Source organism: Hyperoodon ampullatus, assembly GCF_949752795.1.
Source record: "Hyperoodon ampullatus genome assembly, chromosome: 7".
NCBI classification, from domain to species: domain Eukaryota; kingdom Metazoa; phylum Chordata; class Mammalia; order Artiodactyla; family Ziphiidae; genus Hyperoodon; species Hyperoodon ampullatus.
Genome location: NC_136920.1, coordinates 30,535,532 through 30,679,710, shown reverse-complemented (window position 1 = coordinate 30,679,710; position 144,179 = coordinate 30,535,532). Strand labels below are relative to the sequence as shown.

The 144,179-nt window shown below is 38.7% G+C and overlaps 1 protein-coding gene across 1 annotated transcript; it reads right to left on the bottom strand.

Moving 5' to 3' along the window:
• Positions 1-32,340: 32,340 nt before the first annotated feature.
• LOC307055542 (doublecortin domain-containing protein 1-like) lies at positions 32,341-131,230 on the bottom strand (the record flags this gene model as incomplete). Its single annotated transcript, XM_079707773.1, has 22 exons — positions 32,341-32,486; positions 42,856-43,065; positions 45,600-45,705; positions 51,899-52,008; positions 54,517-54,667; positions 65,923-66,102; positions 67,350-67,486; positions 71,792-71,896; positions 72,617-72,769; positions 76,160-76,352; positions 77,533-77,736; positions 79,146-79,331; positions 84,724-84,894; positions 91,980-92,073; positions 97,625-97,825; positions 98,956-99,114; positions 102,750-102,903; positions 104,475-104,610; positions 107,171-107,187; positions 107,371-107,465; positions 113,579-113,757; positions 131,192-131,230. 22 exons carry the CDS (start codon positions 131,228-131,230, stop codon positions 32,341-32,343), a joined length of 3,126 nt encoding a protein of 1,041 aa, XP_079563899.1.
• Positions 131,231-144,179: the final 12,949 nt, after the last annotated feature.

Genomic DNA, 144,179 nt, shown 5'->3' with positions numbered 1-144,179 from the left:
ACTAGAGTCATGGAGAAAGCAAGATTGATCTAGAAGATTTTCATAATTGAAAACATGTCTTTGGGAGGATGCTGGAACCTTGGCATTCTTTCTAAAGTAGATCAATGTCATCATTTTTCCTGGAGCCTATTTTAGGAGGAGGAACGGGAAGAGGAAAACTTTTATGGGAGGAGAAGAAGGTTGGGAGGATTGGACAGGAGGCATTTTCATCTTGACACACCTAACATTGTCTCAGCTGCTTAAAATCATTTTATGATGTTTTTGGTATCACATACCGTAAGGCAGTGAAAACAAGTCATAGCTTTACATCATGCATGTCTCACATTCCGAAGGTTCACAGACTCTGGCCTGTGCTTCTCTTGTGGTCCACTGAGCTGCACTCTGTGGTAACTCTTCACTTATACCTCAGACTTTCCTACTTGACTGTGAGTGGGAAGGGGAAGAAAGATTTTTGTCTGTCCATCCTTGTATCCCCAGCCCCTAATACAGAATCTGGAACAAGGGAGTCAAACTCTAAATGTCAGTTGAACAATATTATGATAAACTATTTACATCTGCATAGCAATTTTGTCATTCACTCACTCATTCATTCATTCATTCATTCAAATATGCATCCCCAGACTGTTCTCATTCTAGGATTACTACAGGAATTATGATATAATCCCACCCTTGAGGAACTAAGATAATCTTGTCATTAAGACTGTGAATTAAAAGGCAATCCTGGGCTTCCCTGGTGGCGCAGTGGTTGGGAGTCCGCCTGCCGATGCAGGGGACGTGGGTTCGGGCCCCGGTCCGGGAGGATCCCACATGCCGCGGAGCGGCTGGGCCCGTGAGCCATGGCCGCTGAGCCTGCGCGTCCGGAGCCTGTGCTCCGCAATGGGAGAGGCCACAGCAGTGAGAGGCCAGCATACTGCAAAAAAATAATAATAATAAAAATAAAAAATAAAAGGCAATTCCAAAAGAGTGTAAAAAGTATTATGATAATGAGAATACAGGGGGCTTTATGTAGAGGGACCTAGAAACAGCACCCAGCTCAATCTTAGGGACAGAGAAGTCTTCTCTAAAGACGCAATAACTAAGTTGAGAGTCAAAAGACTGAAGGAAAGGAGGGAAGGATGGAAAGAAGGGAGAAAGGAAGAAAGAACATAAAAATGTATGGAGATTAACAGGTGATAACATGGCAGAAAGGTGTTACTGGGGTAAATCTGGGGAGGCAAGAGCACATTCAGGTGCTGCGTGGTCTCCCATTCTCACGAGGACTTTCAATCCCGTTATCTCATTTGATCCCTATCGCCACTCTGGGATAGACAGCACATTGGGTGGGGGGGGCCTGGGTTAACTGTTATAGCTACTTCACAGGTAACGAGAGGGAGACCCAGACTCAGACAGTTGAAATGACTAGTTCAGATCACATTTGCCAGGGGCTCCTGGTCCCAGCTTCAGTGCTCACTCTCCCATATCACAGTGAAAATCATTCTGGCCTTGCTTGATTCCTGAGTTTCATGCCTAAGTGATCCAGGCCAGGCTTGCCCCTGGGCCAGAAGGGCATGCTGTCCCCATGCTTGAGATAGCATTGACCTTGCTCAGCCCAGTGGCCTCTGGCCTCCGCCTAAGTGCACAGATGCCCAGAGGTTTTAACTTCAAAGACATGCCAGTCCCAGAGGCTCCAGTTCTCCGTGGCTTCTCCTGGAATCCACACTCCCTGTGCCAGGAAGTCCAGCTGCCATAATAGGAACAGCTTGCTCCTGAGCCCGTCCGAAGGCACCTTTGGGAAAGGCCCTAGGAAACCAGGATGATGGAACAGCTCATCTAGGCTGAGCTGACCTCTTGGTCCACCACAAACGGACACTACGTTGCACCAACGTCATAACCCTTCTAGAGTGGGGATGGTCACCAGGATGAATTTCAGTTCTTCCTCTCTTCCCTTCAGTATCCAATCAGCACCCCCCTTTAAGGAACTGTTTCTTAAATTCCAGTAGAATCTTTACCCTGCTGTTCATAACTGTTGCATGTTCAAAACATGCCAGATTCCAGGAGAACGTTTACAGAGCCCTCACTGTGTGGCAGGCACTGTTTTAATTGCTCTACATGGATTCACTTGCTTAATTTGTACAACAGCATTGTAAAGTCAATAATAATATCCTCATTTTACGGATGAGGAAACTAAGCCAGAGAGAGTTTAGGTAATCTTCCCAAGACTGAATAGCCTGATACATGGAACTGCCAGGTTATGAGTCCCAGCAGCCTGGCTCTGCAGGGCACACTGAACTGATATTTCATCAGCTGTGTCACAGACTGAGGGTGGAAAGACGGGGCCATGGGGCTGCACATGGACTTTCCCACCTCCCTGTGCACACTCATACCTTCCCTTTCCCCCGCTGCCTTGCTCTCTTTAACTTCTCCATTCTCTCCCTTCTGTTCATAAAACTAAATTCCACTAATTTACTCAGTAACGAGTAAATGCAATCTCCCTTCGGCTTCTCCTACCTCCCAACGCCCACCAAAATCGGGCTGAATTTATTACTCCATACTCAGTGTGTTCATGGGTATGCAGTACGATGTTACTATGAGCCTGACCTCCTATACCCCCCAAAAGGCAGTTCTTTCTTCAAGGGTAAGGGCTTATTCATTTTGCAAACCTACTACACAGCACAGAGCCTGACATACGCTGGCAACCGCACAAATGTTGAGTTGAGAAAACAGGGAAACGTGCAAAGGCTGCCACTGAAAGAGGGTTTACATTTGTTCTTCAGCCCAAGCAGTGAGAAGAACAACAGATGGAAGCTGCCCCAAGCCATAGTTATCTTAATAGAAGTAAAATCCAAAGGTGGAGCAAGCTGACAGCAGGTCCTGGGTCCCTCGTCACCTGCAGTCTTCAAGCAGGTCTGGGCAGCGACATAAAGGAGAGGTTATGAGGGGGTCCCAGGTTCAGCTGGGGACGCAGATAAGATTCTGAAGAGAGACTCTGATTTCCACTGCCAAGGCCCCCATGAGTCTTGCCTGGGCTAGCACAACAGCCTGCGTGAAGGTTAAATTTTTGTGTGCATTTGACTGGGCTAAGGGATGCCCAGCTACCTGGTAAAACATTTCTGGGTGTGTCTGTGTGGGTGTTTCTGGAAGAGATCAGCATTTACATTTGTAGAAGATCTCCTTCACCAAGGTGGGTGCCACCATCTGGTCCATTGAGGCCCAGAACAGAGCAAAAAGGCAGAGGAAGGGAAATCCTCTCTCTGCTTGCCTGGGACACACATCTGCTCTCAGACATTGGCATTCTTAGCTCTCAGGTTTTGGGACTTGGACTAAATTATACCATTCACTTTCCTGGTTCTAGAGCTTGCAAATGGCACATCTTGAGACTTCTCAACTTCCATGTGAGCCAAATCCTATAATAAATCTCATTTATATATTATGTAGTGTATATTAATATATTCTATATTACTGCATTTTAACTGGTTTCACTTTCACAGCTATCCCCGTGCTAATGCCAGTTACTTCTCTCCCCACCGTCTCTCTCTCTCTCTCTCTGTCTCTCTGTCTCTCTCTCTCTCTCACACACACACACACACACACACACACACACACACGCACACACGGTAATTTCACTTTCCTACATAAAAACCTCCAAAGCTTCCCACTGTGCATAGCAGTTGTTCTTAAATTCTGTTCTGGCATAATTCCGTGGCTTCCTGTGGAGTAGAAGGATGGAGGTAGGGAGACTCAGCCAAAAGGGTGCTGAAAACCCTCTCCTGCTTGACAGCAAAAGTAGCCTCACTTCTTACCTTTGCCCCCAAATTCCCCTGGGGTCCCTATCTCTATGTTTTTGAACAGGCTGGAGGTGGAAGGGATCCTGTCAATCACATTCTCATTTTCGTGAAATATTCTTCTCTTTAAAGGTTCAACTAATTTATTTTCTCCTTGGTGAAGTCTCCTATTAGCTTTCCACTGACTTTGGCACTTATCACAGGCTTAGCACCTACTACTTAGATATCTATCCCACTAAACCATGACTTCATGTCTTCAATGCCTTTCACACCTGCTGACACACAGTGGGTGCTTAGTAAATGCTTATTAAAATAAAGTGATGGTGACACCCAAAGAAGAGTGATGCTTACCAAAGGTTGTAAGAAAATCTCAGATCAAGTCTTCAGCAGCAAGATAAATTGTAACATAAAATGAAAATGCATGCCCAGAGCCTACCGTCCAACTCAATATTTTGCTTTAAATGTTGATGGTCTTGAACTTTCTTGCCTGATATTTGTGACTGACCCCATAGGAGGGGAGAGAAGATGAGCAGGACTTGAGGTATAGTTAGGGATGGGGCAGCTTTCCAGAGCCTACAGAGCTGCCTTATTCATGCATGTTGTCAATTAATCTAAATCACACATCATCCCCAGCTCTGTATAGATTCAAGGAAGCGAGCAAATAAATAGTCTGATGAGTAAAGGGAGAAGGCCAGAGAAATGCTCAAAGATTCCAACCTGAGCCTTTTCTAATTTAATGAGATCAGACATGGCGTCCAAGCATTGTCATGACTGGGAGCAAAGGAGTTTGCACCAGGTGTCACCAGGTGGAAATACCCACAGGGTAGAAGAAGAAAATGATGTCAGTTCTGCCAACTTTCCCAAGAGAAAACTGGACCCCTTGAGCTATACTTTCTCTTGTGGAATGTGCACTTGTTGTCAATATATATGTATATTAGATTATGAAAGCTGTGAGATTGCCCAGCGAAGATTAATTTCACCTCATCTCAGGAAGAATGTTTCCATTGTGAAAATCGGACAGGCAGCAAAGGAATTGTGACAGTGTGTGTATTTCTAGAGTCCAAGGAGAAAGTTTCAGCTGCATCTTCTGAAAACTGCTGTTTCATATCTGAATTTCTAGCAACCAGTATTTTTATGTTATAGCACCAAGGTTTCTAAGAGTCATTCATACCAGGAACTTTAATTTACGAAGGCCAAGTCTGAAGCAAGTTGAAAGATCTCACCTTCTCCTACAGTGGTCCAAAGATGAGAAAAGTGAAGGGAGCTTTGATTCATTAAAGGCTGTGGTCACCAGATTCCAAGATAGCCCCGCCTGATCTTCACCTCTTGGTATTCTCACCTCTGAGTAGTTTCCTATTATTATTCATTGTAAAGAGCATGCTATGTATCTGTTATATCGGTAAAATTTATAAGAAATGATGTATGTATATGTATGCATAAATTTCCTGTTCCTCCACCCCCAGAGCACTGGTCATTAAACATTTACCAGGATACTACAGAAAAAAGGAGTAAATATGCAGCCTTATGTCAGGCTAATAATTTGAGACTATTCTTCAGGCAATGGGAGCCATCAGGGGGTTTTGAGGAGAGGCATGACATGATTCGATTTGCATTTCAGAAATTTCATTCTGGCAGGGCTGTGAAGGATAGATTGGGTGTGGGGGTAGATGAGAGGAAGAGATCGCTTAAAGAGTCTATTCAAATTCAAAAGCACTGTATAGCACAGGGAACTCTTCTCAATTCTCTGTAATGGCCTACGTGGGAAAAGAATCTAAAACAGAGTGGATATATGTATATGTATAACTGTTTCACTTTGCTGTACGGCAGAAACTAACAACTTTTTAAATCAACTATACTCCAATAAGAATTTTTTTTAAACATATATATATAAACTTTTGAAAATTCTATAGCACAATAGAATTTAAAGAATCTTTCATTCAATAAAAAAAATATACTCTTTGTTCAAGCTGATATTTATAATCATGGATTAAATCCTGGCTCCTTAAAAAAGCATAAATAAAATTATTATTGCATAAAAAAATATAGAGTTGTAAAAAAAACCCGAATTCAGAAGCAGTTAATAATATCCTTTGGCCAAATGCTAGACATTATGCTAAGCAATTTCTTATGCTGTTTCTTGTGCTCCTTATAGCTGCCCTACTGAGGTAGACCTTAACACAACAGAGGCAGTGGGGCTAGACAAAAGGGTAGAGACGTAAGAAGGAAATAGAATGAGTAGGGTTACTGACGCTAGCACAGATGGGGCCGTACAGGGCTGTCTGGCAGCCAGTCCTTCTAGTGAACAGCATCTCTGGTATCCTCTGAAGAATTACCTCTCCCATCCATCGTACATATGAGCCCTTGCTACCCAAAGCGTAACCGCGTCACCCGAACTGCGCCGTTGGGCCTCTCTCTCCTTGTATAAAAATTCAAGGATGGGAGAAGGATGGGAGAAGGATGGGAAAATCAGTAGAGGACATTTATTTCAGAAGTAGTGCTTAGTGTAGCTGGCTAAATGGTTAGTTCTGCCTGTACCTAGAGCCCACTGGTTTCTGTCCTATTTCTAAAGCTAAATTCTGGCCTCCAAACAAATTCTTTCTTCACTTAAGTTTTCCAGAATTGGCCTCTATTGTTCACAACCAAAAACCTCTCACCCATACAATGACTGATGAGAAGAGAGAGTATAGGACTGAGCGATGTTTAAGGAGAATAGTTCTAATTTTGAAATGCCACTGACACAAGTGACCATAATTTGTTCTGTGGGTCTTTTTTTCTCTGGAGAACTATCTCCATTTTAACACATGTGTACGGTGAGTTTCCTGAGCTCACATAAAAGGGAACCTCGGCTCCTTTATTTCTCTCACTTTCCCGACCAGCTTCACAGAGGTGCATATTAATGATGGTGTGGCAGACCCCTGCCCGCGAGGCTCCGGAGCATGAAAGGCACACCTACGTGTGTGTGATCTGTGCTATCAAAGGCCACAGGAACATCAGTGAGAAGGAAAATTGACACAGCGACAAGAATCCACCCCTCATCAAACAGAAGGTCTTGACAAATCCTCATTAGAGAGGGCTCTGTGCTTTGGCCTGATTGAAATTTTCAGTCTGCAAGGATCCCAAAGCAAAGGTCAAAGTGGCCTCGCCATCGAGTCTTTTAGCTTCCCTTTCTGTGGAGGGGATGAAGGGAGACCTTAACTTCAGCCAGGATCAGACCCTGGGCTAGCAGCACTGCTTAATCAACTGCTCTAGGTCCCAGGCAGGAAAATTCTGCCTGCTGCTGAAGAGGTATTAATGACGGAGACCATAAAAGGCAGTGACCTCATATCTCTCAACTTTTCTGTCCAACCTCTTTTTGGCCACAGAACAAGAAGGCAGGTTGTCAGGCTGGTCACATCTGGCTGTGTCTATAGCAAAGATCAAAGTGACAGACCTGTGAGTATAAGAGAGGCCCACTTGTCAGTTTCCATCTCCGCAGCCCACTGCCTGGCACCTGGGGGTTGCTCAGAAAAGTGTATGTGGGTAAAAGGATAGAAGAAGAAGTAGAAGTAAAAGAAGGAATGGACCATCCAGAAGCTGGGAGAAAGGTCTTCTCTTTCTCATCATTGCCTTTGGTCCAGAGGAAGAATTTCCACCTGTTCCACTCCTGCCTCCTCATTCCCAGCCTCCTGAATAAGGTATAACAGGTTCTAGTGAATAAGGTACAGGCGCTTATCGAGGCAGGTCTGGGACTCTGCTGTCAATACTTCCCATCATTTATCCTGGGGACCACTTGAAAAATAAGTATAGGTAGAGCTCCAGCCTGGAACTGCTACTTTAGATATCCCAGCTTTGCCTATGACAGTAGCTCCTTCAGGCATCAGTCTCTTCATCTGTTAAAAGAAAGGATGAACCAAATAATTCTAGGGGTCCTGCTCACCAATAACCTTCCCTGTGTTGGGCTGAACAGATTTGTGTCTGTTACTGTCACCCTGTATGACAGAATGTGTCTTTACTTAATACACAGATTCCCTAAACAGTGTAGAATGCTTTCCCTTCTTGACACCATCTCTCATGTCATTAGTATTATACCCTTTCTCTGACATTATCAATGTCCAGAAAGCAAAATCTCGATGCCAGGGATAATAGGGCAAAAGTACCCATCACAAAAAGACCAAGTCATGGTCCTCTACTAACAGCCGACACAGCCACCACGGCTGGGGGATGCAATCTCCCAGTTAAACCATTTCCTGGAGTGAAAACCCACATTTTTTGACAGAGCCAACCATTCAAAGCTGCCCTCTCTGCCCTTTCAAATTTAATTTGTTTCAAATCTTGTAGGAGCCACAGAATTATTTCAGGATTGGAGTCAAGTGAAAACAGGTGTGCTGCTCTTTTATCCCTCCTCCTCCTCTTCAAAGGGGACTGATTAGGCGCCAGATTAATCAGACTGGCCAATGAGGATGGAGGAACCTCTTTGCTTTCCTGGGCACCAGTCACCCGGATGCTGACCCATATTCCTGGAGGCCCCAGTATAGGACCCCTGGCCCAACTGGCCTTCACATGCCCCATCCAAGGGCCCAGGCAGTGGTAGGACCTGGCTATGGCATCGTCCATCCTGTGTCAATAGCCTTCTTTGCTTTTGTGCAGGTCGGTCTGGCTTTGAAAGCCAAGGCCTGGTGGTCCTGCCTTCCAAGATAAACCAGAGTTCTGTTCTTGGCTATCTCAGCATTTGCTTTGGCAGTTCAATTTAGGCTGACCTTCCTGACGTGTCAATATTTAGGGGGCTAAGCATGGAAAACATTCACAATGTTTAAAATGGTATAGAAAAGTCTTACTCAAATAGGAAAATTGGAGTTCAGCAAAAAGTCAAACTAATGGTAAAATGATTCTAGCTGTGCAGTCCTGGGAAGGGGAGCTGTTAGCACTCAGAGACACTACTGATGGAGATTTTTTTTTGCTGCAGTTCTTGCTGTGGAGGGCTGCAGGGCTCAGGCTGGGCTGTGTTCTCTCATCTGTCTATACAACCTCCTTGATTTTCATATTTCTTCTCATGGTTTTAAATACCATCCTGATGCTGACACTCCCAAGCTTAAATCTCCATCCCATACGTCTCTCTTTAACCTAAGTCTTGTATATCAGTGATTGACTTGATATCTATTAACATCCAAAATATGCAAATCCACTCCATCCTAAGCCTTACTCTTCTCTCAGTCTTCCCTATGGAAGCATCATTCTATCCTTTGCTCAGGCCACAAACCTTGGCATCATCCCTGCCTCCTCTCTTTCCACATCCCCACATCCAATCTGTCAGCCTATATCATCTATCCTGCCTTCAAAATGTTTCCCAGGTTCAACCTTTTATTCTTACCATTTATATCACTACCATCCTGGCAGAAGCTACCACAGTTCTCTGCCTAAAAATTGCAGTAGGTTCCTAGCTGGTCACCCTGCTCCCACTTTAACCCTTCCACCCCTACCCTGGTTGCACAGAGAGATGAAAAGGATTCTTTTAAGATATAAATTAGGTTATAACACCATCTGCTCAACACCCTCCGATGGCTTCCCATCTCACTCACAGTAAAAACCAAAGATTTCACAATGGCCTTAAAGACCCCCCAAAGGCACCCCTTTCCCACCATTTAGCTTCTAACCTCATCATCTACCTCTCTTCACCTTGTGCCCTCTGTTCCAGCCATATTGGTTTCTTTGATGGTCCTCAGACTCTCCGTGTATGCTCCTTCCTCAGTGCATCTGCTCTTGCTGTTCCCTCTGTGTGGAATGCTCTTCGGCCAGGTGTCTGTGTCTAGTTTTCTCCCTCATTTTCAAGTGTCACCTTAACAGAGGTGAGAATAAGCTCCAGGTGAAATTTCATTTTGTTCACTACTGTATCCCTAGAACCTAGACTGATGTCTCTTACGTGGGATCTGAATACATCACTTCTTAGATAATTAACACTCAGGACCCTTTAAGTCTTCTGGCATCCTCAGCTTTCCTTTGTACGATTATGCCAGTTTTTAGGGTGCAGCATGAGACTCAGACCTGACCAATGATGTCATTTCATATCACTCCCTGCACCCTCCCCCAAAAAACACAAAAAATGGATTGGATCAAGGATGATCATGTGACTCAGTCAGAGCAGATGTAATGCAATGAAATTTCTCTGGCTTGTGGGAAAACAACACTATTGCTCTTTGCCATTAAACTGGAAGCTAACAAAACATAGAAGGGACCAGACCTGCTACAGCCATTTGGTCACTGTGAGGAGAGTCTGTGAAGCCTTTGAGATGTACTGGTGGGAGGCAGCCACCCATCTTGAGGACAATGATTCTACTGACTGTGACCTACTTGTCCCACATAGAGAGGCTTTCTTCTTTGCCCCTGTCTTCTTGCTGAGCCTTTCCATTTCCACCATCTAGAACTGCAAAGGTGTTCCTATCTGGAATAGGGACAGCAGATAGGTTGCATGTCATATCCAACTCCAGTTGACATGTGGTGGTAAATGGGAGCTTAATTTGGATAAAGATACAGAAGATGTAAACAGCTCAGTGGGAAAATGTGCCCTGATTGACTAGTAATGTCTGTTATGAGCACAAGAGTGGGGAATGGTGTGTGTTAGTATAGAATTCTTCTGAAAATAAAACATGAAAATGACACAAAGCAAGGATATGCTTTCATGGGTAAAGCATGAAAACTGAGCTAATTTCAGGAACAAAATCTTTATTCAATATGTATATGATGAGGGAACACAGAAAATAAAAAGTGTGATTAGACTGAGGGGAAATTCAGGGATGGTGTCTGGCAGGTGAAACAGGAATGGAAGCCAGAAGTACAAACGACTTGCAGACTGGTTTATCTGGAGCAGAGGGGACATGTCAAGGAGAAATGTGAGATAAGGCTGGCCGTGTTCCACCAGGGACAGCATAATTGACGAGGGCCTTGAATGCTAGGCTGAAGGGAGGGGGGGATTGGATGCAGGCAGCAATAGGGAGGCTCTGTAGGGTCTTGGGCAGGTGAGGTTGTAATAAGATTGATGTTTGAGGCAGATTATTCTGTCAGTTGAATCCAGGATGAATTGAAGCCATGGGAATTGGCGGTGGGGAGGCTGGTTAGCATCCTGCTGCAGTGAGTCAAGAAAACGCATTCTGGAAAATGTCTTAAGCAGACCTGTCATGAGTATGACCACAGACTCCTTAGCTGTGTCCAAACCTGTGTCGTGGATATATTTAGAGAAGTTTCAGAACCTCCTTAGAGCCATCAAAGGAAACGACCTGAGCAATTGTGGAGGGTCCTTCAATTCGGTTTACTTGACAGTGGCCAGGGCAAGGAGCAAGGCAATTCTGGAGCAGCTGTTAAAGATTCTGGTATGGAAGGAATTTTGTGCATTTTTTAATTGTGGCACACAGAGTTGGCTCAATAAGATCTCCTGAAGTTTCCACTGAATCATGTAAAGGGAAGATTTGTTAATTATGCAGTTTAACTCATGTAAGCGTAAGATGTATACTTAGGTCAGCCACGGTAAGGGCATGGAGTACAAATTCAATGTCGGCAGGGTCCAAGCTGGTAAAATAACAAAGCAAAGCATGGTGGAGACTGTGGATTTACTGTGGAGAAAGGGAGGCCATATTCCAGAAAAGCAGCAGTTACTTAGCTTTTACTGACAGCTTCCATCCCTAAATGTGGGCTAACTACTTCAAAATTTTAAAAAGAAGTCCTCTGTCTAGAGTTGTATGTAAAAGTTCCAAATGTTTAAATGGTCATGTCTAATTTATTTTTCAAAATTAGTTGAATCCTCCCTTCAGATCCCTCAACTCAGAAACTGCACATGTGGGTTTAGTGCCTAATATTGGGTCTAGCCCTTGATTCAAGGGAAGCAGAAGGTGGGATCTGCAACAGACAGACTAGGATAAAACCTGGCCTTTCCCTCCATAATCATGATCAGGAGATCCAACAGCAAGCAGCTTCCATTTCATTACCTGATGAAACGGAGATAATAAGGAGAACATTAATTTAGCACTTACTGTCAAACGGAGATAATAAGGATAACACATTAATTTAGCACTTACTCAATGCCAGGCACTGTTTTAATGGCTGTACTTGTATTATTTACATTATTTCATTCTCACAATAATCCAGTGGGGTAGTTGCTATTATTTTCTTCATTTTTCAGGTGAGAAGACTGAGACACAGAAAGTTTAAGTAGTATTTCCCTGGACCATGATAATAATAGACGTGAAGCAGTTGTGATGTTTGCAAAGTATATTTATAGATATCAGTTCTTTTTCACCCTTTTTCCTAGTTTTATTGAGATATAATTGACACATAGCATTGTATTAATTTATCTTTGCAAAATGATTTGATATGTATATATATTAGAAAAGTGTTACCACAATAAGTTTAGTTAACATCCATCATCTCACAGTTACAATTTTTTTCTTGTAATGAGAACTTTTAAGATCTGCTACACTCTTAGCAACTTTCAAATATACAAAATGATGTTCTTAATTATAGTCTCCATGCTATACATTACATCCCCAGAACTTATTTGTCTTATAACTGGAAGTTTGTACCTTTGGTCACCTTCATCCGTTATTATTGATATTTTTATTAATAGCACGATGGAGAGAAAAAGTGGCTTTTAAAAATTACAACTACTGGCAGTTGCTTCTGCTCCTAAGGGTGTGGCATGCTTCCTTTCTTGAAAGGGCTCTTTATTTAGGAAAATGCTCAGAAGTCTTAGGATCTAAATGCTGAAGCTTCTGAGGGATGACTTGAAAGATGCATCCAGGCAAAGAGTGATGCTGAACCATTCTGCCAAATAGTGGGAAGGTTTGGAGGGTCCAGAGGAGCCTGAGTGGAGAGAATTAGGGGCCAGGAAGAAGGAAGGAGGAGGAAGGAGAGAGGAGGGCACAGAAGAAGAGGAGCTCACGCCCCCTGGCCAGAGATGGGAAGACTGAAGAGACAGCCAGTGAGCTTGCTCTCAGCAGGACAGGTAGGGGACCTGCAATCCCTGGAAACTCAGACCAGAAACACATTCACCTCTGTGACTGCTGAGACTTGAATCAAACACTTGCACTTGCAAAAGCTGCTTCAGGGAAGCAGAGGGAAGTGGGCTGGGTCCCTTTGGGTAGGTGAGGAGCAGAGAGAGTAATAACTAACACTTTCAAGTGCTTTCTGCTCATTTAATGCCAACAAGAACCTCTGAGGAGGTGTTCTATTAGCCCATTTTTACAGATGGGGAAACTGAGGCAGAGTGGATAAGTGGATTGCCCAAAATTACCCAGCTACAAGTGACTCCAGAGTCTATGATCTTCACCTCTATATTATCCTGAAAGAAGAGCCCAACAGCAGGAGAGGAGATACTTGTGAAATGAAGATTAAAAAGCAAGGAGACAGCAAGAGTCAAAGTGGATAGGAGACAGCAAGAGTCAAAGTGGATAAGAGACATGTAACCCCCCACCCCCGGGAATCTCCAGGGAGGATCAGTATGTGGGTCACTTCTTACTGGTTTTCCACTGATCTGTGAGGTGGGGGCTTGAACCATTCAAATAAAAACATTAAAACAAAGTGACCCAGCTTGGGCTCATCTTTGGGTGACACCCTGTTTATTTTCAAGACTCAAAATATGCAAGTGACTAAAGTTCATCATTCTAAGTGAGTTCAGATGTAAACCTTGTCCTTGACCACTTTGCCCTGTGCTGATGGGTCATTAATATATCCAGGTAGTGCACTCAAGTAGTGATACCTGCTTCCCCAAGTGTGAGGAGAAGGTACTAACACCACAGACACCTCCTGCACATCAGAGGATGACTTCGTTTAGAGGATGCTCTGAACGCGAAGGGGAAGAGATCATGCTGTTAAGCAGAGGCCTATCAATTGCTTTCAAAGACACAACTAATACCGAGATCTAAAAGGAGAAAATGGTGGAGCAATCATTAGGGAGGCTTTGATTTTATCTGGTCATGGGGGAAAAGAGAGACAAAACTATTACATTGTTTTGAACTTTGTTAATTTGTGTAAAACATACTACTTACGTTCTTAAGGAAACGAAGATCTACATGATGGACACTTTTCTTCCTTATTGATTTGCTAAGCATGGGGCATTGCAATTACCTTTAAGAAACGATTTAACTTACAATGGAAAAAAGTCTTGGAATGAAAATGCTATCCATCAAAGGTAAAATAGTTGAGGCTTGTCACAGAGGAAAAGGAGACAGGCATGATCAAAATGCAAAGCATTTAATCCTTAAAGAGATCAGGCTATCCCAGGATGTGTCATCTCTAACATTCTTCCCTTTTTTTTGCTAATAATCCACCAAGAAAGTGTCAAACGCTTATATTTTACTGATGACCCCTTATCAACGTTGCCAGCATAGAAACAGTGTCCTTTTTTCTCTCCTGCTTCTGGTTTTTTTTTTTTTTTTTTCCTCAGATATGACAGTGGAAAGTGGAGGGGAAAGAAGGCTCAACCATGAATGATGACGTCCTTGTAATATCCCCATGCCGAGCATCAAGAATTACTTTCCAAATCCCTTTTTCTTTTATCAGCAGTGCATTGCTTTTGCACTTAGCATACACTTTGCATCCACATTTTCTTTCTTGGAAATTATACACGTGAAGCAACTACAAGGGGCGACTGTCCTGCGTGACTGGCATATGTAGGGAGTATTTACAGAGAATCAAATCATGTGATCTCAAAAAAGATGAGCTTCTTTTAGGTGGTATTTTGTTAGACTGATTGTGAGGGGCTAAACTCCAGGCAGAAGGGAGGCAAGGGACTCAAAGTGAGAAAAAGGCACTTCTGGAAGCTCAGAATTAACAAAGAAGTCTTTTTGAGTATTAAGAAACAAAAACAAAGGATCCAGAGCTATGGAATGGTGCCCAGTGGCCCCAAATGCTCATTTGCTTTTAAGGTTGTTTGGGCTTTAATTAGTGAAGCCTTGCCCAGAGGGATTAAAAATCTTGAACTTTGAGAAAGAACAATTTTGCAGGCCAAATGGGAGGAAGGCTGAGTGGATACAAATGGCAGGGCAGAGCTCTCAGCTTGTTTAGCCAAGGATTAGAACTCTAAACTCTAGGGTGGAGCGGTAGTTTTATTTAAAAGCAAAGTTCAGACCACTTTATTCTGCTTTAGGCACGAGATCAAATTTACCATGAAGAAACTTATAGAAATGATGTTTCTCTTTATGTCGTTTTAATCCTTTTGCATTTATCAAGAATCAATAGCTCACTTTTCCCCCACGCTCGGTGCCCCGAAGCATATTGAATGTCATATAATTCTTCCAAAGCTCAAGCTATTGGTATTTTATGTGTCTGAACCCTCTACATAAAATGCCCCTCTCTGCTTCTACCTGGTAACCTCCTGTGTCCCCTCATGTCCTTTTCTCTCTGAAATGTCTCTGAATTTTGTGTCATTTCCGTAAATCTACCTCTGTGGTTACACTTATCACATTGTGTTGCAATTATTTGATAACAAAAGAATGCATGTAGCATATATGTACATTTTTAATAATAATAACTTAAAAAACACATATGTACTAACCAAACAGCTTAAGAAAGAGAATATTGCCGATAACTTAAAACTTCTTTCATGACTCACCCATCCCTCTGCCAACTTACACCGCAGAGGTAATTATTAAAGAAATTTTATATTTGACCTAATTTTGCTTTTCTTTCTAATTTTATCACATATGCATGTATCCTTAAACAACATATTGTTGAGCATTGCCTGTCTTGAAACTAATATAAGGAGAATTATATATGTTTTTAGGATTCATCAATTTTGATGAATGAATCTTGCATTCTTAATGGGGTGAAAATTGGTTCTTGGAGTACAGAAAACTCTTACTCTTTTAATGTATAAAGCAAATATATACATAGAGTATATAAATATAGTTTGTCTGTGGTATTAAAATGTTATGGGGCTATTAGAAAAAAAGTCTAAAAACACTTCTTAGGGGTGTGATAATGAAAAAACATTGAGAGACAGTCTGTGAGTCATATATTTTCATTGCTGTATAGTATTACATTAGATGATTAGACCACAATTTATCTATCTAGTTTAATGTTGATGGATATATGGGTTGTTTCCATTTTTAAAAATCAAAACAGTGTTGTGCCCACAAATTTGATAACCTAGATGAAATGGCCCGATTCCTTGAAAGACACAATCTGCTAAAACTCACACAACATGAAATAGACAATCTGAATAGGCCTATATCTATTAAATAAATTGAATCAATTCTTAATAATCTTTCAAAAGAGAAGACACCAGGCCCAGATAGGTTCACTGATGAATTATACCAAACATTCAAGGAAGAAATTATACCAATTATCTATAATCTCTTCCAGAAAATAGAAGCAGAGGGAATACTTCCTAACTTATTCTATGAGGCCAGCACTACCAGCATTTGGTAATTCTCAACAAAATTAAAAAGTCAAATCCAACAATGTATAAAAGAATTACGCACCACAGCCAAGTGTGATTTACCCCAGCTATGGAAGACTGGTTGAACATTAGAAAATCAATTAATGCAATTCATGACATCAACAGACTAAAGAAGAAAAAAAAATCACATGATCATATCAATAGATAAAGAAAAAGAATTTGACAAAACCCAACATCCATTCATGAAAAATACTTTCAGCAAACTAGAAATAGAGGGGGAACTGCCTTAACTTTTGTAGCCATAAAGAACATCTATAAAAAACCTACAGCTAAAATTTTCTTAATGATGAGAAACTTGAAGATTTCCCACTAAGATCAAAAACAAAGCAAGGATCTCTCTTCTCACCACCACTTTTCAGCTACATATTGGAAGTACTAGCTAATGCAATAAGGTAAAGGATGAGTATTCAAAATATACAAGAACTCTTAAAACTCAACAAGAAGAAAACCAACAATCTAAATAAAAAATGGGCCAAAGACTTCTCACCAAAGAAGGTACACAGGTAGCATTTCATAAGCATATGAAATGATGCTCCACATCATGTCAGCAGGGAAACGCAAATCAAAACAACAATGAGATACTACTACACACCTATTAGATTGGCCAAAATCCAGAACACTGGTAACACCAAAGGCTGGGGACGATGTGGAACAACAGGCCCTCTGCTACTTTGCTTGTGGAAATACAAAATGGTGTGGTCATTTTGAAAGACAGTTTGGCAGTTTATTACAAAACTAAAGGTACTCTTACCATACCACCCAGCGATCACAAATCACTTGGTATTTATCCAAATAAGTTGAAAACTTATGTACAAACAAACCAGCCCACAGATATTTATATCAACCTTATTCATAATTGCCAAAACTTGGAAGCAACAAAGATATGCTTCAGTAGGTGAATAGATAAATAAACTGTGATACATCTAGACAGTGGAATATTATTCAAGACTGAAAGGATATTATGAGAATATTATGCCATGAAAAGACATACATGGAGAAACTTAAATGCATATTACTAAGTGAAATAAGTCAATCTAAAAAAAGTTACATTCTATATGATTCATCCTATATGGCATTTTGGAAAAAGCAAAACTATGGAAACAGTAGAAAGATCAGTGGTTGCTAGGGGAGGGATGGATAATTAGGCAGAGCACAGGGGAATTTTAGGGCAGAGAAAATATTCCATATAATACTACAGTGGTGGATACAGGACATTGTACATGGGTCCAAACCCAGAGGATGTACACCAAAAGTGAGCCCTACTGTAAGCAATGGACTTTGGGTGATAATGATGTGTTAATGTAGGTTCATGGATTGAAACAAATGTTGCAGGATGTTGATAGCGGGGGAGGTTGTGCGTGTGTCTGTATGTGGGCAAAGAGCATATGGGAACTCCACACCTTCCACTCAGTTTTGCTGTGAACTTAAACTACTCTCTAAAGTAAAGTCTATTAAAGAACAACAACAGTTGTTTAGGAAAAATTAGGAAAAGCTTAGAAAATGAATTGATTCGTTGTAGAGTACTTGCATGTCCACGTTTATTAAGCAATGCCAAGTTATTCACCAAAATAATTGTCTCATTGTACACTGCCACCAGCTGTGTGTGAGTTCCTATCACTCTATGTCCTCACCAACACATGGGACTTCTGTCATATGTTAAAAGTTTGCCATTCTTCTGGATGTCATATGGCAATTTATTGTGGATTTAATTCACCATTAGTTGACTATTAATAAAATGGAGCATCTTTTCATACGTTTATGCAAATGCAAGTTTCCTCATCTGTAAAAAGTTTGTTTCTTTTGCCTATTTTTAGTTGAGTAGTTTGTCTTAATGGTTGGTAGGGATTCGTTATGTTCTGAATACTGGTCTTTTGCGGCTAATACATGCTACAAATGCCATTTCCAGCATGTGTTTGTTTTTTCACTGTATGGTATGTTTTGATGAACAGAATTTCTTAATTTTAATGTAATTGAATTTTTCAATCTTTTCCTTTATTTTTAATATCTGCTCTTATTTTTTTTTTTTTTTTTTGCGGTACACGGGCCTCTCACCGCTGCGGCCTCTCCCGTTGCGGAGCACAGGCTCCGGATGCGCAGGCTCCGGACGCGCAGGCTCATCGGCCATGGCCCACGGGCCCAGCCGCTCCGCGGCACGTGGGATCCTCCCGGACCGGGGCACGAACCCGCGTCCCCTGCATCGGCAGGCGGACTCCCAACCACTGCGCCACCAGGGAAGCCCTCTGCTCTTATTTTTTAACATTTTTCCTCCACTTTCTTGGGTTTTTTCCTGCTCTAATTAAAAGGTTTTAATTTTCAGCCTTCCCTCTTTTCTTATATAGACATTTATAAGGTATTAAATTTCCCTCTATGTACTATTTTACTTTTCCATTATTTTTCAGTTATAAATATTTTTTAACTTCCATTGTAATTTCTTTTGCCCATGTGCATTCCCTCAATGCATAAGATTATTTTAATTATCTATTTGTTATTTATTTCTAATGTATTGTGTTATGGTTAGGAATGTGGTCTGTATGATACTCTTTGAAATTTGCTAAGCCCTCCGTTATGGCCTAAAATGTGATCTGGGCCCCATGTGTGCTTGGGAAAAAAATGTGTGTTCTCTAGTTATTGGTGTGGTGTTCCATAATGTCTGCTAGATCAAATTTCTTAATTGTATCATACAAATCTTCCATATTTTATTCCTTGACAGTGTGAGCTATCAATTACTAAGAGAAATGTGCTAAATATCTCCTAGACTGATGGTGATCTGTTCATTTCTCTTTTCCATTTTGTTGATATTTACTACATACATTTGATAGGTTATTAGGTGCATACAATTTAGAGTTATGTTATATTCCCATCTCACTGTTGCTTTTTGTCTTAAAGTCTATTCTGTATAATGTTAATATAATGACACCATCTTTCTTTTTGCCAGTATTTGCCTGGAGCATCAGTCAGCGTTTGATTAGGAAAACAGAAACCTTCTTAAATATCTAAACAGAGGGAATTTAGTTCAGGAAATGGGTTATACACATAACAGAAAATCTGAAAAACCCAACAGAGATGATGAGACAACTTGGAGATTAGCAACAACAAGAAGCTGCTACCACACATGGGGTGGGGAAGCCAAGGGGGGATACAGTGATATCAGAGCCCAGAGTTCATGGCCACTGAGCAGAAGTGGAACCACAATGACCAAGAGGGTGCTGTAGCAGCAGAGGAGAGCTCCCCCAGTGCTGGAGACTGTCTTAAGGAGAGAGTAGGGAAGAAGCCCCTGGCCACTGACTTTCACTGTCAGTCCAAACTCAGCTTCTCATTGACCAAACGCAGACAGAAACCAGCCAGCCTTGGGAAAGCAGTTACTGGGCATCAGCATCACTTTGATTTGACCAGTGGGAGCACGTTTACACTGGCTTCTGTGTCTTTTTGACATGCTCCAAGTGTTCTTTGAGCACTGCCCTGCTTTATGACACGAAAGATATTCCAAGCTCATCTTGTTCTTTCCCTGCTGCCCTCCAGGGAGATCTTCCTCAGCCTGCTCTGGCTCCGACACATTATGCAGGGCACCCATCCTGAGAAGAACTCTCCTTACCCGCTTGGACCCGATATCTCTTGCTTCCCCAGAGCAGGAGAGGGAGGCCATGAGTCTGAGGGAAACAGCTTGGGACCTTTTCAAACTTCATCCCAACCTTCTAGGTCTGGCTCCTGTAAACCACGTAGATGGATTCTGTTTTTGAGTCCGATCTGATCATTTATATCTTTTAACTAGAAAATTTAGTTCTTTTTTATTGATTTTGATCATTAATACATTTAGATTAAATTCTACCAACTTACTTAGTATTTTCTATTTGTCCCCCCACTCCCCATTTTTTAGTTTGTTTCTTATTTGTTTTGTTCCTTTCTTGCCTTTTCTTACATTTAACTGGTGTTTCCTCCTTTCCCTTATTCCATTTTTTCCGCTTTCTGCTAGTTTGGATGTTAAATATTATATTTCTATCCTTTTAGGGGTTACCCTCGAATGTTTAACACACAGTTTTGGCTTAACAAAATTTAAAAATAAAATTCTTCCTTTTCCACTTCTTTTTCCATTTTCCCTCCTCTTCTCTCTCCTTCTCTCCTCTTCATTTCCTGCTTCCTCTCTTTTCCTGCCTTTCCTTTCCCGTCCCTTCTCAAGCAATTTGGTTCTAAATGTATAAGGTGGCCCTAACAAGGTAGGTGTTCCACTGGGGTGGACGTGGAAGAGCTCAAGGGGATAAAGGCAGCATCTCCATGGGTGTGCAGGGGTGGCCCCATGTGCTGTGACAGCCCATGTGGGGAGAAGGGTGTCCCTGTAGGAGGGGGTCCTGGAACAAGTATTACAGCCTGCTCAGAATGAGTAGGGTAACCCCACGGAGAGGAAGTTTGTCGAGGGGCATTGGAGCTTGAGTGGGTGGGTTGGCTATACCCTCCAGAAGGACACCTAAGCAGGGAAAAGAGGTATCCATGTAGGGGGCAGAGGTTGTAGGGGGTAAAGACAGGCTTCTGCTTCAAGGTGTTAAAATTCGAGAGGGTGAAGAGGGTATTCATTTATGTGGGAAGGCAGCCTGCCAGGGTGTCAAAATCCTAGCTGTTAATGAGGGCTTCCGGCCAGGATGGGGGCTCTGCATAAGGTGTCAGAGCCTGAGCCGGGGTAGGGGGGGCAGGGGGGGTGGAGGGTGGAAGATCTTCTTGTAGGGACTGCAGAAAAAGAACAAGATGAACCTGGAACGTCTTTTTGTGCCATAAAGTAAGGAAGTGTTCAGGAGTGCTAGGGACATTTCAAAACAACACAGAAGTCAGCTTCAAGGGTTTCTCATTGATAAAATTGAGGATAATTTGAGCAACAAAATAAATAATAAAAATCATGGATTATCAGCCATTTAATAAAATAAGAAAGCATGGGTCCATAGGACATAAATAAATAAATGATTACACTAAAAATTTGATGAGGAATGGGTTATTTAATAATTTTATTACACCTTCCATCAGGTACTTATTGACCACCAAGGGAAACAGACACTCACTGTGGAAAAGCTTGGCAGATACCACTTTAATCCAGTGATCAGATTTAGCATCTCCAGAAAAGGACAGCTACAGGACAGAGTGCAGAGAGAGCACAGCATCCTTCTATGCTATTTCTGCCAAAGATGCATTAACTTAAATCGGATCATGAGGAACCATCAGACAATTCCAAATGAGGGACATTCTTTAAAATAACTTGTCTGTAATTTTTAAGTGTCAAGGTCATGAAAGTCAAGGGGGAAAATGATTGAATTAGACTAAAGCGACATAACCACTAAAGGCAACCCATGATTCTGAACAGAATCCTTTCACTATAAAGCATATTATTAGGACAGTTGGCAAGATCTGAATAGGTTTGAGGATTAGATGTTATTTTACTGATTCTGATGGGTAATTGTGGCTATGTAGGAGCATGTTCTTTTTCGTACGAATCACACACTTAATTCAGGATTAGTGGGGTATCTGGCCTGCTACTTACTCAGGGGAAAATGTTATTTATAGTGCCCTTACAACTCTTCTGTAAATTTGAACATAAAATTTTGTTTAAAGATAATTGATATATTTACCCTTCCTTGAATCATTTTAAGAGAGCTTAAATCGCTAACTCCATTCATCTCCTTTTTGATTTAAATACTACTGTGCAGGCTTTTCATTATACTTTTTTAGTCCAATGGATTAAACATTATCATTACCTTATACATCAAGGTATCTTTAGATTTTCTCATATGTTTATATTTTCTTTGCTACCAATTACTTCTGACATCACAAACCTTCCTTCTGAGATTATTTTCATTCTCTCAGAACAAAGTCCTTCAGGGCCTCTTTTAGTGAGAGACCATCTGTTGCTAGCATACATATCTTCTTGTTCATCTGAAAATATTTGTACACAACCCTCAGTCTTGAAATGTAGCTTTGCAGGTTATATAATTTTAGAGGGACAATGATTTTCTTTCAGCATGTTGAAGATATTATTTCTCTGTCTTCTGGTGTCTACTGTTGCTTTAAAGAAGATGTTGTCATTCTAATTGTTGTGTCTTTGTACATAAGTTGTCTTTTCTTTCTGAATAGCTTTAAGGTTTTCACTTTGTCTTTGTTATTCTACAGTTTCACTACAAAGTCCATTGGACTTTCTGAATCTGATGATTGGTATCTTTCATAAATTTTAGAAAACTGTCTCTCCCCATCTCTGTTAGCAACTGTGGAACTCCAATAGGCATTTATCTTTCACAGTTTTCAAATTTTGCATTACTCAAAATTCCAATATTGTTTTTATTTTTAAACATATTAAATAATATCATGTTGTAGTCTATGTCAGATATGTCAGATAACTCCAACATCTGTAGTCTTTGTAGGTCAGATTCTACAGTTTGTTGTTTCTATTGACTTTCAGTCATGGTGGCTTATTCACTCATATATTTAGTCATTTTTCATCTTTGACACACATTCCTTAGAACAATTTATCTATGGTAATTCTTCTGAATTCTTTAAAGTCTAGTCTTCCAAATAGTATCTCCATTGTTTCTGCCAGACCCCTGAGGGTAATGTTATCTAAGACCTTTTAAACTACATTTCACCTTGTGGTTTTTCAGGCCCAAATCTGGTACAGTGTGGGTTTATGGTTATAGATCCTTAGGAGAGACATTTCTCCCACTTCTACCCAGAGCCAAGATCCAGAAATGTATATACTCCTACAATATCTCTTTATTTATTATTATTTTTATTCTACTTTTATTTTTCAAGTTCACATCCTGGGGGTATTATCCTACAGGGTTTCTATTGGATTTGTATAAGAGTCAGAAGTCCTTCAAACACTTCTCCTCCCATTCTCCTCCCATTTTCCCGACCAGGAGGCCTCCCATATATAATAGGATATTACTTTGAGAAGGAAAAGGAGCCCGGTAAATACCAAGCCCAAATTTTTCACTACTCTAGCATGGTAGGATCTGGAAATCAGACTTGATTTGATTTAAAGCAAACAAAATACTGCCCTAGGCACTAATCAAGAAAAATATGAGTTTCCTCACTTTCAGCCTGAGGTAGTTTACTTTGCTTTGATCTTCTATAGTAATGTGAATCAAAGAATCTAAAGAAAAAAACAACAACAACAGAATAATAAACTGGGGAGCCAAGACATCTAGTATAAGAGAGCAGGTACTGACAGAGTATTTCCCCAAAAACTATCAGTAGCTATTATATTCCCTTCTGCAATTTCTCCCAAATTCCAAATATGTTGGTGATTTATTTACACAAAGAAGACTTAAACAAAAGTTGTTGCAAGTAGATTGTAAGTTCTTTGAGAGCAAGAATAATACCTCCTTGTTCTAGAGAGAAAAACAAAAAAATATAGATTACTTGATTGATTGATAAAGTATATCACATAACTTTCCATTGAGAGGAGACAATATAACACAGAGAGAAAGCACACTGACTATGAGTCAGGTCTCCTGGTTTCAAATCCAAACTCAGTTACTTGCAAAAAATATGATCTTAGGTGAATCTTATCTAAGCTCCATTTTTAATCTATAAAACAGAAAAAATAACAATGGCTTTGCTATGAGGAGTTCCTAAGCTAATTTGGGTGAAGTGATTACTTAGAAAGGAGTATGGAGGTTCAGAGAATCTTTCAAGGAAGCAGTTGTAAAGAAGTGGGCTCTGACCAGAGCCTTGAAAAATGGTGAATATTTGGATAGTCAGGAAAAAAAACCTAACAAACTTCTCACATAGATGCATTCAGCTTCTTGATTCCAGAGGGGTTAGCAAAGCTCCTAAAGCCACTTTGGATTTCAACTTTTATCCTAATTCATGGAAGAAACACCAAGCAGGACTTATATTCTCAGACTCTGGATACATTGCCTGGGATCAAATCATAGCATCATAGGTCTACCTGGCTAATTGCCTATGTAAAAAATAAATACATAAATAAAGATGAAACCTCAGATTTTTTAAATCTGAAAATCAGGAGAGTACTTAATTTACAGTGTTGTTGAGAGGAGTAAATGAAACAACCAATGCAAAGGGATAATATATAGTAACTATTCAATAAATATTAAATTTAAACTCTTATTAACATTATCATTTCCCCCTAATGTTTCCTTCTCAAGTCCTCACTCTCTGGAGTATTGCTACACTTGCCTGCTCTGCCTTCCTCATCCCCCCTTTGCCCTAGGTGGAAGGACACATTTCCTGATTAAAGGGGGCATCCCGCAAAGACTGACTATGAAGGCAAGTCCACAATAGATGGAGAGACAATGCAGTCTTGTTCAGAGCAACCACCAACAGTGATGACAACAGCCATCAACAGGCTGGGGTCAAAGATCAGCAGTCCCTCTGTCACTCCATTCTTTTCCTGGCTCCCAATGGAGTTCACAGGAACTCAGTCTCGAATCTCAAATCCAATCAAAGCCCATCCATACAAGCCCAAACTAAGACACAAAATGAACAAACTCACAAGGCAAAACAAAGCTCTCAGCCTTCTGCAAAGTAAGTTCACCATCCCTTTGGCGGTCGTGGAAACACGGTGCAGCCAGCAGCCAGGTGGGAGACATTGGGGGAAATTAGTGATTCAAACCTTGGAGGCGGGGACTACAGGTTAGCAGCAAAGCTAGATGGAAACTCTGGACACCCTCAGGAAATACCAGAATGACAGCGGCCATGTATCTCCAGGTAGGCATCTGAGGAAGCTTAAAACACTGTGCCAGTTGTGAGCACAGAGGGTGTTTCTGACAAAGTTCCTTTCTTGTCTCTGCCTCATGGAAAATAGGAATATCAGCTCTCTTGGAAGTCATTAGTGTAGTTGATGCCCTCCCTACACTCCTCAGGGCACACGCATGACATTTGTCCTGGATGCAGCTGGAATCCATCCTTTATGGTGCATTTTATCCCTTGATGCCATTGTCTGCTGGGAGATTGCCCGGATACTGAAAGTGTGTAACAATACTTTTCAATTACTGTACATACGTTCTGACACTCTGTGAGGCCTTCACCAATTTGCTGCACAATCTGTCTTGATAGTATCCACAAAGTAGGCATCTTGATAGTGTGGACAAAGTAATTTCTCTGTTTTGTTGCCTAGGAATCCTTTTACAGGCTCAATTCTCTAAATGAGCTATGCAGATGAGCATGTGGGAGAAGCTTGAGGGGTCTCTACTAAAAGAGGATGGGAGTGGAAATGGAGAAATGTGGACAGGGCCCCTGTAATGAGTTTTGGCTATCAGATACTCTGCTCCAGAGAAGGATGTGTCCAGTTCAGGGAAACCCAGCAACCACATCAGTATGAATGATTCTACTAGGTATACTTGGTACCCTGTTCCCCTTTAATGTGGTTGGTTAATTTGTCTTGGGGAATAATCACATTGTGAAAGCAACGATGGCCAAGGGTTGTGCTCAATATTTTAAATATATGACTTCATTTACTCCTCACAGTAATCATATGAGGTTGATATAGTTGTCTCTATTTTGCAGATGAGAAAATTGACACTTAGGCTTAAGGAATTTTGGTAGAAGCTGGAATTCAAACACAGGCTTGGGAGAGTCTAAATCCCATGCTTCCAACCACATTGCTATCAATCTCAGTTTCTCGAAATATAAAATCCGTCTTCTCTCTGCTGCAGCTTGGAGTGGTTTTTCAGCAGCTGAGGCTGCACAAAGAGTCTTAGAAGAACAGAGGCAAAGGATTTGGTCACTTTTTATAGTGCTTTGGATAATAATGATACATAATTCTCTTGTTAAAGTTCTATAAACGTATACTGTTTCAAGACAAACTTATATCTCCCTGTTCTGACCTGCCCCGTGTATCATCACCAGAGGAGTCCTGTCTAGTCACTTCTCTGCTTGGAAACCTCCCAATGCCTCCTGATTATCCCCAGGCTCATGGCCACGCTTGGGTGTCCAAAGCTGGCCACACCCTACCTTCCCAGGCTGACTTCCTACTGCTCTAGTCGCCAGCCCTGGGGTTTCAACTCTGCTCTGTGAATCTCTAGAGCCGCCAGGATTTTAGACCAGAGCAGCTCTGCTTTTAACATTTTGTGGGTCTCCATAGAGTCTCACTTCAAGAAGGATTCAGAAGTTTTACAAAGTTTGAAAAGTACTTCTCTAACCCCACTACACCCCAGATCATTCACCTGGATCAATGAATCTCCGTACTGTACATCTCTGCTCAAGTTCACCCTTCTCTTGAACCGCTCTCCCTTCCAACACTGCCTTTCAATATCTTACAAGTCCTTCAGGGTTTGGTTGGGGTATCACTGTCTCCATGTCCTTGATGTACGTCCATAGCTCCGTGACTACACTACTCCTGCGGAAGTCGTCACATCAAACCTTGTGGCGCGATAGCACAGGGAGACCATCTTGGTGCTTTGTGTCCACCTAGAGGGGTGGGATAGGGAGGGTGGGAGGGAGACACAAGAGGGAGGAGATATGGGGATATATGTACATGTATAGCTGATTCATTTTGTTATACAGCAGAAACTAAAGCACCATTGAAAAGCAATTATACTCCAATAGAGATGGTTATAAAAAAAAAAAATCCTTCTGGCGCGGCTATTTGTGCTCTTCTCATCTCGTCTCTCCCACTCGACTCTGATGGTCTATCCTAGGGTTGGGCAGAAAGAGATCATGTCCATAGTTCCATAACATCTGTGCATTACCTTAACATCTACTATTTATGTTCTGATCATGCCAGGCACTTGATAAATATGTGCTGATTTGAACTTAACTGATATTGATAATTGGGTATCACTTTAAGCAATGAGTTTGGTAACCTGATTGGTAAACACCATCTTTAGTTCTTGAAAACTTTCATGGTTTAATTATGTCCCCCTCAAAAAAGATATGTGGCAGTTCTAACCCCCAGTACCTCAGAATCTGACCTTATTTGGAGCTAGGGTCTTTACAGAGGTAACCAAGTTAAAATGAGGTCATTAGGATGAGCCTTAATCCAATATGACTGATGTCCTTGTAAGAAGGTGATATTTGGATACACACATAGAAGAAAGATGATGTGAAGACACAGGGAGAAGATGGCCATCTACAAGCCAAGCAGAGAGACCTGGAACAGATCTTTCCTTCATAGCCCTCAGAAGGAACTTGATTTTGGACTTCTGGCATCTAGATCTGTGAGACAAATTTCTATTGTTTAAGCAGATCACTGTGTGGTACTTTGTTATGGCAGCCCTAGCAAACCAATATAGAAGTCAAGTGTTACAGGGACCAACAAAAACATCCTGTGCCTGCCTTTATAAGCCTTTCCAGCTCTCAGCCGTAAGGCAGTATGAGCTATTTTCACTTTCTTCCTTCAAAGGATCTTTATCCAGGCATGGAGGTACGTGCGTGCGTGTGTGTGTGTGTGTGTGTGTGTTTACAGATATCCTTCCGGATATTTCTTTCTTCAGCTGGAGGTCTGCTGAGGGCCAGGCATGGTGCTGATGCTGGGATATAGCCCAAACTCATTCATGGCTTTAGTTTTGTCTCTCTCCAAGTTTCCAGATTCCTTAAGCACAAGAATGGTGACTTTCACTTTTCTTGTATCCTCACTAGCAACACTCTATCTATATGGACATAGTGTGAGTGACAAAATAGCTGTGATTCTATACTTCCTCTGAATTCCGCTGTGCGATATCTATCCCTTCTGACCCTCATCACTTTCTAAGTCTACTTACAGTTATGTGTACGTGCTTGTTTCATCTTTCCTTCTAAACTGTAAACTTTCTGAGGTAGAATCCATGGATGAACAATACCTAGTACTCAGTTATAAATGCATATTAAATGATGAATAGATGGGGGGGAGGGAGCAGTGGCTAGACACCTAATCTTGGAAATAATAGAGAGGAAAACCTAGTCTAAAAGAAAATAAGGGGGGTGGATCATCATTCTTTGGCTCTTGATTTAAATACATGATGTTAAGTTACGCCTGGGGCTCATTTATAATTATTTACAGCCACAGTGTCACAATCTAATGGACAGAACCTAAAGATGTATGAGGGAATCTATGGAATATTCATTTTGGCTGTCACTGACTACAAAGGACTTCTAAGAAAAGCCAGTCATATTATTAATAATAACAACAATAATAATGATTATAATAATAGGTAATGTTTATTGATCTTTTGATCTGGGCCAGCCACTATACTAAGAGTTTATACACATTATTTAATTTAACCCTCCCCAAAACCCTGTAAGATAGATGACATCTTTAAAATATAGCTTCATGAGATGTTAAGTAAAATATTGAAGGTCTCAAGACAGGAACTGGTGGAGGTAGAATTCCAACCCAGTTGGTACAGTGCCAGAGCCTAAGCTCGTGACCTCTGCTACAAAGACTCATTCATAAAATTTCCTTGCCAGAAACAGCCAAAAGCTCTAGTTCTGCTTGCAAGGTTGTCTTTTGTGACAAAAATTATGAAAAAGTTTTGTTATGCAATGTATACTGCTTTGTTTTAGAGTGTATAGTTTCATTTATATCCATCTGTATCTAATTAAAGAAAGATGAGCAGAGATTTTAATGGGGACACCTTGGTGAGGGTAGAATACCAAATATTTCATGTAAAATTTGGTTTTTCATATCTACTGGTGGTCAATGAATGTTAATTTAATTGAATGCATTTGATTTTCTTGAACAGCCAAGAGTGATTTCTGGATGGCAGCCCTTGGATGCCATTTGCTCCTCATGATGATTTAAAGCAAAAGACCAGAATCATCATCATAATAGAGATTGGAATCGGTATGAGAACAGGGAAAGGAGGAATAACTCTGAACTGTGTCTTATAGAGTGGCCCTTGAAAACATTTCAAGGCTTTTAGTTTAGAAGTCAATGCATTCTTTTATTCTTGCCTAGAATTTCATTTGTTTATTCAGCAAATATTTTGTGAGTACCAGGCACTGTTATGCATCCCCTGGGGACACAGTGGTGAGCAAGACAGTCAGGTTCTCTGTCCTCACTGAGCTTACAGTCTAGAGGGGGAGACAAGTATTAAAAAATGGATGGTTGTAGTCCTGTGTAACAGGGGCAATGATGGTAGAAATAGGGTGCAATGGGAACACGTAGGGGTAACGTACCCAGGCCTAGGAAGCCAAGGAAGACTTCATAAATTCTAGGATCTTCCAGTAAATTTTTTGAAGAACTGAAATTTTTTAGATGAAAATGAAATATTACTTCATAAAACATATGACTATGAAATTAAAGATACTTTTGTTAAGTTTGAAAGATGGCAGAAGGTCTTTAAAATGTTATCCAGGCTAGTTATCCAGGTAGGATAAAGGTCACCTCTTGGAGGGTCACATCTATAGAAGGGTCACCACCTGAGGTGGGGTTGTACCAGAAGCATTATCTTCCTCCTCCAGAGGGATGTTTCTTGAATTCAGAAATGCTGAATGCTGGAAGAGGGCCTTATTGTCTTTCTAAATCTGGCCTAAATGACAACAGGTAGCCTGTTAATTGCTTATTTAAATGCCTTTTGTGTCACATTTTCTTCTGGTGTATATAGCTTTTAATCACTCATCACAGCAACTGGAGTTACCTTATAGTAGTGCCTCCATACCAATTTTTCCATCCTTGTATGCAATTTCAGAACAGTACTCCATCAGAAAGAGCAGATGGATTCTATGAGAACACCTCCTATCTAATACAGAAACATAGTTCTTTCACCGCGGAATCTTCCAGTTCACAAACGCTGAGTGTTTCAATGATATTACAACCATATAGTTCAGTGCGATTTATGTTTGTATTTGTAAAACAGTAGAGTGGATTCACCTCCAATGCATAGATCCAGCTTTCTGTGTGTTGAGATGCCACCTAGTGGACTGTATTACATACAAAAAGTAAAACTAATCCTGTATGAATTGCAACTAGCATTTTCTTCCTAAAATTTGAGGTCTGAGTGACAAATCTTCTTAGCTAGTGAAAGCTCTAAATTTTAAAATATAACATCATATATTCAGCATAGGTTCAGCTTGAAAGGGACCAAATTTGGAATTCCCTTTAAACATTCTACCAAGGAAGATTTAAAAGGAGAGTATCAGAAAATACCTGCATCAAAGGGATTGGTTTTGAGTTATCATTAGTGGTAGTGGAAACAGAAGCTGATGCAAAATAAAAGTAGCCTGTTTTATCTAAGGTGATTGAGATTTGGAGCAAATATAAAAACCAGGCTTCAGAATTTGAAGTAGATAAATTTAAAGATATATAATGATTCACAACTTCTTACAGGATTAGGCATCTTTAATGCATCTCTGTATTCAGTGAGGGCTGATGTTCAAAGAATGTTTATTGACTATCTACTATGTTCTGAGCACAAAGATAGGGACTGAGAATAATGAGCAAAACTGAAGAGGAAGCAGAGTTACTACTTCAGAACATTCTGGATTTTGCCACTTAATTTACAGCATTATGTCACTATTTCACCCATGTTTCCTTTGGTGTCATCCTCAGGGAATTGATAGGTCTGTTACTAAAGGCCAAAGAGCACTCTGCTAAGATGATATGAGCTCAAAGACTTTCCAGAATTCCAGGAGTTTTTGGAGAATTGTAGCATCTACAGCAGGAAGTTTGTTGAAGCAGTTTGATCTTTCCTTTGACTTAAGATCAATCTTATCATTTGCTACCATGGGCTTTGGGAGAATTCTTCGTACTCACCTGGGGTTGGCTGTAAGTTGCTCACCTTTCATGGAGTGCTCAGACCACTTCCATAAGGACTGGGCATCAAGCAGTTAAAAGGGCTTGGGACAATGGAAAAGACCAATGTCCACCAAACTGAAAATTCGGTGCACACCTTAATTCAGATCATTCCCCAGGACTACGTGAGTGAAGGGGGAGAAGTTAAGGGGCTGAGCTGAATGTCTGTCTTGCTTTTCTATCATCTTGGTGGAAGCAGTAATTGCTTTCAACTTCCCTTTGGCTCCCCAAACCACTGTATGGAAAACAACATCAAAACTCCCAAGAAATCTAAATCTAAAGAGCAATCTGATGCTTTAAAGAGTAAAAAAGAGTTAATGAAAGTGTAGGCAAGATACTTCCTACTCTCCAACAACCTTCCCCTACTTTTGATATACTTTGAGTCCTAGGATCCAGCAGTACAATCTCTATTAAAGATGTATCATGCAAGCAAAATGTACCAGTAATGAGAGCCCTAGCTCTGCAGGTCAGCAGACAGGTTGTTAAAGGTTTGTGAAATCTTGGTGAGAACAGGTCAGGAAGAATGGAAAAAAAGCTAACGGAGTTTCAGTGATATTAAGAGAAATACAGTGAAGTGGATAGTGTGTGAGCTCTGGTCTCAGGGACACACAGATTTGAATCTCATTACTACCACTTACTAGTGGTGGGAATTTGGGGTGAGCGACTTCTCAGAACCTCAGTTTCCTCATCTGTAAAAGGGGATAATAACAGAATCTCTGAAAGAGTTGTAGGGATTAAATTATGTATCGTAAGTAAAGTGCCCATCACAGTGCCTGGTATATGGTGAATGTAAATTTAGCTCAGCTAGTTATTATTATTATGACTTATGATCATTCATACTTAGCGCCATCATGGGCTTTATTTGGATGATGCTTGGCTACTGCATTCAATTCTAGATGACACATTGTAAGAGGGCTACAGTGAAAAATGAGAGAGAATTCAAAGAGCTTTTGACGAGCTATATCATGAAATTCTGTTGCCCAAAGTCTACATGAGAAAGTTATGCTGGAAAAGCATCACTTTAGACTTCAACTACTGAAAGCCCTCTCATATGGAAGCAGGGTTAGGTTTGTTTCTTGTAGCCCCAGACATAGAATTAATCAGAGTGACTAGAAGTCAGAAGCATATATATTTCAGGTAGATAAGGAAGAATTCTCCTTAGAATGGGCTGTCTGGGAAGGTGGTAAATTTCCTGTCCATGGAGGTGCTTAAATTGGGATGACTAGTTGTCATAGATACCATGTAGTGGGGGAGGGAGAGAGGGCTGCATTTCAAACACTGGATAATAGCTGGCTTAGTAAATTGTCCAGACCTCATTCAATCCTAAGATTCTCTCATTCTAGGATAATGAAGAAGAAAAAGATGAGAAAGAAGTGATAGAGGAAAGAGATGGAGGAAGGCAGCCATCCCTGGTTCCTTTTCTCCTTTACTCCTGGGTGGTGTGGGATTTAGCGATGGCCGCCGCTAGCCCCTAAAACACCTTGGTCCCAATTAGCAAATGGTATCTCTGCTCTGGGCTGATGCGACACCACGGTTGCCGGGGTGAGCGAGATGGCAGTGTCTTCATGAAAATTACAAGAAGGAGCCTCTTCCTCTGGGCAGACGTGTGATGAGAGGAATGAAGATGAATTTCAGTCCCACTTGCCTTCTCAGCTGGGCACTCCTGTGCAGTGGACAACCTGCACCATTGTGCGCAGCCATCCGAGCTCTAACCTTCTGGTCCTTTCACTCAAGACAAACTGGCAGTTGCCTTCAAGTCTTCTTCAGCCCTGAGAACCTAGGAATGCAACTCCAGCAACACGATCATTATACTCAAGAGCACATGGCTTAGAGTGAGAATTCTGTGGAATGTATTGTAGAAGGTTAGATCAGTAATGATGGACATTTATGGGTTTTAGCTGCCAGATTACATTTTCCTTTCTTATAATCCTAATTTCCCCTTGTGTCTGTGATTGAGGTAGGAGTATAATTTCAGGGACGGATCTTCTACAGATTTTCTTTTTCCTGCCCCCCTTGCATAGCCAGGGATTGGGCATGTAAACTGAGCTTAGCCAAACAAGTACCATCTCCCCTCTTGAGTCTTAGTGACCTGGGAATGACAGGAAGTCATTCATATGCCTGGCTGTCCCGGATGCCGGAGGGTTTCTGTGTCCCCTGCTCTGCTTCCTGCCTTCTGCTTCTTGGGCTTCCTGTCTGTCTCCAAGGCTGGCATTCTTCCATCCTGTAAGCCTCCTGTTAACCTTCCAGTGATCTCCTGGTTGCTTATGTTGTCAATAGTAAATTTCTATAGCTTGCAGCCAAGAACTCTAACTAAAATACCAATATTAAAGTTGAAAATAGCAGGCAACTACTAATAATATGAGAGTCTTGAGAGTCAAAATCTCCACTGCTAAAGATTAAACTCTTTCCATGCTGGAATTATGTATCACCTACTAGTCCAAACTCCATTCCTAGAATAACAATAATTATCATGTTAACTTTACATTGATTGAGCATTGATTGAGTGTTAGGTTAAGGGTGTTATATACATCGTCTCATTTAATTCTCACCACAACTCTTTTAAAATAAATACCAATATTATACTCATTTTAAAGATAAGGAAACTGTGGCTTAGAATAATTTACTCAATATCGAGTTAAGAAGTGGCAGAGTCAATATTTAAACCCAAGTCCAGGTCACTTCAAGACCTGTGCTTATAATCACTCTAATATTCTGCCTCTTATTTCCCCTGACTGACATATATAGTGAACACATTCATTATTTCCTCATATAGTGAAATAGTCACAATAAATCAAATAATAGGAAGTTGGGGAAAAAAACAAGTATTTACAAATTATGAACTAGCTTTAGGAAAAGACTTACATTCAGCTCATTTACATTTCAGCTTTTGCTTTCAACATGTTCCGGTCAGGAGTCCACGCTCCCCCATTCTCGGTGCATGGGGGCAGCCCAGCTATCTCAGCTGGGTCTTTCCTGCCTGTTAAATATCCACTGGACTGAGCGCTCTTCAAGCTCCCAGCAAGTTCATTAGTTACCTGAAAATACCTACCTCATCTGTCATCAACACTCAAATGGCCTGCGGGATTTTTCATTTCCACTCCATTATCCAAACCCTTTCTAGCATTTACCTCCCACATCTGGAATCAATCCTGACCAGAAGCAAAGTGCTGAACGGTTGGGCTCCTCCTGGGGCAGCCTTTCTCCAGAGGAGTGACAAGAATATGTTGCGGATGAATTAGCCATTCTCTTCTAGAGGAAGCTGCTGTGGCAGAGGCAGCTTTCATGCATTTTAATTTGCTCATTTACCCCCTTCGTCTTTACTTGTTTAAGCAAAATATTTAGTTTAACATTTTCAGTCATTACAGCCTAAAAACACACGTACTTTAAAACTAGATTTATTTGAGTTGCAAATTGTGGGAATCCTTTAAAAATACCCCAGCTCATTATCCTTTTATCTGTCTCTGTAGAAAAGATTTTAGATAGTCTCAGAAAACATCGCTGACTTTCAAGCCTCCTACAGCTGCCCACACCACTGTCTCTGTCTGATACTCACTCAAGAGAGAAAAGAGAGTACCAGTTTGCCAATTACAATGAAGTCAATTACAGGATTTTGATTTTACGCTATTTTTCTTTCCTTCTCTAAGCAGCCTGGAGGCCAACATCATAGCCTTCTAGAATTGCTTTCAGGTGATAATTTTCAGATCCTTGTGAAGAAAAGAATTTAATTAGAATTTTTCTTTTTTCCTCCCTCCCTCCTTTCTTTCTTTCTTCCTTTCTTCCTCCCTCCCTCCCTTCCTTCCTTTCTTGCTTGGTGGGACTGGATAGGAAAAGGTGACCTCAGGATGATAAACCTCCAGACGTTTTTCTTTGGAAATATCTTCACGGAAAAAAAAAAACAACAAAAAAAACAAATGGTGATGAAAACTGCTTTCTGACAGCCCCGAGGAAAATATGTGTATGCATATGGAAAAAGTCAATCTCTTGATTAGATAAACTGCATTATTTTAGTAATACAGCACATCCTGTCTTTAATTTTAAATAACCGTAAGATTTTTTTTGTAGTTCTAGAGGAAACAGCAATAAGAAACATCCAAAATATCCAATATATATCAAGATACAGTCCTTGGCACCTGCAGGGAGATTATCTATGCTGATGAAGTGAAATATTACTGTGGATAATAGAAAGTTACAGAACACAAGAGAAAAAAACATAATAAGAGGCAATCAGGAAGCTAGAAAAGCAGTTTTCTGTGAAAGAAATCCTGATTTAAGATAGTGAGTCTGGGCATTTTTGTTCTGCTTTCTTTAAGGTCAGTAACTGAGCCAGGAAGAGGTTTTGAAGCAGAGTTAGCTGTAGGCAATTGTGAAGGGTCTAAGCTGTGCCAGTCACCGTGCTAAGTGCCTCGTTGACCATGATGGCACCCACCATGCAGCCTCGCACATGTGCTGGGCACGGTGAGGAATGCAAACCAGCGAGCACAACCAGGCCCCACCCTGTCCTTTCCTTACCCACCGGGCAATGCAATGGGGAAACCGCTGAGAAAGCAAATCCAACCTCCAGATTGAAGGAACAAAAACAATGTGAACAGTGAGCTCTTTGAAAAGAAAACTGCTTCCCTATGGTAGAAAATAGGGGCAGGGGGCCCATGCAGGGAGCCCAGCAAGCAGTGAAGGTGGGCCCTGAGGAGTGTGATATTACACAGGAACATAATGGGGTTGACTGCATACTTGTCTAATTACTGGAGCTATTAAAATCTCTATAATTTAGATTCAGGCAAAAGAAAAAAAAAAGCCTATATAAATGCACACACATGCTCCTGATTGGATTTTATGAATCTACTCCTCTCGATTCTAAAAGGACACCACCCTGCTGTGTACATGTGGCAGCTAAACCTGCGTGACCTTCTGCTCCCGGCCCTGCCCCTGCCCCCCAGACTAGTGTACTCTGTTACTGTAATAAGCAGTTAGGTTAGATAAGGCGACGGGTGATGGGATCATCTGTGTTGAAGCTGAATTATAATGCCTCGGTCAACGGATTTAATCTAAACCAAATGCTTTGGGATTCTGAAAGCTCCGGGAACAGAGAAAATGTAAGTTTTATATTTGCCCAAGTTCAAACAGAGAGCAGTCAGAGAGATTCCAGAAGCTCAGAGAGTGGTAGCAAAAAAAATGTTGTTTCTCCTGAGTTCAATCAAAGGAACAAGTAGAGTATACTTTGTATTCACCTCTTCCTTTTCTTCCTCCTCCGTGCACTCTTTTTTCTTGACACAAAGGAGGGTTATCACTTAATGCCAAACTGAACTTGATCAAAGAAGTACTTAGCACATAATAGGTGCTCAAAAAATTAATACTTCTCGGGCTTCCCTGGTGGCGCAGTGGTTGAGAGTCCGCCTGCCGATGCAGGGGACGCGGGTTCATGCCCCGGTCCGGGAAGATCCCACATGCTGCGGAGCAGCTGGTCCCGTGAGCCATGGCCGCTGAGCCTGTGCATCCGGAGCCTGTGCTCCGCAACAGGAGAGAGCACAACAGTGAGAGGCCCCTGTACCGAAAAAAAAAAAAAAAAGAAAAAAGAAAAAAAACATTAATACTTCTCAAATGGACAAATGGAGTGGTAGTTAGTGTAGGGGTTTAGTGTCCATGCTTTTAGCATCAGACTTCATTTTGCCCCTTCTTCAATGCCTCAGTTTCCAGATCTGCAGAATGGAGCTAATAGTACTTGTGAGGCCTAAACAGGTTATGAATGTTAAGAGCTAGCATAACGCCTGATACATAGCAGGTGGTTTCCTTCCTAACACTCATTGTCTCTAGCTCCTGTGCTTCCACCTAGTAGGCGACACTTCCCCTCCTAACAGCCTGGTGGCGACAGTGGAGGTGGTGGCAGTGATGATAATAATGTTCTCCTGAGGCACTGAAAGAGATAAATATAAACTCAATAACATTTCTGAAGACAATTCAACATTTATTATATTTTGCCTCTGTTAGAAGCCAGCATATCTAAACACTTAGAGCTTTCTGCTGAATCAGATAATAGTTGCCAGTCTATATTCAAGACACAGATAGGATAGGTGAATTTCCCAAGGTCACACAGCTTGATGAGAATAGCAGACATAATTCCTTATTTGCTAACTCAAAGTCCACTGCTCTCTTCCCAAAACTGTATAAAAAATGCTTTCAAAGTAGCGTTAGTTATTATTCTCTGAAAATGATATTTTTATAATTTATAAAATTATAAAATTTTATAAAATTTTAATTAAAATATCATAAAATGGTATTTTTATATTTTTATAATGATATTTTTGTAACTTTCTATCCCTTTATCCAATGTTCATTCCTTCACAGCGTTTATCATTGGTTGTTTTCTTACCTCTTAATTTCCTTCCTTTTTTTATTGGCTGTGTGCTTTCACTAGGCCAGTAAGGTCCACAAGAAAGAAGACTCTGCCCTGTTCAGCACTGTAGCCCAGCCCCCAGAGCAATGCTAGCATATCACAGGAATTCCATAAATATATGTTACGTGAATAAACAATGCCAATTTCCTGAGTTTAGGGTATTCCTTGCTGCTCAGATACTTGAGTAAACCAGAATCCTATAAATATATGTCATCGATACCCCTTTAAAATAATTTTTGCTAACTTTCAACTACAGCATTTGCCCCCCAACTCCCTTATTGAGGATCAGAATTTCCCTTCTCCCAACTTACATGAGTGTCATGTAACCCTTCCCCTACTGGCCAGAGGGCAGCTCTGAGATGTCTTAGGTTGTACCCATAAATGAAAGAAAGCCCATAATTTTGATGCCTTAAATCCTGGGGTGCGGTGGTCCTTCACTTCTGGTGACAGAGCAGTCTCCTTCTTTGCTTCAGCATTAAAATTCTATAAAATAAAAATTATACCATTTTGGATTATTAGTCTGTGATCTCTTTCTTTCCCCTACAATAATACAATGGTGTTTACTTCTTTTATATCTGTATGAGCTGTATGCCTATTTTTTTTTTTTTTTTTTTTTTTTTTTTTGTACGCAGGTCTCTCACTGTTGTGGCCTCTCCCGTTGCAGAGCACAGGCTCCGGACGCGCAGGCTCAGCGACCATGGCTCACGGGCCCAGCCGCTCCGCGGCATGTGGGATCTTCCCGGACTGGGGCACGAACCCGTGTCCCCTGCATCGGCAGGCGGACTCTCAACCACTGCGCCACCAGGGAAGCCCTGTATGCCTAATTTTGAAGACTATTCCTTTCTTCAGGTCAGAAGGAAAAATGCTTTTCCATGCTTTATCTCATTGGACGCTAAAAACAACTTTTAAAGGGTAGAAGGAAATGTTATTATTCTCATTTCACAGATGAGAAAATAGATATGTCCCATGGTAGTAAGAAGCACAGGTAGAGTTGAAACTCAGGTGCTCATCTGATATTTAACAAAGATTTAATGAGCACCTCCTGTGTTGCAGGCTCTGTGCTGGGCTCTGGGAACAAAGCAGAAAGCAGACAGAGCAGCTTTGCAGGGCATCTTTGGCTCCAGGTCCAGTGTCCTTTTCTAATCTGAGAACTCCAGCCAAGGACAGTAAAGTTAAATCATAATCCAATATATTTTCATATAAAGCTTTAACAGTTTTAAGGAGGTTTCTAAACAAAAACTTAAAGGAAGTTAAACAGCATTTTAACATTGTTTCTGACTGACTGCACAGAACATTTTGACTAAATTAAGTGAAGTAGAGTTGAAACATGACTTGGAATAAAATAATCCAAGTATCTAAACGTTTGGAAATGTCACCATCTTATATAAAAGGTAAGTGCACGACCAGAACAGCAGTGGAGAGAGCTGGGTGTTCTCAAGATATTCTGTTTCTCTTTGGCCAGGTAGCAGTGAATTCCAGGCAGGTTCTGGACACCTGTGGCCTCTCTTCTGCTGAGTTTCAGCTCCCAACTGCCAGGGTTGTCAGTGTTCCCTATTATTCTCCTGACAGACAAAAGGGAAACAGCAAGTATTCCCTTCTGTCTAAAAGAGTAGCAAGTAAAAATGGCTTTGTGATTGTAAGAAATGTCGACTTAATTAGCTTTTTTCTTCCAGGTAATAAGTGTTTTCTCCAAGGAATGCCCAAAATTAACAACACTCTATGAAGAAGTTTTTATTTCCTTATCTCTTCCCACTTAAGATCCATAGATGCAAAAATCACACTCAAAGATGATAAGAAATCTTCATGGTTTATTGTTTTTGTATATAACATTACCACAGTGAAAGTTAGAATCTGCATCTGCTGACATTTTGAAATCTTCCTTTGAGAGGTATGGCTCCTATGTCCTCCCAAACCTTAAAGATTATGGAAATCAGAAGTATCTTCTCTTATACCAAGAGTTCTTTGTTTGGAAGTTCACTACTGTTTTTCAGGTAAACATTAGTTTACCTGTGAACCCCATGAAATGGTATAAGAAAAATATTTTTTGTATGTCATTTTGTAAGTTTATGGCTTTTCAGAAGATTCTCAAAGGAGTATATGAAACAAAACAGTATGAGAACTCCTTTACAATAGTCTATTGAGGCTTTGAATGTTGTCAATACATTCGTAAGTAATTTCACATAATTTTTGGATGTTTCTTCAGACTCGGCATTTGAGAACAAAATATATAATCATCACTGATAGATTTTAAGAATATGTGATGCCTAGTTTACACCATGACATTTACTCCATTTGCTCAATTTTAAGAAGTGTTTCTTGCCTCTGAAAAGCAGAAAGGACTATCCAACTATAACTCGATTTAATTTGACTCTGAGGACTGTAGTTCCTGAACAGCTGACTGAAATAAAATTCTATAAAGCAGACCCTCTATTCCCATTGAACTGCTGTAATTTTGGTTTGTGGTTTAGCACAACAGTGGAAGATGGCTGAATCTTGTCTTCCCGTCACGTTGCCCTGGCAGTGGGACTGCTGGGCATTATCACTGAGTGATAATGTCCTGAGTAAATAAAAATAAGGGTCTCTGCCCTCTAAGCAGTTACTATCTAGCTGGGGAGACAGAACATGTGCTCAATACCTATGCAATTTTTTTCCCAACAGGCCATGCTATAGAATGGAAAAAATAGAGAATGTATATAGGTTTTCACTAGAATACAAAATCCCTGTAGCTAACGCTGCCCTTGATTGTAATATGTCTTATTATGAATTTATAGATAATCTATCAGTGTTGGTAATTCTTCAAAATCTGCCCATCCAGTTATTTTGAAGGACAAATTCTAGGACTAAATTTTTAAATAATCTACACAGATTTCTTTCATATTTTCCTAAGTTCAGAGCCTTCAGCAATCTAAATTGCACTTTCTGTCACAGTCTTATGTTTCCAAGTAGGTGAAGAAAGTTTTCTTTGCTGTATGGGAGAGAGAGAGAAAGAGAAGGAGAGAGAGGGGAAATAAATATATCATACACACACATATATACAGTTTCTTATATACATACATACATATATATGAAATTCAGTAGAAGTTTCTATTTTAAAAATGTTTATCAGAATAGGTGCATTAAAACTTGATAAGGTTTGTAAAATTTATAAAGGCATCTCCTTCAAGGCCTGATGTGAGTTATGAAATCTAATTTTGTTTTCATAGCTCTGTGATAAAATTTTATCAGTGTTATAAAAGGGGTCTTTACTAAGACTGACCGGAAATCTGAACTATCTGGCCAGGCAATAAAAACACATTCCTTAGCTGCAAAGTGTCAGACAAGCAAGGTTTAACTGAAATTGATCGATAAGTCTTCCTCTGACAGTTGAGTGCATTCACTTTACCTCATAGGATAATAGTTTTTTTTTTTCATGGTTTTTCCATTAATATCAGACTTCAGTGTAAGAAACAAGAAAGACATAAAAGGGAGAGAGACATGCCATCAGGAGAGAATGTTGTGATCTTTAATGGTAGAGCACTTGTGCTCAGATGAAGTGCTTGTGTGAGTGAGGGTTCAGACTTTCATTACTGATTGTTATGGGTTGAATTGTGTTCCCCCCACCAAAAATTCACATGTCAAAGTCCTAACCCCCAGCATCTTAGAATGTGCTCTTATTTGGAAATAGGGTCGTTGCAGATGTAATTAGTAAGATGAGGTCATACTAGAGTGGGTTGTCCCCTAATCCAAAATGACTAGAAAATTTGGACACAGACAGGCACATGGGGAGAATGTCCCCCATGAAGATGAAGCAGAGATTGGGGTGATGATCCAACAAGCCAAGGAATGCTAGATTGTCTACAAACCACTGGAAACTAGGGCAGAGGCATGGGACAAATTCTTCCCTCACACCCTTTAGAAGGAACCTGTCCTCCTGGGACTTTGATCTTGGAATTCTGCCTCCAGAACTGTGAGAAAATAAATTTCTGTTGTTTAAGCCACCCAGCCTATGGTACTAGGCCTAACAACTAATACATGGATGAATACAGCCATTGGGGTAGAGAAGTGAGTCCCCCTAGTTGCTTGCTATGTCCTGATGAGCCAGTGAGGCTCCTCTCTGACGCATGTGGCAGTGCTCTCCCACCCACCACCTTGGGCTGGGCATCCAAATGTAGCTCACTTTGCCTAACTCAGCTGTCATCAGAGAAATTTTCCAAGCAGGCAGTGACTAAACCATAAAATTATTCCTTGAAGGCATCCATGAAGGCATCCCATTCAGTTTTAGAATTGCCAATAACCATACCTGAAATTTCTACAGGCTTTGAGGTTAGACAGATCTGGGTACAAACATCAGCTCTGTCAATTATCAGCTGATGGCTTTCACAAGATATTTCACCTCTCAGAAACTCAAGTTCCCCATTTTAGAAAACAATTTATTATTTATTTATTTATTTTTGGCTGTGTTGGGTCTTCGTTTCTGTGCGAGGGCTTTCTCTAGTTGCGGCAAGCGGGGGCCACTCTTCATCGTGGTGCACGGGTCTCTCATTATCGTGGCCTCTCTTGTTGTGGAGCACAGGCTCCAGACGCGCAGGCTCAGTAGTTGTGGCTCAGGGGCCTAGTTGCTCCGCGGCATGTGGGATCTTCCCAGACCAGGGCTCGAACCCGTGTCCCCTGCATCGGCAGGCAGATTCTCAACAACTGCACCACCAGGGAAATCCCCCCATTTTTAAAAAGTAAAAGGAGAAGTAGGAAAAACCCATCTATTTCCAAGGGTGGTCAAGAGTATGGAATGAAACAGACAACAACAGTGTAAAAGTCCAACAGGGTGCCTGGCATGTGTACACACTCTGACAGCATTAGTGCCCTTCTCTGTTCATGTTTATAATCGATCTTATTTGATCCTTATACCAATGGACTTGCCCAACAGTGCAGGAGGCAAGACACCACTTAGGCCTTTGACACCAAGTCCAGAGATCTTTCCATAGGAGGAACCACTTCCAGTCCTTGGCCATCCCTAAGCTGTGTCCTGGCCTCCCTCTGTCACTCTGGTGAAATTTGGATTGGAATTCTGAGGCTGAAGATGATCTGGATGCAGGTCCTAGTAAACACCGGTAGAAAGGCTCTACCAGGCAGAAGGATAGGCTCCCAGAATTCTGGCTGTCACAACTCTTGTTGCCCAATTGCATCTCACTACTGAATCAGAATCAGACCTTTAAAGTTAGGTGGGACTTTAGAGATGGAAGAGTCTACTTTCCTTATTTTTAAGAAGAGGAAGCGGCAGCTCAGATGGGTCCTCAGCCAGTTGACATCTAGTTAAATGGTCTTATGAACCACAGGCTAATGTTCCTCCAATTTTATTGTGTCCCCAGTAGTCACAAAGTCAGCCCAGAAATGGAAGAACCAAGATATCCAAAGATATGTAACATATTCTCAGAATAAACCTTTGCCTGAAGAGCAATGTGGCTTTAGTGAAATCAAGGTCCTTCCTAGCTCTATGATGCTTAGACCAAATTAAGGTGAAAGTGGACCTCAAAATGGTGCTGGGACTGCCATATATTCAGTAAAAGGGGTGGGAGCATCAGTGAGTGCTCTTTCACACCTGCTCTCTGGCGGGGGTGATGCTTGCTCATCTTAGCCCCCAGCACCTCACAGCTCCTGGAGGAGCTCATGGCATTTTCAGAGCAGGCAGAGGGGCCGAAGAGCAGTGACTCTTGTTTGGAAATCTCCTGAATTGGCTGACTCCCATTTACATGCTGTTTCTGGCAACAGAGATCAGTCTGGGTCACCTCTCTGCCACTGAGTAAATATGCTGAAAATTATTACTATTTCAGACAAATGTTTAACTATTCTCAGGTTATCTATGACACCACAGGCCAAAGTCACAACAGTCTAACCTGGGAGTGAGTTTACTTTGTGATTTATGGAATGAGAATTCTGGGCGCTCTGTGGGACTAATTTCATACGAAACATTCAGATGTCTGTCTTATAATGCCATTCATCTTTCCTTAGCCTGCCTGCACCAGGGGGCATGTGGTTCAGAGAGCAGGCTCTCCCTTCTCAGCCACAAATCATCACACTTGTGCAAGGGGGTGACACGTCTTCTCTTCCAAGCCAGGCTGCCTGCAGCAGTCAGGCAACCAGTTAACGGTCCATCTGGGCACTGATGGGAGAAGAGTGTTTTCCACTCTATCGAGCCTTAGGAGTGTTTTGAAAGTTACAATGGGCAAAGAAGGGATCATAATCAACATTGCTTTGGTTTGCCTTCTGATAAAGGAAACATAATCAGTCTATACTGTCTCGTCAAGTACAAGACTCGTTTTATAAGAAGGTTATGTGATATTCTATGGATTGATGTGACAATGTGTGTCTTCACTCAGATTGCTGTAGCAAAGTACCATAGGCTTATAAACAACAGAAATTTATTTCTCACAGGTCTGCATCCTAGAAGTCTGAGATCAGAGTGCCACTGTGGTCCAGTTCCGGTAAGAGCCGTCTTCTGTGCTGCAGACTGCTGACTTCTCATTTTATCCTCCCATGGCAGAGAGCAGAGGAAAGAAGGAAGCTCTCTCATGACTCTTATAAGGGCACTAATTCCATTCATGAGGGCTCCATCCTTAGGATCTCATCTATTTCTAATCACCCCCCAAAGACCTCACTTCCTAATACCATCACATTGGGGCATAGGGTTTCAGCATACAAATTTGCTGGGGACACATATTCAGTCCATAACAGTGCATGTGAGGAGAAGAAAGTTCTACAAAAAACTCAAACTCTGATTCAATGCTTATATTAAAAAGCAGGTACCTTTTTTAGCCAACTAGTTACTCCAAAACTTACATTCATTCAACAAATATCCATTAATGCCTACTACACAGTAAGGAATATTCAGGCACTGGAAATACAGGTGTGAAAAAGCCTGGCCTTCCTTTCAAGGAGTTTACAGATCAGTGGGAGAAAGAATATGTCAACAGTGGTAAGTTCTACAGTTAAGGTAAGCAAAGGGGGCAGCAGGGGGAGCACATGGATGGCAGTTCCCAACAGAGTTGGTTTTGGGAGGGGTCAGGGACAATCCCCCAGAAAGTTGTAGGAGGAGAATGTGCAAAGGTAAGGAAGTTAGAGAGAACACACGATTTGGGGGAATTGAGGGAACTTTTAGGTCAAGTGGAGTGCAGATCTCTGGGAGCAAAGGGGTGAGAAAACCGAGACTTCAGGGCGAGGGGAGCACAGTCTTTCCAAGGGTGTGGGGTACCACGGGGAGGGGTGTGTCCTTCATTTAGATGACAGTCAGGGGCCACTGAAGGTTTTTAAGCAAGAGAGTAACACGATTTGATTTTCAGTCTAGAAAGATCATTCTGGCTACTACTTGGATAAAGAATTGGAGAGGAGTGAGGCCGGGAGTGTACCATGACTAGTTAGAAAACCATCAGTATTATCCATGGGAGCAGTGACAGTGGCCTGAAGTAAGATAGTGTAAATAAACACCTTGGAAGTACTTAAAAATCCCACAAATAAATCGCATTTTTTTCATAATTACTGTTGTGAGCTGCTGAAATGAAAAGTGGCTTTTGTTGGCATTTCCTGAATGAGCTGGAGGATAGGGGTGAAGAGTGCTGCTCATGCTGTCTTTTGTGTGTGTGTGTGTGTGTGTGTGTGTGTGTGTGGTACGCGGGCCTCTCACTGTTGTGGCCTCTCCCATTGCGGAGCACAGGCTCCGGACACGCAGGCTCAGCAGCCATGGCTCACGGGCCCAGCCGCTCCGTGGCACGTGGGATCTTCCTGGACCGGGGCACGAACCCGCGTCCCCTGCATTGGCAGGCGGACTCTCAACCACTGTGCCACCAGGGAAGCCATGCTCATGCTGTCTTGTGCTGTTACTGCAATTTTCCCCCACTGCTGTTGAGAACTCTTCCCTAGGAAGCCTCTTAAACACACAGCTTTAGTTCAATACATCGTTGTGGCCCACATCAACTTTTTCATGGGAACTGGACATTATGTAACAGAGAATACTACTCCTTGGGTGTCCTGGAACATAACAAGGATTGAAAGCTCAAACACAGTTGACCATGGTCAAGCCCAAAGAGTAGAACACACGTTTCAACATTGGGAAAGTTGGTAGGCAGGCTGGCCTCGTAGAGTGCAGGGAGAGGGAGAGATGGTAACAAAAATCAAAATCCACAATGGAATTCAGCCTATCAAAATGACTGCAGTAAACAAGAGGCAAGGAAAAGTCTGATAAAAAGGGTTTGACATTCTGAATTGATCTGGAAAAATTCCCTGGATGCCAGAGTGTCTTCAGTTTTGCCAGGATGTCTCTGCAAGATCCACTTCCTCAAACAGACTTACTTGTATTCGGAAATGTCCAACTTAAGAGTCCAACTGGTATCCATCCTGATATTGTAACCAAAGTCCTGATATTGTAACAGATTGCATCCTCAAGGTCATGCTGCTCCTATAGCAAAGACCACCAAGGTTACTCCATTAAAGTGAGTTTGGAGGATACACCCAAGGACAAGCCTCTTACTGACCGAACAGGACTAGAGATAGGCTAGCTGATTCCATTGCTAATGTCATCCCTCAGTGGTGAAGGGAGAAAATAATCATAACAACAGCAGAATTATGGGTTTATACTGAAAATGCCATGGAGCCCCTAATGCCAGCCAGATCCACAGCTTCCTAAGGAAGGGACAATCCACACCAACGTTGCCTACACAGGCAAGCTGTACTTTGTATCATGTGATCCCTGACATCCTAATATAAAGGGATGAGTAAAAGGCAGCTATTGGCTGGCCTCCAGCCATTCAGTCTTCCATCAGAAGACACAAAGAAAGTAATTCAGATGGTAGAGTGGCCGTAGAGCCAAAAGAAATACAAAGGGAAGGCAGGAAACAGAAGCCATGAAGCAGCAGAAGCCATGAGAAGGCAAGTGAGCGTTTTAGCCTAGAGCAGGAGAGCTCATGAAAAAGTAGGAAATTCACAGAAGCAAGAAGCACAGGGAAGTCAAGAGCAGGAAAGGCACACTATTGGGTGATCATTTGGACAGTCAGGCCGTGGGTCTGGAACAGAGACCACCGTGAAGCCTGTGTGCGGGGCTCTCCTTTGCTTTCCCCCTTCTTTGTTAACCCTCCTAACAAACCTCCACCTCCGGAGGTAAGTCGAGTGTATCTCTGTAACTTGAAGCCTGAGCAAGCTTAATATACGATGTCTAGTCCAGCTTTCATATTCGTTCCCTTTAACCACTTCTCACTACACTTAAAAAAGAAAAACCCAGACTCCTCAGCATGACCTACAAGCCCCTCCAATCTGGCTGGTGGCCACCTCTCCCACCTTACTTGATGCCTGTTACCCCAACATTCCAGCCTCTGTACTCTCCAAGTAGCCACACATCTACTGCATTCACCTTTGCATGCCCAGTACCCAGAACAGTAAGTGCCTGGAGATGCATACATATGAATTAGTTCTTCGAAAAGCTAATTTTCTTTACAGTTTCTGTCTTCTAAGGAACGTGGCTGTCTCCCAACCTATATGGATTTCATTTATGGGACGAGAGAACTACCTTGAAAATGAATTTTTCTGAGAGCACTTGTTAGTGAACCGAAATAATATCCTGTGGAATTTCACACTCTTAGATGAGCCTGCCAGGGATGCGGGTGGCTCAGGCTTCTGTATTAACTAGACTTAGAGCATACATGGAACAGAGAGGCTCAGCCTTCCCCCTAGCAAGCAGCTCCTTCACTGGAGAAAGGGTTACTTTACAAAAAAGACCCCTGTCCCTTTTCCAAAACTCTCTCTTTGTACATACAAAAATGCACAAGAAAACTCCAGGAAGCTGGCTATGTCCTCACCCTCAAAATTACTCTGCTCCTTGATATATGTACCATAGCCCTGACATTATTCCTGTGACCTTTAAAATAGCAAGATTTTATCAGCACTGAAGGCAGCCTAATTAACATGGGAAGCTTCAGCACCTCAAACTTCCTTGTTTTCCTTCCAGTGTCCTGGTTACAATCTCTGGGTGGTCAGTCCCGACTCAAGAACATTTCCATTCTTTCTCAAGGAAATAGTGAGGAGAAAACATGAGGACATTTAGACTCAAACCCTCAGATAGGCAGCAAGTGCTTCGCTGCTTTCGTAGCCCTTAACACAAAGGTAAAAGGGGCCACAGTGCTCTTAGAACTGGTAGGTAGTGCTTGAGCCACACCCAGCTGACAGGAACAGAACCTCAGCTGAGTTTCCCAGCGTGTGGTCAGCTACCACCCTCCGTGGCGGGGGCCTGTTCCTGCACACTCCCTGCCCCACCTCAGGTGTACAGAAGAAGAATCTCTGACATTAAGCCTGGGACTGGATATTTTATCAAGCTCCCCGGTGACTCCTGTGCACAGGAAACTTTGAGAATCATATTAAGGAATCATCCCTTGCCGATCCACAGACTGCTCCAGGGAGGACAGCTTTTAAAATGAAAGACAGGGCTTCCCTGGTGGCGCAGTGGTTGAGAGTCCGCCTGCCGATGCAGGGGACACGGGTTCGTGCCCCGGTCCGGGAAGATCCCACATGCCGTGGAGCGGCTGGGCCCGTGAGCCATGGTCGCTGAGCCTGCGCGTCCGGAGCCTGTGCTCCACAACGGGAGAGGCCACAACAGTGAGAGGCCCGCGTACCACAAAAAAAAAAAAAATAAACAAACAAACAAACAAACAAATAAATAAATAAAATAAAATGAAAGACAGAATTTAAAGGCCCTTCGAAGACAAAAAGCAAGGAAGACAGAGGAGCTACAACCAAAAGGCAAGGAGAGAGAAGAACAGAAGGAAGAGGAAAAAGGGTGGTGGAAATGAAGATAGAATCAAATCTTGTGCTTTGGGGGCACTAACCCTAGCAGTTGTGGGAGGTGCCCTCCTCTCCTCCGTTCCTGTCCAGCACAGTTTGCAGAGCAATTTAAGGAGAGCTGCTGGTGGCGGCATCTAGACATTCACCCCCCTCAACTGTCTTAGCTGGTCTGCCAGAAATGACATTCTTGGGCAACCGCACCTGGGGTTAAAACCCCAAGTTCAAAACTTCTAGAAATGATAAGTCAGGACCTAATGGATCCAGCGGTTGACTGAACGCTCTATCTACCCCTAACCCAGCACAGGAATACAGCAGACAATGAATGACAGCACATCCAATTCAGAATCACCACTGTACTTGCCATATAAATATAATTTCCTGTCTCCTTCTTCCTCCGTCCCCCAACCCAGTTGCACCATGGGCATAAGCCTTTCCTCTCCCCTCATATATTTCTATTTGCACATATGGCACAGGGTGACAGCCTATTGATAGGAGTTTCATATTACAGACTTGCGGAATTAGGAAATGCTACAGCTGGCAGCAAGCACCCACTGAATGTCTGCCGTTACTCGGTTGGTCCATTTACTTTCATCAGCACTCGCCTGAGTGGTCTTTGTTGATCCTGCTTTGCATTTGCTTACGGCCAAGCAGCCCCAAACCATGCCTTTTACTTAGAATTCTAGCTTATTGTGTTAAGAACAAAAAACTGCTGCTCTTTCTTTCTGCTTAACCTAGACTTAGGAGGGGGTGAGATCTTTTCAGAGGCAGGAGGTAACTGGAGCCACTGATTTAATAAAAGCAACTGAGGATCACCACTGGGTCCAAATTCCATTTACCTGAGGACGTTTGCATCTCATTTTGCGACAATCTAGAATAACACAGACTTGTGGGTTTTGATCGCTCCCTTCCAAATGATGTCAGAAAAAGAACTGCTGTCTTGGTGAATCACAAATCTCAACAATACTCAGCAGCACACCTGGGCTGTTAATAAAGGTTAGCTCGCAAATGCTGCAACAGCCAGTGGCCACAATTTCTAAGTGATTCTCTTGCAAAAGAGAACAAATTTATCTTTACCTTGCTGTTATTATTTGCTTGCTTGTTTGTTGCTTGGTTTTCTTGATCCACAAAAAAATATTTAGTCATTATGAACAATCAAGAACAAAATGGAAATTCAGGGTTATCACGCCACAAAGCTACCTTTGGATTTTGAATCATTTCTAATGTGTCCTGTTTTATAAACCTGACATAAGCACCCAGATAAAATGCTTCTTATGTATAAACGCTGTCATAATCTCAAAATGCTTGTCAAACTTTCAGACATATTGCTTTTAGTCAGTTTGCTTAGAAACATGCAACTTCATCCCAACACTTAATCAGGCAACAAAAGCTAGAGGTGGGGTGGAAACATCCAGAAACTCCTTTCTCCTGAGGACAATCACAAATGCTGGTACACTGTTGATTAACATCTGGATCAATTTAAGGGTGTTTGTGAACCAGCAGGAAATAAATTTCTGGAGAAGGCCATGGACTTGAGGATGGTTGCTTTAGTATTTAATAATAAATGATTTCCAGTTGATAGAAAAATATTGAAATGTGACTTATATATATGAGGCTGATTCAAATTTGATAAACATATCCCCAAAGGGAATTACTGGGTTTATTAAAATCCTTGGAGGGCTGAACAGAATTGCAACAGTCTTATCCTATAGTCCTTGCTGAAGGTGGAGTAACTGCTCCCCAGTCCACCTTCCAGCCAACCACTGAGGAAGGTCAATAATAAGGAAAGAGCAGGGCTGTTCTTAGTCTTAAGTTAAAAGTGGCTATGAACTGCCAAGATATCTCCAGCAAGCCGTCGTCGACAAAGTAAGTGCCGCTGCCTTGCTGGTAAAATGTGATGTGTTGATGACTGTTATATTACATCTAAAATCCCATTTACTAGTAATAGAAAAGTTCAGTTAAGAGTTTTGCCTTACATCTCCTGGTGCTTGATACAATGTTGTGTGATATTACCAATTTTCACTTCAGGCGTGTTCACATGCAACAGTGAAGACTTCACAAGAATCTGCACATTTGATCTATGGTGAAATTATGCCATTTTCATAGCAAATCAACTTTTCCCTGGCAGCAGAATGATAGGTACTTTTGCACCTAGAGAAATGCCTTTGTTTTCAAGGAATTTTGAAAAGAAATAACAAGTTCCATGTCTCTGGGGATTGTAATCCAGTTATTGTAAGAAGAGGCCCAACAGGTAAGAATCTTACTGGCCCACTTTCTGACCGGAGCATGTTCCTTAACCCTTCTCGTTAAACAAAAGGAAAAGCAAGGTGGCGACACGTGCGATTTTTCTCTCATACGTATCACAAAGGTGTTGTGGAATGACTTCACATCTCTAACAGTGCACAACACATAGAGAAGATGTCTGTGAAAGGTCAAATTGTTGTGTATGTAATGTGAAATTTTGCCTCAACGGTCTCTGCTCTTAGTGGTGTCGGAAGCAGCAGGAATTTATTCATGCAGCCTTACTGATTTGAAGACTGGGAGTAAATACTAGGCCTTTTGCAGTGATTAGCAAGAGCCCCCTTCAGTAGAAATGATCTACTGCCTTCCTACATCACATTAAAGTGGTGGATGGAAGAGCGAGCCCAGCTGAGCCATTCTGTACACACCCAGCCAGGCTGCAATTTATATTCAGACAGAGGTATGAATGGCTCTCAGACACAGAGAGAGAAGAGCATTTCTCTGGAAAATTTTCACCAGAACCAGAAGCCAAACTCTGATTTGTCACTGTTATTAAAAAACAAAAAAAAACAACAAAAAAAATTCTTTCTTCATCACAGGAAGAAATTAAAAGGTAAGTTCTTCTTTCCCTGTAAGATTGATACTTAAGATTGCTAAGGATCTCCCTTGGCCCCTTAAGAAAAATCCTTACATAACTTTTCTTACAAGTAGTGCATATATCCTTTCCCTCAGTTTCTGTATTGAGGACACCGTCTACGACTTTTGGTTACTGAGCTTATGTCAGGAATTATCCAGCTTCACTCTTGTGAACAACATCTAGCTGTGCCCCATAAGGAGTCCTGTGCTGTAACCACAAGCCAAACTGAAGGAAAGTGGGAGGAGGAAAGATCAATTCATGTGGTGTTTGGTGGCCACCAGCCATTCCATTTAGTAAATGTAGGATTTTAACATGGAAGTTTGAAAAATATAGTGGCTGAGCCAGAAAACTGTCAGTTTGAGTCAAATTTAGTATTAGGCAGTCAAAGAGTCTTTTTTATTGTCAAATTATTTATGTATATATAACTCATATATATATAAAATAACTAATATAAAGTTATTTATATAGAGAACATATATACTACTTGACCCCACTAAATTTAAGTATATAACTATATATATATACACTCAAATTGTCAGTCTATTTATTATCAAATTATATATATTATATAAATATATATATTATATAATTTTAAAAGTATATATAATAATATATACTACTTGACCCCACTAAATTATTTTTCAATAATAGCTAGTATTTTCCTTTTTCTTTTCCTGGAAGAAAATACACCTAAGGTAGTTATTTTACTGGCATTGCTTTGTCTAGTTTTGTTGTCTTTCTAGGAACAGATTTGAGGCATCAAATGCCACCCTGTGTAAAAGGTAGAGGGTATAACTTTTAAAAGAGACTGCATGAAATTATGAAAACAATGACTAATCATCATATAACATCCTAGCAAGCATATGAGTATGTCCGCACAGGCTACCCCAGCGAAACACAGCACAAACTATGATGGGTCTGACAGGAATTCACTGTGTAGAGGTACCAGAGATTGAAGCTTTGTGGATGGTGACAACACAGCGTCTGTGGCTTGAGGGCCCTGCTGCCTTCGGGTTCGGGCATAATTTGCTCTGACCTCCACCAGTTGCTTTAACTCTGTTTTAAAAAAAAAATTACTTTGAGAGACAAGTCAATGTATTTATAGAAAATAATTAAAAGTTCAGGATGATGAAAATCTTGAAGATCCTTCAGAAATCCTCGACTCCCACGTTGGCCTCTCTCATTACACACTTGACTTGCTTATCACATCAGATATGTGTTAACATCCTTTGGATTTCTACAGAATGGCAGTTGCTAGAGAGGGCTTCCTTCCAAGCTTTTTATAAAGCCTGAATTGGAAGCTAACCTAGGAGTGGTCTAAAAACTGAACCCACTGAAAGGATGGTAAACACAGCATTGAGAACAGTGCTCAGATTTGATGACAAACAGCATAAAGCACCCTTTTAATTTTGTTGGGGGTTTGTGTGAAAGAAACTATTCTAACAGCATCTGATTTGTTTTGCCAAAACAAATCCATTTTTCAAAGACCCAGTGTGATTCTTTGATGACTAACTTTCACATGCTAAATGTTTTTACATTATAGTACATAAAATAAGTTTTTATAAGGTGTTTAGTTTTGAAATTCCCAGGCTGCCTTATTTTCTACTACATAGTTAAGCCAGTAGGTCACAGAAAAATTATGAGCAGAATGATTAATTAAATGTCCCTTCACAAGTATATATATGTTATATATGTATGTATATATAATATATATAAATGCTAGTAGCATTTCTCTCTTGTTTTAAGGCATTCTGAGTATTTAGATTTCTACTAAATGATTATTTCTCAATTATTTCAGGAAAAATAATAAAATGACAGCTCATATAATAAAAGAACTTTCTAAAGAGCAACTAAATTAGACTCTCTGTTATCAATCAGATTTTCTAGAACATATATCACCCACCGAAAAGAACTTAGACAACTGGGGAAACCACCAACACTTTCACCATTAAGGTAATATGGGGACCCGTTTTCAGAGGAGAAGAAACAACTCTTCCACGTCATAGTGATTCATATGGTTAAAGAACTGAAGATGCAGAAATGAATGTTTGTCTACATAGCCTTGTCAAAGGTCCACAGAGCTAACAAGGAGGAAAATGGTAAGGAGAGTAATATTTGCGTTTCTAGTTTTCTCTTTTCTCTTTGCAGTTTTTCTTGGTAACAAGCTTGCTTCTGGGAAGGCAGCCTACATATCTCTTTGTGTTTTGGATACCCTTTTGGCTAGGTTGCCTGAAGCATACTTAGCTTTATTTATCAGAAAGGCCTAATGAATACAGTGAAGCCAGGAGGGTGGGGTCCAGATAACAGAAAGTCATCCCAAGAGTATGAAAGATTAAGCATAAATAATGAAGGGACTGGGAAAGTACTTTCTACTGCACCACTTGTTTGCTTACTATTCAATTACTTCAAGTGTGTTCATATACTCAATTAAATCGAAAACTTTCAGCGAAGGAACCCTGGCTTATATTTCTTTTATAGGCTATGTACTTTAGGAACACAGAAAGCTGTCAACTAATACTTATTCATGATAGGAACTCCATCATTGGTGTGTTCTTCTAAGTAATCACATAGTGAGGATGACCAAGAGCTGGAGTGAGGGGTACTGGTGAACGATGGGACAACAGAATACAAAGAATACAAAGATTGGCGCCTCTTCCTTGATGTAAGATGGTGCTGGGGGAATATGTGTGGCATCCTCAGAACAGTGCTAGGCATCCCAGTAAATCCTTGTCTTCCTACTTTTTAGTTTCCGTTCCTATACTTTTATCCCTTCTGGGCTAAGTGTAAAGATATGATTGCAACTGTTTTAAAAGTTTTTGGTTTATATACCTTCTATACAACATAGTAATAATAATCTTATGGTGACTTTTAAAAGAGATAATCTAGCATTAGTTATTTTAATGACCCCAGGTAATTCACTTCTGAATCTTTTAATTTCTTTTAAAATGATATCAGTATTCTTCAGAATATCCTGAAAATTATGTCATTGCTAATGTATACCTACTCCAGAAAGGGTTTCAAATTCCTCAGGATAAATAGGATAAAGGACAAGAGTTAGTTTAACAACAAACGTATGTTCTTTTCCATTTCTAACATTTATCAAAGAAAATAATCAAAGGATAGACAAGATAATAAAACAAGCATATATTTACTTATTACTAAAGAAAAAATCTGTAAACTGTATATTTGCTATTAATGAAACATTAAGTTTTAAATAACTTGCAGAGTAGGAAGTCAAGGAAGCCTCACTTTCCTCAGGGTTCATGCTAAAGAATGAATACCTTCAAAGGAGGCCCTTTAGAATTTCTACAAATAAAGCCCCTTGGATAAAATTCAAGACTAACAGAACTTGAATTCTTTAGAGCAAATAGTGTCAAAAGTGAGGTTCCAACAAATAAATACTTGAATTTAACTTTAGTAACATGGAGTAGAAAAGCGTGGAGGAGGATAATTATTAAAAATCATCATGATGGGATGTAAAACTCAGTAAACAAGCTCTTTGAAGAAACAAGTGAATGCTTTAATTCTTCAAATACTTGATGGAAAAGAAAACGTCACCCATACCTCTTTGGGTTCTAAAGCCATGCCCTGTGGACACACAGATGACCATGTCTCGCTCTATGTCGTCCCACGAGTGAATTGGCTCTCCGTCAGGGGTGTACAGTGTTCTGGCTGGGTGGGCCAGTTTGAGATGACAGGAGCAGTCACTCAGCAGCTGAAACACAAAGGGACACACATACTGGGATGTGGAATGTCACAACATAATTACATATTAAAGAATCAACTCCTTTAAGAGAACTATTATCATGATATAAATATTCATTTTACTTATAATTGTTAGAAAGAGGTACACTGTATAGCACAGGGAACTCTACTCAATACTCTGTAATGACCTATATGGAAAAGAATCTAAAGAAAGAGTGGATATATGCTTATGTATAACTGATTCACTTTGCTGTATAGCAGAAAGTAACACAACTTGTAAATCAACTAAACTCCAATAAAAATTAAACAAAGAAAAAGGAAGAGGTATAGAAGGAGATGAGAAGAAGGGCTTACAAATGTTCCCTAATGTGTTAAACGGTAAGGAACTTCAGTGCTTGTCAGTGGATTTGTCCTTGTAGTTCTCTATTTTTCTATGTAGAAGAGGCTACTTGCTGTTTAAGAAATGCCTAAATATGAAAGACCCTGGCTTGAAGAATCTAGACTTGTCAGAATAGCTCAATTTTTTTTTTTTTTTCAATGAGCAAGAAGCTAGAAGGACAAAAGCACTGACCTGGTTCTGGCCTCTGTATGACCTCAGACAAGTCAGGCAACTTCCCTATGAAAGAGTCTCTTTAGGCAGGTGGGGTGGGGGCCGGCCGAGCTGACCACACACAGACCCGGCGCGGCGGCACTGCGGCCCCGGGGCAGCCGGCGCCGGGGACATGCGCTGATTCGATCCCTCCGGAGAAGTGTGTGGGCCTCTCACTGTTGTGGCGTCTCCCATTGCAGAGCACAGGCTCCGGACGTGCAGGCTCAGTGGCCATGGCTCACGGGCCCAGCCCGCTCTGCGGCATGTGGGATCCTCCCGGACCGGGGTACGAGCCCGCGTCCCCTGCATCGGCAGGCGGACTCTCAACCACTGCGCCACCACGGAAGCCCAGATCTTCATTTTTTTAAGGAAGTGAATTTGAACTTTGAACCTCACCTAGTTTGAATCCTACCTCTATTGTTTTCTACCTCTATGACTTAGGTTTCTAGGAGAAACTTCTGCTGCTGTTAAATATTTGATGAACCACTGCTCAAGTAAAAGGAATGGGAATTTAGGAAGTAGAAAGATGGAGAGCTATGAAAAGCTGAAGTCAGCCTCTGATCTTCTTCACCAAGCTGCCCAAGCTATTGGGAAGATAATCACTACTGCCCCAGGGAAGCGTATTGAAAGCCACACCAATTAGAATGGGCATCATCAGAAAATCTACAAGCAACAAATGCTGGAGAGGGTGTGGAGAAAAGGGAATCCTCTTGCACTGTTGGTGGGAATGTAAATTGATACAACCACTATGGAGAACAATATGGAGGTTCCTTAAAAAACTAAAAATAGAACTACCATATGACCCAGCAATCCCACTACTGCTGGCACATACCCAGAGAAAACCATAATTCAAAAAGACACATGCACCCCAATGTTCATTGCAGCACTATTTACAATAGCCAGGTCATGGAAGCAACCTAAATGCCCATTGACAGACGAATGGATAAAAAAGACGTAGTACATATATAAAATGGAATGAACTTGGGTCATTTGTAGAGATGTGAATGGACCTAGAGACTGTCATACAGAGTGAAGTAAGTCAGAAAGAGAAAAACAAATATCGTAAATTAACACATATATGTAGAATCTAGAAAAATGGTACAGATGAACCGGTTTGCAAGGCAGAAATAGAGACATAGATGTAGAGAAAAAACGTATGGACACCACGGGGGGAAAGTGGGGCAAGGGTGGTGGTGGTGGGATGAATTGGGAGATTGGGATTGACATGTATACACTAATATGTATAAAATAGATAACTAATAAGAACTTGCTGTATAAATAAATAAATTTAATTTAATTTAAAAAAAAAGAGTCTCTTTAACTATAAAATCAAATTTTTGGTCTAACACCTCTTTGACTCTATGAGTCTATTATCAAAAGTCTTTTTCTTTTCAATTGGTAAATTAAAAAACTATGTTTAGGGGCCTAATTCAATTTCTCTCAATTTTCCTTGAAATATTCATAAAAACACATGTACAGATACAAAGTGTCAAGAGTACTAAAAAGATTGGCTAACCTGTCACCAGACCCCTAAGGGTGGTTCCATTAGTCTGAATAAGACTTTAAGACAAAACAATGTAAGCAAGCAGGAGGAAAGTAAGAGGTTTCCACACACCTGCCTGTATGGCTTTTACCTATCATGCAGCTCAAACACCTGCTCTCCCAAAATGGAGAAGCCAGGTCCACATGAGCTCCAACTCACCTTCTATACTTTTAAAAAAAAATTTTTAACAGCTTTATTGAGGTTTAATTTACATGCCATAAAATTCATTAATTTAAAGTACGAAACAATGATTTGTAGTAAACTGATAAAGTTGTGCAACCATCCCACAATACAATTTTAGAACATTCCAATCACCCCAAGAATCTCTCTCATGGCCACTGCAGTCACTTCTGTGACTTCTGTGACTGCAGTACTTCTTTTTATATATCGAATTAGGGGCTACAACTCACAACAATGCAGAAGGGCAGTGGGAAGAGCTGGGCAAGTAATGGCATCTTGCATTTGGAAAATGAATCAGTAATATGAAGAAAGACATGAAGGAAGTGGTGAGATAATACAATTCAGAGAGTGAAGTTTTCACCCACTATTGTGAGCAAGAGATGAATGCATTGAATTGAACAGTAATTGAAATTATCCCAGAATACATTCCCATCTGTAGAGTGGGATAGTTAGAGAAGAGCAGTGGGAGAATGGACTTAAATACAGTCCTACACCCCTTGCTAAATAACAGCCAGTCAGCAGCAATTTGATTCTGATTCAGGATCTAGGGGTGGATCCTAACAGCTCCCAAGTCAAAATTTAGGAGAACAAAGGAGAACTAATGTCTTCTGTCAAGAGATCTCTCCTTGAACAAGGAGATATAAATAGAAAAATGAACATCAGCAACAATATGAGGCTTATGAAAATATTCTATCACATAAAAATGGTATCTGTACACAAGGTGAAGATTTAAAAAAAAGATTTACAGCACAAATACATTTTAGAGAGTACCTATATTGTGCTCCCCCCAAATTTGGTAAAATATGACTTCCATAAACATACACACACACTCCCACACACACACACAGAAATGAGATGACAACAGCTCAAAGGAAAGGAGCATTGCTGAGATGCAGGCAGAGATAATGATGGTGATAATGACGATGGTAACAATAATAGCAGTTAAAATTTACTAGCACATTTCTGTGGGCTAGAAACTTTTCTAAAAGTTTCTAAGGACAATCTAATTTTTTTCTGTGGAAACAATTATTATCCTCCTTTTGTTGATGAGAAAAATGGAGAACAAAGAGATTAATATCATAACCAAGGTCACACAGCTGGTAAGAGAAGAAACAGAGGTTTAAATTGGGATGAATAGAGAGCTGAATGAGAGGTAAGGAAATAAAAGACTCAATAGCAGAATTAAACTCCGTCTTAAAAGCAGGAAAAAGCAGACTCAATTTTGTAGAAAATCATATCAGTATTAGGGAGGGCTAAGTTGAGAAAATCTCATAGGATACAGAGAAAGGATAAGACAAAATTTATGAGAAAAATGTGAAACATTTAGAATGTCAAGACATCAGATATTAAACCTATACATTATTGGTGTTACTGGAGAAGAATCCAGAATAAGTTAAACTTAAGAAATTATTCAAAAAACAGAAGAAAACATTCCTGTTTCAAAGACCCATGTCTTCAAATCAAATAGGCTAACCTAGGATAAGGTAAAGTTAATGAAAAAAATGACTAGTATTTAAATATAACTGGGCAAAAAGTATCACTTTCAGACATGGGGGGAAAATTCAGTTATGTTTAGATCTGTTTTCTGCAACAATGAATACCAAAAAAAAATGAAAGAAAATCTCTGAAGTTTTTAGGGGAAAAGGTTTCAGTATAAGAACTCAGTATCCAGCTAAATTATTACTTAGGTTACAGGAAACAAAAGATATCCTTATGTGTACAAAAACTCAGAAAACATATTACTCAGATACATTTTGGATTATTAAAAAATGAATGAAATTCCATCACCATGGAAAAGTCATAATATAAAGTGACTAATATTAAGCAGTAAGACCACTAGAACATGATACAGCTGTTATAAAAATGGTCAGAAAATAAATGAATTTAAAATTTTAAGGTAAGTCTCCATAGAGAAAAAATAAAGTAAAAATGTAAAACATCACCAAAAAGGGACATGGGCAAGGAAAAGAAAAACCAAAGCATTCAAACTTTCTAGCTATTCATGGGAGGAAAACATGCTGTTTCTTCTTTTTTTCCATCGTTAGGAATATTTACTTTTATGATTATAATCAATGCAATAAAACAAAAAATCAGAATAAGAGAAACAGTTCTTCTAAAGGAGTAGGCAAAATCATCACCATGTGAACTTTATATGATTTCATTCTTGGGAAGTTTATGTAAATTGAATGAGAAATTAATAACAAAAAGAATGCTTAATAAAGTGGCCAAGCACAAAATAAATTATAAAACATCAGTAGTCTTTTGTTGTTCACCAAAAAAAAAGTATTTAAAAAAATACAGTGGAGGTAAATTCATTCCAACATCAAACCAACTCAGAATGTCAATTATTTTAAAATGTGAGGCCCTTCCTTTTAAAAAATTATAAAATTTTACTGAAGGACAAAAAAAGAAGTATATGTATATAAAACAATGCCACAGAATTCAATCTGGCTGCAAAGATTGAATATTGTAAAAGGTGTCAATTCTTATGAAAGTAATTAATAGCTTAACATAACTACAGTCAAAACTCCTGTAGGATGATTTTAGGGTGTTGAAATGTAATTCCAAACTTCATCTATAAAAATCAACAGGCAAGGATAATCAAGTAAAATCTGAAAACAAAGTACAACAATAGGCAACTTCTATCAGATATTAAAATATATTAAAAAGCTATAGTAATGCTAAAAGTATTAAATAGCTTAAAAGTAGAAGCTAATAAGAATTTAGTATATTATAAAGTTTGTATTCCAACTCAATGGGGAGAACAAAAAAGATTATTCAGCAAGTAGGGCTAAGATAATAATTTTAAGCCAATAAATAAAACAGACAAAATAGCTTCACTCAAATTTTACACCAGAAGGAAGTTTCACACAGTTTAAAAAGTAAAAGGGAAAGACACAATTATAAAAATCTTAAGATGAATCTTTATATGACATAAAGATAGTAAAATACTATTGGAACATGAAAAGCAAAGAACAAACTTTTAAAATATATTAATTTCTGTACCTTAAAAAATCTCCTAGACACAATGGCAAATTGGATAATTGTTACAATAAATCTGACAAAGTTACACATAGTAGGCTTGTTACTTTAAAAAAAGAAGATTCATATCAGTGTGAAAAATGCTTCCAGCAGAAAAATAGGAAAGAATTTGTCAGGAATCCACAGATTACTAATAAATGGTAAAACAAAGCAAAACAACTCAAAATCACTTTTACAAATAATTAAAGACATATAAATTAAAGCATGGGTATAACATTCTCTCCTGTCAACATGCAAATACATATTTCTAAGTGACGGCAATTAGCATTGTTGATAACTCATGTAAATAGCAGGTAAGTGGGAACTCTCATTCACCACTTGTGGGAGCATCGACTCCTGAAATGGTCCTAGAAAACAAGCTGGCGATAGCTATCAAAATTCTCAAGCACATTTACATAATTTTACCTAGCAATTCTTCTAGGAATTTATCTGGGGGAAATAATCAGAAAATTAAATACAGATTTATATATAGATATGTTCATTGGAGCATGCTTTATGATAGCAAAAAATTAAAAACAATCTAAATGGCAAACAATAGAAAACTGGATGAGTAAGTAATAATCCATCCATTTGATAGAAGATGATGATGCCATTGAAAATAATGTTTTGTTAAAGAATATTAAATTATGTGGGCAAAAAGTCACAACAGTTTGTTAGGCGAATAACACAGGTTGCAAAATTATATATACCATGTGATCTACTATGATCACAATGGCAAACAAATATATAAATAACCATGTAGAAACCATAGGAATATATCTACTAAAATTTTAATAACTGTGGTTATTTGTGGGTGATAGAATTTTCATTTCCTTCTTGGTGCTTTTCCTTTTTCTAATATTAATGCACTGGCTGTATGTTGTTTTATAATTCAAAAACAGAACAAATGTTATTCAAATAATCAAAAAATTCATAGTGATTACAATAGATTCGTATGTTTCATATGGTTTTGCAGTTTTTCTAAATTTTCCATAACAATAGTCACTATCTTAGTCTGCTTGGGCTGCCAAAACAAATACCATAGACTGAGTGGCTTAAACAAAGGAAATTTATTTCTCACCGTCCTGGAGGCTGGCAAGTCAAGATCAAGCTGTGGTTTGATTTGGTTTTTGGTGAGAGCTCCTCCTGGCTTACAGACAGCTGCCTTCCTCATATGATGGGAGAAGAGAGAGAGATCGCTCTTTCTCTCTTCTTATAAACCCACAAATTTTATCAGGTTAGGGCCCCACCCTTAAGGTCATTTAACCTTAATTGCCTCCTAAAAGCTCTATCCCCAAATACAATCACATTGGGGGTTAGCGCTTTAACATAAGAATTCCGGGGGTGGGAGATGGAGACACACAATTCAGCCCATAGCAGTTATATTTTTTTCTGCTCCAAGGCAGCCAGAGAGTATGATAACTGAGCTTCTCTCTGGCCTGGCAGCAGTGGGGAGCTGTCCTAGAATTGTGAGGATATGTCTCTGGGAGAAATTCCTGTTGCTTGAAAAGATCCTACATAAGGATAATTCTTATACTTTCCCCTACTTTACCACTAAAATGTCACTCGTCTATAGAGATTGTGTTTCTGTTTATAATCAGAAAATAAATATAATTTAATAATGACATATACCAAATACAAAATATGAATTAAATCTGTAGTTATTTCACTCGGTGTTCACAAAGATCTATTTACATGAGACTCAGTTAATGAGGTTACAAAAATCTTTTAAAAGTAAATTTGAAAAAAAAAGGCATTTTCAGTACAATTAGGTTCTAAAATATCTAGTTAGCTTATGACCTTTAATGACATTCTTAATTCTCAGTTTTTCAAATATATCTAAATTTACTCAAGTACCTTCTTTAAAGTGGGTAACATAAATTAAATGTTTGTAATTTTTGCAATAACAAAAGCTCATAATAAAAGAACAATGTTCTATACATAATTCTTCAATCTCTTTTGTGAGTTTTCATAGGCCAGGTCCTCTCAGGGTGGCACACGTGGGCATCACAGACCTATTTCATATTCCCTGACGACATGAGGTACTTGCCTCTACAAATCAAAAAAATCTGTTTCTCATTCTTTCAGCTTCCACTCATGCATTCAGAACTGTGCTTGGCTGTGAGAGAACACATTGCTTTTGAGATTCTGTAGAATCAGAGAGAGGTTGCTGGGATGGGAGGAGACAGATGCTTTAGGACCATAGAAGGAGGGGCCCTGATAGTCATAAATCAGAGAAAGATGATGGCCCTTAAGAAAGAGCCACTAACCCTAGAGAGGGCGTCACCTTGGTGCACTGATGACAGATGAGCCTACACCAGTTGGAGATGAGAGTTTGCTCCAGCCATGTTCAAAGACTGGGTAGGAAGAATGTGGTCAAATCATCCAGAATAGCCACAGCAGTGAACGAAGTTGAGGGAAAGCCTGCATTAGATGGGATTCAAATACCATCTGGGGGTTTCATTACAGAAAGTAGAGTGAAGCACCTTGAAATGCGTTCTGTTACTCATCCTTCTGGTAGAAGTACCAACTATTGAAACTCTGAGCTTCTCTGGAATTGGTGTTGTTAGCCAGATTCCCCTAGTAAAATATGAACCCTACTCTTCCTGTTGTTTATTTGTTTCACACACACAGTCCATTCTCCTGAACTTTTCTTTACAGCCTGAGAGCCTGAAAGGTTACATTTCTAACTGATGACAAAGAATCTCATTCGGATCCCTAAAATCAAAATCAAAACGGAAAAGGGAAAGAAAGAGATTAGAAAGAACATTTTTTAAATAAAGCAAAAGAAGAAATAATATGCAGAAAACTTTCTAGACATTGCCTAAGTAGCTTTCTACACGCTGAGGCCACATTAGTCTCCCCAAAACATTGGTTTTACTATGCCATTACCTTATTCAGAGACAAACTAGTCATTCATGCACTTTAGTCTGGGGTAGTGTAATGGACTGAACTGTGTCCTTCCCCAAACTCATAGGCTGAAAAGACACTAGAGCTCTCTCTCCACATGTGCTCAGAGGAAAGGCTCTGAGAGGACACAGTGGTGAGAAGTCAGCCATCTGCCACCCAGAAAAAGAGTCCATATTAGAAGCCAACCCTGCTGACATCTTGATCTTGGACTTTCCAGCCTCCAGAAGTGTGAGCAATAAATTTCTGTTGTCTGAGCCACCCAGTCTGTGGTATTTTGTTATAGCAGCCCAAGTAGACTACACAGAGAGTATGTGGTGTCCACCCTATATGCATTTTTTTCTTTTTTTTTTTTTTGTGGTACGAGGGCCTCTCACGGTTGTGACCTCTCCCGTTGCGGAGCACAAGCTCCGGACGCGCAGGCTCAGCGGCCATGGCTCACGGGCCTAGCCGCTCCGCGGCATGTGGGATCTTCCTGGACCAGGGCACGAACCCGTGTCCTCTACATCAGCAGGCGGACTCTCAACCACTGCGCCACCAGGGAAGCCCCACCCTATATGCTTTTGAACAGTCTCTCCAGTTGTCTGTATCTCTCCCTAATTCTCAGTCCAGGTACCATCTACTTATATGTTTATGAATTCTAACACCCATACCTCTGTGTGTGATGCCCCTTATGCTTGTTAATGGTTTTTTTCTGCTTAAATGTTGAATCTTACCCATTTCTCAAGTTCCGTCAGAGCTCCTGGTTGAGTCCTCTGGAGAGCCTTTCTCCTTCGCCCCAGGTGGGCCCAGTGTTCCCTCCTCTGAACTCCTACTGAACTTCCTGTATGTACTACTAACCTGACCTTCATCATATGCTGTTAGTATTTCTCTAAGAGGAAGGTCAGCTCCCTTAGCAAATTTTTCTTACAATCTGTGTTCATCATAACCAAATATGGAACACAAAGAAAAACACATAATAAAGAAATACCACCTTTATTAGGCCACCAGTAATAAGACCATCCGATAAACACTTCCAAAAATAAAATCCTTCCAGTCTTTTTCTTTTAGGTATGTGGATGCATGTATATAGAATCTAACTCTACATACTTTATAGTATGCTTCTTTCATTTAGTATATCTTGAACATCTTTATTGTCATTCTTTCTAAAGTTGATTTTAATTATGATAATATTCCATCCTATACACTATAATTCATTTAACCAACTCCCTATTGATAAGTGTTTCTTTCTAATCTATCTATGTTATAAATAGCCCCATGATAATTATTCTTACCAAACAAACTTTGCATAAATTCATGAAAATATCCTTGGGATAAGGTTCTAGAAGTGCATTTTCTTATGATTTGTATAGCCACCTGGTCCTCCAAAAAGTTTTACTTCCATCGACATGAGAGTGCCAATTTCTCTATAAACCTAAGTAAAGCTTGATATATTTTCAAATGTTTTGCCAGTTGGAAGTATGAATTTAATGAGAACATAGATCATGTGTCATTTTATTCCTCCTATTGCTACCATTACTACTGAGGTTAACCTGTCAATTATACTGCACTATAAAGTTTTCAAACTCTTTTCACACACATAAATTAGGATAATACTTTACAGCATCTAGCACAGTGCCCTTTATGTACAAAGTTCATAAAAAATTATATGATCATGGAATAATATGTATGGCATGCCTTTTATATGTTACATGAGAGTCACATAAATCAAAAAGTCATTCTTTCACCAGGTATATGTAATTTTTGTAAAAGTTATGGTAAGTTTTTGCTATCCTGAGTCTGACAGGCTATCTTTAATCCTCGTCCCTGCTCTACTTTTTATTTATTAATCATTTCATATTCCCTCACTAATGTATCAGTTCTAGTTGCAATGGTTACATGCATCTTAAGACTTAACATTTGCAATATAAACTCCGTGATTTTCAAAGAAACCAGCAAGGAAGAAACATTTCAGGTTTGTTATAGAAACTGTTCTAGGGTGTTCTCTCCTGAAGAAGTTTCACTCATTTTAAAAAATCACTTTCCTTTTTCTTCCCCATGTGTATGAAGTTCCTTTACTTGTATTCCTAGTTTTGAATTTATTGTCTGCATTTTTCTCTCTTCTTTCTCAAATACAGCAAATCGGTTGTCAACTTCTGAGATGCAATTGCTTTCACAATTCTTATCCAAAGTCCTTGTCAAAGAGGAGTGGTCTCCATCACACTTTGAAATCACCAAGCTTCAGGGGCACAACTCCTCTGAGGTGCCCCTGCCACTCTAGATGCCCCCATCAGCCTCCATGAACTCCTCCAGGCCTGCCTGTTGCACTGTCTTGCCTTTCCCTCCATCTCCAACCAACATCTCACCTTTATGTGACTTCCCCTTGTCCCAGCAAAAATTATAAAAACATTTCACAAATAATAAAGCCAAACAACTATTATAAGATATCACTGCAACAAATAAGACTTTTAAAAATTCTACCAAAATCCATTTATTAGGTACCTAAAGTTTTCATTTAAAGACTAAGACAAAATGTCAACTTTTAGAATTGTATCATTGATACTGCAAACAATAAATGACTGCTACTGATCTTTTCTTTAGTCAATGTTTTAATTCTGGAAAGTGGAAAGTTTGCCATAGTTCCAGGAATCTGGGTGACAAGAATATGATAGATTTCCTCTAGTGAATACTGTTGTTTTCCCCACGGGGAACATATCCAGTGAATAATCACTCTTTTGTGAACTAGGTTTAAAATGGAACAGGAAAACTATTTTAAGTTATCTTAAAGTTTAGATTTACTCTAAACTTGGGTGCAATGAGTTTAATTGTCATTGTTCTCTGCCGGCCAAGTGTCATATTCTGATGCACACATTATGTCAGACAGCATTGGACTCCACCCTGTGAGGAAAGTATTACTCCCATTTTAGAGATGAGAAAATGAGATTTAGAGAGGTAAAATAATTTGCCTGACCTAACAATCTATAAATGTCAGAGCTGGAATTTGAAAACAGGCCTATAAAACACTCTCCTTTCACACTAGGTTTACCTCTGAAATAGTTTTGCCCCGGGCATAAGTGCCATCTTCAGGTCTGCCTCCATTTAGGTAGATCCACACTCGTTTTGCATTGGGTTGCTTATACAAGCTGCTCCTCTTAAATGATATACATTTAGGTGCAGTTGGAGAATTTCTCTTGGATTGCAGTTCTTGGACTTCAGAAAGCTGTGCCTGTTAAGAAAAGCCCAGAGAATGCCATGGTTAGAGAATTGTCTGTTTAGTGTGTGTGTGTGTGTGTGTGTGTGTAGAATATGCTGAAAGAAATATCTTATAATTGTGCATCATACTGAAAAAAGATTTAGGAATTACATTACCCTCTCCTATCACTGACTCTTCTGTAAATTCCCCTTGCTTCAATGCATCACTGTAAGCAATAATAATCATTAGAGTAGTAATAATAAGGCACTTATTTTGGCAAAGCACTTAACTTTCATTTATAATTTGGAGAAATAAATAGAGATATGTTTTTGGATTTTTGCATGGCGTTTCTCCTACTGAGTGATTTCTCTGCGTCTAACAAATGAGTTTTTGATTAGAATCACAGCATCATTTCCTTTAACCAAGAAATGCTTAAGGGAATGTACATGACTATTGTTTAAATCTTTACTCTCTTTTAAAATACAGCAGCCACCTTTATATTCTGCCAGATCCCTGCCAGGCAGCTTTTCATCCTACTTCAAGCATGTCCTAGTTCAATGCTTTGCATTCATTCCCTGGTCAGTGATTTATCCTTCTTAGCTTGGCAAGAAGTCATATTTCTAGCAATGTCAATTTCTTTTTTCTAGTAACCTTGACTTGGGCACACGCCTAAGATTTAGATTGAACACATTTCATGATTTGAGAAACCCTATTAAATAAGAACACATCATTTTGATGAAAAACTTCACAAAGCAAAAGTTTTCCCAGGTCTCTCTATCCCCAATCCTCTCTCAACAGCTGACCTTTCTCTTCTCGACTTTTTTATGTCTGGCAATCCTGTCTGATTAATCAATTGGATTGAAACTGCTTTTTGAATTCCTCACTTCTGAATGTCTCCATTGAAATTAGTATTTTGCTCCTTCCTCTTTTTACATATTGAGACATACCCTTAGGAGTGATGAGCAATGAAGCCATAAGGCTCAACTTGACTACATTTATTATAATTACCTTTGTACATATCCACTGGGCCTTTTTCTCTTCTTTGCTAAGGTCATAATTTCTGGTCTCCATTCAAACAAAACAGACTTTCATATGAGCTGGCTGTGTCTTAGATAGTTACTCTCCAAATGCCAACTCAATGCTTGGCATATGCTTATGTGGTCATTACTGACCAGATGCCGAGAATATATTAATAGCATAATTTAAAAATTCAGTACTGTACTTTTAAAAGCTTATAAAAGAGCCTGAGTCTTTAATGTCTGGAGTCCTAAAGATCATACCTCTCTATGTCTTATAAGGTCCATGAGTTTAATTTCCTCTTGAGTCTGCTTAGTCCAGCCTCCTTCCACTACCACCGGCTGCACAGGGCTTTTGTTGGGAACCATGGTGGCTGGCTGACATGCTGCTACCCGCCGCCCTGGGGAAAGAAGTCTCTGGAAATGTTTCTGATGATAGGCTTTCCGATTTCAAATAAATTGGTTTGGCTTTCCATGCATAAATCATTTCACTTGGGAGCAGAGGGTAAAATACTAAATATATCATAAAAGCAAAGATGCCTAAGGTAATAAGATCTAACAATGTCTCTTCATACGGGAGCTTGAGGCTTTAAATAGCCAGGATATGCATACTCAGTGTACAGATGGAAAAGAAAGATAACACGCTGACTTCCACACTGGCCCCAACCTCTCATCCACGATATGGTTCAGCGGTAATTTAGTCAAATAGAATCCATGACCTATATAGCCCATCATCTCTTCCAGTCATGGAACATATGTTTTGTTCTCTTCACTAATAATAAGCCTTTCCCCCACAATTAGTTTAGCAGCCTGGGGATTAAGTATTTCTAAAATAATATTAACCCAAGAGACAGGAGGCCTTTTTTTTTCTATCTAATAATACCCTGCGAACACGATTAGTTTCTGACACCTCTGCTGTGTCCTCTGGGCTCTTAAGAAGCTGTGGTAAGAGAAAATATTTATCAGAATGGTGTATTCTAAAGAATCACAGGCATAAGTTAATAAGTGTGGTGATTTGAATTTATGCATTCTTTCAGCTAGACCACTTTAAATCATTATAAAAAGGTTTAAAGGTCACACTTATTAAATAGTTTTCTTTTTCTGGGTTGAAGATATACTGAGCACTGAGTCTCAGACTGATCTCGAAACTTCTTAAGTACAAATAATGTTTTCTCTTGGATGTTCCTTCTAGAAACCTATGTTGAACACCAGGTATGAGTCAGGCATTGTGCTGGATGGTGCAAATACAAACATGTTCGAGACTAAGTCCTTGCCTCAAAGGCTTTCACTTCGGTAAGGAAGGCAAATGTCAAGGAAATGATTACACCAATAACTGATTGTAACTGTGTTGCACCATGGAAGTACAGGGTGTGTAAAAGCATGTAAAACAGGTTGCTGACCTAGTCTGAAGTGTCAGAAAAGGCTATTTTGAGAAAGTAACACTTAAGTGGATAAAATAATAGAAATACTGAAATGACGTTAAGTCCTAATTTTGTTGCCAGTAGACTTATAATGTGCAGGTTTTCATACCGTGACTATGAACAAAACCTTTTGAAAATAACTCAGTATTTGTAGAGGATAATGCATTTGTGCTCTTAAAGCTCAAGTTTGTGGAAATAGATCCAGCAATAAAAATAGGTGGCAGAAATGACTTTTCAGGGAAATCAGAACTCTGTGTACCTAATAAACATTCATATGCAATTTATGGTTATGGAGAAAACATAACTGAATTAACAGCCAATGAGTTACAGTGACAATGCCATTAGGCAACGTGTTTTGGAGAAGAGCACAGTGGCACCAGAAAAATACATAACACAAATTTATGCCAAATATAGTTTTCAGTTGACTCTATTCATAATGTACAGACAACATTAATTTATTAATTTATCCACATAAATTCTTGTGGATAATATCTCAATAAATGTTTTATTTATAATGCATTTTGAACACTAAAATTTTGCTCAACTAAAGACAGTTCTCCAATAGTTTATCATTTATACTGTTAAAGAGCCAGGATTTGAATATAAGAAAGAGCAAAAAACATATGCATTATTGTTTTCTGTCAACTTGTTTCTAATGGTCTTAAGAAGATGAAAGCATTTGCACTCTAACTTTTATAAAGGGATATAATATCATCACAAAAGATTTTCATAATAAACTATCATTTATGTAGGTAAGAATAACAAATAGAAACAAAACAAAAATGTATTGAATAAATTACTTTTTATTTTCTTATTGCATTTTCCATATATGTGGGAAGCAGCTGCATAGCACAGGGAGATCAGCTTGGTGCTTTGTGACCACCTAGAGGGGTGGGAGGGAGATTCAAGAGGGAGGGGATATGGGGATACATGTATACGTGTAGCTGATTCACTTTGTTATACAGCAGAAACTAACACAACATTGTAAAGCAATTATACTCCGATAAAGATGTTAAAAAAATGATAAAATGATTGAATTTAAAAAAAAGAAAAAAAAACAGAAGCTCACAATCCAACATGGACTGCAGTTTACTGAATTTAAACTTGCTATTATTTCTCCTCCTAATCCCAGCAACTAGAAAAGACCATCCTCACAGTAGGTATTTTATACGTTAGCAATGAATTCACATTTAATAGCAGAAAACATAACAGTTTAGCAGTAGAGACAAGATTTATCTTAGTACTAACTTTTAAGAGAAACCGCATTAATGGATTTCCCCATAATGGACACCATCTGACTAAAAAGACTGTTTTCTACAGTGATATTGTGGACGATGCCAACTGAACTTTAAAATACCTTTTTAATAGTTAATTATAATAAAAGCTAAAGACATAATATAAAATCAGAATTCAGTAAAAGCAGCTCTGCCAGGTGTTATTTTTAATATGTTACTTTCTATTGATTTAATTTGATAAAGAAATAGAGCTTAGAAAGCTCATTGGAGTGGATGGTTGAAATTCCATTTATTCTTTAATTAAATAATTCTACAACTATTCAGAGAACAAATTAGAAGGGTATAGAATTTATAATGTAACATAGGAGAGACAGTCATATGATCAGGTATGTATAATAAAGTGATAAGTGCTATCTGGGGAAGTTAAGGGTATGACAAACCACACTACTCCTGACTTAGAATGTTAGGGAAGACTTTTAGGAGAAATAACGAGTAAGCTGAAAAGTAAATAATGAGAAGCCATACAAGAGAATAGGAGAAAAGTTTGAGGCAGAGGGAACTGAACTGTTTCAAAAGCTCAGAGTTAAGAAAGCACATGATAAGTCTGGGGGACTGAAAAAAAAGTCCAAATGGGTAGAGATGAGTAAGTAAGGGGAGGGAGAAGTTTCCAGAGAACCAGATCATGAAGGATGACATTAAGGAGTTTCACTTTTGCCATAAAGATAATAAGAGCTTTGAAAGGTTTTATGCCTGGAGTACCATAACACCTTTGCATTTTTTCATGATCACTCCCATTCCAGAATGTCACCATTATGAACAGGATGGAAACTACTGTCAAGACTGGAGGCAGGGAGACCAGTTAGAAAGCTGACCCAGTAACCCAAAGAATAGATGACGATAGCTTGAACTTGGATAATGACAGCAGGAATCAAGACCCTTAGAATTCATTTGAAAAAACAGATTCAAAGCAACAAGACTTACTGATATTTGCTTAGAGATAGTGAGAGTGGGAGATGCCAAGGATGCCTCCCAGCTCCTTGAGATGGAACACCTGAGTGGATTGTGGTAATGCCCACAGAAGAAATGAAGGAGGCATTGGTGTGGTAAGATATGAAATGAAATGGTGGTATGGTCACTATATGGTGACGTGTTAACTTCAGTTTTGGACATGCCTATGGGACATTCAAGTGAAAGTGTCAAGTAGTTGGAGTAGTAGAGGTTAGCAATAGTAATAGATGCTTTTCAGTTAGGCCCAATAATTCTTTTGGTAAAAACTGAAAAATAGCCATTTCAACCCAGAGTGCTGTCTAGTGCACTTAGGACTAATTGTCTTATTTATTGAAGTAAGATTCACATGTTTCTGACACCAGACAGTACAGATACTCAGGAGCTGAAATCCTGCTATGGCAGTTACAGAGCCTGAAATGTATTCCTTCCCAGACTAAAGTCCATAACATACTTATTCCCCAAAGAATCATTTGGTGTCTGAAGTGCTGGGAATAATATAAGATCAGGAACTTAAGATTCTGTGACAAGGAGAATGGAAGAAGAGGACAAATATTGTCAATCAATCACTTTGTCTATGAATAACATATCTTATGCCGCATAACAAGATAGCTCCCTTCTGTGATAAAGACACTAATCTTTGAAGAATTTAGTACTTCCTCACTCAGATTATTTAACAAAACTTCTTCCCAAGCAATACCTAGGAAATAACAGAAAGTTTTGTTTAATGACTAATTCCAAAGTCCATAAAATGTCAGTTCAGGAATTGTTTCAAAACCAGTAGGGTGGTTATATGATCCACACATCCTCCAAATTTTAAAAATGTATATATAAATCATGTGATATTCATTTTAATATAAAATTTACAAATATAAAATCAGTACTGAAAAGATATATTAATAGGTTTCAGACTTGCTCAAGTGACTTTTGTAACACAATATATAATATTCAGTTAAACATCTGGTATCTAATGGTAAAAAAAAACTACCAGCAAATTAAGGTTACATTTAGAATTAAACATGGTTATACTTGATTTAGCTCATACTGACTTTTAACTGTCTCAGCTTGTGTTTCATAGTGTCTAGATCAGCCAAAATTTTGTCCTTTTTTAGCCAGTTCTGTTTTTCTATTTTTTCTGCTTTCTTCAAAGCTAGAATTAAAAAAATACATGATATTTTATCTTGCATTCTTCTTATCAACAGTAATTTATCATGCAAGCCAATCATTTATAAAGAACTTTCTGCTCCAAGAAACAGATTCAATTAGAAACAAGTAATTAAAAGGTAAGGGTCATTGAAAGAAACTTCATTTGAAAGATGACAGGGCTTAAGGCATTTCTTTATGGAATGGAGGGGGAAAAAGAAGAACAGTGCTGTTTTATGATATAGATTTACCATATGTAATCGCCATATTTCATTTTCTATTTCCACAAACTATTTGGAGGTGATGAAAGCCTTCCTTGGAACCATTCATTTTTTTAAACATCCACCTACTGCCTAAAGGGTGCAATTCTTAAAAATGAAAATGTGCAGACAGGTCGTCTTCAGTGTGAATTAAACTCATTTTTTATTTTCTAATGTATATCATTATTCTCAGTCTTATAGACCAAGGATCTCTTTATCAATGAAATTAGACACTTTCCATGCAGAATACTCCATTCCAGTAAGAAAAAAACAGGCAATTGTGCAAATATAGGAGTATAGCTATCCTTGTGCACACCTTAATTGATGAACCTCCCGTTCTTTGCATAAATGTGATGTTATTATGTTGACATTATACACATTTAATTGATTTTCTTATGGTGACAAAAAATGTATTTCTCTCTCTCTTTATGCACTTGCTTGAAAGAAAGCAAAAACAAAACACTTACCATTCGGACTTAGAAATGGTTCACCACAAGATACCCAGATGGCAATAGGATTTCTGAGTATGAGGGTGAGCAAAGACTTATCTATATCATCCAAACTATCAGATGTCACAGACTTTGGAAATAATTTGGTTTTCACTTTCATTCTTACGGTTCCTGGGAAACAAATGACACATTTACTATTGTTCAAAGAATAATGAATAAATTTGCTTGCTGAATTCACTTGTTTATTCAAAATATTTCATTCTTCATTAATGACTTGATTTAAACAGGTTAATGCCAAAACCAGATGCAAATACATAAATTTGATCAGAAACTTCATATGCAACTAAATAATTTAAACAAATCTTATTGTAAATATATATTTTAATTTCTTTCTTACACTTTATCTAGTTATGAAAAAAATATGAGGTAGATTACCAAAATATCTACTCTGAAAAGGGATAAAATAAAGAGAAAAAAAAGCAAGGAAGGGGGAAAGGAGTATAGGACTAGACCAAAGCCAGAGATAAGGTGCTTCAGATAACTCATCAATTAAATGATTAATAGTATCTATCTCATTCTGCTGTTGGGATGATTATAAAAAGGAAAGTGTTTAGAATAATATTTGGTCTAGTTAATTGTGGAAGCATCCAAAAAATGCTAGATAATATTTTTATCATCATTATGATACTAGACATGAATACCACACTGTTTTTATTTGCTGGAGATAAAGCACTATTTGGGCGCTGAGAATCCTTGTGGCTAAAGCAAAGAGAAAAACATTTGAAGATACACATGGCTGAAAGAGAGAGATAAATTCCTCAAGATACAACTTTCCTGGTCCTGAGATCTTAGAGAAATTTATTTCAGGGTCTTCATAAAGGGGTTATTTGTGATACAGCAAACAGTATCCTACTATATAATTAATACATATTGAGAACTTACTATGTGCTGGGCATTTTACTAAGACCTCTATATACTTTATTGTATATAATTCTCAAAATGATACTCTGAGGTAGGTCCACTCCTCTTTTGTACAGTAACTGAGATTTAGTCACATAGCCAGGTGGGGGCAGAGCCAGAATTAGAATCAAGGCCATCTGCTTCCAGAGCCAGTGCCTTTAACCACCGCCTTTATAGTAAACATGACACTGAGTTTTTGATTGATGCCTGTTTCTTTTAATTTCCTCAATGCAAACTGATGTCATAACTCCAAGTTATGATTCAGTAAAGGGGACAGCCAGCTAATTCCCCTGCCTGATTCAAGGATAACCTTTAGAATATGAGGGGAAGGGATGGCTATACCCTCTTGGTAGACCTGCATGAATAACATTACCTCCAAGCAGGTTTTAAATAAGAATGTGAAAGAAGAATGTTTGAAATTTTAAGTCTTCCAGAACCTGGAGATCAGATATTCCACATGCCAAATAAAGGCAGAATTATATGCTTTAGTGATCAGCTAGGCATTAAATATTCACATAATTACTTTCTAAAACTCATTAGAAAACCAAACAAATAATATCATTCTAAAATAATAGAAAAATATATTGGTCTCTGCCCCCAGTTCCTGACACAGAGCTCCTAAAATTCTTGTAATTTCCTAAGTGGTAAAGAGCCTTAGGGGCATCTTTTGTTCTAATTCCTGACACAGAGCTCCTAAATTCTTTAGAATTTCCTGGGTGCTAGCAGTGTCTTTTGTTCTAATGAGATGAATCTTGGTGGGCTCCTGAATGGGGGCTGGTCACCAGAAAGTCCAAGCCATGATTAGAAACTTGGAATTTTCAACCCTACTCCCCATTCTCCAGAGAGGGACTAGAAATGGAGTTGATGATCAATCATGCCTACAGGATGAAGTCTCCATAAAAATCCCAAAAGTACACGGTTCAGAAAGCTGGTTTGGTGAACCCATGGAGATGCTGGGAGAGTGGAGTGTCAGAGAAAACACGGAATCTTCACGCCCTTTCCCACGTACCTTACCCTATGCTTCTCTTTCATCTGGATTTTCATCTGTATCCTTTACCATATCCTTTTATAATAAATGGGTAAACAGTAAGTAAACAGTTTTCTTGAGTTCTGTGAGATGCTCTAGCAAATTAATTGAACCTGAGGAGGGAGCCAATTTATAGCCACTCAGTCAGAAGCACAGGTCTGGACCTCTGAAATGGGGTGAGTGGGAAGCATTGTTGTGAGACTGGGCCCTTAACCTGTGGGATCTGACCTTATCTCCAGGTAGGTAGTGTCAGAATTGAGTTAAATTGTAGGACATCCAGCTAGATGGTGTGGGAGTTGGTGTGGGAAAAAACCCCACAGGTCTGGTGTCAGAAGCGTTGTGAATGGGATAGTAGTATGAGAATGAAGGAGAGACACACAGGAAGGAGTGGGTTTTTCCTACTTAATCCTACACACAATAATGATAACTAATATTATGAAATTGCTAAGTATCAACCAGGCATTAATCTAAGTGATATATATTCATATGCATATATATTCATATTCATATATATTCTTATGAATACACATTCATATTTATGAAGACTGAACTAGTATATATTCACGTGACTGTTAGTGTCCTCATTTTACAAATGAGGGAACTGAGGTACAGAGAGTACCCACGATCATTCATCTAACAAGTGACAGGTAGGAGCTGAACCCTGGTATTTTCAGCTCCAAAACACAGATTCTTTTTTTTTTTTTTTTTTGCTGTACGCGGGCCTCTCACTGTTGTGGCTTCTCCCGTTGCGGAGCACAGGCTCCGGACGCACAGGCTCAGCGGCCATGGCTCACGGGCCCAGCCGCTCCGCGGCATGTGGGATCTTCCCAGACTGGGGCACGAACCTGTGTCCCCTGCATCGGCAGGCGGACTCTCAACCACTGCGCCACCAGGGAAGCCCCCAAAACACAGATTCTTAACCTCTAAACCATGCCTCGCAACACAACAATGGAAACCTGAGACAACCGCTGAATCACTGCTAGCAAGACTCTTTTTCATTTACCAAATTGTTGTTGGGGGCACAGGCCCTGCCCTTAAGTTGTACCTAGTCTAATGAAACGCACAAAGATGTAGACAGATAATTATAACACAATGCACTAGGAGCTGTGATAGGGGTTCATTTGTTGTAGCTTCTGGGAGTTCATAGGAGCAGTGGAGATGGGGGAGGGGAGTTGGAGGACAGGAGGTGTAGAGAGGACACCTTCTCTTCTAATAGTAGGAAGAGATTTGCATTGATCTAGTCCCACTTTCTTAAGCGGTCTCCAGTTGGTTTTGGTTCTGAATTTAAGAACAGAACCTGCTCATGTTGCATAAAGTAGCTAAATTGTCAAACATGTTTCATAAATTCTAGGCAATTTATTGAATGTTTTGGGGCTGAAATCAAATTTACATTAAAAATTTTTTCTTATTATTCTGCAAGGTAAAAACATTATGAGAATTTCATATGAGTAGCTTCCTATGATTTTTTTAACTCTCGAAGGGGTGACTGAATGCAAGAATTACACTTAACTTTCATATGATCAAACATAAGTAGAATCAGCTAAATCCTGTAGAATGTAACCAACCTTCCATACTTTTAACAGGTGTCTCTTTTGTTCCGACAGGGGCTGCCTCTTCCTTTTGTCCCTCAGAGTCTCTCTGGATAAAAGATTTATCAAGAGCCCATAAAACCAAATCCCACAAGGAAAGGATTGTGGTTCCATCTTTGGTATATACTTTGGAGGCTGCTCTGGCAAGACCAAGTTGTTCCGTGCATTCTGCAAGCAGCTAAAAAACACAGACTATAAGGAACTGAGAAGAAATAGTGGTAGAACTGAGAATAATCACGACAAGTGTGTTAATTTAGAACTCTGAGAAAATCCTTTAATTTGAGAAAATAGAAAGCAATAGCCACCAACTTGATCTTTGATTAGAGATGATTTTTGATATTGGATTGTCCTACATAATCTCACAAATTAGTCCAATCCAGCTGTGAAAATTCTTAGCTCCAAAAATTTAACACAGCAGCTATTGTATGTTAATACATTTTATCATCAGAGTATTTATTTCCAAAGAAGTGTAAACCTAGAAATCCACTTTCAATTGTGTGCTTTAAGAATGAATAAAATTATTCTAACACTTCAGATGAACTGTTTTAAAATAAATGAGTACTTGACTTTTAAACCAAGAACTGACACATTATTACTTCCATTTGGCAGATGGGAAATCAGGCTGAAAGGTTAATATTTTTGCCCAAGACCACAAAAGCCAGGGTCCCAGGGTGAATTCTGGAGTCACTAACTTTTGTCCTTTGCTTAGTCCATTGAACAACAATATCTTAATAAAAAATCTATTCGTACTCAGAGGGGTGAGTGAACGATTATGTGTGTGTGTATTTGCAAGGAAGCCTCCAGGGTAACTCCATATATTTAACATTGCTTGTAAAATATGTTGTTAAAGGTATTGGCCAGAATGTACAGACACAAGACAACCATCATGCAAGGGAAGGACAAGGCTGGGTTTGGGCCCTGGGGACTCTCCTCCCTTCCCATGGCTGTGGGGAGCAGCCTCTAAGACAGAAATCACATGTTCCCTCATAGCGCAACTCCTGCCTCTCCAATTTGAAAATGAAATGAAACCCCCTATCAACAAATTAGTGCTCCGATTCTCCAGATGATAAAGGAGGTGGTATCTCTTAGGATACTGAGCTGACATACAACTTGAAGCTGGAAGGGGAAGGAAGGCAAAAAAGGCTTTCTGTTTCTCATTTTTCTAAGTCTGTATCTGAAGAAATACAATCGAAAATAACATCTTAAAGAAAACAGAGATCTTGATCTCAGCAGCTTAAATTGGTAAAACTGGCCAGGGATATTTGTCACTCAATCTCACTGCTTTTTTTCTTGTCAGAGAAATCACCATGATCATTACCTCTGATGATTCGAGAAGCATTTAAGTGATAGCCACTTACCATGGGGAATGTTCCAGCCACAATTAACTTCCCATTTCGATATCCGTCTCCATTTTTGTATGCAAGTATTTTCACTGCCTTCTGGTGAGTAACCGCCATGCCACTATGAGATACAACTTGCGTGCAGGTCTTCATCCGTAAAGATAACAGACGTTCTTCATAATAACTTAAAGTGTTTTCAGCCTTATAAGAAGATAAATCAGCCTGATTTTTTTTAAAAGAACAACAACATAGATCAACTCAAACTTTTTTTCTTTTAGTTTTATTATTTTGTTATACTTCAGCCTCTTGATTTGTGTGTGTACATGGGTGTGGCATCTAAATTTTGAAATGTTCACTTCATATGCTGAAAGTATTAGGTGCTGTAGTGGGAGGGACATTGGGTCCGAACTCCTCAGTTCTCTTCCCAGCCCTGTCACTGAGTCTCTAGGTGACTTTGGGCCTCTGGCTTGTGTTTCTGGCCTTCTCCTGTTTTCTACTTTGCCTTCCCCTGGACAGGAGATGGGGAAGAAGGATGCCAGGGCCAGAGAGAGCCTGGGGTTGAAGTAATGGACACTAGTAGTAAAGATATTCTCTTAATTTTTAACTTTAGGATGATGCCATCCTATGGTGGCAGATATTGATGAATGAGGAGGGGAATGAGTGTAGCCTTAACCACATGATAATGAGGGTGGTGAACAACACGCTTCACCTTTTCCTTTTCATTGCTACTCAGGAAGCTGCCCTGAGGGAGAAGTTGTGTCCAAGGTGCTTTAACACTGGGGATTCTTTCCGATCAGCTCATCCCCACCTCCTTAACACAACCCTACTGTCACCAAAGCAAAGCCAAATGCCTGCAGGCTTTCCCAGAGGACTGACTCCCCTTTTCGCTCAGTTATTGTTTCAGTTGATGTTTATTGCAACTGCAACTACCCTGCTCTTCTGCAATGTGTGTCAGGTTTAGGGGAGAGAGGACAGTGACCTGGGAATAAGACCCGCAAGCCCTGAAGAGCACAGCAGGTGGAAGGTTCCCTCCCCTAAGGAATTGCTCCTTTTTATACAGTTGTGTAAGTTCCTCTTAGCTCTTCTCACTTCTAAACTTGAAGGAAAGGATTTTTTAAATGGTGCCATTTTAAATTAAGATCACAAGAAAGCAGCAGAGATTATTTTCTCCGTGAGCTATAAAAAAAAAATAGTATTAGACATGAATGCATGAATTCAGGCACCCAACCTGAAGAGTCATTAACAACAACAGATCAAATTAGTCCTGAAAATACTAGGAAAAAAGGAGTTTACCCTGTGGATATAGGCAAAAAGCTACTCCACTAAGTAAAGATTTGCAGTTACTTCCTCATCTAAAAGCAACACGGGGAGTAGTGCAAGGTGTCAGGAGATGATTAAAGCTGCAGAAGAGCCCAATTAACTTCAAAGAGTATATCGAACTATTAATAGATAATGTATTTTAAGTTACAGTGGGGAAAAGGAAATCAATGCAGGTGGAATGGTAAAGGTGCATCAACGAAAGATGAATTGGATGAGTGGAGATGAACTTGAGTGCAAGGCAAGTAATGAATGTATCAAAGTTTCCAAACTGATGCCACACATGTATTAGCAGAGCTCAGATCGTTACATACTCTGGCCACATCTATGACCTTGAAAGGTCCTTGTGAGAAGGGCTTCTGGGTCTCGGAGCCTGAGGCACAGAGGAATGGCAGCCCTGGAAGCAACTGTTTCAGTCTCTTCTCTGCTCTCATGGATTGCCCACATGCCAAACAGAGCATTGTTTTTTTCTTTCCACTGGGTGAGAGATAATAGTATCCCTGAAAATGGAGGTAAAGATGCTTTTATTTGGATGCATATAAATTATGATAGCACTTTTGTAGAATACTTTACCATACAAATAAAGCACTTTTATGATCCCCAAATGCTAAATTTGAAATCTCAACATGAATGCATTATTTTGCTCTCTAATTATTAATTATTATATAATATAATATAATTATATTATATTACAATTATATTATAATTATATTATAACTATTATATTATATTGTATTATAGAGCAAAATATTTCCAAATGCTGTTGACTGAAAAAGCCTAGAGGCAATGACAATTCAACATCAATGAGTATAACTTGTATCCAGAATCAGAGTTTCTTGGAGGAATAGCCAATTCCAGATTTGGGGCAAGAAATATACAAGAGAAGCAAGGATTTCCTATGTGCCCAGAAAAAAAGAAGTCATCCAAAAGTAAAGGCATTATGTCAAAAAAGACACAGGCGCCAACATGAAGGACATTCTACTGGCCCAAAGTGGGACAATTTGGGAGTAAAATAAAATTATAACCAAAACACTTCAAATATGTTTGAATAGGTAAAGTCCCGTGAGTTCATAATCATGTTAAAAATATAAGTAAAAAAAAAAAAAAAAGCAACAAAAAAAGCCAACAAACAGATAAAAAGAAAACCACTACTTACTGGAGTCCATTAGAAGTAAACTGGCACCAATTTACAACTCTGAAACTGGCCATTAGAAATTGTGGCAGATTATTTGCAGAGATGGCCATAGTAAAACCATCCCATTCTTGTTTGCATGCCCTTTTGAAATGTCATTTTGCTGCTCCTCCAATCAAGAAATAAGAGTTTCTTTCTTCTTTCCTCCTTTCCTTGAATCTGGGCAAGGCCATGTGACTTGCTGTGGCCAATGTAGCATTTGCAAATGTGATGCAAGCAGATGCATAAGAAGTGCTTGCACATTTCAGCTTGTTCTTTTTTTGGCTGCATTTGGAAGCCTGAGACCATAATGTGAGCTCACTTGAGCTAGCCTACTTAAGAAGCCTTGAGGAGAACTAAGGCCCCCACCAGACATGTGATTTGACCATTCAGACACCATAGCACCACCAAACTACTGGTGTGCCACCAGATAACTACAGCCACATTAGTGACCCTGGGCAAGACCAGCAGAACTGCCCAGTTCAATCTAGCCCAAATTGTTGACTCAGAGCATAAAAATGGTTGTTGGCTTAAGCCACTAAATTTTCAGGTGATTTGCTATACTACAATAGATAATTTAGATAGAACAATTTAAGCATTTATCCTACCATCCTTTACAAACCGTATTTCTGGGCAGTCAAATACCTAGTTGAAGAGGTAAAGTTCTTCCTTACACTAAAAGCTCAGCTAATATGTGTCAGGGAAAGTAATAGAACTTTTTTAAATTGACCCTTTTGAAACTTCTAATTAAGTTATTGATTTAGGCAAAGATCACAAAAAAAGGCAACACTAAATGAAAAGTCATTGGGAATTGTTTTTTGACGTGAGATTAGGTTGTAATCACCTGAACCCATGGAAAATCCACACTGCATCCCTGCATAAGTGATAAATATGAAATACACAGTAAAACCTATGAAGATTCTTGTCCAAAAAGTGCTGAACATAAATATAATTAAACTCCAGTGCTAAATTTTTTTTATAGGAATTATGGGAGCCAGAGAAACAGGTTAAAGGATGCCATAGGAAGCAAACAGAAAAATCCAAACAAGAGGCATTCTATAGAATGGATTCTGTGACCAGTGTCACATAGGGACCTTGTTTGAATCCTGACTCAAACCAACCAACCATAAGAAGAATTTTTTAGGAAACCTGGGAAATTTTATTATGAACAGGGTAGTAGATGGCCAAAAATTACTGTTAATTTTATTAGGTGATAATGGCATAATGGTAATGTAAGAAAATGGTCAAATTTTTACAGGTGCATGTTTAAGTTTGAGGTGAAATGGTATCATGTCTAGGATTTGTAAATATTGCAAAACCTTGATAATAGTTGAATTTGGATGATAGGTATATGATAATTCACTGAACTAATCTCTCTATTCTTGAATATGCATGAACATTTTAAAGCACTTTTATATAGACTCTCTGATTTGCTTTGTTCCTCACAAGGCTAAAAAAGTTAAGTATGGCCAGAGTTAATATCATCATTCTCAATTTACAGATGAGAAAACAAAAACCAAGAGAGGGAAGTTTTTAATCCAAGGATATCCAAGTAGTATGTGGCAGAGCTGAAATACAAAGCTGTGACTTCTGATTCCAAGTTTTTGGGTTTTTTGCCTTTGTCATATTTCTTCAACTATTCCATTTAAATACTTAAAGCTACCTCAATTCAAAGCCAACATTTAGATGATACTTTTGAAGATGTAATTCTTAAGTTCCACTATGGATTTCTCTCTATGCACATCTGATTTCCATTTTCCTAAAAATTACTGGGAGACAGAAAATTAAAACATCTCCTCTCAGATGGAATTGAATGAATACTACATACGGAATAATTTGTACAGAAAAACATGGACTTCATGATGAATCGTGTGCCAATGATATTTCTTATTACACTAAAGAAGCCTATTGAAAGTATCTAGAAAATGTATTTTCATTCATTAAAACATCAATCCCTATGACTGTTGTGCTACTATTTTAATCGTTCCCAAATTGTTTTATTTTGGCAATGGTACACGTACACAATGCAAACTGAATTTTTGGTTACTTCATTCACCCTTAACACAACATTTAAACTGCTGCTGGTAAGGAAAATGCAATACACTGGGGTAGCTCCCTAGGTTAGGCTATGTCTACAGAATGCAAACAGAGTTTAAAAGTTCAGCAAGTCAGCTGCTGGCTCTATACACAGAATACCAAGCAATTGGTTTGACTAATTATTTTCCTCTATAAAATTTCCTTGATTTATTGAAATGACTAACTTGCTCTGTTCATTTGACCTTATAGAAATATGGTCTATAACATGGAGTTTGTTTGACCAACAATGACACTTACTATATATATAATAGCTAGTGTGACTGTGAATAAATTATTCAGTTTCTTCATCAATCTTAATTTAATGAATTATTGATATTGATATTTATTATTTGTTATATTATTTATTATAAGATAATCTATGTAAAAATAACTAATATTGCATCAGTATTTAACATACAGTAGCTTTCTAGCATATAATAGTTACTTCATATTATTTTTCTTTTCTAAGCTTGCCAAGCAAATGTGGCCTAGAGAAGAAGTTCTTACCCTATGTCCAAATTGGATTTCAAGGGGAGTCTACAAACTCCCTAAATTTTTATACAAAAAGTGCTGTGTACACATGTGCATTTTGGGGGGAAAGAATATCCATAATTTTCACGAGACTCTCAACGAGGTCTACATCTCTGAAAAGGTTAAGAATTAATTACTGATTTAGAGCCTTTGTGTAGAGAGTTGGTTGTCCCAGGCCCAAGGGAGATAAGCATTTTTTTAAATTTGTGAATCCCAGAATTGATATATTATTGTACTCTTCAGATTAACCATATTAATTTCTATCAGATAGGTTATCATTTAACTAGTAGGAAAGGAAAGTTATAATCTTTTAGAAGAAATATTGTTGAAAATTGGGAAGTTTTATCCCTCCCAAATTTCAAATAAGAACTCTTTTATCATAACTGTAACATCATACCTAAAATTAATAATAATAATACCCTAATATAATAAAATATTCAGTCAGTATTCAAATTTCTAGGGCTTCCCTGGTGGCGCAGTGGTTGAGAGTCCGCCTGCCAATGCAGGGGACACGGGTTCGTGCCCCGGTCCGGGAAGATCCCACATGCCGCAGAGCAGCTGGGTCCGTGAGCCATGGCCACTGGGCCTGCGCTCTGCAACGGGAGAGGCCACAACAGTGAGAGGCCCGTGTACCGCAAAAAAAAAAAAAAAATTTCTACATTCTCTCACTCCCTTACAATTTATTTGAAAGAGAATCACAATAAGGCCAATACCTTATAATTAGTTTAAATACCTCTAAGTCTCTCTGAATCGTCACATTCCTTATTTCTTTTTCTTTCTTCTTTTGTTGTAATTATTCATTGTACATTTTCTCCAGTTAGATTTGGGGGGCAAGACCCCATCATAAATGGTACAGTGTATTTCTATCAAGGAGCAACTCTTTTGTCTCTTTTTGTTATGTTAGTAGCTACTGATGATAATTGCCTAGATCCATTAATTTAGTAAAGTTCACAGTATAATGATATTCTGATTTCCTCATACTTTACTCATGTATTAGCTGGGGTATTTCTACGAAGTGAAGCTTCTTCTTGTCAACTGTTTTGTCATCTTGAGGTACGGTTCATAAAGGAAGGGAAAAATAAATGCTTGGTTCTTTATTGACTGGTTTTCAAAGTAACAAATTCGTTCCTTTGCATCATCTAATTGTGACAAATTGAGTTGTTGTTGCTATTGTTTAATATCTCTATGAACATATGGATTTAAACATATCTAATGTACGTCAATCCACTGCATTCAATAGTCATATTGATGCTTAAATTGTCTCATCTTTGGAGCCTTTTCAAGTTGACTCGATTCTTTTTAAGATGACTTCAGCAGTCTTTGGCAGCATACTGGCTAACAGGTATGAGATCACAGATAAAGGAGAAAAGGTCGGCAGGGATAGCAGAGTTGAAACCAGAGACGTGCAGAATGGTATGGTATATTTGACATCTCTTATTCAGTAGAGCCAGGGAGTGACAAGTGAAGAAGCAGCAGTGGTTTAGAGACGACTGAGGGGAACAGTAAAGAGGGTATTGGGCAGTCTTGTAATGTGCATACATTATGAGGTTTCAGTTTTCTGTAGGCCAATGGTTATCAACAATAGCAAGGTGCCATGATCCACTGACCCATAAATATCTCAGGTATCTGTAAAGTATGGTGCAAATAATTCCTTACTAATAAAAATTAAAGGACCAAACTTGAGAAATTATTTCTTTTAAAATTAGAGTATATCATACTTAGCCCTATGCTTGGTATAATGTAATATAAAGCAACTTACAATCATTGGCATTTTAATATGCTTCCTGGAGTGGAGTGACATCGAGTGTGACAAGCACACCTGTAGGAGTGAAGTATGTGTGATTATCCTGCTTCGTGCCTGTTCTGATGAGCTGATGATGAACCAGAGATGGTGATGGTGATAGGGAGCCATCAAAACAATATAAGAAGATGGTAATATCAATATTCCTTCATTCTTTCCTAACCAGAATCACAGAGTCTAAATGATTTCACTCACAAGTCAGTGTTTATTTTGTGTGAACTTAAGGTTTTCTGGAAAAAAAGTTTCTTGCTTTATTAAACTTATCCATTCCCCCACCCCTCTTTTTTGTCCTCAGTAGGAAGGAACCACTTACTGCTTGATCAATGTGTTTTTCTTTAATCACAGAGGATGTACAAATACCAGCATAATTTGCTGCTGTGACTTCCTTATCCAGTGTAGTGTTATGAAAGGCCATAAAAGCTTTCATATTTTTCATGTAATTCCACTTTTGATTAGAAGTCCCATTGTTATGTGGTTTGTATTTCTGAAAAAAGTGAGACAAAATATGGAGTCAAATAGGAGAGGTTATGATTTGTTTATAGCAGTCCTAGTTTTCATTGCATAAAGTCAGAAAGTACAGATAATTACTCAAAACTCTACTATGTAGTGATAACTACTATTGATATTTGATGATTATACATATATATATGAATTCTTGGATTTACAAAAATGTAGTCACAAAATGCACATAATTTGGTAACGGTATTAGTTTTGCTTTTTTTTTTTTTTAAAGGATATATACTATTTGATCTTAGGATATTTTATTGTACCAATATCCAATAGTTAAACATGTAGATTGTTTCTCAGATTTTCCTTAATATAAACAAAAGAGCAATCAACAATCATAAAATAAACCTTTGTGTAAATCCATAACTTCTTGAGAACAAACTCAAGTAGAATTGCTAATAAAGAAACAGGATCGCCCTCCCATCAGGAAACTTGCACAAGCCTCTTAGATAGCCTCATCCACCAGAGGGCAGACAGCAGGAGCAAGAAGAACTACAATCCTGCAGCCTGTGGAACAAAAGCCACATTCACAGAAAGATAGATAAGATGAAAAGGCAGAGGGCTATCTACCAGATGAAGGAACAAGATAAAACCCCAGAAAAACAACTAAATGAAGTGGAGATAGGCAACCTCCCAGAAAAAGAACTCAGAATAATGATAGTGAAGATGATTCAGGAACTCGGAAAAACAATGGAGGCAAAGATCAAGAAAATGCAAGAAATGTTTAACAAAGACCTAGAAGAATTAAAGAACAAACAAACAGAGATGAACAATACAATAACTGAAATGAAAACTATACTAGGAGGAATCAAAAGCAGAATAACTGAGGCAGAAGAACATAAAAGTGACCTGGAAGACAGAATGGTAGAATTCACTGCCATGGAACAGAATAAAGAAAAAAGAATGAAAAGAAATGAAGACAGCCTAAGAGACCTCTGGGACAACATTAAACGCAACAACTTTCCCATTATAGGGGTCCCAGAAGGAGAAGAGAGAGAGAAAGAACCCGAGAAAATATTTGAAGAGATTATAGTTGAAAACTTCCCTAACATGGGAAAGGAAATAGCCACCCAAGTCCAGGAAGCACAGAGAGTCCCATACAGGATAAACCCAAAGAGAAACATGCCGAGACACATAGTAATCAAACTGACAAAAATTAAAGACAAAGAACAATTATTGAAAGCAGCAAGGGAAAAATGACAAATAACATACAAGGGAACTCCCATAAGGTTAACAGCTGATTTCTCAGCAGAAACTTCACAAGACAGTAGGGAGTGGCATAATATACTTAATGTGATGAAAGGGAAGAACGTACAACCAAGATTACTCTACCTGGCAAGGATTTCATTCAGATTCGATGGAGAAATCAAAAGCTTTACAGACAAGCAAAAGCTAAGAGAATTCAGCACCACCAAACCAGCCCTACAACAAATGCTAAAGGAACTTCTCTAAGTGGGAAACACAAGAGAAGAAAAGGACCTACAAAAACAAACCCAAAACAATTAAGAAAATGGTCATAGGAACATACATATCAATAGTTACCTTAAATGTGAATGGATTAAATGCTCTAACCAAAAGACACAGGCTTGCTGTATGGATACAAAAACAAGACCCATCTATATGCTGTCTACAAGAGACCCACTTCAGACCTAGGGACACATACAGACTGAAAGTGAGGGGATGGAAAAAGATATTCCATGCAAATGGAAATCAAAAGAAAGCTGGAGTAGCAATACTCAAATCAGATAAAATAGACTTTAAAATAAAGAATGTTACAAGAGACAAGGAAGGACACTACATAATGATCAAGGGATCAATCCAAGAAGATATAACAATTATAAATATATATGCACCCAACATAGGAGCACCTCAATACATAAGGCAACTGCTAACAGCTATAAAAGAGGAAATCGACAGTAACACAATAATAGTGGGGGACTTTAACACCTCACTTACACCACTGGACAGATCATCCAAAATGAAAATAAATAAGGAAACCAGAAGCTTTAAAGGACACAATAGACCAGATAGATTTAATTGATATTTATAGGACATTCCATCCAAAAACAGCAGATTACACTTTCTTCTCAAGTGCACACGGAACATTCTCCAGGAAAGATCACATCTTGGCTCACAATTCAAGCCACAGTAAATTTAAGAAAATTGAAATCATATCAAGCATCTTTTCTGACCACAACGCTATGAGATTAGAAATGAATTACAGGGAAAAAAACGTAAAACACACAAACACATGAAGGCTAAACAATACATTACTAAATATCCAAGAGATCACTGAAGAAATTAAAGAGGAAATAAAAAAATACCTAGAGACAAATGACAATGAAAACATGATGATCCAAAACCTATGGGATCCAGCAAAATCAGTTCTAAGAGGGAAGTTTATAGCTATACAAGCGTACCTCAAAAAACAAGAAAAATCTCAAATAAACAATCTAACCTTATACCTAAAGGAACTAGAGAAAGAAGAACAAACAAAACCCAACGTTTCTGACAGTGTGAAGATGGCCCAACTCATGGAGGCTGCAGAGAGCATTTGGGGAATGAACGAGAAGCATCTCCTAGGGTCCCTCCCAATTCAAAAAGCTAATGATTCTGCATGCAGCAAGATGTCGATGCTAAAGTTGATTTCAATTAAAAACCCATTTCTGTACAAACGTTATAAAACTAGACTAATAAAATGTAAGTTGATGACTCCTAAAAAAAAAATTCGGCAAAAAAATTTTTTGACAAAATTCAACACCCATTTAGGATAAAAACTCTCCAGAAAGTGAGCATAGAGGGAACCTACCTCAACATAATAAAGGCCATATATGACAAACCCACAGCAAACATCATTCTCAATGGTGAAAAACTGAAAGCATTTCCTCTAAGATCAGTAACAAGACAAGGATGTCCACTCACACCATTATTATTCAACACAGTTTTGGAAGTCCTAGACACGGCAATCAGAGAAGAAAAAGAAATAAAAGGAATACAGGACTTCCCTGGTGCACAGTGGTTAAGAACCTGCCTGCCAATGCAGGGGACCCAGGTTTGAGCCCTGGTCTGGGAAGATCTCACATGCCACGGAGCAACTAAGCCCATGTGCCACAACTACTGAAGCCCGTGCATCATAACTACTGAAGCCCGCACACCTAGAGCCCATGCTCTGCAACTAGAGAAGCCACTGCAATGAGAAGCCCGCGCACCGCAATGAAGAGTACCCCCCACTCGCCGCAACTAGAGAAAACCCGCGAGCAGCAACAAAGACCCAACACAGCCAAAACTAACTAAATAAATAAATCTATAAAAGGAATACAAATTGGAAAAGAAGAAGTAAAACTGTCACTCTTTGCAGATGACATGATACTATACATAGAGAATCCTAAAGATGCCACCAGAAAACTACTAGAGCTAATCAATGATCTTGGTAAAGTTGCAGGATACACAATTAATGCACAGGAATCTCTTGCATTCCTATACACTAATGATGAAAAATCTGAAAGAGAGATTAAGGAAACACTCCCATTTACCACTGCAACAAAAAGAATAAAATACCTAGGAATAAACCTACCTAGGGAGACAAAAGACCTGTATGCAGAAAACTATAAGACACTGATGAAAGAAATTAAAGATGATACCAACAGATGGAGAGATATACCATGTTCTTGGATTGGAAGAATCAATATTGTGAAAATGACTATACTACCCAAAGCAGTCTACAGATTCAATACAATCCCTATCCAATTACCAATGGCATTTTTTACAGGACTAGAACAAAAAATCTTAAAATTTGTATGGAGACACAAAAGACCCTGAAGAGCCATAGCAGTTTTGAGGGAAAAAAACGGAGCTGGAGGAATCAGACTCCCTGACTTCAGACTATACTACAAAGCTACAGTAATCAAGACAATATGATACTGGCACAAAAACAGAAATATAGATCAATGGAACAAGATAGAAAGCCCAGAGATAAACCCACGCACCTATGGTCAACCAATCTATGACAAAGGAGGCAAGGATATACAATGGAGAAAAGACAGTCTCTTCAATAAGTGTTGCTGGGAAAACTGGACAGCTACATGTAAAAGACTGAAATTAGAACACTCCCTAACACCAAACACAAAAATAAACTCAAAATGGATTAAAGACCTAAATGTAAGACCGGACACTATAAAATTCTTAGAGGAAAACCTACGAAGAACACTCTTTGAGATAAATCACAGCAAGATCTTTTTTGATCCACCTCCTAGAGTAATGGAAATAAAAACAAAAATAAACAAATGGGACCTAAAGAAACTTAAAAGCTTTTGCACAGCAAAGGAAACCAAAAACAAGATGAAAAGACAACCCTCAGAATGGGAGAAAATATTTGCAAACGAATCAACAGAAAAAGGATTTATCTCCAAAATATATAAACAGCTCATGCAGCTCAATATTCAAAAAACAAACAACTCAGTCAAAAAATGGGCAGAAGACCTAAATAGACATTTCTCCAAAGAAGACACATAGATGGCCAAGAAGCACATGAAAAGCTGATCAACATCCCTAATTATTAGAAAAATGCAAACCAAACCTACAATGAGGTATCACCTCACACCAGTTAGAATGGGCATCATCAGAAAATCTACAAACAGCAAATGCTGGAGAGGGTGTGGAGAAAAGGGAACCCTCTTGCACTGCTGGTGGGAATGTAAATTGATACAGCCACTATGGAGAACAGTATGGAGGTGACTTAAAAACTAAAAATAGAATTACCATATGATCCAGCAATCCCACTACTGGGCATATACCCAGAGAAAACCATAATTCAAAAAGACACATGCACCCCAATGTTCATTGCAGCACTATTTACAATAGCCAGGTCATAGAAGCAACCTAAATGCCCATCGCCAGATGAATGGATAAAGCAGATGTGGTACATATATACAATGGAATATTACTCAGCCATAAAAAGGAACGAAATTGGGTCATTTGTTGAGACGTGGATGGATCTAGCGACTGTCATACAGAGTGAAGTAAGTCAGAAAGAGAAAAACAAATATCGTATATTAACGCATGTATGTGGAACCTAGAAAAATGGTACAGATGAACCAGTTTGCTGGGCAGAAATAGAGACACAGATGTAGAGAACAAACGTATGGACACCAAGGGGGGAAAGCCGTGGGGTGGTGCGGGGTGGTGTGATGAATTGGGCGATTGGGGTTGACATGTATACACTGATGTGGATAAAATTGATGACTAATAAGGACTTGCTATATAAAAAAAAAATAAAGTAAAATTTAAAAAAAAGGAACAGGATCATTAAAAAAAATTATGATGTATAATATAAAGTTTTATCATAACAGATGCTTTCTAGAAGGGTTATTCTAGTTTACCCTTCCACCAATATTATACGAAATGGCCTCTTTTCCTCACACTCTTGCCAAAGCATCATCAATTTAATGAATGAAAAACAGTACCTTGCTGATATTTTAATTTACATTTCACTGGTTATCAAGAAGGTTTTTTTAAAAACATGTGAGTACACTCCATTTTATGTATTAGAAACAGCATCTTTATTGTAATTATAAAACTTGGTTTGAGCATAAGTTAAAAAAATGAGTAGTTTCAATTTCAAGGAATTTAAACCACTAGATTAGTTCCAACTAAACATATCATGACACCTCAAGAACTTTGTAATGAATAACACCTACTTTACCAAGGAGAGATTGATAGTGAAGAGGAAAATAAATGATCTCAGGAATTGATTTAATAAGTCAAACAACAGAGCATCCCTCAGAGGTATGGAAAACAAAGATTACATTTCAAGGAACAGGGAGGGGGTTTAGTAACATTAACTTAACATGTCTCATTTTTATTATTTTACATGAACTTTAATGTATTCTCACAAACTTGCTTCAAGAAATAAAAATGAAACACCAAGCAAAGAAAAAACTCTTGAAAGGTAATACAAATAACTTTGGGATCAAACTCATTTCTTATAAAATGGGAACCTTAGGGGAAAACATCCATATCTATAATTTTATGTAACAGATTAAGGTACAAAATTTGCATCTGCATAAGGTTTTATCTCACTGTGGTCTGTGCCAAAGAGGCACCTGACAGGGAAAAATTTGATGTTATATATACTGTGTCTCCTAGAATAAAATTTTAGTCCATATTTATCATCAGGGTAGAAGACTTATTTAAGCTGTGGTATTTGTCCAGATTGCTATATCCCAATTTTGGATTCAGGACCTGCAAAACAAGTTGCCTCATTGTTATTAAAATATGGAATAAAACAAATGTTATTTGGAGACAGTATATTCTGTTCAACACAAAGATGGCAAATACTGTGGAGGATACAGAAAGTAAATGCAGAGCAGGGACACTCCTAAACTTTTTCTCCTCCTAACAAGGAAAAATATATACGCGTCTAGGAGTGTCTTTGGTAAGTGAGGATAACAGACAAACGTGGGAAAGAAAAAACCAACCCCATAGGTCTTTACCCAAAATGCAAATGAAGCCAGCCTTCTCTGGAGTCTCCAAAAATTGTTTGGCTGCTATAAGCATTTGCAAAAGTATGTTGAAAGTATATTTCAAATGAGTCTCAGTAGAATTAGCATTGAAGAGCTCACACCCTCCTGAAAGACTCCTCTGACCACAGTCTTTCCCACCCGTTGCCAGGTGAGAGGGGACTTGCTTATGTCTCCAAATCATTGAACTTAAAATGCATGCATCTAACAGCCATTCACCTGACTGCACCCACCACTGAGACGCTATGAATGCTATTGGGATAATTTCTCATGCTTGCCATTGGATTTGATTTAAGTAACTAGCATAGCTCCTGACATGCAGCAAGCCCACAATCACCATCTGTTGGATTAAACTAAATTCAGATCTACAGGAACATGTTCAATTTGAAATCTAGGCAGACTATTGTAAATATTTTAACAATGGCATTCAAGATAGGTTTCTATGACAGCCATTTTCTTTCTCCACAACAAGGAAGCATGGAGCTTTCCTTAAATTTAACTAAATAAAGGGCTATAATTACTCTTTAGCCTCTACATATCTTACCTGAGCAATAACCGGATAGCCACAGACTTCATCTCCAGCCTTGGTCATAGACACTGCCAGCACCAGGTCTGGGTTACTCACCAGGTGAAAGGTCCTTGGGAAAACAGGATTAGGCCCATCACAAGGCAGCATGACCAATTTAGAGCTCCCTCTGTACCCCTTATCTGTGTGTTGCCTCTTGGCTCCATACATACTCTGCGTTAATGGATGTGAAATCCTTTGGGCATTTCTCCCCCACCATAAGCACGATGTTGAGGTTCCTCAGTGCAGAGTGCTGGAAGAACACGGAAGGAGAAAGGGGTGTGCCTGTTCTTTCTGGCTGCTGCCTGGGGTCAGTGTTTGGGAGTGAGGGTGTCCAGGGATGCTCTGTCCCAGCCACGTGCCCAGAATGCACATGGTCCTTTAATACCCTCACAGCCCAGGCCTGGCCTGGTGATCATCCACTTATGGCCCTCCCAACATGGACACCACGTGCTCCAGACCTTCTGCTGTACCAGCAACCCTGTACCTTTGCATCTCCACGTGCCCAGCAATAGCTGCACACCCATGTTAAGTTCCAGAGTGTTGCTTCCTGCTTGCCCAGCAACCACAGAACAGATCTGGCCATGCAAACCAACACATTTCCCTGCCATCCAGTAGACAGCAACCATACTTCTTCCAATGAGCTCTGAACTCCAGCCTTAGGGAGGGACCCGATCCCAAGTTTGTCCTCAACTCCCTCAGCCCTAGAGTACCGTATAGAGGTTTTTTAAAAAAAAAATCTGATAGTCACTCGTTTAGCATAGCTTAATAATTCTTTATGTTAAACATCCCTTGTTTAAATGACTGTGTGTTTTCTGTCTCCAGATTGTACCCAGACACTCTCCTCACCTGTTTTGCTGTTGTGAGAGGCAATGTGGCAGAGTGATTAGGAGCATGGATTCTGGAGGCACAATGCCTGAGTTTAAATCTTGAGTATATCTCAAGACCTGCTTAACAACTCTCAGCCTCAGTTTCCTCATCTGTAGAATAGGATAATGGTGCATACCGCACAGGACTTTCGTCCTGTGAATATAATGAGTTAATGCATAAAAAATGCGTTGAATATTGTCTGGCTCATGGCACTTAGTATGAGCTACTATTATCGATTGTTGTGATTTTTTTATAGCTTTCCCTCAAATTCTTCTTTTCTAAATGAATATTCCCTAAAAGTCCAAGATATATATTGAATATTTTTAAGTTATCTTATATTGGAACTAAAATAAAGCCTCCTTGACTGAAAAAAAAGAAAGCAAAGTACAGAGCTAAAACCTTCATTTTCTTTCCCATACATCACTTAAAAGCAAGAATAGACCAAACATTCAAGGATATTGTCTGCATAGAAAAAGCCAGTTCTTTATGTCTGTCAACATAGTTACATTACAGACCAGCAGTGGCATTCCTGCTGTGGAAAATATAACTAGTCCTGAATATAAATTTAATGATGTGGGAGTAGAGGAAAGGGGAGAAAGCGGAGGTGGGGGAGATCTGTGATAAGAGTAACGTATTTTTCCTTTCAAGACAAAAAATTCTAGATATCTAATTTAAATCTCTGAACATAAAACAAAATATCCTCATTGTAAAGCATTTACAAAATACTAGAAAATATAGTAAAAATTAAAACAGAATTTGAAACATTGTTTATATTCCTAAGACGATCACTATTAATCTTACAATGTGTTTCTTCCTTCTAGTGTTAGTTAACGAAGTGTCAGTTTAAATCCAAAGTGGGTATTCAATTTTATCAAATACCTTTTTAGCATTTATCAAGTCTGTGCACAGCACGAGAGCTGGTATTCAATATTGTTCATCTCCGTAGCCTCAGCATGTGGCATAGTTTGCATCTTGCATTTTTACTGGCACTCAGCAGTAGTCAGATGAATGAATGATTGTAAATTTCCTGCAACAATTTACTGAGGTGCCTCGATTAGTTGCCTAGCTTTCTCTGTTTTTGCTGCCTAGAATAGATGTAGCATCTTCTCCCAGGCTTCAGTGCCATGCTCAGCCATGATAGTGTTGACTTTTCTTTTCCTTTTTGGACTGTCAATTGTCACTTGCCCATTGCAGGAGTGCTTACATTCTGCAGGAAGCCTGAGCTTTTAGATTTCTACATAAAGCCCACTACGTGCCAAACGGCAGTTTGAGAACTGACTCTGTGTCCCAGAAATATCCAAGCACGACAGCATAGCCTCTTCTACTAACCCACAGTGTGAGTGCATACAAGTCACTTCATCTTCTTGAGTCTCAGTTTACCTAGCTTTATAATCAGGTGACTAAGACTAGAAAATTTTCAAAATCTCTTTCAGCTCTGAATTCCATGACACTGTATTTTCCCTTTTATAATTTTGAATCTTGTTGAAGGGGATTTTTTTCCCTGAGCATTTTTTTCATATTTCCCTTTTGAGACCAAATGATTAATTCAGATTGTGCCAGGGTTGAAAATGGGAGAAAGATACCAGTTTATCTCAAAAGTTGACCTGGACCATTTTTCTGTGTGGCTAGAAACCAAGTGTGTCTTTGGTAAGCTCCTACTGCCTGCCAGTGCCCCCTTGCTCATTTCTCTCCTAGACTATGTGCTCTCCCAGCTAGGCCTTGTTCTCATAGTCAAAATTTCCCTTAAGAGGTTTTGCTGATAATTGCTTAAGATATCAGATTTCCTAGTTATTCTCTATTTTAAATAGAAGGCCAAAATGAAAAAGTAATTCAAGACCCAAAGGACTGAATGAAAGGGCAAAAGGTAGAAAATTCTAGGCACAGTGATAGCCCTTGGCGCCTCCCATCATGCTGGCAGTGAGCTACTGGGCTTCTGCTCTATTGATACAAATTCTGATTGGGCAGTTGCCTCAATAAATGCTAATTTACTGCCTGGGAAAAATACGGAAGATCAAAAGACTATGGTTCACATAAATGGAATTTTCTATAGGTTTCTGCTACATAGTGTAACCCAAGGTTCTCCAGGCCTCACCAGCTTATCAGAACAAATGGGTTTCAACACCCAATTACACGAAAAAGCAAAAGCAAAATGTCAAGGGAAAATGTAGAAGAAAGCTCAGAATTACGGTCACTATACAGATATTTCTGCCATGGGATATACGTTCCTCTGAATAATGCCCACGTCTAATCATCAAGACTTCTGCAAAACCTCTCATGCCCAAGTGTCTGTGGGAGTCCCTAGACGGTGACCCACGTGTTCAGGAGCGAACCCTGTCCCACTGCCCCTCCCCCTCACGGCTCCACCTCTTCTCTCTGGACTCTGCAGTTTCCAGCCAGCGATCAGTCAATGCCACCGTCTCCTTCCAACTGTCCCTCTCTTCTACGGCTTGACATGGGGAAGTCTCAATATGACAACATTGCAGAGCGTTCTGGAAAGTGGAAGGAAATCGGAAGAGACCATCCTCTTTGGTGTTACATGTGGTTAGATTTTCCAAAGCAGTGAGGGAGTGCCTAGAGTTTTAGGCGAGCTTCCCTTTGTTTTTACTTAAACAGCCTTCCCATCCTCCTGATTTCCACACAGCACTTAGGGTGAAAACCAAAAGCAGTACAGACACTGAGCGGGACTCAGAACTTGCTCTCTCTTCTGATGACCAAGTGTTCCTGAGTTAAACTTATCAAGTGTGGCTGTCTAGTGCCTTGGGTCACTTCTCTCATTCCGCATGCGTGTCCACCCTATAGCCCTTCAGCCATGCTCGAATTCCAACTTAGGCTCAAGCGGGACCTCTACTATAATACAGAAAGCCAAGGCAGTAAGATGCAGCTCTAAATTCCAGAAATGTAGAGATGGGGTAGCACTAGCTGCGTGGGCAGGATTTTTTATGTTTTGTTCTTTGCTAAAGCACCAGCACCTAAAACACTGCCCTTGATAATCTTCTGCAGCTAAATGAATGAATTCTGGTTCCACAAAGCAAATCATTCTCAGGGCCAAAAGCCTGATTCTTAGCTCCCCTGTCACAAAGTCAGCTTAGCTAGGATAAATGGGGCAAAAGAACACATTCACCAGGTCTGTCTACAGGTTGGCTTTTCAGCTGTCTCTGAAACAAGGCTGCATGTGTTCCTTGCTGGCAGCTCTGAATCTCAGACAGTGAGCAGAGGAAGGCTAGCTCCTTTCCTGTCCATGCTGGGCCCTCTGCTGCCGCCTGCTGAAGATTACACAATCTCTCTCAAAGCAGCGGTCCCCTAAGCCTTTTGCATCACACACCTTTTGAGAATCCCCAAATCACAGCTCTTTCCCAGAAAAAGAAAAAAAAGTATTACACAGATACACAAACACATTTTCTGTAGTATTTCAAGAGACTGAAGAGGGCCCTGGAGCCCCACCATATAACACTAATGGTAGACTTTGAAGCAAACCATCTAAAAACCAAGGAGTTGTCATCTCTCTTGTTAAAGAAATTTCAAGCATGCACAAAACCAGAGAGGAATGTATAAGAAACCGCCACGGACACAACAGTTATCAACATTCTGCCATGCCTGTTTCATCCCCTCCCCCTGTCCCCACTTAAAAAATTTTTGCTTTGCTAGAATATTTTAAAACAAAGCTGAGATTTCTCTTAATTTTATCTGTAAATACTACAATATACATCCAAGTGATCAGGACTTTTTTTAAGCATAGCCATTAAACCATTATGACACCCAACAAAATTAACAAGACTTCCTTCATATCATCTGGTACCCAGACTATTTTAAATTTCTTCTGATTGTCTCAGAAATAACCTTTTTGACAGTGGTGGGCTTCAAGCTAGATCCAAACAAGGGCCAGCCATTGCACCGGGTTGATATATCTGATTAGAGTAAGAATTCAATTCGATTTCACTGTGTGAGTGGAAGCCACATCAGTTGGTTATATGATGGAAGTAGGGGAGGGAGGGAAGGCATGCATGTGGGGCGGTGCAGAAGACTGTGTTAATGAAAAGTACTGCAAATTTTTTAAAATGGGACTTTTTAGAATTCTTACTTGAATTTATGATGTTTTCAAATCACACAAATAAATTAGATGAGAGTCTAGCTCTCTCTTGACCTCAATGGCCCATTAAAACTATGAACCTGGGGCTTCCCTGGTGGCGCAGTGGTTGAGAATCTGCCTGCTAATGCAGGGGACACGGGTTTGAGCCCTGGTCTGGGAGGATCCCACACGCTGCAGGGCAACTGGGCCCGTGAGCCACAACTACTGAGCCTGCGTGTCTGGAGCCTGTGCTCCACAACAAGAGAGGCCGCAATAGTGAGAGGCCCGTCCACCGCGATGAAGAGTGGCCCCCGCTTGCCACAACTAGAGAAAGCCCTCGCACAGAAACGAAGACCCAACACAGCAAAAATAAATAAATTAACTAATAAACTCCTACCCCCAACATCTTCTTTAAAAAACAACAACAACAACTATGAACCTAGTAGGCTAGATTTCACGTTTCTTACCTGAAGCTGTAGTGGATGAGTTGTGTGTAGACTACTGAGCACTTACATTTGACTTCACTATCTTTCTCTTCCTTGAGTAGGTTAAAAATATTATTGGCCACATTAAATAGAAAATCCAAAGTCCTCAAATATACCCTTGCCTGGTGTGTGGGGACCATGCTGGATCTCTTAGGCTCCTATTCACCTTTTGATATATTAAGGCCCAAACATAATGGGTTTACCTGCTGTCTTCCTTGTGCCTCCAATGTTGATGACTATCATCTGCTTTTTTCTTCACCAAAACAACCTCCATGCCTGAATGCAGGTTGGGGCCTTGCATCCCCAAGACTAGCTGAGGAGAAGCATAGCTTAGAATTTGCCCATCTCTGTATTCAAACTGCTGGTGGCAAACCTTCTGCAGTTTACTCTGTTTTGGAGAATGGCTGAGATAAAGAAAATCCCATTAGTGGCAGAAAAATGTCCTGTGCACTGATGTGCTGGAGATAGCAAGTCCTGCTGGCAAGAGACCCGCCATGAACCAAATGCACTTATAATGGGGAAGCATTATCATCAGGACAGCAGCAATGTTATTTGCTTTGCACTGTCAAGCTGATGTAAAAAGTAGAATTCTGAGTTTATTTTATATTAGAAATAAATATTTATCCAAGAGAACATGAGAAATTCATCAGCAAAGAAAAAATTCACTTGAGATAATTTAAAGGGAAAAAGAGGTAGGAGTAGGAACAGGGCAATGAATCAGAACAGAGAGAAATGAAGGAGTTCTGTTCAAATCATCATCATTTCTATCCTCTATCTACAGAATCCCTGGCAAACAGAATCCCATTCTCCAAGTTTTTGAATCTTCCCTAACAACTCATAGGATATCATAAACCAAAATAATGATACGCTAATAAGTTAATTCAAAGGAATCTCATACTTAAATATCTCTTACGGCATTAAGCAGACTTATGAAACCTTATTAAAAATCACAATGCATTGGCAATTAATTTGTAAATGTCTATTAAGTCCCTACTATGTGCACGGACTAATGCTAAGTGTTGAAGTGCCAAAACTGTTTAATTCATGTAAACTGCTATAACATTAAGTAAGTGTATAAAGATTATGGAATAATACCAAGTACTATAGATTCCTGTCATTTCATTGGACATTGACCAGAGAAAAAATAAAGTTAAAAAGGAAGAAATTGCATTTTACTAATTTCTTAAAGACATCAAGGCATTTTACATGCTTATTCATAAGTTCATTTACACATTCATTCAACTAATATACAGGCTCTGTCCTAAGTTCTCAGGAGGCAAAGATGGATGAGCTTACCTTTTAATAGAAAAGACACCAGTGAACGAGAAATTACATTACACAGCTAAAGCAAGAAGGTACTTGCCACCAGTAGTTGTAAATACTTCAGTCAAAAACACAAGAAACACAAAAATGTGTGTGTTGATGTAAAAAGCAACTAACAGTAATGTAAATCTTCAGTAATATTTTTGCCCTTAAGTGAGTGAATCTAAGACCAGGTAGAAATCTCTAACAGGAATCCCTTGCAACTTTTTACCTGTATTTCTTCTCTGGTTCCACATTTTCAAAGGGCTCTTCTTCCATTTTCTTTGGAAGCCTGTCATCTTCATCAAAGTTATGAGAAGTTTCCTGCCAGGCATACCTGAGAAGTGTGTGACAAGCCTTCATTCGGAGATGGGCCCTTGCATGTGAATCTCTATCAAGGTTCAGAAGGAAACAGAAGTCTAAGAAATCTGATTTATACTCACAGAATTTTCTCTGAGGTGTAGTCTGATAATACCCTGAATGATACTGGTGGATCTGGAAGTCATATTTCCATAATGGTGCCTAACACTGCAAATTCACATCCTACTAATACATAATTTAGATTTTTTAATATAAAGGTGCAAATGAATCCTCAATCACATAATAAACAGCATTCATCTTTGTTATATTTACTCAGGAAAAAAATGGGGTCATGTATTACATTTCAAAAATAAGATTAAGCCTACTCAGTAGTTTTGGAAATTCATAACAAACGTGGAATGAGACTCTTGCCTACTCCATAAATGTGTCATAATTCTGCCTGGAACAGACAGCCTAGATTACTAGGTTTCATAAAATTTACTCATTAGACAATGTTAAGGAATCTTAATAACTTTTTCTTTCAATAGAAAAATCTAGAGAGACTCAAATAGCACCAGCACAAATGTGCCAGGTTTTGATAGAGAATAATATACAAAAACACTTAAATAGTCATAGTTTGAATAACTGAGTCAGCCTTGTGGCCTCTTATTAAGATGAAATCGTTGGGCTTCCCTGGTGGCACAGTGGTTGAGAGTCCTCCTGCCGGTGCAAGGGACACGGGTTCGTGCCCCGGTCCGGGAAGATCCCACATGCCGCAGAGCGGCTGGGCCAGTGAGCCATGGCCGCTGAGCCTGCGTGTCCGGAGCCTGTGCTCTGCAACACGAGAGGCCACAACAGTGAGAGGCCTGCGTACTGCAAAAAAAAAATAATAATAATAACAAAGATGAAATCGTGAACGGAAACATAACCACCATGCAGATCTGAATATATCAAATCCGCAGGCACTGTTTAGGGTACACTTGCTTCCGTGGGATCATGACACAATATGAGGACTGCTCTGCTGAAGGCAGGATAAATATACAGGCAAAGCAGCAAGCATACTTCAGCACTCTAAATGTGCATATGTGTAAATAAAGTTCTCTGGGGGAGGCTGTGGTCACCAAGGTGCTTGCGGTAATTTGATGTAACTGCAAGCAATATCGGATTACCCAAATCTCCAGGGACAATTCCTACGTTAGCAGAGCAGACCATACACTTTTCAAATGTAACAAAAGTATTACATGTGGATATGAAATTGGTGGGTAACAACAGCTTTATTCAGAGTTGCAGCACAAGCAGCTTCTGAAGACAAAACTCTCATTAACAGTTAAAGAAACAACAGTGCCATCTTGTGTTGAAAATAAAAAACACAGCTTTCCCACCAACTCCATTTCTTTGAGGGAAACAGACCAAAAAAAAAGTCATTCTTAGGCATAACAAGATTCTTCCTCTAAATCCAGAGGGGATTTTCTAACTTGAGATATCTATATACTCCTCAGCTCCCAAGCCATTGAAGGACAGTCAAGTTAATTTTAGAACAGCCATTTAAAAATACATCTTGCTTTGTTGATTCATGTCCATTCATTCATTCATATAACTAGTCATTATTTAATCATTCATTCCTTTAAGTAATATTTCTTAAACATCTACTATATTGTAGGCACAGAGTTCTAAGTATTGGGGATATAGTGGTGAACAAAACAGTTAAGTTCTCAGGATTCATGGAGCTTACATTCTAGTGGGAAGAAGAGAGATAGTAGATAAGTAAATGAATAAACAAACAATGAATATCACAAGTGGAATAAAACAGGAAATTGTGATGGAAATTGGGTGAGGTGGGGTAGGGTCTACTTTACCAATGGAGTCATAGAAGGATAGAGGTATTCTGAATTATTATTTCAACATTAAAATGGGCTGCCTTGTGAAATAGTGATCTCCCTGTTCCTAGGGGTATTCAAGAAGAGGCTGGATCAAAAGAGCTTGCCTAGAATGTGCAGGAGATTCCTGCATTATGTTTTTTTTTAATTGAGGTATAATTGACATATAACACTATATTAGTTTTGGGGGTACAGCATAATGATTTGATATTTGTATATATTGCAAAATGATCCCCACAATATGTCTGGTTAACATCTATTCCCTCAGATAGTTCCAAAAATTTTTTTCTTGTAATGAAGACTTTTAAGATCTGCTCTCTTAGCACCTTTCAAATATACAGTGCAGTATTATTAAGTATAGTCACCATGCTCCTGCATTATGTTTTGAGTAGCTAAGTAGCTCAAAGGCTTTTAGCTCAAGGATTTCAGGCCTTGATGAAATCTATGAATCAGAACAACAAGAATCTTTGCTCTCAAAGATGCTCCTTCTTTTTTTTTACTTTCTGTTTATTTATTTTTTTCCAAGTGCAGTATAATAACTCAGAGGCTAGATACATTCTTTAGAAGAAGAACAAAAGGGAATGTTAGAAAAGTTTGTGGCCAATCCTCTAACAATTGAGGAAGATACAATATAGGTCAAATCACTCTCTCTGAAAAAGGCTTTCTGGTGCCTTTGTTAGAGTCAGGATGTAGGACCAGATGAACTACCCATCAAAATGAGGAAGTCTGATTCCTAACATAAAAGTTAATATTCTTGTAATTGAGGATAGAAACAGTTGTTTAAAACAGCTTGTATACCAATGATTAATGAAAATTAATTTGTATACAAATTAATTTTCAGTTATTGCAATGGTAATTGACTTGCTATTTTTGGTTTTATAATTTGGAAACTAATTCAATGATTCCTTCATTTATTCTGTAAATGATGACAAAAGTCAGTTATCCTGGTCTTCACAGAACACGTGTGATAGAGTTTTTGCCCTCAAGGAATTCCCAAATTGGTGGTGGTTGGTGGAGTAGAGGGGAGGGAACTGATAAGTACATTGCTGGTACAGTCATTGTCATGATTGATTTCAATGATAAAGAATCCTTCCACAGACCGAGGCGGGCACGTCAGCTGGAGAGAAATGAATATGTGGTGAGAGGCCTGCAGCAGTGCATCAGTGAAGTAGGCCGCAGTCCAGAGACAGCTTGTAGCTGCCGAGCTGGAGCTTGGAATTCATGTGGCACAAAGAAAAAGTGTGGAGTGGAGGTGGGCATGGGGGTACAAATGAGAGTTAATGGCAGGCCTGGACCAGGGTCAGGAGGGCTTGGGATTCCAGACTAAACATTGTCTTCTGTCTGCAATAGGTAGCCATTGAAGAACTGTATAAAGAGGATTGTGTTTTAGAAAGATTGTCCATAGATGAAACTTCAAGGTGAATTGGAAGGAGGAGATTATGGAGATAGAAACCAATCAGAAAGCTATTTCAGCAATCCAGGATGATAATTTATATTAACATGCATTCAACTTGAACCTACATTAAGGAAGAAGCATAATTGTTCCTGAAGTCCATGTTTATGGAAACAAAAACATGATGAATTCCTCAAATAAATGTCTCCAGTTCTAAGATTCCAGTCTTTTAAAAATAGCAACATCATAACAAAATTACTGAAAGTAGATCATTGTGGTGGTTGAACACTGAAGCTCCAGCTCTATCCTTTTGCCAGGAAACTAATTAAACACTAGTTCTTCAACTTCCATTAGTTTCATAAACTTGGTGTGGGTTCCCTGCATGGGCTCTGTGGTGTTACTGAGCTAATGAGCTGAGTTCAAATAGGAACTTTTCTGGCCACACTGATTACTTACAGAATTTCACTGGAAGCATTTCCCAATGTTAAAGCATTTTTTTGCACTTGCTTTTCCTCTGATTCTATAATTTGCTTCTCTTCTCCAAAAATTGGTTTCCGCACAGCAAGCTTGGCTCCCAACACAATGTCACTTTGGACTTCTAAAACAAGAGCTGAGGAGAAATGCACAAATTGCAAGGACATATTAGTTATGACCTCAGAGCACTAGGATTTTGAAAACATGTGTTAAAATAAAAATGCAGAAAATTTCCAGCTATTTGGTCTAAGAGAACACATTCTAAGTATAATTGATAGTTGCTCTTTAAACTAATAAATTGGATTTCACTTAATTTAATTTTTGTAAATTCTTTCCTCTCAAGACATTCTCAGTCAAAGGTGCTAAAAGAATAGGTCCTTCCAAAAATAAGTTAGTTATAAATTCTAACTATTCAAATGGGTTCCATTATTTAGACGTACGTCTCTAGGTCATTCTCTGGGATCCAAACTCCTCAATGAAAGTTCCCAATGCCTTAAAAGACACATGCAAAGCTTAATGTACAGTGTTCAAGATATGCAATAAGATAGTGTTTTAAATTATATTAATGATTTTTCTCTTCTATATATAGGACCTTTGTCCTGGTCCTGGGGTAGCCTTAAGGGAAGGTGGAAGACCATGAGGAATAAGAATTGTTACAAAAGGAAAGCAAAAGTACAAATACAGTTTTGACATTCAGGCACAAGACAATGGCCATGTAAGTCAGATGACACTGTCATGATTTAGGGTCTTTTCCAAAAGCCTTTAGCTCCCATTTAGCTTATCTCAGTGTTGACCTGGAGGAAACCTACCATTTCTGGGCCTGAGGGGATCTGTGGCAGAACACAAAGGAAGGCAGAAAACCAGCACTGGGTGTCGTGATTCTGCCTACAGGCTTTGCTGCAGGAATCTTAGCTAGACAAGGCAACACTAAGGACACTGCCTATGGTTCAGGACACGGTGATGAGTTACCTCTTGAGCTGTCCTCACCACTCCAATCTGTGGCATAGCCACATGAACCTGGATCTGGTTTCCGGGAAGTCCAGCCATGACACAGGATTTACTAAGAGCCATGCAGGGGAGCTTTCCAGAAGTGGCTGCCAAGCAGGGGTCAAGGATTTGTAGAGATGGCTACCCAACCACAACCAGGCTGCAGAGGGCCAGAGGGAGCAGAGGGGAGGCTGAGGCAGGCAGGAAGTACCAACCACCCAAAGCATTATCTAGGCCAAAAGAATGGAACACTGTCACCCAGCCATGGACTTCAGCCAGCAGGGCCCAGAAAGCAAGAGGATCTGCACCCCAAGCTCTTTCCTTCCATCCTAGAGAAGAACTAAAGTGAGAGTCTGGAAACTGAGAAATCTGAAAGCCTTCCCGAAAGGGACTATTTAAATTAATGGATGGGACAAACTTAAACCTGACTGTACATTTAAAGTTTTCCTTGATGGGGGTACCTGGGGCTCACAAAGAAGTCCCGATTTGTTAAAGGCAAAATAAAGAAAGTATGTTTTCTCTGCGCATCCAAAGTACAGTGTGAATTAAAATATGCAACTCTGTTAAATATAAAAATTAGTCTAAAGCTAAACAGCAAGATGCAGGGGTGAAATATGACCTGTTTAAACAAAGTTGGATTTTTTTAAAAAAAGCAATATCATCAAGTTGTTGTGTTTTTTTTGGCTGTACATATATAAAGTAAATAATTCCAATGCTTACCCTCTATCTTACGTGTACTGCAGAAAGTTTGAATTTTAGAAATATCTGATGCTAAGTTCCTCAGGAAGATTTGCTTCTTCTGCTGAGCAATGGACAGATCAGGATTGATCCAATGTTCTCCACATGAAACATACACCTACCAAAGAAATGAGTCTCTAATCCCAGATACAATTGCTCACAGCAGCATTATTATAGCCCAAACTGGAAACAATCAAAACACCCTACAATAGGTGAATGGTTAAACAAACTATGGCACCATACTCAGTGATAAAAAGGAATAATACTCAGTGATAAAAGGCATAAACTATTGATAAAAGCAACAAGTTTGATGGATCTACAGGGTTTTGTACTGAAAAAAGACTTCTCCATACTATCTTTGCAACTTCCTATGAATTTTTAATTATTTCAAAATAAAAAGCTGTAGAAAAAATAATTTTTTAAAGAAAGGAAAGAAGGAAGGGAGGGATGGGGGAAGGTAAGTGGGTATAAATCAGGGGTTTAAATGTGAAATAGCTAGTGGGAAGCAGCTGCATCGCACGGGGAGATCAGCTCGGTGCTTTGTGACCAGCTAGAGGGGTGGGATAGGGAGGGTGGGAGGGGGATGCAAGAGGGAGGGGATACGGGGATATATGTATACATATAGCTGATTCACTTTTTTATACAGCAGAAACTAACACAACATTGTAAAGCAATTATACTCCAATAAAGATGTTAAACACTGAAAAAAAAATTGGGGGTTTGTAAATTATGGCTGAGGATCAAATCTCGCCAATTGTCAGTTCTTGTAAATAAAGTTTTGTTGGAATACAGCTATGCCCACTCATTTGCATGTTATCTGTGAATGTTTTCATGCTACAGTGGCAGAGCTGATGTTTCAGTAGATACCATATGGTCTGTAAATATTAACTATCTGACACTTTACAGAAAACTCTGACAACCACTGGTATAAATGAACTTGCAGTATATGCACAAAAATGTTAATGTGGATATTTCTAGATGCTGAAATTATGGATGATACTTTTCCATCTTGATTTTGCTTATGTGTACTTCCTAAATGTCCTTAAATAAATACATATTTCTTTGAAGTGAGGAAAAAGTAGAGTAATATATTGAGAAAGACTCGGTAAAAAGAAAAAGAAACTCAATGTTGCCTTTTTTTAAGGCCACTCACTGATCATTACATACATACTTTGTATGTGGACCTAGGGAAAACTTTCTCAAAAATATCTTCTTTCTGATCAAGATGGTTCTTTTTCTCTCATGGATATACTTAATCATGTAACTGTTCATGTTTCCCTCATGTAACACTCATGTTGGTGGCTCAGAACAGTTGACAGATTCATTTCTAGCAAATATGTAGGTCCTTATAACAATCACTCCTGGGTCCATCTCATCCTCCTTTCACACATACTCCCTTAGCCCTGGTGACCTCATCGACTTATCTTTAAGTTAAATTTACCTTTTTGTGTCGTATGTTTTAATGCATCTACCTTAAATTCTTTCTAAAATAACACAGTGAATAAGCACAGCAGGAAAAACAAAAATATTAAAATCAAACAAACAGAAAGCTTGGCAGTGATAGAATTAGAATTTAAAACATCGTCTAGGGCTTCCCTGGTGCGCAGAGGTTAAGAATCCACCTGCCAATGCAGGGGACACAGGTTCAAGCCCTGGTCCGGGAAGAGTCCACATGCCACGGAGCAACTAAGCCCGTGGGTCACAACTACTGAGCCTGTGCTCTAGAGCCCACAAGCCACAACTACTGAGCCCGTGAGCCACAACTACTGAAGCCCGCGCGCCTGGAGCCCATGCTTCGCAACAAGAGAAGCCACTGCAATAAGAAGCCCGCCCACCGCAATGAAGAGTAGCCCCCACTCACCACAACTAGAGAAACCCCAAGTGCAGCAACAAAGACCCAACGCAGCCAAAAATAAAAATAAATAAAATTTTAAAAAACACCACCACCGTCTACCAGACTCCAAGAACAGAGGGTCTCCACTCTGCCATGATGCCTCTGCTATTAGTCACTGGTACTTGGGTTTAAGACTCTTTCAAGGGGTCTTTACATTCAGAGTCTGAGTCAAGTTCTGATAATTTGGTACAAGCTTGGTTCTCTGTTCAGAGAATTTCAGGCATCAATCAAGGCAGGTTTTCTTCTCGAGCTGATACCGTAAATTCCATGTCAGGGGAAAGGCTGGGCAGCTAAAGTCCTTCCACTTCTCAGCCTTCTCCAACCTCCCAAATAGAGTGTGTGAAAAAATAGATATGATTATTTTTTTCTGAAAAGGTAAAATAATCATTTAGTAAGAAATCATTAAATAACTACATTTTGAAGGCCTCAAAAAGAATACAGAATCTACCCCCTTAAAAGAGTAGGGCAGGGGCTTCCCTGGCGGCACAGTGGTTGAGAATCCGCCTGCCGATGCAGGGGACACGGGTTCGTGCCCTGGTCCGGGAAGATCCCACATGCCGCGGAGCGGCCGGGCCCGTGAGCCATGGCCGCTGAGCTTGCGCGTCCGGAGCCTGTGCTCGGCAGCGGGAGAGGCCGCGACAGTGAGAGGCCCAAGTACCGCAAAAAAAAAAAAAAAAAAAAGTAGGGCAGAAACCACAAGTGGTTAATAATGTGGTCCTCTCCAGTTTCTGCCCTCATTTATAAAAGGGGTTGTGATGAGCATTAAATGAGTTCTATTACATACAGCCCTGAAAATCATGCCTGACACATAGTAAGCGCTCAACAATTAGCTATTCTTATTACTTTCTGATGGTTGCTGAATTAGGATAATTCTGAGAAAAAATAACAGGAAAAAAATGGTGTTTGAAGTCTTATATTTAAAAACACTTTCCTTTTAATACTATCAATATATTAATATTTCCAGTTTCATGCTCATGTCTTTACCATCTCTTTGAAGGTCTTTTAGGGCAAAGATTTCCTTCGCCTTTTCACTGAACAATCTCCGAGCTGCAGAAGGTAAATGTAAAATTTCAGTGCGCCTGTAATAAGAGACACAAAAATTGACCTTGCACATGCAAAGTTTCCAGCAGAGAAGAGAGAAATAAAAGAAATCACGGGCCTGGATCATTAACAACAACTAGCTCAGTAGGACTGTGGGATAGTCAGGAGCTCGGCTCTGGAAACCAGCAGCCCCCTTTTGAGTCTCATTCTCCCTCTCCAAGTTGTAAGACTGGGCAAATTCTTTAAGCTCTCTAAGCCTAAATTTCTAACCTTTCAAGGTTGCTGTGAAGATTAAGGGTTGATTATGAAATATGCTTAGCACAGTACCAAGCATGATCAACAAATCAAAAAAACAAAAAAAGCCACATCATTATTTATTCTTCACTCCTCAGTATGCCCCTACACTTTCCTATTTGTGTGCCTTTTCTCTTGTTCTCCCTTCTACATGAAACACCTTCCTCAGCTTTTGCTGTTGAAGTTCTACTCTCTCCAAAGTTACATCCATCACCCAGCAGTTTCTCATCTCTCTCCACCAGAAGTGATCCCTATATATAGCTCTTTAACTCCCTTTCAAATAGGAAATTTTTGCCAAGTTAAACATTAAACAGTGATTTTTTTCCCCCAAACAAGCTCTGGGCCAGCCCTGTGGATGGATATTGAGATGAATGATACAGTTTCCTTGTTTCCTGAAGGGCTCCTTCTCTAGTAGCGGGGAGAGACCAGTCAGCAACTGAAGTGTGATATGAACTAGTGGGTGCTGTCATAGGCACCTGGCTAGGGAGGTGAGGACACAGAGGAAAAACAATGAATTCTTCCAGGGAAGCCTCAGGTAAGGAAGTAACATTTGGGGTGGGCCTTGATGAATAAACAGGAGTTCACCAAGTAGGGTCAGGACTTAAGAGAAGTTTTATATGGCTGGAGCTGAGTTTGTGGACAAGAGGTAGAGCCAGATGAAGCTGGTAAAGAAGATGGAAACCAACTGAAAGCACTTAGGATGCCAGACTAAGGAACCTGGCCTTTATCCCGTTAAGTATCAGGAAGTCATTGAAGGAATTATAGTAGAGGTATGGTGTTGTCAGATCTGCTTTTTAGAAAATTAACTGTCAGAAAAGTGCAAGATGGGCTGGAGGTGGAGAGGCTGGAATCTATATAGTCAGTTTAGGGTAGAGGTAAAGAGGTGGAATTCTGGGGAAGAGGAAGTAGAGCTAAACAGAGTGATGGGTCGTGTCCTAAAGAATGCTGTTTTATATTAGAATGTACTGTCTATAGTAAATGAGTTAGAAGTGACTTTATGCTCATCAAGAAGACTCAGCTTTATGAAAAATATTTCTCAATTTTATTACCTTAGATGGCCAAAAGCAATTGAGCAGATAATTAGGCCCTCCATTTTTCTGAGAGGTCTTAGAAGGAAATAAGCCAGTGGGAATTAAGTCTCTCCTTCTCCTGTCACAACTCTGGAGGCTGATGGGCTGGTGAGAACTGGGCTGGGTTTCTCATCCATAGGAATTGTCGGGTGGAGGTATTGTGGGGCAGGTGGGAGGGAGAACTGTAAGAGAATTGAGCCCCAACCAGAAGATTTGCTTAATTCTCTCTGGATGATGCCCAAAGACCCAACCCAATTCCTGCTACTCACCCCAAATCCAAGCATGACCTAAGGAGAGTTACAATCATGATAACCTGATCCCACTCACATTTTCCTCGGAGAATTTTGAACTATGGGAGTAACCAGTTTTAGGACAAGTGGGAGAGTAAAGTGAAGGGGAAGCTGGTGGATTTTTCTTTCTTCTTTTTTCGGAAACCCTATTTTATTTTATTTTTACTTTTTATTTATTTTATTTTTTTATATTTCTTTTCTTTTCTGAAATGCAAATCCAACAGTAGACGCTAAAATTCAGATCTAAATTCACTACTGTGCTTTAGAAGAGTTATCTTTGCACTGGCTACACTGGCAAAACATAAGCAGCCACTGAAGAACACATCTTTAGTTTGATGTAGCTACCACCAGGCATATATTCCTTAACTTCATCTACAGAATTACCCTGTCTTCAATAACTCTTAAAACTTCAAATTTTATATATAGGAAATAGTTTACTAAGTTGTTACCTGTTACTAGCCCAGACCCTTAATATTGCACAGTATTTTCAAGGTACAAATAGTAGACTCGTATCAGGAACTTTCCAACAAGTGCTGTGGAAACCCTATTTTAATAGTGCTGAATTCAACTGGCCCATGTAGGTGGGTTGGAGAGAACGGGATAAGCTGTTTCCTCTGTATTGAATTCCTCTAACTAGCTCATGTGCCAGCCAACATCAATGGAGAGAGAAGAAAAGAACTGGCTCTTAAGTGCCTAATAAGGAATGTGAACTCGGCAGTCAAATTGCCTGGGTTCAAACTCTAGCCCTCTTATGTATTGGCTGTGTAACCTTGGAGAAGTTACTTAACTTCTCTGAGCCTCATTTTCCCCATCAGTAAAAGGGAGATGTAACAGTACTTATCTCATAGGGATATCTTAGAGATTAAATGTGTGAATACCTGTAAAGCACCTGACACATAAAAGTCAGCAACACATTATTAAAATGTACCACGCACTGCAAGCACTTCATGTCTACTCTCTCGTTTAATTCTCACACCCTTTCTGAGAAGCCCATTTTACAGATAAGGAAACTGAGCCTGGAGATTAAGTTCCTTGCCCAAGGTCACAAAGCTAGTGAGTACAAAAGCTGAAATTCAAACCTAAAACTCTCTGGGTCTTTTACTACATCATATGGCCTCCTGAGAGGGCATCATCATAGAATAACAGGGAAGAAACTGAGGCTGAGATACTGAGTGAGCAGTTCAGGATTTCTCTGTTACTGGGTTGGCCAAAAAAGTTCATTCGGGTCTTCCCGTAAGATGTTACAGAAAAATGCAAACAAACTTTTCGGCCAACCCAATACATGGGGGTAAGGGTCCTAGAAATGAAGTCTTTTGACCCTCACACCAAGAGTTAGGACTGATAACCACGTGGCTTGGATTTACAGAGTATCCAGAAAAGCAGAGTCTTATCTCTGACTTTGTTCTCTCAGGACTGGTTTTTCCAATACTCCATGTTTCCTGCAAATTTAAATATCAACAAAAACGGTCTATATCTATTATTTTTAAATGGGTCTTGTTATGCTGTTAGGTCTCCCTTCAGCTTTGCAGATGGAAGAATCAACAACAACAAAAGATCCTCGAAACCATCTTAAGTGAATTATTAAATTACTAAAGGATAGCATAATTTTCCTTAAATTCTATAAAACTACACTCTCATATTCAGCAAGACATATTTTGTGAAAAAGTTTATACCAGGTGCTTTACTTTTGAACAGCTATCAAATTCTATGGGAATAAATCTTGTTTGGGTAGGAAAATATTGATGAAAAGAAAAATTATAATGTAATTCACAAATATGGTATAGATTAGTGACATTTAAAAATTGATTTAAAGTAGGTAAATATCAAAAAAAAAGTAGGTAAATATCCTGCCCTTAGTTCAAACAAATTCAAACCAAAGTGCTGTAAAATTGTGAAATATATATATTTTTTAATGGGGATAATTTACAGAGTTTGTAGTTCAGAAGCTAGGGGAAATCACCAGACCTAGAAATTTTGGGGAAAAACATATTAATTAGCATTGGTATCATGTACTCATAGCTTACATATTTCACAGATTAAAAACTCCAGAATCACTATATTAACAATTGTTTTCTTATATAAGTACATATGTATTTTGTGTTATAATCATTCAGGCACTTGAATGGAATATACCTTTGCATTTAGGGTAGTATTTACCTCTCCAAAAGTTGGTGAAATCCAGCCTGGTTTGTTTCTGTTTCAGAATATTTAATGACATAATTTTTCACATTCCCTTTCCTTTCAGTGTCAACATTTCTGAAAAAAATGATACAAGATTTGATTGATATGGCAGTATACATTGTCAATTATCATTCAGCTTGTTTAAGTATGTGAATAAATCATGAGGTTTTAATTTATCATTACTCTAAAAAAATGCCTTTCTTAAAAAAATAGGATTTCAAATACTATCACAATTAAATATTAAACTTCACAAACATTTATACTATGAACAATTTATACAAGAAAATAAATTTTCAATATCTGAATCCTTTTCCAATAATGTTGAACACTCTGAGATGTGAATTTATCAACTTTGAAGAAAATGCAGAGATTACATTCATTTTGCCTTTGATGTTTTATTCATATACTGTTCATATTCATATGTTTATTCATATATTACTCAGATACTGTTTCAGTTATCAATCCAAACCTAAAAATGTTTTTAATAAAAAATTAATGACGATCATAGAAAAAGAATTGGAATATACATCATTAAACATTTTCAAGTAAGAAAGAATTGTGTATTTTTAGAATCTTTATATTTTATTAAATGAAAGATATACTGTTCAAATGTAATGTTAGCCAAAATACTCCCTATTTAAATCTTCTGTTACCAGTACTTACAGAAAGACTGGGGGGAAGGTGTGGGGAATGCTACTGATGATCCTGTAGAAAATTTTCTGAATCAGCCAAGAAAAATTAAACTATATTTAGTAGAGTTTTGAGGTCAAATGTATGCCAGTGTATTTTAATTATCTGGGAATAATTAATTCATGTAGAGAATGAAGTGAACATTTGATTAACCAGGACACACGGTTCCATGAACTTAGCAGAGAGTTTCACATACTCTCTACTAGAATAGCTGTACAAATTAACAAATCTCTCAAATTACGTTTGGATTACCTGATTGAATCATGCATTTTAAAACATAAATTGATCAGATTAAATCTCTATATAATTTTGAGACACATAAAGATAGGAAGGGATAGAAATTACTTGTTAATTTTGCACATTAAAAAAAAGTCATATACTACTTTAAGGGCATTACCCTCACATTTTACGTCTAGTAGAATGAGCTAATTATGAAATGTATGCGTCAAAGATTTCAATTTCAGGGTTGACTTTACTTTGAAGATTAATTTTTTACTTTATCATCTTTATAGGCAGTTCAGTGGACAGCCGATCTGAATGTTACTCATTGTTCAGTGATGTATGAAGTATATTTAATCAATGTGAAGAAAGTAATATTAAACTATTATCAGCAGCCTCAAATATTCTAAACATCTCAAAAGAAAGGTCAAGAGGTAATATCACAGCTAATAATATGAGAAACAATGTGTTTAATTCATCCTTTACATCAGAGTTTTGCCCTGATCTATGATTCCTTTTGTCATAAAATGTAATGAAAATACAGCAGGTGACTTTCTCCAATGTTGCAGAAATACTGGGTCTTTGGGAAGATTTTATTCCAACCTCATAACATAAGCTAAAGGGCAGATCGATGCTTTTCTAGGATGGTAAACTTTTAAAATGTTATTCCAAGGCAAGGATATAGATTATGTAAAGTTATATTTTGAGAACTATATTTGTTCATTAAATATTCCAAAGATCTAAATGTAAATAATTGTGTGTAATAACTTAAATAATGTAAATAATAACAAAGTAAATACTAACTTAAATAAGAAATTACAAAATTAGATTTAAGCAGCAATTTATGAGCTCATTTATTTCAAAATACATTAATAAACCCAAACAATAATGCTAATTCAAAATAGATATTGATCATAAAACTTTTTTTATCAGAACTACTTATTTCTAACTCATGTTCTCTCATGGCCAGCCTAAATCACCAGTGTTCAAATTAAGTTCCTAACATAGAAACTAAATGAATTTTATTATCTATTTTTACCTCCAAATATCAATATGGGAGCCCTTTTTAAAGAATAAACACAAAATTTCCCCAGAAAACATCTGTAATCAAGAAGACAAAAGTCTGTAGAGGGCTTCCCTGGTGGCACAAGTGATTGAGAGTCCGCCTGCGGATGCAGGGGACACGGGTTCATGCCCCAGTCTGGGAAGATCCCACATGCCGCGGAGCGGCTAGGCCCGTGAGCCATGGCCGTTGAGCCTGTGCGTCCGGAGCCTGTGCTCCGCAATGGGAGAGGCCACAACAGTGAGAGGCCCGCATACCACAAAAAAAAAAAAAAGAAAAGAAAAAAAAAGTCTGTAGAAATTAGAAAGTATGCTTGATGTGAAATATGAACAAGTTGTTCTTACTGCATTTTCCACCTAGGTGAGATGTCTGGACTGATTATAATAAGGGCTCTGGTTTTGTTCTTGTCTCCATTCCGCAAAACTCTGAGTCTCACAGGGACATATTGCTCCAGTGTCTTAGAGATGGGTTTCTTCATGGGAGGACTGTTTGGAAGAAGCAGCCCCTCTATTGGCCAATCAAACTCCTTCAGAAAGAAATGACAAGAAAATTGATAATAAGTGAATAGGAAGAGTCATTCCTATATATAAAAAAATAAGCACACTTGCTTATACCTTTAATATTTTATTCATTCATCAAACATGTATTGGGCACCTAAAGATGTTCCAGACAATTCTAATTAATGTTTTATTTTAATAAAGAGGAAAGATAGCAATTTTTAAAATGTATGTACAACCTGCGCTGTGTTACGACATGGAAGATTTATTCCCTTTCAGAGAAACATCATTCTGGGAATACAGAACTGAATTAATTTGGAATGTTTTTTGCTCCTGTATAAAACATCTCTAATCAATGTGAAGAAAGGAAGAATGTATGAAAAGTGGTTTTACAACCCGAAATAATATTGTCTTAAACTAAATCTATTTGGGGAACACTTCAAAAAACAGAGTAAGATGAGTGAATGATAAAGCTTAAACAAATTTCAGATATTTCAATTGTAGAATTTGGTTACTTTGTAGCCATCATTCACACATTTATTTATTTATTAATTCATGAATTATCCAAATATTTAATAATTGTTTCCTATATTCCAGGCACAGTGCTAGACACTGGAAATAAAACTATGAACAAGACTGGATACTCATCGTCGAGGAATTTCTAGGGGATGCTCAGAAACTTACCTAGAAATAACCTGGCAATTGCAATAACATGAGTATAATAACAACAAGTTACAAGGTATGATGGGACCACTGAGTAGAACCTAACTCAGAAATGCCATGTAAGAGATCGGAAGACTTAGTAGGAGCTAGTGTGGTAAAGGAGGGGTAAAAGGATGGGACAGTGTATGTATCAGACTTGAGAAATAATAGAACATGATATTCAGGGAGTAAAAAGAGGCAAGGATGGCTCGCAGGTCTGTAGCTTGGGCAACTGGGTAAATGGTATTGACATTCACAGAAACAGACATTTGTGGAAGGAGATTAAATGAAGGAAGGGATGATCAGAGATGATGTTAGGCAAGGTCCAAGGTCTTTCTTTCCTTCCTCCCTCCCTCCCTCCCTCTCTCCCTCCCTCTCTCCCTCCCTCTCTTCCTTCCTTCCTTTTTCTTTCTCTTTCTTCCTTCCCTCCTTCCTTCCTTCCTTTTCTTTTTCTTTTTCTTTCTTTCTTTTTTTCTTTCTTTCTTTCATCTCTCTCTCTCTCTCTCTCTCTCCCCCCCCTCCTCTCTCTCTCTCTCTCTCTCTCTCTCTCTCTCTCTCTCTCTCTCTCTCTCTCTCTCTCTCTTTCTTTCATCCTGGCAGCAATTACTCTCCCATTAATCTGCAATAACCATCTTATAAAATATGACACCTCCATTTAAGTGTGGGTCTGTTTCTGTGTGTTCTATTTTCTTCAATTTGTCCATTTCTCTCTCCCTGTCCAGTACCATACTGTGTTAATTATATCTGGTAAATCTTGATATTTGGCAGGGCAAGTACCCTTACCTTATTATTCTTCTTTGGAAATTGGTTCTTGTTCACCCTTTACCATGTCATATACATTTAAGAAACAGCTCAATTAGTTTTTTTAAAGTTTGTTAAGGACTAATATTCTGTAGCAGGTTAAGTAATTTCCTATCAATCCCATTTTGTTAATATTTTTTTTCTTAAATGTATGTTGAGTTATGTAAAGTTCTTTTTCCTACATTTATTGAGATGTGCTCATATTATTATTTATCCTTTCATTGGTTATATATTAGTTACATTAATTTTTAAAAATTTTAAGCTAATCTTGCATTCCTGGATCGATCCAAATTGGTCACAGTGTATTATCTTTTTTACAGATTGCTGTATTTAATTTGCTAATATTTTCTTTAGGATTTTTGTTTGTTCATAAATGATATTAACATGTAATTTTCTTAAACTATCCTCATCAAGGTTTGGTATCAAGTTTATCCTAGCCTCATGAAATGAGGTGGGAAGTGTTACTTCTTTTGTAATATTCTGAAATTTTGTTTCTTATATGTTTGGTAGAATTTGCCAATAAAACTGTTTGGTAATGGTGTTCTCTTTGTGGGGAGATTTTTAACTATTGATCCTATTTTTTTCTATGATTATTGGACTATTTAGGCTTTCCATTTCTTCTTGATTCTATTCTGTTAAATTACTTTTGTCCAGGAATTTGGCCATTTTATTTAAGTTATAATATTTATTAACATAAGTTTACTTATAATATCCTTTAATTATTTTCTTAATTTCTCAGCATCTATACTTATATCTTTTTTTGTTCCCAATATTATTTACCTTTGTTTTTTTAAATTAATCAGTTTGGTCAAGTATATACATTTTATTAATATTTTAAAAGAACCAATTTTTTGACTGTTGGTTCTGTTTTATACTTATCACATGTTATATCGATTTCTCTAACTTACTATTGATAATTCCTTCTAAATCTTTGAGTGCATTCTGCTGTTATTTTCCTAACTTCTCGAGTTGGATACTTAATTATTAAATTTTAGTCTCTCTTCTCTTTTAATATAAGCATTTAAAGTTGTAAATTTCCTTCAAGTATGCTATAGCTGCATCTCACATATTTTTCTTTGGTTCTAAATATTTCCTTTTAAAATTTTCATTAGGATTTCTTCATTATCCCATGAGTTAGTCAAAATATCTTTTCACATTTCTCAATATAGGGCCTTTTCTAATTATTTATTTTGTTACTTATTTCTAACTTAATCCATCAGCAGAACCTGCTTCCACTTTCAAAATATATCAAGGGCCCAACTACTCTTCATCACCTCCACTCCCACCACCCCAAAGACACTAGTTTCTCTCACCTAGAGATTGCAAAAGCCTTATAACTGCTTATTCCTGCTTCTACCTTGGCCCCTTTTTGCTCTATTATCCTAATGATTCTATTAATACTTAGTCAGAGTGTATCACTTCTCTGCTCCTAACCTGTCAATGGCTTCCCATCTTGGAGTAAGAGCCAAAGGTCTTACAATGGCCCAAGGCCTGCATGGTCTGTACACCCTCTCTTCTCTCTGGCCTTATGTCCTGCTGCTCTCCCTCACTCACACTGCTGCTGCCACATTTACTTCATTATCCATCAAACACAGCATCTCAGTTCTATGCATTTCCTGGAATGCTCTTTCCCTAGAGATCTGATTGATCTTCAGGTCTTTACTCAAATGTCACCTCAGTGAAGCCATATCCCTTGTCAACTGAAAATTTCCAAACCCTGCCCTGCCCACTATCCTTGCTTCTACTTTCTCCTTAGTTCTTATCAATGACTAACATTTATGAGAACATGTGATGAATGGCCAAGGGCTCTAGAGCCAGACTTCCTGCATTTGAATCTTTAACCCACCACTCCAGTTGTGTAACCTTGGGCAAACCTTTGACCAAAGAGAGATAGAAGCTGATGGATAAATTCTTCCCTCTTTCTTCTCCAGGAGAAACTCTCCTAAGAACACTGTTTAAAAGGCTCCTTGGAGGACAGCTTGATAGCACATTCTTATATTGGCTTTTCTTCCTTCTCTGCTTGTCCCTTACTCTTGCTCCCTGGGACTCCCTAACTAAGTAGTAGCACATAAGCCATTTGCCTCAGGCTCCTCTTTCTGAGGACCTTAAGCAAAGATACCATAGTCCACATGAACTAAAAATAGAGGAAATTTCCTAAAGGGGATATAGGTACCAATACCCCCAAAAAGGGGGAGCCATATCGGGCAGGCAAAAAGTTCAGGCAATCACTGCAGAGGTGGTCCTAGTGTCCTGTCAGTGTCCGTCTGACATGACCAAGATACAGATACACAAGGGCTGGGGAGATGTGCTGGCATGTTAGACCAGTACAGACCAAGACACATTGCCTTTAGTTTATGGAAGGGGAGAACATTTTTTTAAAGCTAGTACAGTAAGTAATTTACTAATTTATACTCCCTTGAAAAGCTATTAGAATCTTGCAATTATACTCAACAATCATATAGTTCAAGGAAATGTGTTTTAAATAAATATAAAAAATATCTGAAAGTTGTGAAGATTAAATCTTCTGAAATGGCATCTAATGCTCTAATTTGTTTGCAAGATGAGTCAGTAAATAACATTAATTGCATTTAATTAGGAGAAAAGCAATATAAATAAATGTCTAAAACTCTCATGAGTGAGTGTTTTTCAGTGTAATGTTTTTTCCTTTATAATTTTTGTATAATATTTTGCTTATTAAATGTGTTCATAATAGTGGCATACCATGAGTCTAACTTATTGTACTTCTAAATAAGCAAAATTTGAATTAATGAAGTTTTACTGTATTCTTGACCTTCACTGAGAACCTTTTACCTGTATAGAATTTAAATTGCAGAGGGTAGTATTTATTTAGATATGTGTCTATTATTATGAATGGAGAAACATGGGGTCACTTTCCCTTACTATTGTTACTGAGAAGAAATACCAAAGGTTATGACAAACATTGTATATTTTCATTTGAAACTTTCCTATAAGGGTATAGGGTTTTACTTAATATGAGAGGTAGTGGAGGAGTGGAGTTGTATAATTCTTCAAGAAGTAAGTTCAAGACGGACCTGTAATTCTTCCACAACAAAAATATTAAGCAATTCAGAGCAAATCAACATTTGTACTAGTTTTAGACAAACTATCATGTAGCAAGAGTTGAATTGGTGGAGGAGAAAGAGAAGAACAGTCTTCTCATTAAAAAATGACTGTCATGGGCTTCCCTGATGGCGCAGTGGTTAAGAATCCGCCTGCCAATGCCAGGGACACGGGTTCGAGACCTGGTAGGGGAAGATCCCACATGCCGCGGAGTAACTAGGCCCGTGCACCACAACTACCGAGCCTGTGCTCTAGAGCCTGCAAGCCACAGCTACTGAAGCCCGCACACCTAGAGCCCGTGCTCTGCAACAAAGCCACAGCAATGAGAAGCCCTCGCACCACAATGAAGAGTAGCCCCTGCTCGCTGCAACTAGAGAAAGCCCACGCACAGCAACAAAGACCCAACTCAGCCAAAAATAAATAAATAAATTTATTTTTTAAAAAAATGACTGTCACATTGACGTCTTGGTGTAAAATAGCTAATATTTCCCCCTTTTCTTTCTTTCGGAACCACGGAAGGGAAATGCAATTCTCCCTTGAGCTTAGTCTGTGAGAACTCAGTCTGAGTTCATAGAGTTAAGATGCAGTACTAAGATTGTTTTTCAATATCCTAAACATGCCATAACTCTGATGAATTTATCTGAAATGTGCTATCTTAGCCCCTAGTTTTTTTTAGATCCTTTCACTTACTAAACTTGTCTCATAACAGGTGGTAACCACTGCAGACAGTGGCTTTAACACCACTGCAGCACTGCTGATTTTAGATGGCTTCCTTTGTGTTCCAGTTAGATGAATGAAGGCCAAGAGTCTTCTCCATGACATCACAGAAACTCAATCCAAAGAGATGAAAAATTATCATGGGTTTCAAAACTCTCCAAATGTATGAGCTATCACTGGCAGTTCTTTCAAGCTACCTCAAACCTTGTTCTATTGTTTAAGGCACTTTTACATTGTCTTTCATAGAAATAGAGAAATATGGTGTCAGGATAATGAAGGACAACAAAAACATGGATTAAACTGACTGGAGTGCTGTTTCCTTTCCTTCCATTTTCTCCATTGGAATTCTAATGTTCCCATTCATTTCATTTTGGTTTTCTACGTATTCACACTATTCCATGGCACAGCTGCATGGTCAGCAGACCTTTGATGAGCTGTGGTGCTCCCTTACATTGATAATTCTGCTTTTTCTTTTTCATCTCTCTCTCACAACCAGAGGCAGCTTGTGCTTCATTTGGAAGTCCAGCTCTTAACCAGTGATCTAAATTTCTTAGTCAAATTGGCCCTCCCTTATCTATTTATTATTAATAAATTAATAGATTCTTCAATTTTTTCTCTTGGGCCTTCCTACATCTGCTTTTCCTCCCTTCATACTGACAGCTAGCTATCATCATCTCTTAACAGATTAATAAAATATGTACTTTTAACATGCTTTGTTTAACATGGGCCCCTCCAAATAGATATATTTTACTTCAGTAATTTAGAGAGACTAAAATCACTATCCAGTGGCTCATTCTAAAATTTTAAGTCTCTTTAGATCCACTTTTTGCAATGATTTCATCCGTGAATATGAAAATCCATTGCATTTTACCATTAAATGTTAAGAAGTACAACTTCTCAATTTATAACTTTTCCATAAGGGTGAGAAATAACCTGAGTTTCTAGAAATTATTCCAGTGAAGTTAGTCACAGAATTAACCAAAATAATTCATTAATCTTGTGGTTTTAGGAGTTTTTAACATATTTTAAAAATACTGATGTACCAAGATACATGAAATCTTATTTGCTCATAAAACATAACATCAATTGCCTTTTAGAATGAATAATATTTAACAAGGAGAAAAAGGTGAAATCAGTTGCCACCACTGAGAGAGGTAAATAGTTTGGTATTAATGTACTCTGGGTCACCACAAAAATGATTCTCATTGTACATATTTCCTGAAATCTTCCCTTGGTCATCATTCTCTTTTGAAAAGTTCTAGTCAAGGAATTAGCAAGAGATTTTGAATCTCACTCAGGATAGTGTTTCTTAGATAGTTTTTTTAGATTCAATATTTTGACTTAATTTTCAAGCCCATTCAGACAATCAGCCTAGCTAACTGTCCTCATACTAACTCTCTGACTGAATAAACTGGCTCAGCAAACAGCCTTGAAATGGGACACCAAACTTTTTCTGTGAGTTCTTCTTTCTCTCCCTTCTTTGTCCTTTATTCACAGAGTCTGCCTTTGTCCTTTCCTGATTCCTTCCTTTTTGACACACAGCCTATACTTCTTAAACTGTAAGCTCCATGAAGGTAGGGACCATGTCTCTCTCCTTTTTTGCTTTGTCTGCATTGCCTAAATATATAATAAATAGTGGTTAGATAAGTAATAAGGTTGGTAGATTAAATCTGGAATAAAATTAACATATATGCTTATAGTGATCAAAGGGTTCTGAATCCTACAATATGAATATCACATTTCCTAATTACAGTCTATTTATATGTAAAGTCTTTCCAAGAAAAAGTTAATTGTGCTTAATTATACATAGATAAAATCATCTTTTTGCTTAAAAAGTCAATTATGTGGAAGTGGGGCTGGAAGAAAATACAGTTCCTTCACATAAGATGAATCCAGACTTGAAGTCAAGTAGAGTGCATTGAATCTGAATGAGAACTATCTCTGTTCTCTGCTTGGTAAGTGTTTTCTTCTCTTCCTCAAACATTTCAAGAAATAAGAGGATCCTTAGGCTGAGTCATTTTGAAATACATGGTCCATTTTCCTCACTTTAGCTTATTTAGTGCCTTAGTCCTTTCTGTTCAGTTTACAAGTCAAAGCCAGTGTTTTGTTGGAGTACAGTGACTTCTTAACCATTTCACCAAAAGCTACTGTTCTGTTTGAATGGCTAGAGAACTGTGGGGCAATCCATTTTCATTCCTAAGATCATTTAGTTGTCAAATTCTAGACTATTAACAAAAATGTTATTGTTTTAAAAGGTAAATATTAAAAGGAATATGGTTAAGTTAGATTTCCTAATATAATTACCATTCATCATTTAAGTCAATTAATTAGTTAACTGAATTACTTTACCTGTATACTGAGGTTGAAAAAAATATAAGCACAATATCTGTGAAGTCTACAATAATTATAAATTGTTCTCTTTCCCTGTATAAGAAAGTACACTTCCTTATGAGGCATCCCTGTCCACCTCCAGGCGGGTGGGAAACTTAATATTCCATTTGGAAGTGTCCTCATTTCTGCCAATTTGGAAAAGCCTTTTCTGTCTAGTTTTTAGCTCTGCAGTTTTGGATACATACTGAATCAAATTAAATGTTCAAACTTCTTACCACAACTGTTATTTCTTTTCAAGGATATACCCTTCTTTTCCCCTGCCTCAATGTGGTTTCTGGACATAGATGAAAGTTCAATAAACCATATACCACTGGGAAAAAGGGTTCATGGTCTATATGTGGTACTTGTCCTTGATCCTCAAAGATCTCTAAGGATGTGCTCTTCTCCTCTTTGGATACTGGGCAACCTGCTGATACCTGTTCACCTCCAGTTGAGAAGTAAGTTATCCTTTCTGCTCTCTAGGTTTTAGCCTTCCTAAATCTCTGAAGAAAAGCCTACAATTAGCACAACTGACAGTTTTTTTTCTTGGCCTATGCTGGGCCTATTTGTCTCTGTGCCACCCCTCCACCCCTGGCTCTATGTTGGCTCTCACTATGCTGCAAACCCTGAGTCTTAGGCATATAATTCATCTAGCCACTGGCTGAGGCTATCCAAACCACAGCCTCTGGTATTTTGAAGAGCTCATTTCTCTCTCTAAAAAAGAAGCCTCAGATTTCTAGACTGTTGCTTCACTACAGTCTAAATATTAGTGCATATTTGGGGCTGTAAACAATGACTTCTTGGTTTCAGCTGGAATGACTCCATCTGTCCTTCCCCTAAAGTGATGAGACTCATTGATTCAATCATTGTGGACACATAGAGAATTGATTGTGATTTAAAGGGAAAGAAAAAACTTGATTGAGACTTCAAGGTTGGGACTTCCGGGTAAGATGGCGGAAGAGTAAGACGCGGAGATCACCTTCCTCCCCACAGATACACCAGAAATACAGCTACACGTGGAACAACTCCTACAGAACACCTACTGAACGCTGGCAGAAGACCCCAGACCTCCCAAAAGGCAAGAAACTCCCCACATACCTGGGTAGGGCAAAGCGGAGAGATTCCCGCACAGAGGATCAGTGCCGAGCGGCACTCACCAGCCCGAGAGGCTTGTCTGCTCGCCCGCCGGGGCGGGCGGCGCTGGAAGCTGAGGCTCGGGCTTCGGTCAGAGCGCAGGGAGAGGACTGGGGCTGGCGGCGAGAACTCAGCCTGAAGGGGGCTAATGTCCCACAGCTAGCCGGAAGGGAGTCCGGGAAAACTCTGGAGCTGCCGAAGAGGCAAGAGACTTTTTCTTCCCTCTTGGTTTCCTGGTGCGCGAGGAGAGGGGATTAAGAGCGCTGCTTAAAGGGGCTCCACAGACAGGCGCGAGTCACGACTGAAAGCGCGGAGCCCAGTGACGGACGTGGGACGCTGGGGCTGCTGCTGCCGCCGCCAAGAAGCCTGTGTGCGAGCGCAGGTCACTGTCCACACCACCCTTCCGGGAGCCTGTGCAGCCCGCCACTGCCGGGGTCCCAGGATCCAGGGGCGGCTTCCCTGGGAGAACGCACGGCGTGCCTCGGGCTGGTGCAACGTCACGCCGACCTCTGCCGCTGCAGGCTCGCCCCGCACTCCGTGCCCCTCCCTCCCGCCCGGCCTGAGTGAGCCAGAGTCCCCGAAGAGGCTGCTCCTTTAACCCTGTCCTGTCTGAGCGAAGAACAGACGCCCTCCGGCGACATACATGCAGAGGCGGGGCCAAATCCAAAGCTGAGACCCAGGAGCTGTGAGAACAAAGAAGAGAAAGGGAAACCTCTCCCAGCAACCTCAGAAGCAGCGGATTAAAGCTCCACAATCAACTTGATGTACCCTGCATCTGTGGAATACATGAATAGACAACAAATCATCCCAAATTGAGGAGCCAGGAGTCAGTGCTGTGCCTCTGAGGTGGGAGAGCCAACTTCAGGACACTGGTCCACAAGAGACCTCCCAGCTCCACATAATATCAAACGGCGAAAATCTTCCAGAGATCTCCATCTCAACACCAGCACCCAGCTTCACTCAACGACCAGCAAGCTACAGTGCTGGACACCCTATGCCAAACAACTAGCAAGACAGGAACACAACGCCACCCATTAGCAGAGAGGTGGCCTAAAATCATAAAAAGTCCGCAGACAGCCCAAAACACACCACCAGACGTGGACCTGCCCACCAGAAAGACAAGATCCAGCCTCATCCACCAGAACACAGGCACTAGTCCCCTCCACCAGGAAGCCTACACAACCCACTAAACCAACCTTAGCCACTGGGGACAGACACCAAAAACAATGGGAACTACGAACCTGCAGCCTGCAAAAAGGAGACCCCAAACACAGTAACATAAGCAAAATGAGAAGACAGAAAAACACACAGCAGGAGAAGGAGCAAGATAAAAACCCACCAGACCTAACAAATGAAGACGTAATAGGCAGTCTAACTGAAAAAGAATTCAGAATAATGATGGTAAAGATGATCCAAGATTCTATTTCCCAGATCCAAAATCTTGGAAATAGAATAGACAAAATGCAAGAAACAGTTAACAAGGACCTAGAAGAACTGAAGATGAATCAAGCATCGATTAAAAACACAATAAATGAAATAAAAAATACTCTAGATGGGATCAATAGCAGAATAACTGAGGCAGAAGAATGGATAAGTGAGGTGGAAGATAAAATAGTGGAAATAACTGCTGCAGAGCAAAATAAAGAAAAAAGAATGAAAAGAACAGAGGACAGTCTCAGAGACCTCTGGGACAACATTAAACGCACCAACATTCAAATTATAGGGGTTCCAGAAAAAGAAGAGAAAAAGAAAGGGACTGAGAAAATATTTGAAGAGATTATAGTTGAAAACTTCCCTAATATGGGAAAGGAAATAGTTAATCAAGTCCAGGAGGCACAGAGAGTCCCATACAGAACAAATCCAAGGAGAAATACGCCAAGACACATATTAATCAAACTGTCAAAAATTAAACACAAAGAAATCATATTAAAAGCAGCAAGGGAAAAACAACAAATAACACACAAGGGAATCCCCATCAGGTTAACAGCTGATCTCTCAGCAGAAACTCTACAAGCCAGAAGGGAGTGGCAGGACATAATTAAAGTGATGAAGGAGAAAAACCTGCAACCAAGATTACTCTACCCAGCAAGGATCTCATTCAGATTTGATGGAGAAATTAAAACGTTTACAGACAAGCAAAAGCTGAGAGAGTTCAGCACCACCAAACCAGCTTTACAACAAATGCTAAAGGAACTTCTCTAGGCAAGAAACACAACAGAAGGAAAAGACCTACAATAACGAACACAAAGCAATTAAGGAAATGGGAATAGGAACATACATATCAATAATTACCTTAAATGTAAATGGACTAAATGCTCCCACCAAAAGACACAGATTGGCTGAATGGATACAAAAACAAGACCCATATATATGCTGTCTACAAGAGACCCACTTCAGACCTAGAGACACATACAGACTGAAAGTAAGGGGATGGAAAAAGACATTCCATGCAAATGGAAACCAAAAGAAAGCTGGAATAGCAATTCTCATATCAGACAAAATAGACTTTAAAATAAAGACTACTAGAAGAGACAAAGAAGGACACTACATAATGATCAAGGGATCGATCCAAGAAGAAGATATAACAATTGTAAATATTTATGCACCAAACATAGGAGCACCTCAATACATAAGGCAAATACTAACAGCCATAAAAGGGGAAATCGACAGTAACACAATCATAGTAGGGGACTTTAACACCCCACTTTCACCAATGGACAGATCATCCAAAATGAAAATAAATAAGGAAACACAAGCTTTAAATGATACATTAAACAAGATGGACTTAGTTGATATTTATAGTACATTCCATCCAAAAACAACAGAATACACATTTTTCTCAAGTGCTCATGGAACATTCTCCAGGATAGATCATATCTTGGGTCACAAATCAAGCCTTGGTAAATTTAAGAAAACTGAAATTGTATCAAGTATCTTTTCCGACCACAATGCTATGAGACTAGATATCAATTACAGGAAAAGAGCTGTAAAAAATACAAACACATGGAGGCTAAACAATACACTACTTAATAACGAAGTGATCACTGAAGAAATCAAAGAGGAAATTAAAAAATACCTAGAAACAAATGACAATGGAGACACAACGACCCAAAACCTATGGAATGCAGCAAAAGCAGTTCTAAGAGGGAAGTTTATAGCAATACAATCCTACCTTAAGAAACAGGAAACATCTCGAATAAACAACCTAACCTTGCACCTAAAGCAATTAGAGAAAGAAGAACAAAAACATCCCAAAGTTAGCAGAAGGAAAGAAATCATAAAAATCAGATCGAAATAAATGAAAAAGAAATGAAGGAAACGATAGCAAAGATCAATAAAACTAAAAGCTGGTTCTTTGAGAAGATAAACAAAATTGATAAACCATTAGCCAGACTCATCAAGAAAAAAAGGGAGAAGACTCAAATCAATAGAATTAGAAATGAAAAAGGAGAAGTAACAACTGACACTGCAGAAATACAAAAGATCATGAGAGATTACTATAAGCAACTCTATGACAATAAAATGGACAACCTGGAAGAAATGGACAAATTCTTAGAAATGCACAACCTCCCAAGACTGAATCAGGAAGAAATAGAAAATATGAACAGACCAATCACAAGCACTGAAATTGAAACTGTGATAAACAATCTTCCAACAAACAAAAGCCCAGGACCAGATGGCTTCACAGGCGAATTCTATCAAGCATTTAGAGAAGAGCTAACACCTATCCTTCTCAAACTCTTCCAAAATATAGCAGAGGGAGGAACACTCCCAAACTCATTCTACGAGGCCACCATCACCTTGATACCAAAACCAGACAAGGATGTCACAAAGAAAGAAAACTACAGGCCAATATCACTGATGAACAAAGATGCAAAAATCCTGAACAAAATACTAGCAAACAGAATCCAACAGCACATTAAAAGGATCATAAACCATGATCAAGTGGGGTTTATTCCAGGAATGCAAGGATTCTTCAATATATGCAAATCAATCAACGTGATACACCATATTAACAAATTGAAGGAGAAAAACCATATGATCATCTCAATAGATGCAGAGAAAGCTTTCGACAAAATTCAACACCCATTTATGATAAAAACCCTGAAGAAAGTAGGCATAGAGGGAACTTTCCTCAACATAATAAAGGCCATATATGAGAAACCCACAGCCAGCATCGTCCTCAATGGTGAAAAACTGAAACCATTTCCACTAAGATCAGGAACAAGACAAGGTTGCCCACTCTCACCACTCTTATTCAACATAGTTTTGGGAGTTTTAGCCACAGCAATCAGAGAAGAAAAGGAAATAAATGGAATCCAAATCGGAAAAGAAGAAGTAAAGCTGTCACTGTTTGCAGATGACATGATACTATACATAGAGAATCCTAAAGATGCTACCAGAAAACTACTAGAGCTAATCAATGAATTTGGTAAAGTTGCAGGATACAAAATTAATGCACAGAAATCTCTGGCATTCCTATATACTAATGATGAAAAATCTGAAAGTGAAATCAAGGAAACACTCCCATTCACCATTGCAACAAAAAGAATAAAATATCTAGGAATAAACCTACCTAAGGAGACAAAAGACCTGTATGCAGAAAATTATAAGACACTGATGAAAGAAATTAAAGATGATACAAATAGATGGAGAGATGTACCATGTTCTTGGATTGGAAGAATCAACATTGTGAAAATGACTCTACTACCCAAAGCAATCTACAGATTCAATGCAATCCCTATCAAACTCCCACTGGCATTTTTCACAGAACTAGAGCAAAAAATTTCACAATTTGTATGGAAACACAAAAAGACCCCGAATAGCCAAAGCAATCTTGAGAACGAACAATGGAGCTGGAGGAATCAGGCTCCCTGACTTCAGACTATACTACAAAGCTACAGTAATCAAGACAGTGTGGTACTGGCACAAAAACAGAAAGATAGATCAATGGAACAGGATAGAAAGCCCAGAGATAAACCCACGGACATATGGTCACCTTATCTTTGATAAAGGAGGCAGGAATGTACAGTGGAGAAAGGACAGTCTCTTCAATAAGTGGTGCTGGGAAAACTGGACAGGGACATGTAAAAGTATGAGATTAGATCACTCCCTAACACCATACACAAAAATAAGCTCCAAATGGATTAAAGACCTAAATGTAAGGCCAGACACTATCAAACTCTCAGAGGAAAACATAGGTAGAACACTCTATGACATAAATCACAGCAAGATCCTTTTTGACCCACCTCCTAGAAAAATGGAAATAAAGACAAAAATAAACACATGGGACCTAATGAAACTTAAAAGCTTTTGCACAGCAAAGGAAACCATAAACAAGACCAAAAGACAAGCCTCAGAATGGGAGAAAATATTTGCAAATGAAGCAACTGACAGAGGATTAATCTCCAAAATTTATAAGCAGCTCATACAGGTCAATAACAAAAAAAACAAACAGCCCAATCCAAAAATGGGCAGAAGACCTAAATAGACATTTCTCCACAGAAGATATACAGACTGCCAACAAACACATGAAAGGATGCTCAACATCTTTACTCATTAGAGAAATGCACATCAAAACTACAATGAGATATCATCTCACACCAGTCAGAATGGCCATCATCAAAAAATCTAGAAACAATAAATGCTGGAGAGGGTGTGGAAAAAAGGGAACACTCTTGCACTGCTGGTAGGAATGTGAATCGGTAGAAACACTATGGAGAACATTATGGAGGTTCCTTAAAAAACTACAAATAGAACTACCATATGACCCAGCAATCCCACTACTGGGCATATACCCTGAGAAAAACATAATTCAAAAAGAGACATGTACCAAAATGTTCATAGCAGCCCTATTTACAATAGCCCAGAGATGGAAACAACCTAAGTGTCCATCATCGGATGAATGGGTAAAGAAGATGTGGCACATATATACAATGGAATATTACTCAGCCATAAAAAGAAATGAAATTGAGCTATTTGTAATGAGGTGGATGGACCTAGAGTCTGTCATACAGAGTGAAGTAAGTCAGAAAGAGAAAGACAAATACTGTATGCTGACACATATATATGGAATTTAAGAAAAAATAGTCATGAAGAACATAGGGGTAAGACAGGAGTAAAGACACAGACCTACTAGAGAATGGACTTGAGGATATGGGGAGGGGGAAGGGTAAGCTGTGACAAAGTGAAAGAGCGGCATGGACATATATACACTACCAAACGTAAGGTAGATAGCTAGTGGGAAGCAGCCTCATAGCACAGGGAGATCAGCTCGGTGCTTTGTGACCACCTGGAGGGGTGGGATAGGGAGGGTGTGAGGGAGACGTAAAAGGGAGGGGATATGGGAACATATGTATATGTATAACTGATTAAATTTGTTATAAAGCAAAAAAAAAAAAAAAAAAAAAAAAACTTGATTGAGACCAGAAAATTTGACAAAACAATTTTAAAAATCAGGATAAAATATTTTTTAAAAATCAGGATAAAATATTTTTTAAAATCTTTTGTAACATATCACTGATCTAGCAATAAAGCAAGACATACTAGAGACCCAGAGAGGTAAACAGCGTGCTGAAGCTGGATCTTTATCTTGAGGGAATTTTCCAAACCCAGCAAACTTCTGTTTCCATGGTCTTGAGGGAAAGGGTGCAGGAGACAAATTTCAGGGCCCAGCCAAGGTGGGAAGTCTAACAGGAGACCCTCTCCTCTCATAAAACAAGAACCACAAAAGGATAAATTTCATTGAAAAGGCAAACCAGAGACAATAACTCTCAGTTGTTGCAAGTAAAATAGACCATCTCAAACATTTTCTCTGTGTGGAAGAAAAAATAATCTTCATTGAGAATTGATACCATGGGCTGACCTCACTTGCAGTTTAAAGCACGTTAGATAAAGATGAAGAGAAAATTAATAATCTGAAAGAAATGTCTGAAAATATGATCCAAAAATACATCATAAAGAGGCAAGGAAATGGAAAATATAAAAGAGAGGTTAAGAGACATGAAGATCAAAATGAGAAGGTCTAGCATACACCCAATCAGAGTTTTCTATAAAGAACAGAGGGTATAAGAGAGATAATACTTGAAGAGATAATGGGTGATAATTTTTCAGAAATGATGCAAGATATCAATCCACAGATTCAAGAACCTTGAGCAGGAAAAATAAAAAACTGAAGAGATCCAAAGAAAAGAGAAGATTTTAAAAGCAGGGAGAAAAGAAAGATTACCTTCAAAAGAAGAATATTCAGGGCTTCCCTGCTGGCGCAGTGGTTGAGAGTCCGCCTGCCGATGCAGGGGACACGGGTTCGCGCCCCGGTCCGGGAAGATCCCACATGCCGCGGAGCGGCTCGGCCCCTGAGCCACGGCCGCTGGGCCTGTGCGTCCGGAGCCTGTGCTCCGCCACGCAAGAGGCCACGGCGGTGAGAGGCCCGCGTACCGCAAAAAAAAAAAAAAAAAAAAAAAAGAAGAATATTCAGAATTATAGCTGACTCCTCAAAAACAGCAAAGTCAGTGATGAAGCCTTCAGTTTGCTAAGTGAAAGTACCCTACGTGAATGAGGGCAAAATAAAAGACTAAGTTCACTTAGTAAAAGTAAAAGTAAAAATAAATTTTTAAGTAATCTAAGATAAGTAAAAACTGTTTGCTACCAAAAACTAAAAGAAGGGTATACTAGGCAAAAGGAAAGTAGCCCCAGTTGGAAGGACTGAGATATAACAAGGATTTAAAAGAAGAAAGAGAAAAAATAAGGAGTAAATCTAAATTAATATTAACCACATACAACAATGTTAATATCTTGTGGAAATTTTTTTAAGATAAAACTAAAATAGATGACAATAACAGTGTATGTTACAAATCAGACAACTGATGTTAAAGCATTCTAATGTTCTCAATTATTTGAGATAAGAGTAAGTATATTTGTTAACTTTAGATTTTGATTATTTACATATGCAAGCTAAAATGTTCAAAGTAATAACAAAAAAAGTGGAAATAGAGGATATAATTTCCAATCTAGTAAATAGGAAAAATACAAGAAAAAAATTAACCTAAAAGAATATAAGAATGGTGAAAAATGAAACAGAGAAAAAAGTAGATAATAATCCAAATATATATATGTCATTACAATAGATAGAAAAGACTAAATACCTTGGTTTAGAAATGAAGATTGTCTGACGATTTTTAAAAATTAACTACATGCTGATTACTGGAGAGTCCCCCTAAAACAGAAGAGTATACAAATATAAAAAGTAAAAGGATAGAAAGAAGATATTTAAGGCAAATAACAACAAAGCTGAGATATTTCTATTCGTATTGGATAACTGAAAATTTTACTAGAGCTAGAGAGAGTCTACATAATGATAAAAGTTTCAATTCACCAGTGTGATATAATATTTCTGAACACGTGTGTGTCTAGAACTAAATTTCAAAATATATAAAGCAAAATATGACAGACTAGAAGAAGAAATAAATTCTATATCCATTCCATATTGGATGACTTAAATGCATCTTTCTAATTAATTGATAGAACAACAGTATCAATTGATCACTTGCACCTAACAACTGCAAATCAAAAACTTCATGGAAATTTTAACACACATTGACCACATACTGGGACTTAAAATAAGGATCAACAACGATGTCTTATACTAAGCAGTACAACCTCATTAAGTTGGCCACTGGGAAGGACAGGCCACATGTAGGTAAGCTTATTCCAGAGAGGATTTTCAATTCTGGAATGTTTCCACTGGCCTGGCTTACCAGTCCCTTCATGTTTTATGGCCCACCTAAAACAAAATAAAAGACAAAAAGGAATTTAGCAAGGTTAAATATCACTTTAAAATATTCACTGAGTACTTATTATTAGGTAGGCAAAAACCCAGTTTGAATTAAAAACCCAAATCTGATAATTTACTGTGTACAAGAGGCATAAATAAAGGTAATTTTTAATGAAAGAATACATTTTAAAAAATTGGGATAATAGACAGTGGAATTTGAGGCAGAAGGCAAAGTAGAATAACAGTCAATTTATAATAACAATGACATAAATAACAATACTAACAGAAAAAAAAATCAAGTAAAACTTTTTAGACATTTAAAGAGGAAACAACATATACATAATCACTGTGGGAGAGTCATTACATCACCAACAGATTATGAACTACTAGGTAAATTTTTAAAAATTTTTATTGGAGTATAGTTGATTTACAATGTTGTGTTAGTTTCAGGTGTACAGCAAAGTGAATTGGTTATACATATACATATATCCACTCTTTTTTAGATTCTTTTCCCATATAGACCATTTCAGAGTGTTGAGTAGAGTTCCCTGTGCTATACTGTAGGTCCTCATTAGTTATTTTTTTTACATATAGTAGTGTGTATATGTCAATGTCCCAGTCTCCCAGTTTATCCCCCCTTCACTCCTTCCCCCCTTGTACTGCTTATATGAGGAATCTAAAAAGCTGGTACAAATGAACTTATTTACAAAACAGAAATAGAGTCACAAATGTAGGTAACATTTTTTAAGTAACAAGTAAGGACATAAAATACTTGACTGCTAAAACTAATAAATGTAAGTATGACCATTTACTTATAGACATTTTAGTCTGTTAACAGAAAATGTGTCTTTCTCAATAATTCTTGAAACATTGTAATATTTCCACACACTAACAAAATTAAACTTCAATACAGTTTTAAAATAAAAATTGAACAAGCTACACTTTGAGGCAAATGACACAAAATTAGATATAAATGAAAGTTTAAATTTCACAATTTCAACCACAAGATAATTTTAAAAACACATTCTCTCTCCCAAAATACTATTATACCAGACAAGGGGAAAAAAATGACATGATCAGTACCTGTTTAGCAAGTAATGAAAATAATAATCATGAAAACTTAAAGAATACATTTAGAATTATATTCAAAGATAAATTTATAATGTTAAACGCTTATTTATTAAGAGCTAAACAGAGAAGGGAAATTAATAAAGCATTCAACTCAATAATTTATTTTAAATATATCCATGGAAAACAGATGAAAGAAAGTAGTAAAGATTCAAATATAAATAAAGAATTAGAAAATATTTAGACTATTAGTAGAACGTTTAAAGAAATGTTTTTGAAATGAAAAGTAAAATAGCAAATCTTATGCAAATAAATTTAAATTAAAAAATATACAAGCAAATAGAAAAATCAAGCAAAATATTTTGCATAGAGAAGATTAAAAGAGTATATTATGCAGGTATATGTTAATAAATGCACAACTTTTGAAGAAATAATTTTTGAAAATCCTTAAAGATTTGAAATAGAAAGTATGCTCTTGCTCATATAAGTTCACAGGGCATGGAACAGATCATTTTCGTACTATAAAAAACATTCTAAACCATAAAGATATAGAAACTAGCTAATTCATTCCATGAATGGGAGATAAGCTTCATAATAAAGTCAGTCACTGGTAATTTAAGAAGTAAATCAACACTCTTACTTAAAATCAAAGATGTGAAATTCCTAAATCAATATTAGCCAATAAAATTTAACATTATGGAAAAAGAATAATCACTATAGCTAAGTAATAGTCAGCCTAGAAATGAAATGATGGACATTTATTAATATAATAAATCACTGATTAATGAATGAGAATAGAGAAGCAGCCCATCACCCATAATTTTCTAGCACACGTGATGGTCATCTGAGCCTAAAAGTTTTCTGAGCTTGCCCAGCCTCATCAGAACCATTTGCAATATCCAACCCTCTGTACAAGGGCCCAGGTGTCCCAAAAGCTTGCTGGAAGTTCTTGGGGCCTGGATATTGCGGGGTGGTGGTAGGAGAGACTTGCTCTTTACCAACCTAGAACCTGACCTCCTGCTACCGTAGAGCTGTTCGTGCTCCGATCTAAGGCCAACACTTCTGCTTGTTGGCTAGATCTTTATCCTCTCTCATCTAGAACTTTGTTCCCACACTGAACTATTAATTTTCCTGCCTTTCTGGTCATTCCATCTGCATAATGTCTGACAGCTTGATATCTTAAAAAAAAAAAAAAAAGAACTTTCTCTATACCCCACTGTCCACCTCCAGCTGTTGCTTTATTTCTTTGTGTTCCCTTACAGCAAATTCTGTAAAAGACTCATCTCCTCTTCTTCTCCTCCCTTTTTCTCTTAAACCAATTCCAACTAGATTTTTTAGAGATCTCAGAAACTCCTGTGAAAATGTCCCATCAGGGTTTTAACATCACTAAAGCCAAAGGTCATTTCTCAAGACATAACTGAACTAACATCAGGGTCCAACATGATCATTCCCTCCTTTTTAAAACACTTTCTTGACTTGACCTGACTTCATTTGACTTCCATGAAACTACTTTCTCCTGCTTTTCTCCAATTAGTAGCCAAAATTGTTAGTCTCCTCTTGTGTGCCATAGGGTGGGAACTATAGCCTATGAAAAATCCAGGGCCTGCCACATCAATAGAGTTTTTAGATGTCCACTGGTCTGATGCGTGTAGGGCGATTACCAGAAGGTAAAGGACAGGTTATTGATGAAAAGATTCATCCTCTGAATGAGATGCCTATGTAACTTCACCCCATCAGGGTGTCTTTAAAAGGAGCTGGTCAAGTTCAACATAACACTGTTAATAAACGTTCACATACAGCAAAGGCCATTGGACTGCAGAGTTCCAGCACAGTGTGAGCTTTTATGTAAAAGCAATAGAACTCTTAATATGATGTTTTATAAATGAAAAACTGACAGACTCTTAACTATAATGGCACTAGCAGGCCCAGCTATAATGACTCTACATGTGCATAACATAAATTAGAACTTTACAGCATCATTAAGGACTCTGGAATCTTAATTCCTAAAAGTCAGCACTAGGTGGAGACAATGATTCATGCAATGCTTTCAGGCAGCCTTTTTCTTGCCCCTCTGAGAACTTATTTTTATTTAATATTTTCCATTCTTTTCTTCAGTATGAAAGAAGGTGTTCTTAAATAATTGTCATTGAAAATAGAAACACTATATAAAACAAAACATCTCATGTTTTGAAAGGAGTTACTTGAACACACACATATATACACACATGCTACAAGGTAGCGAAATAAGTTTCAAAGGCAAGTTTGTTTATTTAAAACAGTATCTTTATTAACCCTGCCTTTCCATTAAAGGTAAAATTCTATTTATGATATTTCATGAGTATCTACCTTCATGGACAGAAGTGTGACCAAAGTTAAAATATCTTCCTGGATTTACATAAACCTAAAAGATAAAAATCTTAGAGGATCATTCCTCAGCATTTCAGTTGACAGATATCTCTTCCCTCAAAAACTAAGTCCAGAATTGATCATATCAATTTAGTCTGATTAATGGAGTCATTAATCAGAATGCTCTATTCAATTACTCTTATAAAGGAATGGGAAACAAAAACACTTTAGATAATGTTTTCAGAGTCTAGTGCCTTTGATAGAACTTCAGCATTGTGACAGGCTCTGAGAAATCGTGCAGGACTGTATGTGACAGAAAAGTATTATTTTGCACACTTGGAAATCAATAGTAAGATAAAAAGAAACCTAAATGTGTCTCAGTTGAAGAGAAATAGTCTTTTTTCATATTCCATCAGGACACAATTACATTGTTTCCAACAATGTAATGAATATAGTAATAAAATGACACAATATATAATTTGGATCTGATACAGTAAATTATAAATACTATGGCAAATTCCAACTGAAATCAGCAGTCTCTAATAAACATGCATGTAAAAATGACCAGATGCACATCCTACAACTGTCAAAGAAACTCTAACTCTTTGCTTTACACCAGGACCTGTTTATTTATTTAACTGGTCATTTTTCAGTTTTTAAGTTTATCTAAGCTGCAAGATTAGACCACTTAGAATTCAGCTATAATTAATTTAAACTTGCATGGCTCCTCAGAAATAGTGAAAGCACATTATTCATACAAAACAGTTATATGTTGCATACATGGATCTTGATAGAGATAAGTTTATAAGACTAACATTAGGTACCCCATCTCTGAAAAAAGAAAAGGATAGGAGAAAGAAATGGGCAGATTGCAAAAATGGTAAGAATAGTATAATAACTAACTATTTTGATGGGATTTAATAATAGCCCAACAAATTTCCATAGATTTGAACTATTTTGAAGTTTCTAAGAGTCTAGTCCTCTAGAGAGAGAAGAAATTATTTGAAATCAGGAACTACATATACAAGCTCATCTTAAACATTGTATAAGGGTTAAAAGATTAGATACATAACTAGAAATCTGAATCCATCTGTTATCAGTCTCTAGGCTTTTACTAGTATCATTGTATCAATATTTTAGGCTACATTAATCTTTCAATTTAGACTGAATATTAAAGCTAAATTTAATAGTTTAAGAAAATAATTATTTTAAGATTTAAATTTTAAATAACTTTAATAGAAACAAGGCACTGAAGACTGCAGTGTTTTTAATTTACAAGCCAAAATTTACAAAGATCAAGTAATTTCTGCATATTAAACATTATCCTACTTTTTTCCTAGAATATTTTGTAGAAACTAATAAATACACAGGGAATTTGTTCTTCTGTTTTATATATTCCCATTTGCTCCATCTCTTCACATTATTTTGATAACTAGGAAAGTACTTAAAACAGAGAATGAATTTTAATGGCAACTAAAGGCTAAGAGGGGAACTCAGTGATCATGTTTCCATCTTGCATAACTGGGAATTTTTAAGAATGAGAAACAGTTCCAACAATTATGCTGAAAAGAATACTTATTTCATAACAATTTCCATAATTGTATATTATATTCTATCAATTGAAAATCATCAATTAAGACTTAACACAATTCAATTTTTTAAAACATCAATTATGAATTATAGAGGAAACCTATAGTACATTAATGGTAATTGCCAGGAGTACATATGTATTTAGTCTAGAAAAATAAAGGGATATACAGATGGATCTAAAGTCACACCTGACATCTCTTGCCAGTTTCTTTTTTTTCAAAAAAAGTCTTTGACCTGCTCTATTTTGTTTTGTTTTTCTAGTTGGTTTAGCTTTCTGGTTATTTAGATTCTGGATACATAGAAGTAATCTATATTCAGCACTAAAAACCTATCATTATCTCCCATAGTCAGGGAGTTTTATACTTGTGTAAAAGCAAAGCTCTCTTTGCAAGTACAGTAAAATCTCGATTTGTAAACAAAAAAACCATTTTCCCTTCAAATACTTGCTTATGGTGGAATCCGATGTGGTCTTTGAGTTCTTGAATCTGTTTAATTAATCACCTATCTGGGCCTGATAGCTTAGCTTTGGTATCTGAGGTCTCTGGGGTATCCACTACCTGAAGTTTCTGTATCAATTTTTATGCAAATAAAACAAATTAATAGCTGTCTATTGAGTGCCTGCTCTCTCTCCCCCGCACTATGCTAGGCACTACAGACAATGCAAAAGAAGTTAGAGAGGGCTTTTGCCTTCAAGAAAATTATAGCGTTTTAGGAAGAAGCAAAAATTACATACCTGGAAAGTTTTTGAAAACAATACAAGACCGTATGTAATGGGAAAAAACATGGCACTTTCAATAAGACTTATAATAGGTAGACCTAATGGAAAGAAAATAATATGAGCTTCATATTATGGAAAGAAACTGTTGGGGTGGGAGAAGAATCCTTGAAAAGGATGCATGAATTCTGTATACACGGAGAATAAAGAGTTTGGGATAATGAGAGGGAAGAAGAAAGATGCCATCTCAAGATATGGAAAAAGGATACAGCCTTTTGGTGTTACATAATAGCTCCAATGTATATGATTTTTAAAGACACAGAGTTCTAGCTAGAAGAGAGTTGATTTATGTCTATAGCTTTTCACTTCCCAGTCTGTTATATCTAGCCAACTCTTTTGCTTAAAGCAAAGTGCTTCACCATTGAAGGCTCTTGATTGCCTCTATTTATTCATATCAGGAGGGAGCAGTTTTCCCCCAGATCAATTCTCTCTTCCTTCATTAATAATAGATTTTTTAATACGGGCACATGGCTACCCAGCTAAAGACAAGATTTCCTTGCATTTAGGTTTAGCCATGCATCAAAGTTCCAGCCAAATGAGCTGTGAGTGGATATGGTGTGCTTCACTCATAGACTTCACCTTTGAAACAACTGGACATGTGCGCCCCTGGTTGCTTTTCTCCATCCCAGTGGCTGAAACGGCAAGAGCTGAAACAGCCACTTTAGACCCTTAGGTAGAAACCCCATGATAAGATTAAGAGCTGCCTACCAGCTCCTAGCACCTCCTACCTATAAACCATCATGCAGAGAGAAATGAGCTTCTGTATAAGCCTAAAAGTTTTGGAGTATCTGTCAGAGCAGCTTAGTCTACATGCTTTCTAGTATAATCTTGGTCATTTCCATGGCTCCAGTCTTTTACTTTTTCCTGTGCTTCCTCTGAACCTTTTACTGCTTTCTCTGTGTTTACCTCTGAGGAACTTTTCATGGGTTGCTGCCACCATTGATGGCTCATCTCTTTCCTAGTTCTCATTGCTGCTTTCATCAATTCCTGTCCTGTCTTTTCCTTTCTTTGATGTTCACCCACTGGTCTGTCCAATGGTCACTTTCTCTGACTCCTTTAAGAAATGCTCTTAGAGACAGTGACTGATAGCTCTTCAGAAATATTGGCATTAAAAAGATAGACCTCACTTGCCTGATCTAAGGTGGTGCTGTGTGTGCTCCCAGGGAATCATGGGATGGACTTTAGTTATCACTGTATCACTATTCAGGAATGGTCCAAAGATATTGGCAGTCATGAGAAAGTGAGTGGTAACTTTTTATAAGTATTTCCTCTTCAGGAATATTCTCCCAAACAGATTTTAAGGTCTTTGGAGTGCCAATTGTGAGTCACATTTTAGTTCTGCATCAAACAAAGATCCCAGAAAACAGATGAGAAAAAAGAAGAACAACAACTGAGAGGGAAAGAACAAAGTAGAGGCTCCAAAAGAAAAGGACAAGAGCAGCCATCTAAAGAAAAGAAGTGATGAGGTATAAGAGCACTGGAAAAATAATAAATATTAGTAGGACGTCCACAAAGTTAATCAAGTAACAATAAGGATCCTTTGCCTGAAGTTGGTCCTTGGAAGGTCCATCCAACACATTTTCAACATTTATGCTGCTGGGTGCCAGGGATCCAAGGAACTGAGACAGTTTCTACCCATGAGGAGTCCCAGTTTGGTGAGAAAATGGACCAGTGAAACAAATACCAGTGACATAGGTGATGGGGGCTCATGGGGATTATACAAGGTACTGCAGAGAACTGAACAGAGAGTCACTGATTCTTCTTGGGGGCAAGGGGGGTCAACATGGAAGAGATGGGAAGTTGATTTCCCAAAACTCAGGCAAGAGTCTGGTCCTTAGGACATGCTCTGTCCACTTAATAAAGGAATGAATGAATGAGCTAATCTGGACTGTATTTAAAATCTACTTAGTGAATCTGGGTTCTCAATTCCTCATCAACTGATACCAAAATTCTTGAATTCTTAACTCTGAAGTGAGAGAAGATAAGTAACACGCAAGACTCCTCTTACATGTAAGTAAAGTAAGAGATCGTTTGCATAATATGATTTGGTAGATAATAGAATGGCCCTCTACTCAAAATTATGTCTCAAAACTAGGTCTTGAAATTCCATCATTACCAATTAATTTCTCTCTCTTTTTTTTTTTTTTTTTTTTTTTTTTGCGGTACGCGGGCCTCTCACTGCTGTGGCCTCTCCCGCTGCGGAGCACAGGCTCCGGACGCGCAGGCTCAGCGGCCATGGCTCACGGGCCCAGCCGCTCCGCGGCATGTGGGATCTTCCTGGACTGGGGCACGAACCCGCGTCCCCTGCATCGGCAGGCGGACTCTCAACCACTGCACCACCAGGGAAGCCCACCAATTAATTTCTTTATGATCAAATACATATTTCGTTGTTTGGCAAAGACCATTGCAAGATTTGCAAAACAAAGTGTCAGTACATTATGATCTGTGGTAGGCTGTAAAATGGCCCTTCAAAAGATATCCATGTTGGGGCTTCTCTGGTGGCACAGTGGTTGAGAGTCTGCCGGCCGATGCAGGGGACACGGGTTCGTGCCCCGGTCCGGGAAGATCCCACATGCCGCGGAGCGGCTGGGCCCGTGAGCCATGGCCGCTGAGCCTGCATGTCTGGAGCCTGTGCTCCACAACGGGAGAGGCCACAACAGTGAGAGGCCCGCGTACAGCAAAAAAAAAAAAAAAAAAAAAAAAAAAAAAAAAAGATATCCATGTCTTAATCCCTGGAACATATGAATGTTACTCTATAAAGCAAAAACAGACTTTGCAGATGTGATTAAGTTAAGGATCTTGACACAAGGAGATTCTCCTGAATTACCTGAGTAGGTGTAAGCATGTGTCATTATAAAAGAGAGGCAGGGGGAAATCTGACCCTACAGAAGAGAAGACGACGTGACCAGGGAAGCAGAGACTGGAGTGATGAGGTTACAAACCAAGTAATGACAGCAGCCACCAGATGATTCTTTTCTTGGATCTGAAAAGAATTTGTGGGCTACTTTATTTAACCTATCATTTCTAAGTGAGGGAAATGAGGTCCAGTAAGACTTACCCAGCTGGTTATAGGAAGGGCTTGTAGTAAACTTAGATCCCTACGTCTCAGTGAATCACACAGTCCCTATGGGAAAGCATACCTCTAGACATAAAGAGCCTTGACTGTTCAGAAAGTAACCTAGTCTATGCAGTAATTCTAACAATTCAGTTCAAGTATTACTGTCGTAAAGGAGGTACACAGTAAGTGTTTGTTGAGTGAACTGTTAAAATCAGGATGTAAGATGGCCCTCTTTCTGTTCTTTCACAGAAAAGGTGAGTTTTCTCAGAGAGACAAGAAGCAACAGTGACTTCCCATAGTTTCTGAACCTTTCGAAAAATGGTTTTCTATATTTTTCTTCTAATATAGTGCATTATGTAGAAAAAGCCTTAATAAAGACACATGTGAACAATTCTATGTTTGTCACAGTATGATACTGCGAGCAGCATAAAATTCAGTGTATGAAAAATGGTGTCTATTTCTACTAGACTGTAAATTTCATGGGGATTTTGTCTGTTTTATTAACGGTGCATCCCCAGTGCCTAGATCAGCATCTAGCACAGAGCTTGCACTGAATAAACAATTGTAGAATGTAGTACCAACCGTAGACCTGGGCAACAAGTGGTCCTACCCTGGACCTCACTTTTGTCCCTCCCCTGCTTCACTCAGTGGGAGAGGAGCGCATGGCACCAAGGGGAGGTGTCCAGCTGGAGTTCCCGTGCTTCTTCCCCACTTCCAGACAATGTTCTGAGACCTCAGGATTCCCTGGCCAAACAGCCCCAAACTTGCTTCCAGGGACTGGAGCAGCCTCCACCCCAGCCCTGTCCTGATTGTAAACCTCCTGCTGGCATGCAGTTCCTAGTATTGAAAGGTGGCCAAGGGATTGCACTGCTTGGGGTGGAGCAGATATTGGACATGGGAGTTGGTGTGGCTACCTATACATTTTGGATGCCATTAAGTGTTAGATATAGCTGGGGCTGTGAAGAGACGATGAGTAGGCTGTGGGCAGGGAGTCTCTATTTTATCATGGGATAAAAGGATTGCTTTTATCCCAAACCTGAAAATTTAAGAGGAGGCTGGATTGAATAAATGGATGGATGGATAGATGGATGGATGGATGGATGGATGGATAGATGCATCAATAATTGCATGGATGGGTAAACGAATGAAAATAATGCCTCACCATGAACCAATGAACTATACCAGGGACAGAGAAATGGATGGGGGCACGTGAACTTTCCCAGAGACTCTGACAATAGCCAAGTCTGTCAAATTGGACAAGGATCTCTTTTAGTGCCTTTAAGGATTCATCTCAACAGTAACAATATTGTTCAGAAAAACGGTGACTGTTCATGTCTCATGATCTTAAAGTGACCAAAAATGTTCTCCAATTTTAGTCGAATGATGACATAAATTGTAACTTTTTAAGATAAAGTTTTCAACTAAATAAAATTTTTAAATGTGTCACTTGACACATTTTGATATCAAAATAGATTCAAGCTTCAATTATAAAAAGAAAGTTCTAGAGTCACAAAAATAAAGCACTTTCTCTTGCCAAGACTCCACCTGGCAGCAGATCTGGCACCTAGATGTGCTCACCAGGCATTTGTCAGCAGAGCAACGTCATTGAGAGCAAGCAGTCTGATGCCAGACCCCTGGGATTAAATCTTGGCTTCACCTCTGACTAGCTGGGTGACCTCGGACCTGTCATGCTTGGGATAACAAGATACCTACTTCAGAGAGCTGTTATAAAGATTAAACACATCATTATCTATAAAGGAACAGAACAGTGTCCGGCCCATAGTCAGCACTCTGGAAAGGCTGGCTTCCAGAGTTAAATGCTATGTTACTGTTAAATGACACAAATGGTATGTGACCCATAGTGTTAGCTATTCTCACTATATGACAAATTATATTTAATCTCCAAAACAGTCATGGTCTCTAAGTGTTGGTCAATTTAAATTTTAAAGGCTATTCTCTAAGCTAAGTACAAAGCAACTCTGGTAATAACGGTAGATTTCAACCATCTCAAAATATTTTTTGTGTGTTGCCACAATCGACTTTGGTTAATGTAACGTTAATTCAATGGGAGTTTTTTAATCAGCAGGTGGAAAGGCTATGTTTTAACTTTGTCTTCCCTGGCTAATGAAGATGTGTTCAACGTTTCAATCACTTAAATCTATGCTAAAGTTATAGAATAATAAGAAAGAACCTAATATCCACCTGTGCTAGAAAGCTGTAGGTAAACTGTACACTGAGAACACCAAAGCAGCACCAAGGAGAGCTACCCAGAAACAAAGATAAATGGATTGTATAAACTGTAAAAATATTAATAATAATAATGATGCCTTCTACCCATCTTTTGGAGTGAAAATGACACCACTTACACTCTTTTTATTTAAGAAAAATTTAATGTTTTTTTTATTTTCCTTAGAATAGCTAAATATAAATTCTTAACCTCAAATATGCATATAAATTACATGCGTGAAAAGTTATGCACGTTAATGGTGCACTAAAGGCAGTCCAAAGAATTTCTGTTTGGGGGACTCTCACAAATAGTTTCTATTTCCCCCATTATTAGTATTGCTGTTATTTTTCTTAAAGCATCTTTTTTTAAGAATACACTTCACGACTTCTTCAATGGTGAGTTAAAGTTACACGCCACTGAACAAAAACCTTCAAATTGTAACATTACAAGCTTAACAGGATCTGGGAAGATATTATCAGAAGTGTCAGCAGCACGATGAAATTAACACACAATACCCACCAAACTTCATAACATTACCTCCTTTTTCACACAAATCAGACTGATTTGAAAGATAAGCATTTGTTTGAAAATTAATAGCAACATTCTTTTGTTTCATTTTATGCAGCTTTAAAGACCTAAGGAGACTTAGGAATTAATTGCAGGCTTCTAATAAACACAATGATGTAATGACGTATTTAACATTACTGTTTTTTGATTCCAAATAAATTGCAGATTTTTTTCTGGGTGTGATACTAAAACAATTACCATTTTGCAAAAAGGATAATTAATCTGCAATTTTTTCACATTAGATCATATATCTCTAAAGAGTGCCCACGGATTTGATAGTCTTCAGCTGCTGTGTATTTATTTTTCATTTTTTCTACTGATTTTTTCTACTGCCCCATCAGTGCTGACATTTAAATGAGTGAGTATTCAACACAAATGTGATCATTTGTACAGCATCCAACGCGGCCCCATACTGAGATGATTGCTTCTGGGAGCCATCCACGGGTTCTCAAATAGGGGGGAAAAGCCAGGCAAAATTTTATCAATTTACATTTTTCTGTGATTAATTTTTATGCAAATAAGGGCCCGACCGTGCTCCCATCTCACCTGAATCATCCGGATCATCAAAGACAAATTGAGCATCACTTATTTAAAAAATAGGCTTTAAACTACTCTACAGCTGTGTTGAAAAATGCTAAGAGCAGGGCATGAACTTCTCTAATATAATAGGAATAGATAAGAAAATGTCTTTTATGTGCATTTTGTACACAATGCCATAAACATGAACTTAACAAAATAAAAAACTGCCTTTGCTTTGAATATTCTCTGGTCTTTGTAATATTCAGCAATGGGAATAACAGAATATGAAACAATATTCTCCCAATTTCTGAATGCATAATCAGAAGTATTTCCCATTAAGCAAAATATACTGACCATTACGTGTCTTTGCCAACTTTCTATTGCTTCTGGATGAAAGTGTCTAATAAATAGATTAAATATGTAGGGGAAACAAAATGTCACGGAATTAAAAGACAAATCTTAATTTGTGATGGGGGTTCATATCATCAGTATTATGTTGCATAAAATTGACATAGCACTTTTAGGTCTGCACGATCTATTTCTAAATTCACCAAACTTCCACTAAAATAATAGAATTATTTAGTTTGCATTTGGGTCCCATTAAAAATTATAAAAATCACATTGGATTTTTTCAAATAATAATATTCTCCAGATTTATGAACTACAAATAAAGATGTTTTCCATGCTACCTGGAATCAAGTTAACAGTGTGATTCATAAA